At 38.4% G+C, this 137,207-nt stretch overlaps 1 protein-coding gene across 1 annotated transcript; it reads left to right on the top strand.

Annotated features, from left to right (window-relative positions):
- The first annotated feature begins 31,617 nt into the window (after positions 1-31,617).
- Positions 31,618-129,372, top strand: LOC123316023 (alkaline phosphatase, tissue-nonspecific isozyme-like). The gene is made up of 8 exons (XM_044901933.1): positions 31,618-32,038; positions 69,123-69,346; positions 84,104-84,278; positions 96,053-96,231; positions 103,803-104,010; positions 117,266-117,406; positions 129,056-129,250; positions 129,341-129,372. Exons 1-8 carry the CDS (start codon positions 31,936-31,938, stop codon positions 129,370-129,372), a joined length of 1,257 nt encoding a protein of 418 aa, XP_044757868.1. The 5' UTR covers positions 31,618-31,935.
- Positions 129,373-137,207: the final 7,835 nt, after the last annotated feature.

Here is a 137,207-nt window from a genome sequence, read left to right as displayed (position 1 = left end):
GCACTGAGCATATCTTTCATGTGGACGTCTGTATACAAGGGAACGTCGATCACAATGGTAAAGGTAGAATCTAGACTCGTCTATGAAGAGAACTCTTTCCAATCGGCCTTTTCCCAATGGATATGCTCTCTCGCAAAAACCAAACGCGCCCTTCGATGGGCTGGGGTAAGAGCTGGGCCTCTTGCCGCGACACGAGGCCTTAAATCATATTCTGTGAGACGATTTCTTATTGTCTGAGTGCTAATTTGCACCTCATGAGTTTGCTCAAGCTGAATTTGAAGGAAGCGAGCGGTTGCAAACCGTTGTCTCAACGAAGAAACTCTCAAGTAACGTTCTTGACTGGCAGTTGTTACCCGTGGTCTACCTTGTCTGGTCTTCGGACATTCATACCTGTCTCCTTGAATCGCTGCAACATTCTGGACACACTTGTATGGGAAACTCCAAACGTTTCTGCAATTCTTGTGTATGTCCACCCTTCTTCTCGCAAAACTACCGCTTGGGCACATTCCTCTTGGGTCTAATTGCGAAATTGAGAAAATATGAAGAATAGGTACTTTTATTTTATAAAACGTTCAAATATTCATTACATAGCGTCCAACTCAGTTTTAAGAGTTGGGTTCTTTGAATTTTTGGTATTTTTATGGTACGTAATGGCCATAATGAGAAAACTGGAAGACGTGGGTGATATCTTGTGTTCGAAAAAGATTCATCGAATAGATGAAAAACTATATTCCGAAATTCATTCCATTCGATAAAACCGTTTGTGAGATGAAACTAAAAATAAAATTTTTTCATAGTTTTTCAACAGCTTGTATCATTTAAACCGAGCCGATTTGGAAAAAATGATAAGGAAAAAAAATGTTTTTTTTTGATCTCGAGAATCTACTGCTGAAATATTTGTACGAGTAAAAGACTCATCCTGTATGCTTTTTCAATGCCTTCTGGCAAGCGTAAAATATTTTCTTGATGACATTCTTGTCATTGTACATACATCACTGTTAGTTTTCCTTAAAATAATTTTTGATCCACAAAACTTGCAATATTTCGAAATGGAATTGACAGTACACAGCACATATTTCACTGTGTCCTACACCGAGCTGGAACTTTATTGAAAGGAAGAAACAATTCGAAATATTACTTCTTTGGCAGCGATGTCGAACATTAAGTTTTATTTCTGGTCACGAGAATCACACGGAACAGATCGAGTATATGTGACGTATTCAGTAATAACCCTTTTATGGTTGCTGTTTCTCGTGCTAGCTACGGTTTGCTTTTACTGTCCAACGCGTATAACGTAAATACATTGTCATAAAAAGCTCATATGGTGTCTTAGAGGTCCTCTGATGATTGCGACGAAAGAAAATATCCCCTTTAATGGAAGATAGTCGTTTTAGCGGTTTAGGTGAAACGTGAGAGAGAAAAGGATTTTTGTAGTTGTTATTAGGGATTATATCTTTGAGGAATTTCAGAGCTAAACTGTTGAACTGAAGGAATGCATTTTTTACTGATTGACTGAATACTGAATCAATGCATTTCTTTCCCTTTTTTTGCTCTTTATCTTGAAGAATTCGTCGTCGATATCAATTTTGTACATCTGAAACCATTCTTCCGATGACGGTTAACAGCTGCAAGAACTTTTTCAACATCATTCTATGATTTACTTGTTTCCCAGTTTCCAACTTCATAGGATAAGTATTTTTGGCAATACTCTGAAAATAGCAGCGATGATCAAATACAATACCTGTATGGTTGACCGTTCTTACATGTTGCTGCCCGCAGTTTTTGATTATTCACCTTAGAAACGAGAATGAATACCTGTATTGAATTCCCTCCTCGCAGAAAAACCTCCCTTATTTATGAGATTTTTTCACGACCACAGACTTTTATATTGAAAGAAATATTTCTCGACACAATACAGTCCAGTCATTGCGTTGGCTTTTCGGAATGGGAGTAAAAAGTTGGAAGGAAATACTGAGTTCAGCTGTTTGTTCTTTGGATAAATGGAAAAATCAAATATTAACCCACACTTTCAATTCGAGTTTGGGTAGGGAACGAAATGAGGAAACGCGTAAAGGGAGAGTCAAACTCACCACCCCTATTATAAACTTACGTAAGAAATTCCGAAGTTCGGTCTTAATTCCTCAGGATATTGCACTTTGAATAAAAGATTCGGTAAGCTAGGGAACTCTTGGAAAATTTTGCTTTCACACCTAAAATGAATAATAATTCGAACGGTCGATGTCTGCATTATAATTTCGGTCGGTTTGGGGAAGGATTATACCCGGATTTGTGTACGCCAATGGCACCTGCCTTGTTTTTCATTCACTCATTCATTGCTGTATCCCGTTACCGAGAATAAATCTACAAAAAGACTCAAAAACAAAGCTATCGGTGCTATCAAACTTATAATTTCTTAGGGCTTGCGAGTGTGTGCCCTCCTGTGACTTGAGAGACCCAACTGTGACCTGAAGATCCTTCCACACTCTGGGCATGGATAGTCACCAACCAGATCTGGCCACCGCTGTATTCTTCTCGAGTCTCCCTTATAACTGTAGACCAAAGACTCCACTGCGATCTGTCTAACGCTAGTTGTTCCCAGTTATGATTGGCATTAAGGGATTGATGCAGTACATCCTTAAACCGCTTATACTGGCCTCATGATTTCCGAGCTCCCTCTGTGAATTCGCCATACAGAGCTATGTTGGGGAGACTTGTGTCTTGCATCCTCAGAATGTGGCCGCTCCATCTGAGTCGGGCCCTCGTTACTTGAGTATCAGTTGTTATACAACTAGCGCGTTGCAAGACTTCGCGTTTGTTCAAACTGTTTAATATGTCGCCTGTAGGGCGTCCAGCTTTCGTTTCCGTAAAGAAGCGTTGGGAGGACCACTGCTTTGTAAACAGCTGTCTTGGTCTTCAGATCGAGGTCGTGATTTTGAAATACTTTGTCCTTTAGCTTCCAGAATGCCCATGATGTTGAATTGATACAGTTCTCTATTTGCGTGTCCAGGTTAGCCCTAGTATTTATGAAGCTTCCCAAGTATTTGAAATACTAGACCTGTTCTAGGGTTTTATCCTCCAGGCTGATATCTATTTGAAGGCTCTCTGGCGGACTCAGCAGTATTTTGGTTTTGTCAATATTGAGTCGAGTTTTCCTTGACTAAGAAAGAAAGAATTTAAGGAGGAGTCAACTCAAATAGGAATCGTTTTGAAACCTCTAATCTGTTAATATCAGTCGTCACACGAAAACGACAAAAACGAAGTTTGAATTTATCAACACATCAACTGTCCATCAGATGGATCATGTATCAAACCCCCTTCTCATAAGAAACTTTTTCCTACCACCAAAATACCGTCAATCAACACCGTGGAATCAATTCGATATATCGTTTTTTCACCAACTAAATTGATTAAATCGCAAACCGATACCGAAGCGCAACGATACAGGCTTCCGAGGGTGGCTCTTAGGGCAATGCTTCCATCACACGTGTGATAAATACGAGCATATTTGTCCCCATGAGCGTATCGCGCAAAACTCCGTTCCGGGATGGTTTTAATTATCGCTCGAAATTCGATTCTGCCCCTCCATCTACATGGCAGTCTATATCGAGCAAATATTTGGGTCTAATGAAAATTTGGAGGTTCAGATTTCGGTCCATGTAACAGTCCTGCGAGTGGAAATCGACGGGGCAAACAAATATTTGATTTGCCTCAATGCCAAAATCGATTTTGTTGTGTGAGGATTTCTGGGACAGGAAAATTTCTGGATTAGAAGCGGACAAGGACAGATTATAACGGTCAGAGTCACTGTATGGTCGTTTCAGAGATGCGATTTGCGATTGGGTACCGTTTACGACCACGGATGAAACATGGATCCACTACGATACGTCAGAATCAAAAAGATTGTCAGCTGAGTGAACAGCAGCCGATGGAAGACGTCCAAAGTCGACCAGAAAGATTATGGCCTTCAAATTCTGTTGTAAAGTTTCTGTCGTTAGTTATCAACCTCTATAAGAACAAAGGCGATACGTCAAATAGCCACAATTACAGGGGCATATTGTTGCTTAGCATAGCCGGCAAAATTCTCTCGAAGACTATGGCTAATCCTCTTGATTTTACTCTTAGAAAAGCTTTTACCTGAATCCCAGTGCGGCTTTCGACAAAATCGAGGTACTGTGGACCTAATTTTTACACTGCGACAGCTACAAGAGAAGGCCCGTGGACAACAATCAAGGATCTATACAGCCTACATCGATCTAAGTAAGGCCTTCGACTCGTTGAATCGAAGAGCGCTATGGAAAATCATGGGAGGCCTTGAAGTACCCGAAAAATTCTTAGCAGTGTGTGAAAGTCTTCATACCAACAACACCGCTAGAATACAGCATAATGGCTCTTAAACCTACCATTTCTTAACCAACTCTGGAATAAAACAAGGTTACGTGTTAGCGCCTTTACTGTTCAATATTTTCGCCATAGCTGTCTCGATAATTGCTGACATGAGTATGCCTGTAAGAGGTGTTGGAATAAGATTCAGATTTGATGGAGGCCTATTTAACATGAAGCGCCTCAGAGCAAAAACCCGTTCAAAGTTTATCACGGAACTTCAATATGCAGACGACTGCGCACTTATCGCTAGCAGCCCAGAGAATCTACAGATAATGCTGGACACCTAAAAACATATAAACGAAGCTTTAGGCCTTAGACTCAATATCGACAAAACCAAAATCCTGGTAAGTCCGCCAGAAAGCCATGAAACACATATCAGCCTGGCTGATCTCTAGAACAGGTCGAGCAGTTCAAATACTTGGAAAGCTTCATAAATACTAGGCCTAATCTAGACACGGAAATACACAACCGTATCAATTCGGCATCACGGGCATTCTGGAAGCTAAAGGATAGAGTGTTTCATAATCATGACCTGAATCTGAAGACCAAGACAGCTGTTTACAAAGCAGTGGTCCTCTCAACGCTTCTTTACGGAAGCGAAAGCTTCTACGACATATTAAACAGCTTGAACAAACGCAACAACGTCATCTGAGACGGATAATGCACATCAGATGGTTCCACAAAGTTTCAAATGCAGAAGTCTTGCAGCGCGCGAGTTGTATAACAATTGAGACTCGAGTAACGAGAGCCCGACTCAGATGGAGCGGCCACATTCTGAGGATGCAAGACACAAGACTCCCCCCAAAATAGCTCTGTATGGCGAATTCACCGAGGGAGCCCGAAAACCAGGAGGCCAGTATAAGCGGTTTAAGGATATACTATTATACATCAATCCTTGAAATCAGTTGATGCCAATCATAACTGGGAACAACTAGAGTTGGAAGACCACAGTGGAGGTCTTTGGTACACAGTTATAATGGAGACTCGAGAAGAATACAGCGGCGGCCAGATCTGACTGGTGACTATCCATCCTCGGAGTGTGGAAGGATCTGTAGGTCACGGTTGGGTCTCTTCAGTCACAGAAGGGCACATAGTCGCAATTAGCCCTAAGAAATCACAAGTCTGTTCGCACCTCTATGTTTCTTTGTCTTTTTGTAGATTTAGTCCCGGTAACGGATACAGCAATGATGATGATGATGGGCATCACTGATGTTCTTGGACGCAGAAGAAAAACAGCTGTGTCTAGGACAATGCTATGTATCATAAGTCAATGAAAACTAGGGCTAAATTATACAGAGTTTTGAAGCATCATCCCACAAACAGAGCGACTGTGGGAGAGGCAGAATTTTTTTTCTATGTGCAGATGTTCAAGGAATCTAACTTCTAAATGTTATAATCTATTTGCTAGACCTCCGTGTCGCGGTTTCGCAGTGTGGACTTGGAACGCGAGCTCTGAGACGAAAGTCAAATTATCGTCAACACTTCAGAACCTCGGAGCACATTGGAGTGCGCTAATATAATTTATCGCATCACTTCCAATAATCACAGAATCCAAACCGTGCAGTCTGAATAAATCACAGCTCAAAACTGAAACTAGACACATTCGGTAATAAACCATCTTGATTACGCGGTATAATGGTGATAAATCTTATGCTAATTTTTACGTTCCGTTGCGATTCTGCCTGCTGTTCATTTTGTTTATGCCGGGCGTTAACTTTCGGTGAAATATTCGGCGAATGATAAAATGCCGGATTTCGTAATTTATAACGAGGTTCTGAAAAATTTATTCTTGAAATTTCAGCTGAGCCCAACGGACAATGTTTTACATTTTTCAGGACGGGGCATCGGGGACGTGTCGTTTTCTATGTCTGCTTCCGGTCTGTGTTTTCCTGCATCGTTGAAGTGAGTAGATAATCATTTTGGACGATTGGACGATACAGATCTGCGAATTTCTAAGGGCTGTGCATGGTGTTCTACGAGGATGTATTAATATCTAGTTAGCCTAGACCTGTTCCATGCATAAAAAAATATTGCATTACCACAGCAAAGAACAATAACTCATTAGAAGTGTCAGTGTGAAGTATAAGGTCAAGAAAGTAAACCAGAATTACGCAATAAATTAAAAGAAAGAAGATGTCCACCGAAATGATGAAAATCGAAAAATTGGAGTATCGAGCCATCACCAAGTACCTGTATTTAAAAGGATTAAGACTGTTAAGAGGTAAGCAGATTTACGAAGATGCGCTCAATACCCTTGGTGATCTATGTCCTTCGTATGCGACCGTAAAAAATTGGACTGCAAGCTTCAAAAGAGGTAAATTTTCCATTGAAGATGATGACCGATCGGGAAGGCCAGTTTGTGTGTCAGTCCCCGAAAATATCGATGCAGTTCATGACATGATTTTATCAGACCGTCGAATTGGGCTGAAATGGATATCTAAACCACTGAATATTTCATACGAACGCGTTCATCATATAGTTCACGTCGATTTGGACATGAAAAAAATTGCTGCAAAATGGACCCTCAAATGTTTGAATGTTGACCAAGAGCGTGTAAGGGTAGAAACATCGCGGTCGATCTGTGCTCGATTTGAAAACGATGTAGAATTCTTGAACCGAATTGGTATTATGGATGAGACTTATGTACGATCCAAAAACAAAGCAACAATCGATGGAATGGCGACACTCTGGTTCTCCAAGACCTAAGAAGTTCCGTGTCCAAAAATCTGCTGGAAAAGTTCTTGCTTCAGTTTTTTTGGATTGCCATGGAGTAATCATGAGTTTTTGGATAAGGGTAGAACAATAACCGGAGATTACTATTCGACATTATTGACCACTCTACGGAAAAAAAAAATAGAGAGAAAAGACGCGGAAAGCTATCCAAAGGTATTTTGTTTTTGCAGAACAACGCCCTTGCACACAAATCTCATGTTGCCCTGCAAAAATTCGTGATTTAGGGTTTGAATTACTAGAACACCCCATCATCTCTTTAATCAACAGAAAAAAAGTTTAAAAGGTCGTAAATTTTCTTTCAACGAGGAGGTAATGAAAAAGCTGTAGAAGTCTGATTTGCAGAGCAAGAAGAAACATTTTTTTTGAAAGGTCTAGGGACGTTGCAGGTTCGCTGTAATAAATGTGTCCAAATAAGAGGAGAATATGTTGAGTAATCAAATATTTTGACATTGAAATTTTGTTTAGTTCTATAGTAGGCTCAGAATTTTTCAATATATCCTCGTATTCCTATTATGGAGGTTACAGAGAAGGAGAATCAACTAGTGTAACCAAAAGTGTCGAAAAACTTGAAATGGGCCAAGTGGCGCTTTGGAGCAATTACAAATATAAGTATAGAAGATGTAAAGATACAGACAAATATTTCTTCTGAATAGTTTCGATTTCAAAGTACCACTAATACCTCTGCAAGATAATGGTTGATAAATATGAAAATTTGATTCAACATTTTTTTCAGTAAAATTAAATGAGTATATAGATAATTCCTGTCTTCTGTGTAAATCCTGCCCACTCATCCGCTCTGAACATTCCGGTATTATTCAGATTCATTAAAAAGTTCAGACCTAGGGTTTTTTCAGCAGGGATTGAATAACTGAAAACGAGAACGTTTCAGACTTCTCACAGTTTTAAATTTGGGCATTTCCAGATACTCGTCTCCTCAAAGCCAGTTCATTATGGATCTCGGGTCCAATTTATATGCTCTGTTTGTAGAGTTCAGTAGGATATTGTTCTGCTTCTCCCTAAATTATACAATTATACGCTAAAAAGGAACGAGTTGAACCATTTGTTGGCCTGAATGTGGGTGAATTAAAGAGGGATGAAGAACAAACACACTGAGCGAAAATACCATTCCATCAAATGGGGATGAACTCGATAAACGTTGATATGGTGACAGCGTTCACAGTTTGTTTCGAACTTTTGGGTATCAGGCATTAATTAAAACTTTAACGCCCTGTAGAGAGAAAATGGAGCTTTTATACACTTCAGAGGGACTTCAGGAATCAAACTAACACTTTTAATCCCTCAGGAAAAAACCATTCATCAAAACAAACTAAAGATTTGCGAGAACCTTCTACACGTTAGTTTTGTGAGCAAAGCAGCGTTGTCAAGTTATGTACCTGGATGGTGGACAGCCCTAGGTATAAATTTGCAAAGCTTTCCTCATTTTTTAGGGTTGGATTACCTAATAAACCCACCTAGCTCCGTGTTTAAATCCTATCAGCCCTTCTATATTACGCCACACATTTAATTCTTTTTGTCGTCACAAGAGACACTTTATAGGATAACTCTCTTTACCCATTCAAATGAAAGTCCACATACCTAACGATTTGTTCCACTTTTGCGTTCTTCCACCCACAAGCGCCAAAGTTAATTAGGGTTTTGTGGCTCCTCTCGAATGTAACTGAGTGGGTATTTATTTCACGCAGTTAGCACTTGCTTTACCTCCATGCCCGAGCAGAAAAATACGACGGTATCAATTCGTATTGCATCCACCGTTTCGAATGCTGAATGCAAACAGTTCTTGAATTTATTCGGAATGCCGATTTTAGCACTCGTGAGGTTGAGGGCCAACTTTATGAGTGGTTTTCAGTTAACATTTTAGGCCACATTAGGTTTTGAGCTTTCCTCAGGCTTTTACAGAGAACAGAACAGATTTTCAGTTTGAAACCCCGATTATTGGCCTGATAAAATGGCAATTTTTGGTAACATCAGTGTGTTTGTATTCATTCACTCATTCGTTGATTGCTGGATCTCGTTACCGAGAATAAATCTACAAAAAGACTCAAAAACGAAACTATCGGTGCGATCAAACTTATAATTTCTTAGGGCTACTTGCAACTGTGTGCCCTTCTGTGACTGAAGAGACCCAACCGTGACCTACAGATTCTACCACACTCCGGGCATGGATAGATAGTCACCAACCAGAACTGGCCGCTGTATTCTTCTCGAGTCTCCATTATAACTGTGGACCACAGACCTCCACTGTGATGTATCTAACGCTATTGTTTCCAGTTATGATTGGCATTGACTGGTTTCCTGGTTTCCGAGCTCCCTCTGTCAATTCGCCATACAGAGCTATTTTGGGGAGTCTTGTCTTGCATCCTCAGTCTCAACTGACTCCTCAACTCGCGCGCTGCAAGATTTCTGAATTTGAAACTTTGTGGAACCACCTGATATGCATTATTTGTCTTAGATGACGATGTTGCATTTGTTCAAGCTGCTTAATGTGTCGCCTGTGGGGAGTCCAGCTTTAGCTTCCGTAAAGAAGCGTTGGGAGGACGACCGCTTTGTGAACAGCTGTCTTGGTCTTCAGATTGAGGTCGTGATTTTGAAACACTCTCTCCTTTAGCTACCAGAACGCTCGTGATGCCGAATTGACACGATTGTGCATTTCCGTGTCCAGGTGAGCCCCAGTATTTATGAAGCTTCCTCAGTATTTGAACTACTCGACCTTCTCTAGAGTTTCATCCTCATATCTGTTTGAAGGCTTTCTGGCGGACTTACCAGGATTTTAGTTTTGACAATATTGAGTCTACCGTTTCTGGACCAGTAAAAGAGATCTGTGAGCCACATTTAGTAAGGTAATCTGCCCTCTCGATTCCAGGAATGATCCTGTATCCAGGCATCCACGCAAGGTTACTCTATGGATACTTATAGTTATAGTTTGATAAGGGGGTTACATGTCACTGTGATCTTAAGCCTAAAGGTCTATTGTGTCACCCATGAGAGCTGTTCTCATAACTGCACCCTCTACAGCCCGCACCCCAGCTCTAGAGTGCCAATGAACTCCAGTATCTGAGAGGGCTTAAGGAGGCTGACTCCTTTTTCCTCCTGAAATTTCCTCGTCCAAAACATTCCTAATGCAGGCTTGCAATGGCGAGGCATTCTGTAGCCAAATGTACAGAAGTTTCCTCCTCTTCTGAGGCAGCAGGGTCCTGTGCGGAAGCCAGTGAGGAGGCGTAACTCATTCTTACTCCGATCAAAATACTTCTTGAAACTTGCAGTCAAAAATTCCAGAGGTATTTTTTGGAATGATACATTCCTGGAAGACTGGGATGTCTTGGCATTCCCAAATTCGTTTGGTTCTGTGTTCCATGCTCCGAAGATGTTTGAAGACAGCCTGGCTGTCAGAAGATTTCTTCACATTACTGCTTGGTGGATTGTGGCATTACTCCACATTGGAAAAGATACCTCATATCGGAAGTTGCTGTAATCACTTGACACAAGAGCAGTCCCCAACATCGAGAAATTGCAAATCCCCGAACTCCTGAAGGACATCAGGAAAGAACATTGCGGTTCGAAATTCGATTTTTGTTCACGTCGTCACAAGCTTGTTCCTTCATCGTCCGTCTGTACAATAAGCGATGTAATTTTTTGGTGTCTTCTTGCCGCTGCTTTCGCCCGGTTCGGCTCCGCTTAAATGGGCTGCATCCACTGCGGGACAGGCGCACTGCCGGCAGTGTCTTTCGCAGGATTTTCGGCATCAGTGGTGCGGTAACCGCGTCGGAAGGCTTCCCGTGAGAAACTGTGTCAGCCGGCCGAATTTTCAGCGCGTAATCGAAGTTTCGAGTGCTGATCGCTATCCGTAGAGTGGAAAGTTATCTCGCGGGTGACTGTTTCGCTCCGATTTCAAGCCGCGGTGGCGGCGGGTGCCTATCTGACGATCCGGAAATAGATTGGTAAATATGGGATGATTTGTTGATGGGGTTGCGATTGCACGAAGCGTATTAATTGACGTTTTGGCTATCTGTTCCGGTTGTCCGAGCTTGACGCGAAAATCAATTTATGTTGTGGGCATATTGAATTAATCTTATCACCGAAGCAACCCTGGTTTTTCAATTTTTTTCATACAGTAACTAACGATAGCGCCTCCCAGAGCTGTGGAGGGTCCTAGGCATGAAGTTTTTTCAAAGTATGGGCCCCTTTCCATACCAAGTTATAACAGGAAACAGGATAAAAGTAAAATAACAAGAAGAATGTATGGGAGAAAATTTCTGACTATTTCTCAGAAGTTTTCAAAGCTTAAGGGGAAGGGAAAAATATCCGAACGTTTTGGAGAAAAAAGAAAATTATATATCTTGATATTCAACTCACAAATCACCTCCATTTCGACCTAATTCAACCCTAAATACTCTGTTAATTGTATGAAGGGTGAGTCTTTGATTCGTAGGAATATTCTAACAGTAGATTCTTGAGGTCTAAAGAAACACTTTTTTTCTTTACCATTTTTTCTGAATCTGCTTGGTTCAAAAGATACAGGCTGTTGAAAAACCTCAAAAAAATTATTTTTAGTTCTATCTCACGAACGGTTTTATCGAATGAAATGAATTTCAGAATATAGTTTTTCATTTATTTGATGAATCTTTTTCGAAAACAAGATATCATCCACGTCTTCCAGTTTTCTCATTATGACCATTGGTAAAAATACCAAAAATTCAAAGAACCAAACTCTTGAAACTAAGTTGGACGCTATGTAATAAATATTTGCACGTTTTATAAAATATAAGTATTCTTTATATTTTCTCGTAGAATGCGCCGTTTTCGAGTAATTCGATGTTGAAAATCAAAAAATATCTGTGAAATTCAAAAAATTTGGCAGACCATGATCTACAATATACATTCAATTACATAATGAATTCCGCAAAAACATATTAATCTTCCTATTCCGAAATCTCTGATTTTTATCACGATCCAATTTTGTCTCCAATGACAATAATCTGGCATAATTAATATGAGCAACTGAGCTGTAGTTTGATACGGATTCATCACTGTAAACAATTCGTAACGATTTCATCATACCAATATTTAAATCCTTCAATTTGTGGGCGGATATTTCCGATTTTAATTGAAGTGCCATGATTAACATGGGGAATAATTATTTTTCAGTGGACCGGCTAGGTTGGAAGTCAATTGAAGCTAATTGGTTCGATGCTGCCAGACTCGGTCAATATGTGGCGTCAAATTTCTAAAATTAACAGTTTGAGTTGAAGGGAGGGCAAATTATTAAAATTTGTCGATGTTATTCTGGATAGAATAACCGGTTTGAGTTTCAATAAAAAATCGGGCCAAATTCAACACACACTCTCATTATTTTTATATAGAGTGAATAGAAGGTAACGCACACAATTCATATCTTCGGTATTTAACATTTTGTAGAAACGGGGCCATTGTTATTTCAAATTAGGCAATTTTTCATTTTCTTATGCGAGTCAATACTGTTAATCCTTGACCCTTACAAAAGAAGAGCTCGGAAACACCAGTAAAATGAACACTTAGGATGGTATTTTATACCAGGGGTTAAGAATTCAACATCGGTGCAAAAGCGTCGAAGCTGTTATGGCTAGAATTTTAAGAAAAAAACATGGTTTCATGAAAAGGCGATATTACAGGGTGAGTCTTTAACTCGTACAAGTATCTCAACAGTAGATTCTTGAGGTTGAAGAAAACACTCTACTTCCCTACCATTTTTTCCGGATCTACCCGGCTTGAAAGATACAGGCTGTTGAAAAACCATAAAAATATTAATTTTAGTTCCATCTAAGAAAGGTTTCATCCAATGAAAGGAATTTTGGAATATAGTTCTGCATTTATTCGATGAATCTTTTTTCGAACACAAGGTATCACCCACGTCTTCCAGTTTTCTCATCATGACCATTACGTACCATAAAGTACCAAAAATTCAAAGAACTCTTGAAACTGAGTTGGATGCTATCTAATGAATATTTGAACGTTTTGTAAAAAAGGGTATCCTTCATATTTTCTCGTATAATGAGCCGTTTTCGAGTAATTTGATGTTCAAAAACTAAAAAGTATCTGTGAAATTTGAAAAATTTGTTACTTTGGCAGAATACAACTCTGTTTAAAAGATCGACAGATGTGTGGTATCACAGATTTTACTAGTTATTCTGAAGGTAATTTTGATTCACCAGGGGCGGCACAGCTTATTATGATAACTTAATATGGCTATATCGTTTCATCAGGACCGACTACGAAAAAATGGTATAGGAAAAAAGTTTTTTTATGGATGACGAGAATCTACTGTTGAAATATTTGTATCAGAGACTCACCCTGTATAGCAACGCATTGTATACGTTAAGTGGCAGAAACATCTCGATATATTGACCTAGCAATTCATCCAGCAACAAAAAAAAAACAAAATGCCCTCTACTAATCCTGAATTCTTAAAGAACGAAAAAAACTGCGAAATAGCCTTCATAAATTTTTTAGGGTTTTCACTCCCAATTTCTGAAACAAAATCAATTGAAAATGAAATCAACGATTTGCTCCTGCGTAAATTCTTGCTCTAATTTGTCAGGAGCAAATTAACTAGAAAAAATTGTTGCCTGACAATTCAGAAGATTTTCAAAAATAGATTCTTCGTCTGATGAAGGAGTCTGATATAGACTCCGAAACGTTACAACTTAGAATTATAATTTCAACGTTATTTATTTTGAGTTCATGGTCAGGCAACAATTTTTTCTAGTTAATTTGCTCCTGACAAATTAGTGCAAGAATTTACGCAGGAGCAAATCGCTGATTTCATTTTTAATTGATTTTGTTTCAGAGATTGGGAGTGAAAACCCTAAAAAGTTTATGAAGAGATGCAGAATCCTCCCAGAATAAATTTCAATCGATAACAGCCAACTACATGGGCCAATAATTGTTAATAGTAAGCAAGGATGGCTTTTTCAATTTTAGTGTAGTTTTTTCACCGTGATAAGAAATAGCACACTATTGTTGATGCTCATAAGAGCACGGGTTCAGAATGAAGATTGTGCAACATTCCATGTCCGTAAAGTTCCAGGGCACATTCAAAGCCAGAGGATTTTCTATCCGATATCACTGTAATCCAAGTGCTTGACTCTATTACCCACTTCGCTCTGTGGAAATCCCTCGCCAGAAATCAAACCCTGGTCGAAAACTTCCCCTCTGCGGATATGTAAGTCTGAAGAAGTCTCAAAATTAGGTTAGTGGCCCTGAATATTCATTCTTAGCATCGCAAATTTCGGCGCTCCCTGAAAGCTGGAATAAACGAAAGCGCATTTTGACTCTCTATCCTCTCTTCCCGTTGAAATGAATAGGGGAAGAGCCTTTTCCATGAATTTCAATACTCGGGAAGTTATGCCCGTGTAGGTATATTTTTTCATTTGAAATTCCATTTTCCGGTGCTGATCTCTGTGAAAGAGTGGCTTATCAGACTGCCATAATGCATCCTTTGGGTGCCTCGCGCTGTATGTTCCTAGGAGCGGAACTTGCACTTATGTGTTTTTTTATATTCGCGGAAATTCCTGGAGCCAAGTTTTGAATTGGCACACTGCTGCGATAATTCTGAAAAGAATTTCAGGTTCGCGATATGCAAATTTCCCCCCTTATTTTATCAGTGAGGTTGATCTTTTTATTTGACTGTACTCGGCATGAATATGAAATCTTATGGGCTTATTAATGTGATATGCACATCGTAAACATCAACGACAATTTGTAACGCAATAAAAAATGAAAAATACATCGTTTATCCTCTCCTTTAGACCAAATAGATAGAGCCTTGTTATATTAATGTTGAAGCTCTCTGTATAACTTATTCCAGAAAATACAACAGATTTTTTCTATTTGAGTTACTTATACTAAGATATCTACATCTAAGAATCGTGTAAATAAATGTTTTTTACAAGTGCAGTTTTTTACAGGACGCTGAGGTATTTTGTGGTTAACTTAGGACTTCAGACCATGATACACTTGTACATTCATACATTCAGATCTTAATAATGGGTGATTTCTACAACAATTCAGTTTATTGCTAAAAAATGACGAAGGTATTTTTTAGTTGCAAATTGCTGAATGCTCCATGGTTGCAAATTGGTGAATGCTTCATTGTTACAAATTGGCGAATGCGATGCTTTGATCACTATTGCTGCAATAACTGTTTGAATTTTTGTAGCTAAGAATTGTTGAGAGTTTCAGGTGAAATGTTATTGATAACTTTGGCAATTATTTACATTTAAAAGCCATTAAACAGGGTGAGTTTTCAACTCGTACTAACATTTTAACAGTAGATTCTTGTGGTCAAAAGGAGCAATTTTTTATACATTTTTTTCTATTCGGCCCTGATAAGAAAATAAAGCCATTTTAAGTTTCCATAATGTGCTGTGCCATCCATGGAAAAACGAAAAAACCTTCAGAATAACCAGCTAAATTTTTAACTAAACACATCTGTGGATCTGAAAAGAGTTGCATTCGGTCAAATTACCCAATTTTTCGAATTTCACAGATATTTTTTATTTTTCAAACGTCAAAATACCCGAAAACGGCGCATAATACGAGAAACTATGAAGAATACTTTCATTTTACAAATCGTTTAAATATTCATTAGATGGCTCTCAACAAAGTTTCAAAAGTTGGGTTGTTTGAATTTTTGGTATTTTTATGGTACGTAATGGTCATAATGAGAAAACTGGAAGACGTGGGTGATATCTTGTGTTCGAAAAAGATTCAACAAATAAATGAAAAACTGTATTCCGGAATTCGTTTCATTCCATGAATTCGTCTGTGAGATTGAATTAGAAATAGTAATTTTTTATGGTTTTTCAACAACCTGTACCTTTCAAACCGAGCTGATTCGGAAAGAATAGCAGGAAAACAAAGTTTTTCTTTTGACCTCAAAAATCTACTGTTAAAATATCTCTACGAATCAAATACTCACCCATATCATAAAAAACAGTAAGCTAACCTTGAAAATATTGTTTCTATATCTTCACTTTCAACTGGTCAACTTCAGTGAATCATATTATATACCAAATAACAAAACATTCATCGAAGAGGCGAAAACCGAAAATGCTGTTGTGTTGAGGAAATTGCAAAATTCAATTTTCATTATTATTATTCCCATAAAAAGCGAATGCATCACCTGAATTTATATTTCAACGTATAACCCAAGCGCTGAAAAAATGGAATGCATCGTGAAACGGAACAATTACAAACAATTTAATTTCCAGAAGAACTTTATGATACTTTACGTTTCCGTTGCGGAGTGTTTTGCGCTGTTTCCCCTGAAATACAGGGATATAAAAGTGGTGGATTCTGTGTAAATTCCTGAGTTCAGCATTTTATCGTTCCTGAGAGCTTTCGAATGCCCCCTAATGAAACGTTCGTGATCAAATTATCGCAGACACGAAATTTTTTCCTTCCAAACAATACTGATATTTGAAAATCAGAGAGCAACCCTTTTGCATATTGCATATGTCATAAAATTTTCATTTTTGACCTTCAAATGATGAAAGAATCTGCCAATCATCCACTTGTGGTTTATAGAATTCCAAAATTAAAAGTTCTGCTCTAAATCTTCGAAAACTTTTTTCTACAAACTTCCCCTTTTGTTCTCGATGGTTTTGTCGAAGAAAATGATACTTTCAACTTCGCGACTCCCTTAAACGATCGAAGGACCATAAAATGTTACGGATAGAACCGATCTATCTTTATTGTTTATTTTCCGAGCTTGTTGTATCGCGGAAATGTCTCTGTAATCCGTGGAGATCAATCAAGATGAACGAAAGTGATGTGTTGCCGAACATCATATATATTTTTCGTCCTTCCGGATTAATTTTCTCCCTGTAGGGCCATTAGCAGTGCGATAAACGACTGCTTTTCTCATCGTATTCCTGGAAGACTCTTTCTTCGTAGTCAGCGAGGCTGTTATCCGATTTTATTCGGGATGAATGACCATAAAGTTCATTTGATAACTTGCTGAATTCGGAAGTAGATGCTCCTTCACGGTTTTCATTACTATAAGCTTATTTATGAGAAGACTGGAATATGAGGTAGTAAAAACGGAATATATGCAAGGAAATTCCGCAGAAAAATTGCGAAATAACGAGGGTGGAGCACGCTAAAATACGAAGGATTCATACGAGGATGTATTGATATCTAGTTAGCCTAGACTAGTTACACGCATAAAAAAATATTGCGTTACCATAGCAACGAACAATAACTCATTAGAAGTGTCAGTGTGAAGTTTGAGGTCAAAAAAGTAAACCAGAGTTACGTAGTAAATTGAAAGAAAGAAGATGTCCACCGAAATTGTGAAAATCGAAGAATTGGAGTGTCGAGCCATCATCAAGTACCTGTATGTATAAGGGTTAAGAGGTAAGCAGATTGACGAAGATATGCTTAATACCCTTGGTGATCAATGTCCTTCGTATGGGACCGTGAAAAATTGGACTGAAAGTTTCAAAACAGGTAAATTTTCCATTGAAGATGATGACCGATCGGGAAGGCCAGTTTCTGTGTCAGTCCCCGAAAATATCGATGCAATTCGTGACATGATTTTATCAAACCGTCGAATTCGGCTGAAACGGATATCTGAAGCACTGAATATTTCATACGAACGCGTTCATCATGTAGTTCACGTCAATTTGGACATGAGAAAAATTGCTGCAAAATGGATCCCCAAATGTTTGAATGTTGACCAAAAGCGTGCAAGGTTAGAAGCATCGCGTTCGATCTGTGCTCGATTTGAAAACGATGTAGACTTCTTAAACCGAATTGTTATTATGGATGAGACTTGGGTACATTTCTTCGATCCAGAAACAAAGCAACAATCGATTGAATGGCTACACTCTGGTTCTCCAAGACCTAAGAAGTTTCGTGTCCAAAAATCTGCAGGAAAAGTCCTTGCTTCAGTTTTTTGGGATTGCCATGGGGTAATCACGATTGATTTTTTGGATGAGGGTAGAACAATAACCGGAGATGGTTATTCGACATTACTGACCACTGTACGGGAAAAAATTGAAGAGATAAGACGCGAAAAACTATCCAAAGATGTTTTGTTTTCGCAGGACAACACCCCTGCACAAAAATCTCATGTTGCCATGCAAAATATTCGTGATTTAGGGTTTGAATTACTAGAACACCCTCCTTATTCACCAGATTTAGCTCCATCAACTGAAAAAAAGTTTAAAAGGTCGTAAATTCTCTTTCAACGAGGAGGTAACAAAAGCCGTGGAGGTCAGGTTTGCAGAGCAAGAAGAAACATTTTTTTTAAAGGTCTAGAGACGTTGCAGGTTCACTGTAATTAATATGAATCTAATTAAGAAGAGAATATGTTGAGTAATAAAATATTTCGACTTTGAAATTTTGTTTGGTTCTATAGTAGGCGATGTCACTTGAAAACCTTGATGTTAAAGATTGACTACTTGCTCCATAATTATTTAGGTTGTTTCCATCTCCCTTCACAGAAATAAAAATTCAAGCAGACCCTAAAAACGGCATCTGATGACATGCAGAAACGTTGTTTGAACAGAAGAGATTATGAAAACAGCAAATGTGACACTTGTGCAAAAAGACGAAGAAGCAAGATTTTAAACGAAAATGTAAAAGTATATATAACGTAGTTGTGTAAATTTTTCTTGAGAGGAACAATAATTGTGACCTGAATAGAGGTATCGATGTTGAAGAATTGTTAAAATTGCAGCTCTTTTCATTATGCCCAAACTCCTGAATATTACTGATATAGAAATAAGGGAAGGAGAAATACACATTCTTGTATTTGTAGTGATTAAAAGCAAATGGTGAAAGTGAGTTTTCATCAGCTTGTTTCAACGTGTACGGAGCGGTTCATTTCAAAGTCTCTCGTAGTATTATCGGAAAATCCTCTTCCTCTCTGAATCCTTTCACCCTTCCGAGCATTTTCCAGTGAACTTGAATTCCCCCCCAATAAGAAGTGAATTCATTTCGTTGATCCCGAGAATGTTCCCATCATACACTGCGGTGTTAGCTGAAATTGTTAGAACAACGGGATGAGGAACTGCTTCAATTATGAGTAATCCCAGTAGCATCGAAATAATGAACATCTGTGTGCACAGAATCGCGAATCTCTATATCATTTTACGCCATGGATAAATGTGCTATGTATGGGATTATTACGGTCCAAATTTATTTTCTAAGGTTATCGGGCGTGGGCTATAGATTACTGTTTGCGTTTTACAATGTATAACGCACGTGCCGCCCTAGCACATAATTTTTAGGGTGGATTCGTGCAGGGGGATAGTTTCTATTTCACCGTTTACGAGTTTAGTTTCGATTGTCTGTGTTTGTATAATAATTGGGAGATTAATATTAATGAGTCTGCGTCTAGGCATGGAGTTAGGTTAGATTAAATCAGGTTAGGTTCAGTTGGGTTAGGTTTGGTTAAGTTGAGTAGGGTTAGGTTAGGTTCTGTTGAGTTGGATTAGGTTAGGATACGTTTGGTTAGGTTATAAACGGTCAGGCTTGTAAAGGACAAGTAATTTAGACTAGGTTAGCTTATGTTTATAGATTTTGTAAGAGAATAAAATTAAAAATTCACTATTCAATGGAGTACTTTGAAAATTCTTAGTTCAGGGATGAAATGTCCTGTAGTGGGATGAATCAGAAGTTCTCAATTCAACTATAAGAAGAGTTTCACTCACCCAGATCTAAAAATGATTTTATATTCCTGTCCGGAAGAATTGCTGAATAATAATAAAGGAAATAATACTCAAATAAATTATTGTTGAACGACACCTGAGGCCTCATTGTTTTCAAAGGCAGTTACTGAAACGGAGAGAAGTATTTAAGTCCTCTGTGGTTGGTTCACTGTTCACTTCCACTGTGATATTGAAGGGAACTTGTGAAGTTGCAGTTCGTAACTTCCAGTTAGCATATTTCGCATGCATAGAGCTTGTAGAGATTCATCGTGCCAAAGCATCCGCATAACGTCATAAATATGAGGATTTTGTGTTTCTGTGAACAATTTCCCTTCATCCCAACAACTTATCGAATTACGCTGCCGCTCTCAGTCGAAAAGACAATGTTGAATTGAATAGCTACTCTCCAGAACATCCCCAGAGCATCACGCGGACAAAAACTGTTGAATTCAATTTGGGAGAATAAGGACGTGATCGTGTTTTATCAAGAATTATATACGGAGAAACTTTTCACTTCATGTGACGGACAGCGGTTGCCCTTCTATGGTTTTATCACGGAAGGCCAAAAATTCGTGGGCGGCAATAACTGTCCATGTTTGTCGGAACTTTCTCTGCCGAATGGACTGACACAGAGTGTGATTATTTCAGAAGTTTTTTCCAGCGATGAATCTTGGGAATTGAGGAAGAAGGAGAAGTTATAATTCATCTGAAATTTCCGTAATTTACGGTAACCATCGAAACACTTCGACTATGATCAGTTTCGCGAATGCTGATGTGATAAACTGGCTGCGATCAAAGCCTTGGCATGAAAATTCAGACTAGCAACCTTTAGTTCTCTCAAGCTGAATCTAGACGAGCTCATGATTCGTTTTTCCTCTGAGATTATCTCTTTTCTCAAAATGATGGTACTGGAGGAGGAATTCCAGCTTTCTGAGCTGGTTTGTGGTTGAAACAGACGTATTTGGTTGGGGTGGCAGATCTGGTTGTTCTAATCGCCCAACAATTTGTGATATGTGAGGTCTGCTTGCCAAAAGAGGAGCATGAACTACTTTCACTGGCCCGGAACCTTTCTGTGGTAAAGGAAAATGTATATACAAGATTTTCCAAGGATGAAAAAAACACTCTTGCAGAATCAGACTGAATCATTCCAAAAAGATCTTTTTGAACATGAACCCTGCGAAATCTAAGAAGCAAATCTTAGCAATTCTTACTGGCAGATACTGACGTAGATTCTGTAGGAAGGTAGAGGAAACTCTGAATTACCTAGTGGGGTAAAGACACGCCATTGCAAGCCAAGGCAAAAAATGCTTTGGATAAGAAACTTGTATAGCTGTAATATTCATTACCCTGTTCACTTCCTTTTCAGGATATATCAAGACTATTCCTAGTTTCTCTCTTGATATAAGAATCTTTCAAACCTTGATTTCACGAAAATTAAGAAAAGCCTAGAACAATCGCAAGGTGGCAGGTACTACTTGTCTGGATGAAGCATGTGCCAGCCATTTTCTCTTGATCCACATCAACAATATTCTTGCCAAGTTTTTTCCAATATCTACTTTTAGTGAGCATATAATAATGGTTCAGTAGTGATTATAGTCAATTATGAAATATCAACGTCGGTTTCTGTATACCGAGTTTTCTTTGGCATCTGAGAAGACTGTCTCACCTCCAACAGTAACGTCGTTACCTCTGATTATGAATTTTAACGTAATTAATTCATCTGACAACTAGCTAGTGTTGTTAATGAAGCTCATAACCTAATAACGGAAACGCCGAACTTTCTCTCAGAAGTTCCCTCATTTCGATTTACCGTCTGAGGATCGGACAAAGGGACGCAGGAAATAATTATAAAAATTGGCTCGGCATCCGCATATTGATTAAAATTCGCAGCGTAGGTAAGGCAGAAAGGAAAATTCATAACGGCAGGCTTGGGAGAAACGTCGAACTATAGCACCTTCTATTTTAATGCTCACCATTGCACGTGTACATTTTGCAATTGAGCCATTTTTACGACGAGCTGCACAGGTGGCTTCCCGTTTCGAACACGTAGTTTAGGGCTGTAGCCTTCGGTGAATGCTGAACGTTATTCCGTTTTCAGAAAAGCCGAATTGATTATAATACCTGAAAATTTCGTGACCAGAATTCACAATTACTGACATTCGTGGACTATTAAAAATGACCAGGCGATGAATTTTTACATACTTGATGGAAATGACACATCATCGAAGTAATGTTATGTTTTCTACGTATTTTTTGCAGCAGGAGATGGCTCTGAGGCTAAAAACTTTCGTTCCCATTAGAAGCATATTAGGAAACTCTCTGTTAATTACAGCAGTATGAAATATTGAGATATAATGGATGCTGCTTCCAGGAATCATCACCTACTTGACTTAAATTGTGTACAGTTTTCTAGAAGGAGTGTTAAATACAGAGTGGGCCATTTAAAACGAAACAGCGGCTTTGTAAATCGGCTGGGCCAAATTATATGAAAAGGCTGCGATATGTCGACTTTTGATTCCAGAGGACAACACTTCTAAGATCAAATTCAATTCTGAGTGTGACAACACTGACAACCCCAACCCTCATATTTCGAATAGGGAAGATGGAGTAGGATGTCTCATTTGACAGGCCATCCTATTCTGAGTTTTTTTTAATTCAGTCTATTGGTTCTTGAGATATTCAAATTTGAATGTGTGTGTCCCACACTTAATCCATGGCAATCCCAAAAAACTGAAACAAGAACTTTTCCAGCAGATTTCTGGACACGAAACTTCTTAGGTCTTAGAGAACGAGACTGTCGCCATTCAATCGATTGTTGCTTTGTTTCTGGATCGTAGAAATTTACCCAAGCCTGATCCATAGTAACAATTCGATTTAAGAAGTCTACATCGTTTTCAAATCGAGCACAGATCGAACGCGATGCTTCTACCCTTGCACGCTTTTGGTCAACATTCAAACATTTGGGGATCCTTTTTGCAGCAATTTTTCTCATGTCCAAATCGACAAAACTATACGATGACCGCGTTCGTATGAAATATTCAGTGCTTCAGATATCCCTTTCAGCCCAATTCGACTTACTGATAAAATCATGTAATGAACTACATCGATATTTTCGGGGACTGACACAGAAACTGGCCTTCCCAATCAGTCATCATCTTCAATAGAAAATTCACCTCTTTTGAAGCTTGCAGTCCAATTTTTCACGGTCGCATACGAAGGACATTGATCACCAAGGGTATTAAGCTTACCTGCTTACCTGTAAACCCTTTTAAATGCAGGTACTTGATGATGGCTCGATACCCCAATTTTTCGATTTTCACATCTTCTTTCTTTTAATTTATTGCTTAACTCTGGTTTACTTTTTTGACCTCAAACTTCACACTGACACTTCTAATGAGTTATTGTTCGTTGCTATGGTAACGCAATATTTTTTTTATGCATGGAACTGGTCTAGGCTAACTAGATATCAATACATCCTCGTAACTATTGAAATCTCGACAACTGGGACATCCTACACAAGAATCCCCGAATACACATTTCATTTCGTCCACTCGTTCCTGTATTTCAATGGCGAAACAACCCACTCCAATCCCATTACAAGAACAATATCTCACGCCCCTATTTTTCCGAAGGGTCTAGACTGGGAAACGGCCCCGGGCTCGGGAAGAAGTGGATTAAATGGACATCTATTATAATTTGAACTAATAAGACGAATCACGCGCGACTTTAACATATCGAAAGCGGCTCTTCGGCAGGCTTTTAGCCGGAACGGAAGCCGTCAAGACGGGTAATTAATAGCGGGCCTAAGTATCCCGGAAACGAATGAGGCTCCGGAGGAATGAATACCGTATATTTTCGGGAGGGCTGAGAGCACGGAAATCAACGGAATTCATCGGAGAAATATAAGCCCTTATCTCTGGTAGATATCGGATAGAGGGGAGGCTATCGTTTCGGACAATGAGTATCGGAGATTCGCCCTGTTTGGTGTTGAATTGGGTGGTTTATGTGTATGGGAGTTTTTCTGGTCGAGGGTTCGATTTGGCGAGGTTCTAGATGCGAACTTTATTGTTTTACGGTTGTCGGGACTGTTCCACATTTCTGCTAGGATGGATAGAGTGAGCTATAGCTTGCACGCAGGCTATTTCAACATTTATGTGGGACTTGAGCTGATGATACAGGATTTTCATGTGAATACCAGAAATACCAAGGTTTTGTCTTGATTGGAGATCGCCATACAGGTGACCACCTCACAGGGTACGAGGATGTATTGATATCTACTTAGCCTAGACAAGTACCATGCATAAAAAAAAATTGTATTGCCATAGCAACGAACAATAACTCATTAGAAGTGTCATTGTGATGTTTGAGGTCTAAACAGTAAACTAGAGTTACGCAATGAATTGAAAGAAAGAAGATATGTCCACCGAAATTGTGAAAATCGAAATATGTATTTCACTTTTCGTAACTGAAACGTTTCGAAACATTTGAGTGACAGAGTGAGCTAAATAATTATTAGCTTAACTATTTTTTCGATGTTTTCGCTATTCTTGAACTGTGTACTTTCATTTTATCGTTTTTAGCATGATTATACGAATATTCATCCAAAATGTATCGTACACGGAGCTTTGCTTCGTAACGTTATGCTCGAATAGAAATGAACCAATGGCGGATCAATAATTAATCAATGAATTAATTTGTAAAAGCACATTCCATATGTGCTCTTTACAATTTTGATGCAAATATTATTTCAAACATGGAACACGAACTTAACCGCATTAATAGGAGACATTGCAATATTGAATTATATCTGAAAATTGGACATTAACAACGTTATTCCATATGTTTTGATTGTAGTGTACTTCGTTATTTCGAATTTTCATGTGAATGAACTGCGGAATTATTTTCCCAGAATGCACAAATGAATAGATTCAGTTTTGTTCCATTTCCGCTTAGTAACATTATGATTTTTAAGGTCACAATGTGATATTATTGAATGGAAGAGGAAAGGTATTAATATAGTACATTTTCCTGAATATATGGGGTTGGCAAAATTCGTTATCTACTGAGGGGATCTCGAGAACTATAGCAGCTAGAAGAAAACGGACGACACATTCTCGAGCTCTTTTTTCTTGACTAATCCAAAACTGAAAACAGATCCGGCCTAACGTTCATAGATTTTGAGTTATGAACGAAAATTGAGAATTTGTCATTTTTAATGAAGCTGAATAACTCGCTTATTTGAACTCGTATTCGAAATACGTTGTTACATTCTACTGGCACTTTTTTATGAGGAATTCGAATATGATATCAATAAATTATTTGATCCAGTAATTTTCGAGATACGACAGGGATTTCTGATTTTTCAAATATAAACTATAGTTGAAAGTTCTTTCATCTTGCTGCAATTTTTTTGCTGATTTCAAAAATGTATCATATGTCGCTATTCACATAAATATAACGTAAGAAAAAAAATTCAATACTATTTCCTGCTTTTCGATTCACTGTTGAATTTTTAGTAGGCTGGCGTAACCATAGCGACCGTTGAAAATGCAATATCGTTCGTGAACTCCACATTTTCCTATGTGAACTCAACCTTCAGCGATAGGAATCACCGACTGACGAATAATTATTTCTTTTATATATCGATATAGAGATCGATATCCTTTTAAAGAGAGTAAAAGACTTTCGTCTGATTATTAAAGAAGAAAATTTATTCAAATATCGTTTTTCTATTCATGAAATAAACTTCAAGAGTCAGTAATATTATAAATAAAATACGATAGCTATCTATAATTATAATTTTCACAGAAGTAAGATGATGAAAAATAGGTACTTCTGTCAGCTGTAGCATTCGAATTGTGAACCATCGTAAGATGAGCATGCCAAACATTGCGATAACAAAGGATGGCAAATTAATCATCGAAATATTTATTCAGCAATCCGTGATTTCAATCATAGAGGCTCAGGTTCACAAAATATAATGCATATTCAACGGTTGCTATGGTAACCCAGCCTACTTATAATTCAACACTGAATCGAAAAGCAGAAAGAAGTATTGAATTTTTCTCCCGTGTAACATTGATGTGAATAGCAACATATGATACATTTCTGAATTCAGCAAAAAAATTGCAGCAAGGTGAAAGAACTTTCAACAATAGTTTACATTTGAAAAATTAGAAATCCCTGTCGTATCTCGAAAATGACTGGATCGAAAAATTTATTAATATCATATTCGAATTTCTCATAAAAAAGTGCCTGTAGAATGTAACAACGGATTTCGAATACGAGTTGAAATAAGCGAGTTATTCAGCTTCATTGAAAATGACAATTTTTCAATTTTGATTCATAACTCAAAATCTATGACCGTTAGGCTAGATCTGGTTTCAGATTTGGATTAGTAATGAAAAAATAGCTCGGGAATGTGTCATCCGTTTTCTTGTAGCTGCTGTAGTTCTCGAGATCCCTTCAGTATACAACGAATTTTTCCCACCCTGTACACCGGCCGAACAATTCTTCTGAAGCTTATAATTTGACCAATAGCAATTCCTTTCGCATCTGATAAAAAATGCGACTGCAACGTTTAAAATTTGCACCTCACTGGCTCGACGAAATTGCAGGAACTGAAGAAAAACGAGAATTGATTAAGTTCTAATCTCCAAGTTTCGAAAAGTTGCCTATTTGAATTTTAAATTCTCCGCGAAAGTTTTAGACTCCGGATCTGCATTAACAAAAGATTTTTCCGAGTTCGATCCGATGGAGCGATCGAAAAATGCAATCGCAGAAAGATAATTTCGGCTTGTTATAACTTCTGGGAGTTCGCGGCCGCCTTTCTAGTCCTTTTCGGTCCACTGGCGCACTCTAAATCCTCTTATTTCACCTCCATGAAATCTTCCGTTCGTTTCCGATAGAAAGATGCCGCCCAAAAGGAACCTGGAACCGATGAGGACCATAATTCACATTAATGACGTAGAGGGTCCCATTATCGTCGAAATAAACTATCCAAGTTATGCAATTGCGAGACTATTCCATATCTGGCATCCGATTCCCCTCACGAATTTTTCGATTTTCGCAGCCATGTTCGGCGAACTACCAGTCGAGGGTGTAAATTTATCGAATAATATGAGCATATTGCGTTTTTGGGGAAGTTTCAGGGAGATTGTGCATTTGCGGTTCGCGTCGGGAGCAAATATGGGGTTAAATGGACGCGGTGGAATCAGCAGTGCGCCCTGAAAAAACAACGGTTTTGAAAACATCGACATTCGTGAAAAATTTGCTCGCGATTTTATTTTGTTCGGGTATATTTTACGCGTGTGTGTGTGGTCATTTTGATTCCGCTCTGATGATCCGACTGAAAACAGCCGTTTCAGCATATTGAATGTTATGGGGGGTTTTAAAAGCATAAACTGTACCAGGAATTTATCCCAAATGCGTGGACTCATGCAGAGGCGATTTCTGAATAAACTCTGGTAGAAAATGTATGCGGTGCACGTGTTTCCAATTTGCCCATGAGATTGGTCCCTTTCTTTGGTATTAGTTTGGACAAAAGTCCACGTGGTGATGGATCAAAATCAGAATGGGGCCCAGGCATTGGCGTATATGGACCTGAACTGAGGATCTATAAAGCCCTGGGAAGTGAATCCTCCATTTTACCGACCGAATACTACCCAAAGAGATGGACAACTGGAGAAATAATAGTTTTCAACAAGCCTGGAAAGAAACGGAAATTTCCTCAAAATTATAGACCAATCAGTCTACTATCAGCACTAGGAAAAATCGTCGAGAGGGTTATCGCTAAAAGGCTGAATTCCTCATTCAGAAATGTTGAAGATAATTCCACCCGAACAATTTGGATTTCGACGAGAACATTCGACTGAACTCCAATTGCTACGGCTCATAAAATACGTCACCGAAGGAATGCAGACCAAACAGGCCACAGGATTATTTCTGATGGATATCGAGAGAGCTTTTGATAGAGTATGGCACGAAGGCCTAATCTACAAGATGAAAAAAGCAGGATATTCGACCAAGCTGTGCAAGATTATAAGGAACTATCTGAGGAATAGAAACTTTTATGTGAAGATAGATGGAGCAACCTCTCAAACCAGACAATTGGAAGCGGGAGTGCCTCAAGGATCGGTACTTGGACCTCTGCTTTACGTAATATACGTTCATGATATCCCGAAGAATGCTAGAAATATGCTCACCTTGTACGCAGATGACACAGGAATAGCGTTCAGACATCGACGCCCAGAGATCATACACGAGAGACTGCAGGAAACCATAGATGAATCACTCAAATAGTCATCAAATGGAAAATCCAAATTAATGGAAGAAAGACTCAAGCAATTTTACTGCAAAAGAGAAGATTGAGGATGGAAGAAAACCTTGAAGTTGATAGAGAAGAGGAATGGAAAAATGAAGCAACATACCTAGGAGTGAAGCTTGACAGAGGACTAACATGGAAAAACCACATCAAATGTGCAGTTAATAAAACAAAAGCCGCAATGAGTACACTTTATCCACTCATAGGCAGAAGAAGTCATATGAATAAGAAATATCGCGCTACCACAACTCACATATGGATCGGCGGCATGGGGCTTCGCAGCCAAGACCCACATCAAGAGCATACTGGCCACTGAGAATAAACTGCTTAGAATGGCGACGGATGTACCCTGGTTTGTTAGAAACAAACAAATCTACAAGGACTTGGAATGGGAACCAGTTACAGAATTTATGAAGAGAAAGGCGGAAAGAGTATTCGACAAAGCCAAACAACATCCAAATGAGGAACTTCGAAGATTAGTGGACTACGATCCAACAGAAGAAGCTAGAAGGTCAAGAACCTACCACCGAAGACCGAGAGATCAGTTAAGGATTTAAATGTAACCAAAGAAGAGCTTAACCTATAAAAGATATAGGCAGCATACTACTATCAACACGACTATGATCGTGAGTCCAGAAACCATAAGAGTCAACTGGTTAATAGGCAAAATGCCCGGAACCTATGAAAAAGCAGTTTAGGGTTTTTTTTTCCGATTATCGAACTTCCAATAATTATTCTCCAGGGTAGAAGAATTAAAAAACATCAATATTTATCAGACATTATTTGCAGATTTCCACGCCAATCTCAGCGAACCGTAAGTTGATTTAGTCGATGTTTGTCCAATAAATATTGCACTACACCAAGAGAATTTACCCGAAGTTCGGTGAAACATCCAGGAATTAGCCCTTATGACTAGTCGAGCCCGGAAATGAAAACTTCATCGTTCGTTTGATCGCGATTCTCCATTTGTTGACTCAATTTCTCGGAGATGAAAACACGAGTCGAAAAATGCAATAAACTTCCCCGCAGTCTACTTTAGAGGGCACAAAGCCACACAGGTTTAATTTTCATCTCAGAAACGGGGAATCAGTGCGCTGCAATTTCATGTTTTCCTGGTTTTGCTGCTTATCGAAATGAAAATAGAATCTTCGGTTGGTAGTGACAGATTTAGCGGGCTGAGGACTTTCCTTTGAAGTTCCCTTATCAGGTGAAAACCTTGTGCTTTATTTCGAATACTTATTTTCAGTTCAGAAATTGATGGTAGAGTCAACTCAACCTGTATTCGAGAGCTTGTCTACTTATGAATACGCTAAAACCTGTCTATATGTGAAAAAGATAACATGAATTACGTATTTCTATACTCCATTCACTTTTATTTTAGCATTCGGTGGGCCATGGAAATTTGACACATTTCACTTTGTATGGTACGAAAATGTGGGGTTAAGACGCTTGTCAAAACATTTTTGGGTTTTAAATCAACGCTATGTTGTCCGTTCTACGTAAAAGTTTCTGTTATTACGTATTTTATCACAATGTCGAATCTCTTCGGAAAATATGTGACGAACATAACTGAAGTTTATACAAACTGATTGAAGGCATACCAAATCCAGTTATTTGCGTGGAAAATACAATCTCATAATGTGCACTAGCTTGAGGAGAGTTATTGTTCGTTATCTTCTTTGGCTAAAGTTTGAATACGTTACATCAGTTGTAGATTTCAAAAATATTAACCCGAAGATGAAATGCATATTATGCAGTGGTTGGGAATTGGTATCTCTCGAAGGAATTAACAGATAATTACAAAAATGTTAAATTCTTCGAAAAAATCATCTTGCATCAATGGAAGTAAAAGGAATTGAAGGAAGTTTCAAGTCAAGATGAACTTCACCTTTGGATAAAAATTCCACATGAGTAAACAATTAACAGGACAACTGGCTCGTATTGGTGGCTGTTCATCTTAATACATTGATATAATAATAATAATGAGGTATTTATTGGTACCTTAAGACTTTTACAATGTATAGGATAAGTCAAATGAAAAATAGAAAAATCAATTTTCGGGAACTTATTCTACGATGACATTCATCGAAAATCTTGTAGTAAACTTTTCGCATTAATTCACTCAAACATAAAATTCTCAACCACTTTTTGGGTCTCTCAATAGAAGGAAATTCTTTGTCATCTTCTTCATTCACAATCTTTCTGATTGTGGAAATATTCAGCTGAAATATAGGTCGTTTAGATTCAGATGAAACATTAGGTATATAAATTTTCTTACATTGAGTATGTTCGCTACCGTGTCTACCCTGTCTCTTTTTTCAATCACTTTCGGCATTTTCGTAATAAAAATTGATATTAGTTGTGGCAACGGCGTTATGACATTTCATGAGTGCCAACCTTACTCCGGTCTAGTTACATGAAAAATTATTTCATGGCCAACCCACTGCTAAAATAAATGTGAATGGAGTATAATTGCACACATTTTTTGCTAGAAAAATGTAAATTAAATATAATTAATGATAAACTTGTTGAAACTCCAATTTTACAATTTTTACTTTCAGGCACTGTCTTATTTTCATGAAAACATGGCATAATTTTGGCTTATTTATTATTTTCGCCGTTGGTACTTGTGTCCATCTGAATTTCGAAAGAATAACAGAAGTTCTTTCTGTCAGTATTGCCACTAGTACCTACCACTATCTTGGTGCAGCAGCAGCATTGGTAAATGCTGCTGCTTTTTCCTTTTACTGCTACGGTTTCAAATTCAGATTTATCATTTTCACTCGCATTAGTCGAAGTTGCTTTGGTTTCACTGATCATTTTATATTTTTACTAAAACTTACGTTTCTCCCTATGGCTAGTTAGTGAATATTCTGAATCATAACCGGAGACAACTGGCTTAGCAGACGGTTTACTAAAGAGTCAATGTCACTTACGGTAAAATAAGACTACCACTTTGTGATAATCAAGAGTATGTATAGAAAGATGTTGCAATTCAGCCGATTAGAAGGGTGATGACGTAGAAGGTGGCAATGTCAAGTTCCATTGACATGCAGTGGCGTATAGATAGATAACAGTAATAGGTAAAGCTAAAAAGAAGATAACTCAGACTAACTTCAACTCTTTCTCGCCGGGGAATCACCAAGTACGCTGTCTCTAGTTTCAAGAAATTTCAAGATCTTGAAAGTTCTCCAGTCAACACAAGATTTTATTTAAACTCTTCACTTTTTCTCAAGACAAGACAAGAAGTTTGTCATCAAGACAAGAATTCTTTCTTGTCCATCCCTTCAACTTATAATCAGTCCTAACAAAACACATCAGAATATCATCTACATATTCATGCCAATAAATGAAATTCAAAAGGAGATTTATGAATTTTTTTATCTATATGATTTCTACTAGTTTGCAGCTTCGAATCATGAACCTATACACGACTTCCAATAAGGATAACGTACTTACCCATTTTGCTTTTGTCTCCATCCAGTCGAGCAATCATGCTAGGACATATTGCAGGAAATGCAGCCATCCAGTGGTTTTTATTCCATATTTTCCACCCCCAATGTTCCCCCAGAAGTGATTCCTTTATATTACGTAGGTGGCAGACCTTAATGTACCGTTCCTTTTCAGATCAGCCCGACGTTTTTCCGTCTTCGAGACCTACGAAACAGGAAATGCTAGATCTGAGAGCTGCAATATAGAAGACAATGGCAGTCAGAATGAGCACAGTTCGATGGAGCGCCAAAATGCGCCATTCAGCCTTATAAACTCAAGTGTTCGCCGAAAATGAGAATACACATCTGGATTCGAAGTGTGTTTGGATTTACGGTTATAGTGAAATGTATTCTTGCGGCGTCTCTGGTGTCGAAGCCCGATGAGAAGGTGCACGGTAAGCCATAACTCTTTCCATAACCTTTGAAAGCTTTCCAGTTCAGCAGGGAAATTTTTCAATTTTTATACGCCCTCCTTCCGCGGTTATTTTTACGGTTTGCCGCCGCCATGTTTATCTTGACTATTCGTTATATCGAGGGACATAATCTTTATGAAGAGGTTATTGGGGTACCATTTCTTCGGATGTGACGTTTGGGAGCTTCAGACTGTATTTATGGGGCTTACAGATATTACCACGGCGGATATATTTTTTCCGGATGTCTCGATATGGGTTATTGCTTGCTTCATAAAGAAGGCTTTCCATATAGTCGAAATTAAAGTGGAGTAGTTCGGAATTGAGTGGATTAATTTCCACATAAAGTGATTTTCAGCAGAGCTTAGCCGAGTACTGATGAATTGAAGGCCCTGGATGTAAAAGGGTTCAAGTTTCAGTTTCAGCAAGTCATTAAGGTCACAAAAATCAGTTTTTAATTACCTCCTCTCCTGGGCTTCAAATCGTTTTCGCATCCATCGTAAAAGTTGTAGAGTATAATATTTTCTACAAATTGCGTCTGAAGCAATTTTTTCTACGTAGAAACGTTTTTGAGATATATGGCGATGAATGTACATTAAACTGGGACTCTACATTGAACTTGCCTTCTCGCACTGATCACCCTATATTTCGAAAATGGTAAAAAAAAATGTAAAATTTTATAGAATCTTATTATCTACAACTTTCATGATGAATACAAAAACGATTAGAGTTACAAGAAGGGAGGTACTTCGAAAAATGCATTGTAATCATCTTCAAACTGTAAGATTAAGAAAACCCCCATAATTCATTCATTCATTGCTGTATTAGCGGGAATAAATCTACAGAAAGACATAAAAAAAAACAGACTTATAATTTCTTAGGGCTCATTACGACTGTGTGCCCCCCTGTGACTGAAGAGACCCAACCGTGACCTACAGATCCTTACACACTCCGGGCAGATCTGGCCGCCGCTGTATTCTTCTCGAGTCTCCACTATAACTGTGCACCATAGACCTCCACTATGACCTGTCTAACGCTAGTTGTTCCCAGTTATGATTGGCATTAACTGATTTTAGGGATTGATGCAGTATATCCTTAAATCGCTTATACTGGCCTCCTGATTTCCAGTCTCCCTCTGTCAATTCGCCATACAGAGCTATTTTGGGGAGTATTGTGTCTTGCATCCTCAGAATGTGGCCGCTCCATCTGAGTCGGGCCCTCGTTACTTGAGTCTCAATTGTTGTACAACTAGCGCGTTGCAAGACTTCTGCATTCGAAGCTTTGTGGAACCATCTGATATGCATTATTTGTCTTAGATGACGTTGTTGCGTTTGTTTAAGCTGTTTGATATGTAGAGCGTCCAGCTTTCGCTTCCGTCAAGAAGCGTTGGGAGGACTACTGCTTTGTAAACAGCTGTCTTGGTCTTCAGATTGAGGTCGTGATTTTGAATCACTCTGACCTTTAGCTTCCAGAATGCCCGTGATGCCGAATAGATACAGTTGTGTTTTTCCGTGTCTAGGTTAGCCCTAGTATTTATGAAGCTTCCCAAGTATTTGAACTTCTCGACCTGTTCTTAAGTTTCATTCTCCAGGCTGATATGTGTTTGAAGGCTTTCTGGTGGTCTTACCATGATTTTGTTTTTGTCTAAGGCCTAAAGCTTCGTATATATGTTTATAGGTGTCCAACATTATCTGTAGATCCTCTGGGCTGCTAGCGATAAGTGCGCAGTCGTCTGCATATTGAAGTTCCGTGATAAACTTTGAACGGGTTTTTGCTCTGAGGCGCTTCAGGTTAACTAGGCCCCCTGATTAGTATCATATTAATGGGTAAATACGTTTGCAATACCGAGGTTAACCATCTGCATGAAAATCTGACACAATTCTTCATCCGTTGTATCTGACTCAGTATTAGTACAATACTGGCCAGCAATATTAGTAGGTATAGACTGATGTGCAAAACAACCACACAATTGACCTTAAAGCAGAAACACAATTGTTGATACAGCAACTACAAATAATTGCTTTCAGGATTGGCTCCAAAATATTATATTTTAAGTTTCACCCCAATCTTCAATCAAAACCAAAATTGTCTAGTAGTGCTGGGGTTTATTGTTGATTGATAGTTTTTTTCATTTGCTGAATAGTTTTATATCCCGATATGCATTTGACGTCACAATTGCATGCTCCCAACAACATCGATTAGCAATATGTGAATTATTGTTTCGTTTAAAATAATATTAAACTACATGGAATAATTCTATCTGATATGAAAATCAGCACAGATAATTCGTATAGTTCCACAATATAATTGATTTCCATTGTATTTGGATTCCATATTTCACTCAATTAATGTAGATACACCCAACCGATAAAAATGTTTGAGTTTAATATGATACTAAACGGATAATGTAGATACTCAAGGCAAATATAAAGAGTGAAAAACCTAATGGAAATTTCTCATTTTGATTAAGTCGAAGGGTATATTCATTCCCTAAAATCTGCATCCAATTTGTTAGTTTGAAATGGAAAGCTCAATGGAAAAGAAATCATTTCAGAGTGGTTGGAATTGATGGAGGAAATTGTGGAGAGAACGACCAAAAAATATCTGACTTGGTGAAAGGAAAATCTGTGCGTGATCGTAATTGAATTTTTTTGAGAGAGAAATGAATTTCCAAATATTTTCCCATCGGGGAATGAAATTATTTCCATTGCAACAGTATGAAGTACACTGAGTGTTAAATTTGTCACTCTGAAAATGGTGAAAGTGGTATGTCACTGTTCTTGTTATTCTCATAGTTTTCTAATTGTGTGTGATTGAAAAAGTATTATTCTACCTTCTGACCACTGAAGGACATGAAGCAACCGTGTCACACCTAGTCTTGCAAAGTTTCATTGGAATGTTTCAATCAGCGACATGAAAAAAAAAGGTTTTTTTTTATGGATTTCCAAACCTTCCTATAATTTCATGTTTCCTTGTTTGAATGTTGTTATTTATTCTTTTTTTCAGGTTTTTATCCATTCTGATAACTGAACGATCCTGTATTCGAACGCTTCTGTGCAATTTCGTGTGCAAATTTTTCATTCTCGATTCAGAACATCTTGTTGGAGCCTCTAAATTAACGAAGTGCCTACGTTGAGCACGGCAACGAGAGAAATTCGGTAGAAATTCAAATCATTCATTATCCCACTTCGGCGAATGATATTACTTTTGTACTATGAATACTCGTCAGGACTTAAAGGAACGTTCAATTTGAAAAGGAGTGAACCTACCATCTGTTTCCTGAGATGAATTGAAATGAGCCTTGTATTCCGGACGTAATCGCTTTGACTGATACTTTGCTGTATTATCAATTCCGCACCTCTTTCTCTAATTAAAAGTTCGGCTCTTTCGCTTCTTAAAGACGAGTAGTATTAATACTATTATGAAACTCTATATCTCAATCTGAAGAAGCCTTGGCGAGTTGATTCTATCTAGGAAACTCTTATGAACGTTTGCAGTTTCTTGTAAAGCAATGAAGAAAGTCCTAGACAATGTTTATTTCATGAAAATTATTTAGAATAAACGAGAACAGTCTGTAACTGTTTATTTTGATAGGGCAAAAAATGGCCATCCCTAATCAATTCCTGTATGCAAATAGATAATTATTCAGAAAAGAAAACAACAACAAGTCTTGCCCTTGAAATTCTTCAGATTCCCAGACAGAAGGCCGTTCAGACTGGGATTTTTCTATCCAGAGGGAAACAACATTTCTGACGTGAAATTGCAGGAATAACTGCCAGACATTCAACTCATACATAAAAGCCTGATGATACTTTTTTCCATCATGATATCTGTTTGTGAATTTCCACATGCAAACATCTCACTAAGCCGATATTTACATAAAACATCACAGGGTAGAAAGTCCCTCTTTGGATAAAGTGAGATCGAATAAAAATGATAGGGTCCGAGCATATTTTTTCATAGGCGAATCGCAGATAAAAGGGATTTTCGCATATTTTATTCAGCGATGCCGTGTAATTTATGACCCTCATCGTGATACAGAAAAGAACAGCGATGTAAACGAATTTGCTGCCGTTAAAGTTGAGCGTCTCCAGTCGTGATTTACATAAGTAGTTTGCTGACTGTTCATGTACGATATAGAGAGCTACATTAATTTTGCTCCGAGAAAAAGTTAGAAGTATATTTTACGTCCTATCGGGAACATTCAAGCTAACTGGTGTATGCCACTTTGCACGTTCTTGCACGGTTTCGAGAAAATATCTTCGGGAAACTTTTCATACGGTTGCCAAGTTGGATTTCAAGGCAGTTCGAAATGTTAAGAATAATAAGATCCGTCTGTTGAATGAAGTGACGAAATTGTAATACAATTCAACCCGGAAAAATCTTCGAAATCTTTATTCACATATTCATAATCAAGGTACTCTTGTAGTGCATGAAAAATAGTTTCAAACTTACGCGTGATAATTTCTACTGTCAACTGGCTCAATAATATATCATGCCATAACCATATTGCAAAAAGTCTGTTGTAACTTTTTTCATTTTGAAGAGATCCCTTGAATCAGTTCATACGAGGATATATTGAAAAATTCTTAGCCTACTATAGAACCAAACAAAATTTCAATATCAAAATATTTTATTACTCAACATATCCTCCTCTTAATTGGATACATTTATTACAGCGCACCTGCAACGTCTCTAGACCTTTAAAAAAAATGTTTCTTCTTGCGCTGCAATTCAGTCCTCCCCAGCTTTTATAACCTCCTCGTTATAAGAAAATTCACGACCTTTTAAACTTTTTTTCAGTTGAGGAAAGAGATTATAGTCGGATGGAGCCAAGTCTGGTGAATAAGTGGGGTGTTCTAGTAATTCAAACCCTAAATCACGAATTTTTTACATGGCAGCATGAGATTTGTGAGCAGAGGCGTTGTCCTGCAAAAACAAAACAATTTTGATAGCTTACCGCTTTTTTTCTCTTCAATTTTTTTCCCGTTGAGTGGTCAGTAATGTTAAATAGTAATCTCCGCTTATTGTTCTATCTTTATACAAAAAATCAATCATGATTACTCCATGACAATCCCAAAAGGCTGAAGCAAGAACTTTTTCAGCAGATTTTTGGACAATGTCGCATACGAAGGACATTGATCATCAAGGGTATTGAACATATCTTCGTAAATCTGCTTACCTCTTAACCCTTTTAAATACAGGTACTTGGTGACGGCTCGATTTTTACAATTTCAGTGGACATCTTCTTTTTTTAAATTTATTGCGTAACTCTGGTTTACTTTTTGACATCAAACTTCACACTGACACTTCTAATGAGTTATTGTTCGTTGCTACGGTAACGCAATATTTTCTTATGCATGGAACTGTTCTAGGCTAACTAATTATGTATATCAAAAGTTTTCGAATATATTTATTTTCCCAAGTGATTTCACATCATGAAAAATACGTTATCGAAACCCAAAATGTTTTGACAACCGTTGTAACCTAACATTTTCGTGCCATGCAATGTGAAATGTGTCAAACTTCCAAGGCCAAACGACTGCTTCCATAAAAGTGAATGAACTATAATTGCCAAATGAATTATTCACGTTGGCATCCCTTAATTTTGGTAATGAGGGCTGCATCAGTTTTAATACTTAATCACGTTTTCCTTGCATAGTGGAGGCAGATATGACGATGGTTAAAATTAGCTTAATGATAACGTGTACCCTTTATTCGTTGAATTTCATAGTTACAACGGACAAAGGCCCGATACAACGCTACCAAAGTCGTTGGGGCTGTATCGCCTTTGTGATTCGGATGGGATAATCTTATTCCAGTGGATGTACGTTGCAGAAATTAGTAACAGCAGATTTTATTATATTGAGGAAGATAAAAGCAACCCTGAGTGATAATCAAAAAGATAAATATTAATTACCCACTCACACCACAGAAAGTAGAGAAGCAATATTGTCGAAGACTTAGTGTGATGCTTTTTTTGATCTGTAACAGATATAAAAAAACTCAATCTATGTAACCCCAGAATATGTCAGAATAATCAATTGAGATATTAGGGCAGACGTTGCGTCCTGTGTGATTTCCTTAGTATAGTAGAGATAATTTCGATGAAGAAGGATTTTTATATCAATTATTACCATCTGAGACGATTACTTCAGAGAAAGTAGGGTTATAAGTCTTTCGAAAGATTATCAGTTTATCTCTTGCGTTACTTGGCAACATTTCAAGACCAAAACGAAGAATTTGGAAGGTTTTACATTCTATGAGACATATAATCAAGTCTTGTTTCATCGTATCTTAATCGTCCCTTGTATAGTCATATGAAGAGTTTACCAAGGAAGAAGTTGCGAAGCGAATCACGTCATGTATGCCTCCAAACAAATCTCGAAACAACTAATGAGTGATTTTCTGTGCGAGGGGGTGCGTAACTAGGCCATTGACACCCCTAATTATTCTTGAAGTTGAGAAGTAATTCCGCTTTAGAGTGTTCAATAAGGAATGAAGCTAATCTATATGTTATTCAGAAGTTTAAGGCAGCTAAAGTAGACCTATGTCGCAGGCTACCTCATAACTTCTACGGCTGATCTTACGAAGCCTTTCAACATTGTTCAACTGTTAAAACTTCTGGAATGCGGTCCTGCTATCCGATAAACCACTGCGCAAAAAAATTAACGCACATTCTGAAAATCTCAATTTCAATGAAAGTTTACTCTACATTGACTTTATAACTTATTTTTTATGTTCTCTCGGGAAGGTTTTGAACGAAACAAGACACATCAAATGGAAGAAAAACTCAGGATTTCACCGAATCTTATGTGAAAGAAGAGAAATGAACAATTTTTAAAATGCTGATAAGTGATTTAAGACTTGGTATCTCCATCTCTTGCGTTAATTACAGCTCGGCAACGACGGTTCATACTCAAAATGAGTGATCTTAAAATGTTCTGATCTAATCCTTCCCAGATTTCTCCGAGTTGGATACCTAAGTCATTAAGAGTAGCTGGATGATTTTCTGAATTTCTCAGCCTTCTATTTAGGTTGTCCCAAACCTGCTCAATCGGATTGAGATCTGGACTTCTTGCTGGCCATTCCATTCGAGAGACTTCAACCTCTTCAAGGTACTCCTGAACGATGCGCGCACGATGGGGTCTGGCATTATCGTCCATAAAAATGTATGGGGCAAATGGCACTACATGCTCTTCAAGAATGTTCTTTATATACTTATCAGCATTCATAGCTCCATTATCAACGAACACTAGGTCTGTGCGAGCAGTCAAAGATATTCCACCCCATACCATAATCGATCCTCTCCCGAAACCAGTAGTATTCAGGAAATTGCACTGAGCATATTTTTCATGTGGACGTCTGTATACAACGGAACGTCGATCACAATGGTAGAGGCAGAATCTAGACCCATCTGTGAAGAGAACTCTTTCCAAATCGGCCTCTTCCCAATGGATATGCTCTCTCGCAAAATCCAAACGCGCCCTTCGATGGGCTGGGGTAAGAGCTGGGCCCCTTGCCGCGACACGAGGCCTTAAATCATATTCTCTGAGGCGATTTCTTATTGTCTGAGTGCTAATTTGCACCTCATGAGTTTGCTCAAGCTGAATTTGAAGGAGGCGAGCGGTTGCAAACCGTTGTCTCAACGAAGAAACTCTCAAGTAACGTTCTTGAATGGCAGTTGTTACCCGTGGTCTACCCTGTCCTGGTCTTCGGACATTCATACCTGTCTCCCTGAATCGCTGCAACATTCTGGACACACTTGTATGGGAAACTCCAAACCTTTCTGCAATTCTTGTGTATGTCCACCCTTCTTCTCGCAAAACTACCGCTTGGGCACATTCCTCTTGGGTAAAATTGCGTGTTTCGCGTTGCATAGCGATCGAGTGTAGAAAATCAAACGAAAGAAAAACTATTGATCACTAGAATTGAAGAACAACTGATTTTAGAATGGAGCCAATACATTCAAAATCTGATAATATCATCTTTTTTTATTCCTGCTGGGAAAAAACATCTGTATTGAAGAAAACCGTTGAAAGTGGATAACATATGCATGCATAATTCTGATAAAAATAATTATCATTGAGAACACCTTCAGTTATAGAATAAATTTGAGATTTCCATAATGTGCGTTAATTTTTTTGCGCTGTGTATTTTACTGCGATATTTTGGGACTTGCTGGGCGCTACATTCATTCCAAATATCAGTTGTAGCGGTGACTTAGTTTAGGAGATATAGTGCTTTTAATTTACATTGAAATCATAAAAAGAGCCTGTAAATCATGATTTATGGATATTATTTTACATATAGGATTAATTTTCCCTGTAGATTTGAATACGCAGTATCCAAACTGGACTCTCATGCTTTATAGTTTATAATTTTCAATTCATTCAATCTCTTTCCGAACATTTTAAAAAGTGCCAATAATTAGGTACGCTCCAACATTTCTGGCCGCCCTGAACTTTTATGCGGGCCTCCTCCAAGAGTTGCAGAAATATAAAGCGTTTCTAATTTGCTGAACAACCTAACATCCGTAATGCGACTTATTGTTAAGGAACTTTTCACGCTAGCGAATATTCATCGGTGGAAACGCTTTGATCCGTGAATATCAATTATGAAAGTTTTAATGAAGTCACAGATTCACCCACCCGATAAAATGTATCAGCCGAAACGCATATCTTGGTATCGAGACCGAGATATCCGGAAAATTTCTGGACCCAAATTATTCGAATTTGATGAATGGAGAAGTCCCCCATTGTCTCTATGTAAACTTTCGGAAATCCGGAGATCTGCATGAAAATGAGGAGCTGGGAGTTCGTGAACTTTGTTTCGTGGGTGTTTTCGTCGAATCTTTTTCCCCGGAGCAATAGGAACGTAGCTATTAAAAGAGACTGATGGAACGTTGTATCTGAAGTGCAATTCTGCGTACAAAAATGGCACAATAGAGAATAGCAGTATGAGAATCCACTCTACACATAAGATGGAAGTCGGCGATAAATTTCAATTTTCTACTGCGAGAGTTAACACGAAAACTGCAAGACCCTACGAAGAGAATGTGCCCTATTGAAAAACACGTGCTTCAAGAATTTACTGCCAAACTTCAGGATCTAATGAGCAAACATCTAGTTCAAGGATGGAGTTGATGAACTAAGTTTGTTTGGTTTTCCATGTAGTTCAGCTCCTTCTCTAGTTTTTCATATCCATTCCTGTTATATTTTACGACCCTATTTCACTATAGGGTTTATTGCCGGTTATAAAAATGTGATGGATCGCAATGCCAATATTCAAACCGTTGAATAGGGAAAACATAGGGAAGCTCTCGTATGAAGAATCGAGATCTGCGTTCTTGAATTCGAACTGAAATGATATTACATTAAAGGCCAGTATTTATTGTGAAAATTACGATGCTTGATATTGGTATATTTTTATTTCATTGTTATACAGGGTGTTTCTTTGACTCGTACAAATATTTCAACAGTAGATTCTTGAGGTCAAAAGAAACGCTTTTTCTCCATACCATCTTTTCCGAATCGGATCGGTTTAAAAGATACAGGCTGTTGAAAAACCATCAAAAAATGTTAATTTTAGTTCTCTCAAAAACGGTTTTATCGAATGGAATTAATTTCGGAATATAGTTTTTCATTTATTCGATTAACCTTTTTTGAGCACAAGATATGACCCACGTCTTCCAGTTTTCTTATTTTGGCCATTCATTAATTCATTGCTGCATCCTGTTACCGAGAATAAATCTACAAAAAGACGAAAAAAAAAAACGGTGCGAACAGACTTATAATCTCTTAGGGCTAATTGCGACTGTGTGCCCTCCTGTGACTGAAGAGGCCCAACCGTGACCTACAGATCCTTCCACACTCCGGGCATGGATAGTCACCAACCAGATCTGGCCGCCGCTGTATTCTTCTCGAGTCTCCATTATAAATGTGTACCAAAGACTTCCACTGTGACCTGTCTAACGCTAGATGTTCCCAGTTATGATTGGCATTAACTGGTTTTAGGGACTGAAGTAGTATATCCTTGAACCGCTCATACAGGCCTCCTGGTTTCCGGGCTCCCTCTGTGAATTCGCCATACAGAGCTATTTTTGGGAGTCTTGTGTCTTGCTTCCTGAGAATGTGGCCGCGCCATCTGAGTCGGGCCCTCGTTACTTGCGTCTCAATTGTTGTACAACTCGCGCGTTGCAAGACTTCTGCATTCGAAACTTTGTGGAACCATCTGATGTGCATTATCTGTGTTAGATGACGTTGTTGCGTTTGTTCAAGCTGTTTAAATGTCGCCTGTAGGGCGTCCAACTTTCACTTCCGTAAAGAAGCGTTGGGAGGACCACTTCTTTGTAAACAGCTGTCTTGGTCTTCAGATTGATATGACCATTACGTACCATAAAAATACCAAAAATTCGAAGAGCCCAACTCTTGAAACTAAGTTGGACGCTATCTGATGAATATTTGAACGTTTTATAAAATAAAAGTATTCTTTATATTTTTTCGTATAATGCGCCTTTTTCGAGTTATTATTCATACGAGTTAAAGACTCACCCTGTATATACAGGGTGCTGAAAATGCTGCGGAAATGCAGAAGATTCTCAGCGTCCGGAGACACTAATTTTTCTTGAAGTAACATGATTTGAATGTGCATAAATGAATAATTTTCCATCATTTCGGTTGATGAAATTGAAAGAACAGAAGATATATCTTCGAAATTTACCTCCTTACTGTGTTTCGAACTGGTGTTTTTAGGGATCACCTCCACCATCCTAAATTAGTACTTTATCACATGATCAAATTTGCGCTGGCTGACACATTTATTACCATTCTTGTAATATTAAGTCGTAATGATGTACTCAATACTGGATTATCCTCCCACACTGCTTTCGACCTTAGTTTTTGTTCAGAAGAATGAACACCCCTTGTATTTTTGTCATATCTTGAGTAAACTTGGAAATATTAGGGAAATCACGATTCTATTTTCAATCGATTCTACGTGTTCGAAAACCTATATTTCCATATCAAATTTATGGATCTTCGACGATGATTTCGAGAAAAATGAATTTTTTATTTTTCCATCTTTCACTTTTGAGTTCACTTTGAAAGGCTGTCTACGGTGCAACTTTCCATCGGCACATCAACTCATTGGTTTTTTGAAACCTACAAAACGACTAGTATAAATTTATTTCTCTGGAGAAATGATAAAACACCGTACTTCTCAGAGAGAGGACCAAATATGTGATTTTAGGGGGGTCTAACCCCTTGCTCATTTTTGACCCAAAAATTTGGAATTTTCGAATTCGAGTTTTTGATCTAGTATTGAAGCCTGACTAGTGCTGATTACGAAACCGGAAATCTCAATTGGATCGGACAAGTATAACGGGAGATATCGCAGATTGAAATTTGCAATTTTTGAAAAATTGCCATTTCAAAGATGAAAATTTAAACTAAGAGAGATAGGCTTACGATTCTATTTTCTATCGATTCTGCGTGTTCGAAAACCTATATTTCCATACCAAATTCATGGATCTTCAACGCTGATTTCGAGAAAAATGAATTTTTTATTTTTCCATCTTTCACTTTTGAGTTCACTTTGAAAGGCTGTCTACGGTGCAATTTTCCATTGGCTCATCAACTCATTGGTTTATTGAAATCTTCAAAACGACTAGTATGATTTTCTTTCATTCTTGTAATATTTAGTCGCAATGATCCTCCCACACTGCTTTGGACCTTAGTTTTTGTTCAGAAGAATGAACACCCTCTGTATTTTTGTCATATCTTGAGTAAACATGGAAATATTAGGGAAATCAATGCATCCACGAAGATCTTACACAAATTATGCTTGGGAATCAGATCGTTATCGTCGTTCTGACATCCTGGGCCCATAACCTGTTATCGCGGGATGTTTCGGTGTTCCGTCCACTTTTCCCACTCGTTTCCCAAGAACACAGATATCACAACACCGTGTGCGATTTACCGTCCTCCTATCTCACAACCGCAACTTATATCTTCCGAGTATTACTATTTACTTTGAGTTCGGTTAGATTTATTCCGACGTTCCAACAATAAATAATGTTTTCCCATCGAGCGACCGTACGTTCTGATGGGTTGTTTGTATGTTTCCGGCAGCAATTGATTTTTCGCCGGAGAACTCCCTAGACGGTTCCTTCTCGTGTTACAAGGGGTTTTATTTGCAGACGTTCTCAACTTTATCTAAGCGCAATGGACAAGTGGGTAAAAAGTTTTTTTCGGTCGGTGAGGGATGTTTGCGAGCTCCGGAACCGGAATCTGCATAGTGCTCTGCTTCCAAGTCGTTATTCACGTGTCTAGCTAGGATCGAAGTCGACTTATTTTACGAATTCTGAATTCTGGTATACGTGCGTTGGGAAAATTATTGGCGCTCGATGATGTGGAAAGAAAGGCGTCCTTTTTCGGTTGTTATTCAAGGTTGGTAGGGTGGAACGAACCCAGCGCGTGTTTTATACGTGAAACAGTTACAGAAAGGATGTGGATTCGCGCGAGGTGATGTTGTTTCAACCCTTGACTGTTTCCCCCATTGTCTGCGATTTTTTTTAAGTTTCTTAGTGATGTCGTCTTCAAAATGTATTGAACCTGAGTCAATTTTGCAAATTATCTCGACACGAAAAAGACAAAAGTGACAAATAAGCAGTGTAAATAATACAGAGTGAATCAAAACCAGAGGAAAAGCCATGTACAACACATAATAATATGTTGCTTGCCTACGAGATATAGGTGATGGAAGTTGTACTACTAAATTTGAAAAATATAATCATAAGCTAGGCATTTCATCATTAGGTGCTCCAGAGTTTTTTCCTGCTCTCCACAGAATCTGCATTCATCGTTTTCTGCTGGACCCAGGTGCATATTCTCGATAAGGCCTCATTTTTTTCGAAATTTGACGAAGATCAATTTTTGACCCTGGTATCTCCTAGAAAAATCGTCGTAGAGCTAAATATCATGCATATTTTGAAAGAGTAACACTTCTAGTGATGAATCTCTGAATTTTATGGTTCCCAGTGCAACCGTTTGGTATTGACAAATTTTTAAGTGACCTCATCTTTCTCGGAATTCCCTATTGATTCATCAACTGTTTGGGTTTCTAGAATCTTCGAAACAAAGTCATAGCACTCCATATCCTAGGATAGTAATGGAACATCCTAATTTTCAGACAGAGTAGCAAATAGGTCATTTTAGGGGGGTCTAACCCCTTTCTCATTTTTGACCCAAAAAATCGAGATTTTTGAAATCGAGTTTTTATGCTAGGGTGGAAGCCTAGGCAACGCTGATTATATAACCAGAAATCCCAATTCTATCAGACGAATATAACAGGAGATATCGCAGATTGAAATTTTTGAAAAATGCCATTTCCAAAATGAAAATCTGAACGAATGGAGATAGGCTTTCGAAATTGCTTGAAATAGATTCAGCGTGTTCGAAAACTTATATTTTCATACCGAAATTTTCAATATCTGACACTGTTTAGGAGAAATTTTTTTTTTGTTTTTCCACTTTTCATCTTCGAGTTGACTTCGAAGAGCTCTCTGGAGTGCAATTCTCAATTGAATCATCAATTGTTTGGGTTTCTAGAATTTTCAAAACAAAGTCTAAGCATTCCATATCCTGAGACAGTAATAAAACATCCTTGATTTTCAGACAAGGTAGGAAATAGATCATTTTAAGGGGGTCTAAGCCCTTGCTCCTTTTCGACTAAAAAAACGATATTTTCAAAATTGTTGTGAATGCCATGTCAGAAATGAAAATCTGAACTTTTGAAATTGCTCGCAATAGATTTAGCGTGTTCGAAAGCATATATTTGCTCACCAAACTTTCGGATATCTAAGACTGTTTACCAGAAAATCAAATTTTTAATTTTTCCATTTTTCAACTTTCAAGTTGACTTCGAACAGCTCTCTGGGGTGCAATTCATTTGATTTTTCTGCAAGAGTCGATTCAATCCTAAAAGCCTCTCTAGAATTTTGAGAGGAACACTCAACAAACTAATGGGTCGATAACTAACAGGATCAGAGGAATCCCTTGCCAAAATTCAGAATGTTATTATAAAAAGATAAGGACCTCTTGCCTAAATGCTTGATAATTATAAATATTACAGATAGGTACATCCCTCGTCATCATCAATGTATCAAAAGAAAAAAGAGAGATTTCACCCCGTAGCTGCGAACTAAGTGACACTTATCGAAGAAATAGCGAAATACCTATCAATCACACCGATTTTCCGGTATTAGAGAAGTCTCCCCCAGCTTGCGCATTTGCCGCCGACAGGTACATACAGACATTTCCAATCATGAATTAATACGGCTTCCAAACTTCTCCTCCGAGCACCAGAGTTTCGAAAATAATTAATGGACGAGTTCGGTTTCGGGACAATAAAGGCGCCAGCTTTCCAATTTTAGTATTTCAGCTCAATTTAACCCGGAAACTCGGTCTGATCTAATGGAAAACGTTGTTTAAGCGTTTCCGGGTAAAGTATTGCCGCCGTTTCTTTCATAATTACGGAGTCTTCGTTGATGGAACCGTAGGTGTCAATGCGGTAGGCACGGGATTTGTCAGTTTGATTAAATTCCCGCTTAAGGGGATAGAGCAGGAGGTAGCTGTAGCCAGAGCTGAATTTTATTCTTCTAAAAGAGGTGTCGCTAACTTCACATTCTCTCAATAAGGAATATACCTGATTCTGAACGGAAAAAAATCCACCAAATGGAGGTAGGTAGGTACTACACGTCTAGAAGATGAAGCTATAACTTAGCTATACGTAATATATTAATCAGAGACCTGAAAGAGCAAGAATTTGTCTACGATAATTATCCTGGAAGAAAAACTACTCAAAAGCTGACCTTCGAAAAATTCCCAAAAAGATGGGTTCAGTTAAAACTTCCTGAAGACCGAAGGGTTATTCCGAGATGAATGAAATTCTTGGATTCATTATTAGAAGAGTTGCTCTTTCCGAATACGTATCACGTTTAGATCCACGATAATTATCCTGGAAGAAAAACTACTCGAAAGCTGAACTTCGAAAAATTCCCAAAAAATTCAGTTAAAACTTTCTCAAGACCGAACGGTTGTACCGAGATGGATGAAATGTCGAGATTTATCACTATATGGGAAGGTTGCTTGTTTAAAGTATGTATCAGGTTCTAAGCCTCACAACTTTCATTGAAGAAGGTTGCAATGATAAACTACAGATAGGAGTAGAGACATTTATGGATTTATCCACAGCATATGACCCAGTTTAGAAGGATGGTTTCATTTTCAAACTTTATACACATCTGATGTGTGGAAAGATAGTTCGCTCACTAGAAAAATGCTGTCAGATACAAGTTTTTGTATTCTTGTTGATGATAATAGTAATTTCAAAATTTCGACTAATAGTCTTTCACAAGGATCAGTTTTAGAACCTCTTCTTTTCCATTTATGTCTATGTAATTTCCCTGCTACTTCTGAGAAATTTATATGATGATATATGATATTGCCGTCGCATTTCTTCATTCTGATTTTAGATGTATAGAGAATATCTATCTACAGATTTAGAAATTTTGAAGAAGTGCTTTTTCGAGTGGCTTTTACGTACTAACCCAAATAAAACCGAGGTTTCTTGTTTCTATTTGAATAATGAAAAATATAGAAAATTGATCGTAATTTTCGGTAATACTTCCTTGGAACATAGCCAAAATATCTAGGAGTTAAGCTGAATTCCTCGCTGAATTGCAGAGCGCATTTGGAAAATTTTTGTCTGAAGTTGAAAACTAATAATAATATCCTGCATAAAGTAGCTGAGATGCTGATGCAACAACTCTTCGAACGGCATCCCTAGCTTTGATTTTTCGACTGCCTAATGTTGCCAGCTAAATCTTTCTATGAGAATTATTACTGGAAGTATAAGATCTTAACCTATTCAATAATTAACAGTTCATTCAAACACTGTACCGCTCCATATTCGTAGACAGAGTGCAATCTCTCTCGACTCATTTCTAATTCTGTCCTATATTCCACAAAATTCTTAATTTTTCTTTTTATGTGGTCCCATTCTGAAGTCCACATCTGTGGAGAGTTTTGCACTAACCTCATCAGTTCCTCGACTTGTTCTGATTGAACCGTCACAGATTGTAAACTACAGCCTCATCGACGTTTCTTTCGAAGGAGGGCAAATAATTCCAATATGACCAACCCACAAAGCGATGACGAAACTTTTCACTCGGTCGAACAGAATAAAAATGAGTCTCTCTTCTCCGAATTCAGTTAAAAAGTGTCTTCGGCGTATCCTAGCACTTCCAGAAAATTGCATCGTGAATACCAAACGTCCGCCAACCATGAGGAAACTCCGCTTCAGTAGTTAAAGGGCCTGCATTCGGTTGTAGCCATATATACAATATACATGAATGAATTTCTATGAATCTAGGGTCCTTGATTTTTAAGATGTCTGTATGTCATTCGACCGGAAAGGATTCAATGCATTACATTCAGGACTCCGATCTTATAGGTCGATCTGGGATGTCCAGAGAACTTTGAAATACAGGGTGAGTCTTTGACTCGTACAAATATTTTGACAGTAGATTCTTGAGGTCAAAAATTATTGAGGCTCACAGAATACATTACAGAGGGATTTCAAAATAAACAAGCTACAGGTCTTGTTTTACTAGACGTCGCCAGAGCATTCGACAGAGTATGGCATGAAGGATCAATATATAAGATGAGATGTGCTGGATATTCGATCAAAATATGCAAGTTGATCAGGAATTATCTCAAAAATAGAAGATTTTACGTGAAAGTGGGAGGAGAATGCTCCTCAACAAGAGATATAGAGGCTGGAGTACCCCAGGGGTCAGTGCTGGGCCACTTCTGTACAACGTATACATTCACGATATTCCGAAGAATCCAAGAACTATGTTAACGTTATATGCTGACGACACAGGCATAGCAACTCGACACCGCAACCCAGAAGTAATAAAACGAGTTCTACAAGAAACGATTGACGAAACAAATGACTGGTGCATAAAGTGGAAAGTCAAGCTCAATGGACAAAAGAGCCAAGCAATATTACTACAGAAGAGAAGACTGCGACCCACAACGAAACTGGAAGTTGACGGCGAAGAAATCGACTGGAAAAATGAAGCCAAATATTTAGGAATAACGCTTGACAAAGGACTTACTTGGAAGAGTCATATCAAACAAGCAATCGACAAAACGAAAGCACCGATGAATAGACTCCATCCTCTGATAGGAAGAAGAAGCCACATGTCTATCGAGACAAAATTGAAGATAATCAAAGCCGTTGGTAGGCCTCAACTAACTTATGGATCAGTTGCCTGGGGTTTGGCGGCAAAGAGCCACATGCAAAGAATTCAGGCCACTGAAAACAAGCTGCTACGATGTGCAATAGATGCACCTTGGTTTGTCAGGAATAGACAGATTTATAGGGACCTAAAATGGGAAACCATAACGGAATTCATGAACAGAAAAGCAGAGAAATTATTCGAAACAGTGAAAAACCATCCGAATCAAGAACTCAGGAGACTAGTGGACTACGACCCAGAGGAAGACAAAAGGAGAATGCGAATTTACCGAAGGAGACCAAGAGATCAATTAAAAATAGATTAAAACAACAACAGAAACTTATTGAAAAATTCAATAAAGTGTTAATCCAATAGAGGATAAACACATAAATCCCAGCACGATAGTGTGCGAGAAGAAAACCGACTAAGAGATGAACGGTTTATAGGCAAATGCCCGGAACCAAAATTCAAGAAGCAGTTTAGGGTTTTTAGTGGGTCTCGAGCTCAAGAGAGTGAGAAACCCCACACTTGTTCCCCCTCAGGAGAGGGTGGTTCGTCTGACTTGCAGATATTCCCCCTGCTACACTAAAAAAAAAAACAATTTCACAAACCGTTTCATCAAATGAAATGAATTTCGGGATATAGTTTTTCGTTTATTTGATGAATCTTTTTCGAACACAAGGTAACATCCACGTCTCCCAGTTTTCTCATTATGACCATTACGTAGCATAAAACTACCGAAAATTCAAAGAACCCAACTCTTGAAACTAAGTTGGACGCTATCGAATGAATAATTGAACGTTTTGTGAAATAAAAGTATTCCATATATTTTCTCGTGTAATGCGCCTTTTTCGAGTAATTCGATGTTCAAAAATCAAAAAGTATGTGTGAAATTTGAAAAATTGGGAACTTGGGCTATATCTTTTTGTCAGGGCCGAATCGGCAAAAATGGTATAGGAAAAAAGTGTTTCTTTTGAGCTGAAGAATCTACTGCAAAAAGCCACTAGGAACCATCTTATGTGATCCCTCAAATAGGAAGTGGTTATAATTCATTAAAAGAGAACCAAAATACCTGAATGAATCTCAGCACATTATTATTCCTTAACAATACTGAAGAGTTCCCATGCAATTTCAGACAATCGCTATGCTTTTCACTTTGAGTCCCTCTGAAATGGCCCAATTTGAATAAAACAGGAAAACAGGCATAAGCCAGCCTCCCGTCTCCATGTGCTGAATGGATCAGCTCCCCCAGACAAGCGAAGCGTATACTTCACAGAAACTCCCAGCTTTAAATGCTCCGCATGTGGACTATGACAAATTATTATAAGGAATTTTGGCAACGGCATATACGCAGGGTTAGTCTTAAAATAATAAAAATTCAGATACGCATCTGGAGATGAGTTTCGCATCCAGATATAGGTCGGCTAGGCATTTTTTGCATGATTTAGTAGATTGTTATTCCGTAATATTTCCTGCAAGAGACATGCGAAATGGAATCTTTTATAAGGCAATTTCGGAGTTCACATCAAATGGAATTCGAGTATGGATTTTGAGGATTATACGAGGGAATAAAATAAATATTTCAAGAGTTTTTCGCCCGTAGCTCTCGCTATGGCCGTAAAATGTTTTAATCAAACCAGAAGATAATATCGGAGCACATATATTTATCATGATGATTCAACCCTCCGAAAACGTAAGGACGTAGGATTTGCGAGGATTATGGATGAAATAAAACTCATTGTTTATCGTCCCTTAGTCGAAAAATTGAGATTTTCGGCTCAAAACAGCCATTCGTATGTAAATCCTGCTGCTAAAGTGTGAAAGCTTCTCTTCCTTCAGATTACCTTCTCATATCAGTCGCTTTTTCTACCAGAAATATCTGGATTCTGCATTGTTGCTGCGCGAAAAGGACCCCGCACACTTACTTAGGAAAAGCGGGTCCAGGGAATTTTCCCCATTTTTACATATTATACTTATATCAACCTTAAGAACAATATATTAGATTTTCACGGAGGTCTTACATCCGGTTTGTTCTATAGGGCGTTCCAAAATTGCAGCTACGGAAAAATGAATCTTTAAATTTTGATGATAATTCTTCTAATTTTCAGAATTTCATCATGATGCCTTGGGTTCTGAATAACAAGATATCACAGATACTCAAACACCGCCCACCACGTTAAGTTTCGTTATACAGGCTGTTCCATGAAGCTGTATAAGTAACTGAATGTAACTTTGTTAGTGACTTTGGGACCACCCTGAGTTTTTCAAAATATGATACCATGATGTATGTCCACCTCTGTAGGAAGTTTCATTAATGTACAAAGAACAGTTGCAAAATTATTCAGGTTTAAATTCGGATTTCATACAATTTTACTGTAAAATTTATCTGTAGTTGAGATTGCTGTCAAGGAATATAGGTTTTCATTCATTATAATTATTATGATAGGTATTGACGGTCGGTCCAAAGGTGTTTTTATTCAGGAATGTACAAGGTGGACATTATTCGGTGTCACTAATCTCCTCATTTCGCTATCTCAAAATCTGTTTATATAGAAAAACAGTATTATCATTCCAGGTTCTTGTATCTATGAGCACTCTAAGGATGCATATTTTTTTAAATATTATACCATATAAGTATGTCGACCTTTGTGAAAAATTTCATTCGTGTATAAATAATTAAAAAAAAAGATTGTTGCCAAATCGTTCAGGTTTTAGTTCAATATACACCATTACTTGAAATAATAATTATCAACAATTCACATAAAAATGTAATTCTAATACTTCACGCTTCAAAACAGCCAGATTTCTTTTATCGACATCATCTTCTCTATCTATTCGTCTGAGAAACTCATGATCACATAGGAAACATGCATATCTATTTCGCGCATTCATTGCTGTCTTTTCACATCAACTTTCTATAACTCTATACCAATAATGCTCAAAACGATAAAAAAAAAACTAACTGAAAACTACTTAACAGAAGGAAAGCTAACCAACCGTTTAAACAATCACACCAAACGTCACTTTGAAAGATCGCAGAGCAGCCTACAAAATTCATATAAAATCAAATAATTGACAATAATCTCAACTACAGATAAGTTTAGAAGTAAAATTGTATGAAATCCGAATTTAAACCTGAATAATTTTACTACTGTTCTTTGTACATACATCATGGTATCAACCTGGAATGATAATACTGTTTTTCTATATAAATAGATTTTGAGATAGCGAAATGAGCAGATTAGTGACACCGAATAATGTCCACCCTGTACATTCCTGAATAAAAACACCTTTGGACCGACCGTCAATACCTATCTTAATAATTATAATGAATGAAAACCTATATTCCTTGACAGCAATCTCAACTACAGATAAATTTTACAGTAAAATTGTATGAAATCCGAATTTAAACCTGAATAATTTTGCAACTGTTCTTTGTACATTAATGAAACTTCCTACAGAGGTGGACATACATCCTGGTATCATATTTTGAAAAACTCAGGGTGGTCCCAAAGTCACTAACAAAGTTACATTCAGTTACTTATACAGCTTCATGGAACAGCCTGTATAACGAAACTTAACGTGGTGGGCGGTGTTTGAGTATCTGTGATATCTTGTTATTCAGAACCCAAGGCATCATGATGAAATTTTGAAAATTAGAAGAATTATCATAAAAATTTGAAGATTCATTTTTCCGTAGCTGCAATTTTGGAACGCCCTATAGAACAAACCGTATGTAAGACCTCCGTGAAAATCTAATATATTGTTCTTAAGGTTGATATAAATATAATATGTAAAAATGGGGAAAATTCACCGCTTTTCCTAAGTAAGTGTGCGGGGTCCTTTACCAAGTGTATCTAAACTGCATTCGAAGAGTTCCGCAATCTGCTACCTATTTCTCGAGCACTGAAATGGAATTATCCAATTGCATCAGCGGGGAAATTTCAATCGTCCTGTATCACTTCGGCGCTAAACAGATCGCTGCTTGGATTTTACTTCTAGTTAGCGAATACTTCGTGGAGATTTGGCTTAAATTCCATTACCAACTTTGCCCAGAACTCGGAATACTATGTTGCCGAAGCAGTCTCGCAGTAATCAATTGCAAGGTTAACGCTCTAGGAGATATCGATAATGATACAAATAGTCTTCTGGTTTAATTAGTTGACTTCGATCGGTATAGACCGTGAAGTGACATGTGAGGACTATTGAAACCATTTCCGTGATTTTCAACAAAGTTATTGAACCGAGAAACGTTTCTTGTCTATAGAATGAAAGTGGATTTATCGATAAATACAGGGTGAGTCTTTGACTCGTACAGATATTTCAACAGTTGGTCGAAAGAAACACTTTTTTCTTCACCTTCTTTCTCGATACGGCCCTGATAAAAAGATATGGCCATTTTGAGTTTTCCTTATGAGCTGTGCCACCCTTGAGAAAACCTCCAGAATAACTAGCTGAATTTGTGACACTAGACGTCTGTGGATCTTATAAACAGAGTTGTACTCAGCCAATGTACCCAATTTTTCGAATTTCACAGATACCTACTCTTTAATTTTTGAACATCAAATTACTCGAAAACGGCGCATTACACGAGAAAATATGAGGAATACTTTTATTTTACAAAACGTTCAAATATTCATTGGATAGCGTGGCACTCAGTTTCAAGTGTTAGGTTCTTTGAATTTTTGGTATTTTTCTGGTACGTAGAGTCATTCGGGGTAACTGAGCGAAGTGGGTAAGTGTGCGCAGTGCGTATATCTCGACTATGCAATGTATGAAAGAGGGGTTCATTTGGGTGAAGCAAGGGCGCAGTATCGCCATATTAGTTTTTCATGGGAGTGCGCCGTGCCACGTTTCTTTAAGTTTTTATTTGCAATCAATCAAATTCACTAGTTTACTTGTTAATTTTTAGCATCTCTGCACATTCTGCCAGGTCCAAGTTCCGAGTCCCTCAGTGTTAAACAATATTTTATTCGATCATGGGCATATTAATCTAAATATATAATAAAAAATGTTAGGTTCTCTTAGCTGCTCAACTCTATAAGAACGTCAATTCAAATTTTGGCTTACTAGGGAAAGTGTGCGCGGGTAAGTGTGCGCATAGATTCATTATATGGGCATTAGATCAGTGAGGAATAAATTATGACATTGTTGATTTTCTTCTTTAAGACTCGATCAATATTGTCCTATTTGTTCAGAAAAATATGAAGAGCCACCAACAGGGGAATGTATCAAGTGTTGTGTTCACCAAGAATTGTGACACGAACAATAATGCACTGCTTGTAAAAAGGCGCTTCTATATTGACAATAAACAGCATTTCTCTAATATTGTAACATTTTGATGACATTATTTTGTAATTTGTTTTGATTGTGTGGTTCACTAAGCACTGCGTTCACTTACCCCGTGAGGGTGCGCACACTTACCCGCAATACGGGGCATGTGAACGCACTCCGACTTTCTCTATTAAATTCTTTTTTGCGGAAAGAAACCGTTTTTGTTTGTTTGCTTTTTGATGATTTCTTATAGATTAGAAAATTCTCTATCTTATGAATATGTTTCAATTTTCCTAGCTTCAACATTTGAAGCAGGGTATGGCTTGAAAAGTAAAAGTGCGCACAGTTGCCCCGAATGACTCTAATGGTCATATTGAGTAAACTGGAAGACGTGGGTAATATCTTGTGTTCGAAAAAGATTCATCAAATAAATGAAAAACTATATTCCGAAATTCATTTCATTCGATAAAACCGTTTGTGAAATAGAACTAAAAATAACATTTTTGATGGTTTTTCAACAGCCTGTATCTTTTAAACCGATCCTATTCGGAAAAAATGGTAGAGGAAAAAAATGTTTCATTCGATCTCAAGTATCTACTGTTGAAATATTTGTACGAGTCAAAGACTCACCCTGTATACTGCTCCACAGAAGTTGAGGTCGGTCAGGAAGTTCGTTTTTCATAATTTCACTTTCTTATATTTTTTGGTCCTTGTTCGATAAATCTCTCTGTTTCAGTCTTCTTGTTTGCGTTTCTGAAAATTTTGTTCCAGTTATCGTTTCACGTTTTTACAATCAGCTTTTAATTAAAATTCGTTTTGCAATAATGCCCAGAAGTAAAGAAGATCAGCCACTCCTGCCCAAGATCGGATTCTAACTGTATCTAGCCGTAGATAGCCAAATCACTTCTGGTGTTTTAGTGTCCCTTGAAACAGTTCTTCGAAGACGTTAATATACATTCTCTTCCACTAATCAAAATCATGAGAAGCTCGCTTAAAACTTGAAAAAAAAATTCTATGCTTCCTCATCCTTTGTGGAGCAGTATATTCCCTAGCTTGAGTCACCCACCTCATTTGCAATGTTGGCTACATGTTTCCCTCAACAGACCGCAGATTTGGCTGTCACGCCAAGGAAATGTTTTATTTTCTATCGTGCTTATATATTTATTTCCTTAGTTTAACACCGCTATAGCTCCCTGAAGCCATTAGGCAAAGTATGAATCCCAAAGGCCTACCAAATATTCAGTAACAGTTTTAATAACAGTAAATTATAACTCAGCTGCCCTTTTATGGGGAGCAGTATTATCTTGCAAGTCTTGAATTATTCTCATTCTAGATGAATCTAATTAATTCGAAAGTTTTTCCATTATAGCGACTAGCGACAGTTCTTCTCACTGCTAATGTGTTGCGGTTTAGTTCATTCAGTGTGTCTCATTGAGGGGATGTTTCTCCACCAAAAATATATATTATTTTGGACGTCGCTCAAAGAGTTCTACTCCTACATAATATATCTTCAACAAATACCTCAAGGCAACAAAAAAAGGTGAAACTTTTCAAGACAAATTGGAAAATCACTTAGACTCCATCATTTTCATCAGTTACTGCGTTAAGAAGAGAGACAGCTAAATCATTACTGTTAAGTATATAGCTGTTGAACCAATGGATGGTAGACCAACTTCTGAAGAGTATTCTCGTTTATTCGTCATCATCTTCAGTATCCTACGTTCTCAAAGCAGAATTTCTTTGGTATATTTGCAGCGGGTCAAATTTCAAACTTCCGGAATAAATTTCGACACAAATAAAAGCGGCGTGCATATTTCTAGCCTTTCCGAAATATATTACCGAAGGCAGCCGTCAACTTTTCTAGACTGGAGCGGATGAAATTATGAATCTTGGAAAGGAAAGCTGCGATGCGATAAATCTTCGAATTCGGAGTGGAAATTCTGGAAAATAGAGCACTAGGACCAGCGTACGTTTCTCGCCATACTTCTTCTCCAACTCGTAAAACATTCGTTGTTGTACAGGATGTTACACTTGAGAGAAGTAATTTGGATGTTAAAACAGATCGAAAGTGGTGAAAATCAAGCAGGCTTATGTTGAGTGGAGTCATAGTTTATACCTGATGATCCCATCGTTTTTTATGCCTTATTTTTTAATAAGCAAGAACTTTTCCAGCAGATTTTCGGACACGAAACTTCTTAGGTCTTGGAGAACCAGAGTGTCGCCATTCCATCGATTATTGCTTCGTTTCTGGATCGTAGAAATGTACCCAAGTCTCATCCATAGTAATAATTCGGTTAAAGAAGTCTACATCGTTTTCAAATCGAGCACAGATCGAACGCGATGCTTCTACCTTTGCACGCTTTTGGTCAACATTCAAACATTTGGGGATCCATTTTGCAGCAATTTTTCTCATGTCCAAATTGACGTGAACTATATGATGAACGCGTTCATATGAAATATTCAGTGCTTCAGATATCCGTTTTAGCCCAATTCGACGGTCTGATAAAATCATGTCATGAACTGCATCGATATTTTCGGGGACTGACACAGAAACTGGCCTTCCCGATCGGTCATCATCTTCAATAAAAAATTTACCTCTTTTGAAGCTTGAGGTCCAATTTTTCACGGTCGCATACGAAGGACATTGATCACCAAGGGTATTAAGCATATCTTCGTGAATCTGCTTACCCCTTAACCCTTTTTAAATACAGGTAGGTACTTGATGATGTCTCGATACTCCAATTTTTCGATTTTCACAATTTCGGTGCATATCTTCTTTCTTTTAATTCATTGCGTAACTCTGGTTTACTTTTTTGACCTCAAACTTCACACCAACACTGACGCAATATTTTTTTATGCATGGAACTAGTCTAGGCTAACTTGATATCAATACATGCTCGTAACTTTGATGTTTTCACCATTGTAACAACATCTATAAGCCCTTCAAACCTTCAGGGGGAAAATTTTCGATACTAAATCGCTTCGGAGCAGGAATCTGTGGATTGCATTCCACATAAAATTCCTCATTTAAATATTTCCGTGATAAATTAACGTATATCTACGCTGAAAGCAGGTGAAAATTCTCGAAATTGAATTGCAACAAGCTTCAATACCCAACACATTCGGATTGCTTTTGGCATGAAAATTCCATAAGGAGCAGTCAACATTCTCGAGCACGTTTGAGAAGAATTGAACAAAATTTATGTTAAAAAGAGATGTGTTGTGATATGATTACCCTATAAGCTCCCAAAGGATAAAAAAGTTTCATAGCAATCAATGATGACTTCTGCAGTAAGAAATTACACACCAAAAAGTGATTCTACAGTTAAAAAATATCGACAAAAACTGTTAAAATCGACAAATTGAAGTATTAATTGTGGCCACTCTGTATACAAGTGAGTAACACGTATTTTAATAATGAATTATTGAAGACTGATTTATGCGGAACCAATTTTACTCGGAAGTTTTTTCGATAGCTCCTATAGATTCGCCTATAACGTTCAGGGTCTTTTTCTGGCGAACACCCTGTACATTCCGAGTTCGAAAACGTTCAATGCGTCGAACGTTATCTAGAAGATATATCGCTGCGGTTGGAGAGGATGGGAATGCAAATGATCGTCGGAGACTAGAAAAGAACATTACTTATTATGCATATCGGTGGTGGGTGGGTGGAGGTTTGCGAAGAAGTCGAAAACGAACCGTAAAACGTGCTATAGGGGTGAGTTTTATCTGAAAGGAACGAGGTGCGGTTACACCTGCTCTCTGATCGGAAAAATGATCTGTTGGGGATAAATTGACGGGATATTCTCTGGGGAGTTTACGGTTTCTTGATCTTTTTATGGGTGGTAATATATTGCAATGAATCTGAACCTGAGCCCCTAGGTGATGACGGGGTAGTTGTTGGGCTATCCTCATTTCTCTCGTCTATTTACGTAAAAAACCGCATGAGAAGTTAGGCCAAGGGAATATTGGACGAAAATTTAATTATATTTTCTTCCAGAAATTGTCGTATACAGGCTGTGAAAGAAAAGGGGATGATTCCTTCTCAAAAAGAAAGAGAAAACACCACCAGATTGCCTTCTCGCTTTCATAGAACATCTGCTCAATCTCATTTCTGTCAGTGCTCTGTTTTATGAGAAAGATATAAAAAAATTCAGCAAGCTGAAACAATAACAGTCATCAAAATCAGTTTTTTTTAATTATGTCCTATCCTAGGCTTCAAATTGTTTACGCATTTATCATAAAAGTTGTAGATCATTACTTTTCCTAAAAATTTTGGCCGAAGCAATTTTGTCTACGTTTGAACCTTTTTCAGATATTTGACGATGTTTAGATTGGGTTTTTACATCGACCTTCGCCTTTCGCATGTGCGGCTAAGCTCCTCACCCTTATCATCTTCAGCTCCAAAACGGTTAAGGTCAGGAAAAATTGCTTCAGACAAAAGTTGTATGGAATTTTATTATCTACAACTTTCATAATGCATACAAAAACGATTAGAGATACAGGAAGGGAGATATTTTCAAAAAATGCATTGCTATCATCTTCAAACTGTCAGATTAAGAAAACTTCTGCTGATTAGTGTCAGATTTATAAGTCAACACGTTTGCAATGCCGAGATTAACCATCTGTATAAAAATCTGACACGCTCGAGTATGTACAGAGTGGGTAAAATTCGTTGTCTACTGAGAGGAGAACTATAGCAGCTAGAGGAAAACGGATGACACATTTCACGTAAAGTTCTCATAACTTTTTTTATCTTTGAAGTTACAAATCTGAAAATTGAACCTTCTACAGGCCTTCTTTAGGTAGAATCCACTGATGAGCTCAAAATATTTTTTCATTTCGAATCATTAAGTGAACTTTATTTTTTTGAATGCAAACATTTATTGGATTTGATATTTTTGAATTGGAAGAGAATCCTTTGTCAGTAGTTTCTACGTATAAAAGTGCCTAAGAATGTTCAAGTTTCAGATCTGTAACTTCAAAGACATAAAAGTTATGAGAACTTTTCGGAATCGTCGAAATCTCAATTTTTGTTTATAACTCGAAATCTAAAAATGAAAGATAAAATAAACAAAAGGGGTCGCCTAAGCGGGCGCATCGCAAGAATGAAATATTTTGTCGTTCCAATAATGTGAGTTAGTCATGAACTAAGTCCCAGAGAAGTCGAAAAATTCAAGTGCAACTGTAGACCGGTTTCGGGATCATTTTCCCTCGTCAGTACAGTATAGCACTGAATTTCTCGATCGGAGGATGGTGGTCTTATGCGATCTTGGGACGTCGCTTTGAGATATCTCATCACGATACGCCACCTGTCACGCAAAGACTGAACCAAACCTCACTTTCTCTGCAGACTCCTACAACAGTTCATGGCTCCCAAGTTCAACTACTTCCCGCAGTCATCGAATGTGCTAACATTCATCAAGGACCACGGGCGAATTGAGGGGGTTCGCTCACTATGACCGTACTCTGGTCCGGAGAATATAATAAACAAAAGGGGTCGCCTAAGCGGGCGCATCTGCGTCTGCAGGTCTGCAGAGAAAGTGAGGTTGGTTCAGTCTTTGCGTGACAGGTGGCGTATCGTGATGAGATATCTCAAAGCGACGTCCCAAGATCGCATAAGACCACCATCCTCCGATCGAGAAATTCAGTGCTATACTGTACTGACGAGAGAAAATGATCCCGAAACCGGTCTACAGTTGCACTTGAATTTTTCGACTTCTCTGGGACTTAGTTCATGACTAACTCACATTATTGGAACGACAATTCCTTCGGAATTGTTGTTTCCATTAATATTTAAAAATGAAAGGCCGATTCTGTTTTTAATTTGGATTAGTCATGAAAGAAGAGCTCAAGAATGTGTCATCCGTTTTCTTCTAGCTGCTATAGTTCTCGAGATCCCCTCAGTAGACAACGAATTTTGCCCACCCTGTAGAGAAACTCTACTGTCGATGAAGACTCAAGTATCTGAGTTTTCGAAGCAGCTATAACGTTATTTTCATATTTCCCCAGCGAAGATGGCGAACTAGACTAACTACAACGTCAAACATTCTGAACATCAATTAAGAGCGCATGGATATCGTATCCATTGGGGCCTGTACCACACCTCGGCAACGGTTGACGCGAGCAACCCTAATTTTCTTATATTGAAAATTGGGAGTTCGTTGCATGCAATTACCTTCCCCATCGCAATTTCGCACATGAATAGACTTCGCCTCATCAATGCAGGAAAGTTCGTTAAATACGCCCGAAGTGCACTGATCTCCGCTGATTTTTAACCATCCACACCACACTTTTTCCCGTGCTACACATGCCAATCCCCGGAGTGAACTTCATATCCGCCGACAATGGAACAAATTAATTGGTCAGTGGAGTATCGATCTCAATTTAGAGCTTCGTTGAATATTTGGTATCCATTGCGGTAATTTGATTGTGGCGACGCAACTGTTAGGGGTGTTTTGGTCATCCCTTAGGTCACTTAGGCAGAACACACAGTCATTTGATGATACTAATAATTCTCTCATCCCAAATGTCTCAGTTATCAAGAGGATTAAAACTTATTTCTCGGTTTTTAGGCTCCCTGATTTTGATCAGCTCCTGCTTCCTCCTTGGTTTGGGTTGGTTTCCTGATCTCCGTCCATCTTGTCGAAGTGGATGGTATCTTTCTTTGTTTTTCTGCATTTCCTATACACTCTCGTAACATTCTCAACATCCTTAGAAGTACCGCTTCCTGCATGACTTTATAGATAGAAGTTTTCTCAAATTCTCTGTTAATTTTTCGATGTCAGGCCTATCGATGACAATAGGGATAGTCTTGGTAGTCCTTCCATTATTTCTTAGTTGTTCCTCGAGATCTCTGTATTTCGAAATCTTTTCAATGTCTCTTCCTTGAGTGTAAAATCTTGACGACATCATCATGTATATTCTGGCATCCCTCTATGATGTGCTGGTGGGTTTCATGTGTCTGAGGTATCCTAAACGATATATTTCTTATAGTTCCTTTATTGTTCCTTGTTGGTATCACTTGATCCTGGATGGCAATGATGCAGCCATGTTTCGGGCATCAACTTTCCGGAAGTCAACCAGTAGTTTGACGCAGATATGTCGACTTAATGATTGTTGTCTTCGTCCTTGTGTGTTCCATGCAAAGGTTTGCCAATCAGTTTCTGCATTCTGCTTTCTGCAGAGTTTGCGACAAGGTCAAAGCGATCGTCCTGCAACTTTAACCGATTTGAGCTATCAAGATCACAAACTACTCCATGAAGTTTCGATGAAACAGCTTTGCTCAGGAGATCCTGTCGAAGTCCTTCAATTTCCTGAGACATACGTTTGGACAAATCATCAATTCCTCGATCCCTAAAATGTCGTAGCCGCTCTGATTGTTCTAGTCAGCTTTTGGGGTGCTATTTATGATGTTTCGTGTTCTTATTTTTCTCTTAAGTGCTGCTTAATCACCGTATGAGTAGCATAGACAATTCGCAGAGAAGAGCATTCAAATTTCAACCAGATTTGGACCTTATGGAGAGCAATAACAAGCAATGGGTGTGAACAAAACTCCAGTGGTGATTCACGATGTTTTTTTAATAAACGAAGATTGTCCCTGATCTTCGATGAGATGATAAAGCCTCATTTTGAATGTAAAAAATGCTCAACTCTGCTGAACATTTGTATAGAGAACCAACGTATCGTAATGTTCAATTCTAGTCATTTTCTCTCAACGATCTACCGAATATAACTTGAACCTCTTCGAATTTAAATGATTCTGACGGAAATTTGAGGAGACACGATATGAAATTTCATCATATTAATTATGACTAAATGAGGACCATAACTGAGATTTCCTTACGTTGCCATAAAACTCCAAATTGAGCAGACTCTGGTGGTTTGTAGGCGAATATTATTACATCTAGCGGATTCATATACGTGTAGCTGATTGGCTTCAACAATAATCCACTTATATGATTGTAGACGTAGGTATTAATACGTCATTGTTCATGGTTAAACCACATCCCTTTGGTTTCACGCTAACAATTGAAGGAAATCCAACTCAGTGGGTCAGAGCTCATTGAGATCCTTTCGATATGATTTCTAATGAATATTCTCTCAAAATTTCAAGGTTTAGTTTACACCCATTAGGTAAATTTTGATATGCAAACAAGTCAGTCCAAGATCAATCAATGGATCTTGAAATTGAGAGGTATAGTTTTTCCTTCAGAACTTTAAGCCTTTGAAATCAGCTGATTCGATTTGAAATTGTATTTTTATATCTTCTTAGGTCGTCATATGATGGAACTAAACACCGATCTTTGGAAAATCGTTAATTTATGGATGAATCCAAGCGAAAAAAGTATCTGAAAGCTGACGTAAGTCAGGTGACCATTCGTCTAGAAAGACACAATAATTTTTCCCCCATTTCCAAACACTCGGCATTCCTCCTTTTCATTTACATCTCATTGAACCTATCACAAAGGAAATATAACAGGAAAATTGCGAATAAACTTTCATCGCTTCCTCCTTTGTGAATCCTCCTGATGCTGGGAACAAAATTACGTCAAAGGCGGAATGAATTCGATCTCCTGATGGAAAAATAATGCGGGGTTGCTAATACTTGATATATTCCAGGAAAACCCATTTCCGGGTAACCCACGATACCGAGGTGGGACTCCATATTTATAACGACCCCGTCGATGCCACTGAATATTTATGACATTCATGTTTCCAAGTGTTTGATGCGCCCCTGAATCAGGGTGGAAATAAATCGATTAGTCCCTTGTGATTCGGTTATCCGTTGAAAAATTGAATCATCGTATACATATTTAGGGACGGTAGAGTGGTTTCGTGAATTTCGCCAGAAGCAAGTTATAGGGTGGCCACTCCTGAATCAAGGTATCGATGGAGAAATCCAAGGTTTTCAACTGCAAGGAAATGGGCCCGAGTAAAGTTGGAGGTCAAGTCTGACATGAAGATTTGAAGCTTAGAGGTAACGTTTGAGGTGCTAGTTGAATATTAATGTCACCGGAATATCTTCCAATCCTGTAGCAGGAAAGAAAAAAGAGCCAACACATCTATGAGGATTTTTCGTTTACTTTCCTCCCTTGCCACCTCTTCTGGTTGAGAGTAAGTGGAAATCCGATGATCAGGGTTAAATTTTTATAGGAAAATAAAGTCCTGAACCCTTTCCGGGAAATATAATATTATATGTCAGTGTTTTCTATCCATACGGAGGGAGAATTCGAGAAAATTGCTAGGGGATTTGGCGAGAGACATCCCAACCTACGAATTCCCAGGTGAGGAATGTAGAACCTATCAAATTGACCCAAGCAATCTCTGAAGACTGTCCTAGATAATAATTTATTGCTGGAATGTTTCCCGCCAGATTTATGGGTAGGATATACTTGATCCGATGATGAAAGAGCTGACTAATAAATAAAACGGAGCTCAGAGCAAGAATATTCGTACTACCTTAGGGCTCTTCGAGTATTCAGCATTGCTGGGAGGCAACTATTGGTTCACTAGGATGGCAAGTAGTTGGGGGTCTTTCCAAGATGTAGGATTTGAAAACGATGTAGACTTCTTAAACCGAATTGTTACTATGGAGGACACTTGGGTAAATTTCTACGATCCAGAAACAAAGCAACAATCGATGGAATGGCCACACTCTGGTTCTCCAAGACCTAAGAAGTTTCGTGTCCAAAAATCAGCTGGAAAAATTTTTGCTTCAGTTTTTCGCGATGGCCATGGAGTAATCATGATTGATTTTTTGGATAAGGGTAGAACAATATCCCGAGATTACTATTAGGCATAACTGACCACTCTACGGGAAAAAATTAAAGAGAAAAGACGCGGAAAGCTATCCAAATTTCACAAATTTCATGTTGCCATGCAAAAATTTCGTGATTTAGGGTTTGAATTACTAGAACACCCCCCTTATTCACCAGTTTTGGCTCCATCCGACTATCATCTCTTTCCTCAACTGAAAAACAGTTCAAAAGGTCGTAAATTTTCTTCCAACGAGGAGGTTATGAAAGCTGTGGAGATCTGGTTTGCAGAGCAAGAAGAAACATTTTTCTTGATAGGTCTAGAGACGTTGCAGGTTCGCTGTAATGAATGTATCCAATTAAGAGGAGAATATGTTGAGTAAGAAAATATTTTAACATTGAAATTTTGTTTGGTGCTACAGTAGGCTAAGAATGTCACACAGTATACAAGCGTATTGTTATGGAATTACTCAAATGCAGCACCATCTCCTTGATTCTCATACATCCTCCACATCCTTCATTTCTGGCGTTCATCCAAAGCTCAACCTCGGTATCTCTCAACATGTTCAAACAGGTTTCAACCGCCCACTACACACATCCTCAAGATACCCAGAAATTCGCGGGATTACAAACGAATTATAGCTTTTCGTTAACAAATCACATCTCGGCGACAGAGCTGCTTTCAATTCGAAGCTCAAGATCGTGATTTCACAGTACTCCACCCTGAACTCATCAAGTGAATGGTTTATAAGTGGATCCTCGTGAACACATTCCGAACACGTTCAATGTCGCGAATGTGGAAACACGGCCCGGAAGGGTATAAGGGAATTTCACGCATTCGCTTAGGCAGGCAATAAGAATTCAATTACATTGTTTGGAGCACGTTCCTGCGCTTGAAACAGACGAAAAAACCCACGGATCCGGCCGCAAAACCATTCAATGGAGGGCTACGAAATCCGCTGACCCAACATTCCAATTTGGGCGCCTTCACTTTGACGTTTGTTTAACCTGAAATTCGGTTTTTCCTCCTCAAATAAGGGAAACGACGTTATCAGTATTCGTGGTAGATTTTAAGCTGCATGCCTCTCATATCAATGGTGGATCATGTGTGATATTTTTTTTTTACATTTTCTCACTTATGCTCATCTCACGATGAAATTAACTGAGTAGCAAATGAAGTGGAACCTCTGAAAAATTTCCCAAGTTTGACTAGTTTATACCTTCGACATCAGTTTGTTTTTTTTTAACCCCGAGATACAAAGCCTTATCCTTGGCATATGCAGAGTAATTGTTTTTCCATCGCTTCTCCTTGTACAATGTGACTGTGAGGCAGAAGTTGAACCAAAAAACCACATACGAGGATATATTGAAAAATTCTTAGCCTACTATAGAACCAAACATAATTTCAATGTCAAAATATTTGATTACTCAACATATTCTCCTCTTAATTGTATACATTTACTACAGCGAACCTGCAACGTCTCTAGACCTTTCAAAAAAATGTTTCTTCTTGCTCTGCAAACCAGACCTCCACAGCTTTTATTACCTCCTCGTTGGAAGAAAATTTACGACCCTTTAAACTTTTTTTGAGTTGAGGAAAGAGATGATAGTCGGATGGAGCCAAATCTGGTGAATAAGGGAAGTGTTCTAGTGATACAAACCCTAAATCACGAATTTTTTGCATGGCAACATGAGATTTGTGTGTAGGGGCGTTGTCCTGCAAAAACAAAACACCTTTGAATAGCTTTCCGCGTCTCTTCTCTTTTATTTTTTCCCGTAGATTAATCATTAATGTCGAATATTAATCTCCAGTTATTGTTCTACCCTCATCCAAAAAATCGATCATGATTACTCCATGGCAATCCCAAAAAACTGAAGCAGGAACTTTTCCAGAAGATTTTTGGACACGAAACTTCTTAGGTCTTGGAGAACCAGAGTGTCGCCATTTCATCGATTGCTGCTTTGTTTCTGGATCGTAGAAATGTACCCAAGTCTTATCCGTAGTAACAATTCGGTTTAAGAAGTCTACATCGTTTTCAAATCGAGCACAGATCGAACGCGATGCTTCTACCCTTGCAAGCTTTTGGTCAACATTCAAATATTTGGGGATCCAATTTGCAGCAATTTTTCTCATGACCAAATTGACGTGAACTATATGATGAAAGCGTTCATGTGCAATATTCAGTCATCGATATTTTTGGGTACTCACACAGAAACTGGCTTTTCCGATCGGTCATCATCTTCCGTGGAAAATTTACCTCTTTTGAAGCTTGCAGTCACCAAGGGTATTAAGCATATCTTCTTAAGTCTGCTCACCTCTCAACCCTTTAAAGATTTGAATTATTGAGTACTGGTTATAGCAAGCAGAACAACCACTTCATTTCATCAGCCACAAGCTCTCAAACATTTTCATGGTCATCTTCAGGGAGTCACAAGAAGGCACAAACGTTACACAGTTACAAATGAGTAAGCTACAAAGAAGAAAACATACAGTGAAATGGCTCCCATTTCTGTGAGTTTCTTTTAGTAGCTTACCATTTGTAATTGTGTTACATTTGTGTTCTTTTTTCAGCTTCCTCCTCTGGTGAGGAGGAAAGGGAGTTTATGTTGGGAGAGAAAATCCATAGAAATTCCATACCCAAGGTATGCTCTTCCCAAAACATCATTCGTTTACTTAGTACACCCTTATCTGACTTCATGCTGCATCGCTTTCGAGCAACAGAATCTCCAATTTCCAACAGCGTTCCTCGACTTCTATTGTGTCGCAAATGACCGATGTGATGCCAAGAATTCCACGTCGATTTCCAAGAATTCGCCCAGAGTTCTTCCCGAGACAAAGCCTTTCTATATTATTTCGTTTGCCGAGCGTAGACCGGTCGGAAACTCAATTAGAAACACAATCAGCCATGATTACTCTCCATCGTCCGACTGCACAAAGCACTGACCGGTTCAAATATTCCCAGTTAGAGAGCAATTGGATTTGCTTGATTAACTAAAGGATTGTATAACTATTCGACAAACGGATCGCCAGAATTTATTGCCGGGATCCGTGAGCCGAGCCGATAAACTGGATAATTCGATAACTTGTATGCATTACTTGTGTGTCCTGGGCGCTTCTTAGTGGTCCAGGATCAATATTAATATTCCTCTTAGATTGGAAGTTCGATGTTATCGAGAGGATTAATGCAGAATGTCGATTCGAGTAATCTGTTTGTTTCCAAAATTTTGGTTGAAGGCAGTGTATCAAAGGAGGCTTTTCAACATTATTAACCATATCTTGTCATCGGCTAAGGCTCAGTCAGCAAAGGACTTGCAGTTACCAGAGAGTGCGGTTAGGGATGTAGGATTATTAGGGATTCAAAGGATACATCGATGTACACTACAACAATACAATACATACATTCACGATATTCCGAAGAATCCAAGAACCATGCTAACGTTATATGCTGCCAACACAGGCATAGCAACTCGACACCGCAACCCAGAAGTAATAGAACGAGTTCTACAAGAAACGATTGACGAAACGAATGACTGGTGCATAAAGTGAAAAATCAAGCTCAATGGACAAAAGAGCCAAGCAATATTACTACAGAAGAGAAGACTGCGACCCACAACGAATCTAGAAGTTGACGGCGAAGAAATCGACTGGAAAAATGAAGCCAAATATTTAGGAATAACACTTGACAAAGGACCTACTTGAAAAAGTCATATTAAACAAGCACTCGACAAAACGAAAGCAGCGATGAATAGATTCTACCCTCTGATAGGAAGAAGAAGCCCCATGTCGAAAGAGACAAAATTGAAGATAATCGAAGCCGTTGCTAGGCCTCAACTGACTTATGGATCAGTTGCCTGGGGTTTCGCGGCAAAGAGCCATATCAAAAGAATTCAGGCCACTGAAAACATGCTGCTACGATGTGCAATAGATGCACCTTGGTTTGTCAAGTTTAGACAGATTCATAGGGACCTAAAATGGGAAACCATAACGGAATTCATGAACAGAAATGCAGAGGAATTGTTCGAAACAGCGAAAAACCATCCGAATCAAGAACTCAGGAGACTAGTGGACTACGACCCAGAGGAAGACAAAAGGAGAATGCGAATTTACCGAAGGAGACCAAGAGATCAATTAAAAAGAGATTAAAATAACAACAGAAACTTCTTGAAAAATCCAATTAAGTGTTATCCAATAGAGGATAAACACATAAATCCCAGCACGATAGTGTACGAGAAGAAAACCGACTAAGAGATGAACGGTTAATAGGCAAATGCCCGAGACCAATATTCAAGAAGCAGTTAAGGATTTTTAGTGGATCTCGAGCTCAGGAGAGTGAGAAACCTCACACTTGTTCCCCCTCAGGAGAGGGTGATTCGTCTGACTCGCAGATTTTCCCCCTGCTACACCAAAAAAAAAACAAACAAAAAACTGTAACAAACTACAACAAACTACAACAAACCAAAATTTCGGTCAAAGATTTCTGGAAAATCATATGTGAGGCAAAGAAGATGAAGAAAGAAGACGCAATAAGAGATTCGAAAAGTACCTACATCAACCCAGGAGCTGTTGGTGCCCATAAACATTTACAATGATAGTAGCAGTAGAGTAATCATGACCTTTTTCTAGATTCAGATCAGTTGGATCACTGAGGCCTTTCCCTTATCTATTGAAAAACGCCACTCATAATATTTTCAATCCGAGAACCTCATTCTAGCTTTAATTTTGTTGCAGATCAGGAATACTGGTACGAACAAGCAAGGATATCGCTGAGAAAGAGGTTACAGTATGCAACAGATCTCAGGCCACATGCAAAGAATGTCCTGCTCTTCGTTGGTGATGGTATGGGCGTTGCCACAGCTACTGCCGCTAGAATATTGCGCGGGCAGAGAATGGGGAAGAAGGGTGAGGATCATGATTTGGCATGGGATACATTCCCCGCAGTGGCCTTTGCGAAGGTAAGTTCACCAACCTCTTAAATTGACCTTCCAGTTCTCATTTTGTTGTCTCTATAACCATAATGAGTTGTTCATATGTTTCATTCATTTCTCTTGATCGATCAGTCAAGGACAATATCTGTCAGTTCACGTCCTTCAAATTTTTTTATCAGTAGAGATAACAAGAAATAGGACAGCCTATGAAACACAACTTGTTAGCGTAAGGTATCATAAGAATCTCTTTAAAATTATGGATTTCATACTCATTAACAGTGCTCTTCTGTTTAGGCTTCACAGAAGCCAAATCAATATTTTCGGGGACTGACACAGAAACTGGCTTTTCCGATCGATCATCATCCTCAATGGAAAATTTACCTCTTTTGAAGCTTGAGGTCCAATTTTTCACGGTCGTATACGAGAGACATTGATTACCAAGGGTATTAAGCATATCTTCATAAATCTGCTTAGCTCTTAACCCTTTCAAATACTTGATGATGGCTCGATAAACCAATTTTTCGATTTTCACAATTTCGGAAGACATTTTCTTCCTTTTAATTCATTGCGTAACTCTGGTTCACTTTTTCGACCTCAAACTTCACACTGTTACTTCTAATGAGTTATTGTTCGTTGTTATGGTAACGCAATATTTTTTATGCATGGAATTGGTCTAGGCTAACTAGATATCAATACATCCTCGTATCAGTGTTGAACTCGTCATCTCATCTGACAATTATAATTGCCCATATGCTAAAAAGGGAGGCCTTTTTTGTTACATCGTCATGCCAGTGACGTTGTCCTCCTACAACTGACAGGCCGCAAAGTTCCCTCAACGCTAACCGTTGTTCCTGATTCATCCAATCGACTGGAAATAGACCAATTACACAATGATTACAAACCAATGTTGATATGTAATTAAGGTTCACCATGTCTGTACGTCGTCCTTAGAGATTAATTATAAGTGAACTTGCGACCAATATACAGACCCAGTTAGCTTCGATCAACCACTTTGAAGTAGGTGTATGTGTGGCGTCTGGGGTGCCTTCCGTCTAACGGATCTGATTTGCCTATTTAGGCCCTCATTAACCCGATGAATAGGCAAATATTCAATCAGTCTTTCGCAGCCCTTGAACAACAATCAATAACCTTCTGGTGCATTAAACTCGCGAGATGAATCGATTTGTATTTTAACATAATAAAATGGATATCGGTTTCGGAATACATCATTCTGTCTGATGGGAAAATTGGATAATATCAGCGTCTCGTTATGAAGGATGGTGGGTGCAGTAAATTGGACCATTAAATGCTTATAGTTTTCGCATTAAGTTGACATTGCTCGTTAGGGTTTCGGGATTAACTTCACTCTCCTACCTCCTACTGACAAATCTGTCCAACAAAATGTGAAGACTGTTCGTTGTATACAGACTAATATCATTACAAATGTATGAATTGCATCAAGTGATGTACAGACGGCTGTGCCACCATGTCAAATGGACAGGGAGAAAAAAAAACCATGCACCTTCACAGGGTGAGTCTTTCACTCGTACAAATATTTCAACAGTGTGTTTTTGACGTCAAAACAATACTTTTTTCTGAAAAATTTAGTACTTTGGCTGAATACAACTCTGTTTAAAAGAACCTTAGATGTGTTATGTCACAGATTTAGTTGGTTATGTTTTTCCAGGGGTGGCACAGCTCATTATGAAGAATGGCTATATCTTTTCATCGGGGCCTAATTGGAAAAAATGGTATGAAAAAAAAAGTGTTTCTCTTGACCTCAAGAATCTACTGTCAAAATATTTATTCGAGTCAAAGACTCGACCTGTATATGCTGTTGGCTATTCGAGGATATAGCTTTATAGCCGGGCTCACCCATATATCATGTTTGGTATGACCTCCACGTGGCGTATTAGATGAGCTGATGTAATCCGGATAGGCTGTGTGGCTAACACAAATCTTGGGGCTAGCACCCCAGGGTTTCCTAGCGGAAAACGATAAGTGGTTTACTCCAGTACACTTCTAATCCACAGAACGATACAATCCTGTCAGAGGAAATGCCAGTGAATTACCCAGAATGAATTAATCGGAATTGAGCAATATAAGTCATAGCATCTGAAGATCCACAAGACTCAGGATCAGAACAGGTTCTAATTTATAACTTATAAAAACACTAAGACAAATTTGGAATAATCTCATTATTTTCAGTGAACATAATTTATATGACGACCACTTTGGAAAATCTGAGTCTTTGTTAAATCAGTATGGAGTTTACCTTTTTTAATAGTATAACAGTAAGGGAAACGTTTTGCCCTAACAGAGTTGTGATTGTATCAGAGAGGGTTAATGAGTGTTTTCTCAGAACGTTTGTGGTTGGATTGCCATATTCATTCATTGCTGTATCCCGATTACCGGGAATAAATCTACAAAAAAAAATGAACAGACTTATAATTTCTTAGGGCTAATTGCGACTGTGTGCCCTCCTGTGACTGAAGAGACCCAACCGTGACCTGCAGATCCTTCCACACTCCGGGCATGGATAGTCACCAACCAACCAGATCTGGCCGCCGCTGTATTCTTCTCGAGTCTCCATAATAACTGTGCACCATAGACCTCCACTGTGATCTGTCTAACGCTAGTTGTTCCCAGTTATGATTGGCATTAACTGATTGCAGGGATTGATGTAGGGTATCCTTAAACCGCTTATACTGGCCTCCTGGTTTCTGGGCACCCTCTGTGAATTCGCCAAACAGAACTATTTTGGGGAGTCTTGTGTCTTGCATCCTCAGAATGTGGCCGCTCCATCTGAGTCGGGCCCTCGTTACTTGAGTCTCAATTGTTGTACAACTCGCGCGTTGCAAGACTGCATTCGAAACTTTGTGGAACCATCTGATGAGCATTATGTCTTAGATGACGTTGTTGCGTTTGTTCAAGCTGTTTAATATGTCGCCTGTAGGTCGTCCAGCTTTCGCTTCGGTAAAGAAGCGTTGGGAGGACCACTACTTTGTAAACAGCTGTCTCAGTGTTCAGATTGAGGTCGTTATTTTGAAACACTCTATCCTTTAGCTTCCAGAATGCCCGCGATGCCGAATTCATACGGTTGTGTATTTCCGTGTCTAGGTTAGCCCTAGTATTTATGAAGCTTCCCAAGTATTTGAACTGCTCGACCTGTTCTAGAGTCTCATTCTCCAGGCTGATATGTGTTTGAAGGCTTTCTGGGGGACTTTCCAGGATTTTGGTTTTGTCGATATTGAGTTTAAGGTCTAAAGCTTCGTGTATATATTTTTAGGTGTCCAGCATTATCTGTTATCCACTGGGCTGCTAGCGATAAGTGCGCAGTCGTCTGCATATTGAAGTTCCGTGATAAACTTTGAACGGGTTTTTCCTCTGAGGCGCTTCAGGTTAAATAGATTTCCATAATGGCTATGATAACTGCTTCAACAGGGAAACACTGTTGACATATGTTACCATCCTCGGCTGTTTCCAAATAAAACGCGTATTTCTGGATAAAGGGGATAAGCTTTCCTGCGCTCTGTTTCAAACTGGTTGATTGGCTCTTACTTTCTTATACGTTATCCATCTTCCTCATATCTTCTTACTTTCATTTTTCGAATTTGTAATTGTATTCAATAGTTCGAGAAAAATGATTAACGTTTTTTCCGATCATTTGATGAAGTCAACATCGAGGATGCAGACAACAGGGCTATCCTTGTGAACCCAGGATCTAGAAATCTCCATTATTTTCTCCAGATACCCAATATTGAAATTCGAACAGCCATTCATAGCTCCGCCAACCATGCCTGAAGCGTCCAGTGCTTGTTTGCAGAACAATAGGGAAGCCACAAATAGACTTGTGAAAAAGTAATTAGTGTACACAAGGTTGCGCAACCGGCAAACATTTTTTTGTGACCCGTTCATCAGAATTTCAACGCGGACATCCGTGCTTTTTCACCTGTCAAACTTCCATTAGCATCCGGCGTAAAAAAAGCGCGGATCACGAATTGAATTTCGGCGTCCCTCTTGTTTTCGCCCGCCGCGTGTTAAACCGAATTGTATTTATAATTGAACGCTAATAAACATCCCCCGAACGGCGGAATGGGTGACACGTGGCTTTCAATTAAACGGAAACAAAAAGCCGTGCTATTCGTGGCCACTAACTAATTGATAACGGCATAAATCTTTCCGCAGGATGGGATTTTCGCGAATGAAGGTTGTACCCTCTGAATTATTCATTTAATTCGAGGGGTCTTCGTGAGATATCACAAAGCCGATTTCTCACATATTTTATTGTGTACATATTCTCATGGGGCATTAAGCCGGAAAGGGTGAATGGATTTCGTGCGATACAAGGTACAGGTTGGAATAATTTAGCAGCCTACTCTGTCGTCCTATTTGAGTTATGGTTAAGGTATGGAAATGAATGAAATTGGATTGATGAGCATTCGGCATACTGGTGACACACCTACGCCTCATATTTGTCCAGAATTCACAGAGGTTTAATAGTGACTTGGACGAATTAAAGTTTCATAATAGAATTAACAGGACTCTGACAATAAGAGCGAGAACCCAAGCTGACCATACAGGATAGCAGAAAGCTGATATCTCGTCTGCCACTTTTGGCTCTAACAGAAAAACAACAAGAGCGATTGCAAACCGTTGGTTCATAGAACCTGGGAGTACCATCATTGGTAAATATCAACTGTTCAAAGCAAGGAAAGCTAGCCAATTCTTCACCATATGTAGGGGAGACTGGAGCTAGTAGTCTTGTTCTTCTTTTGGTACGTACCTAGCAGAAGTTAGACCGCTAGAGTCACCCTCTATCGGTCTGAGACTCGCTGACAAGTTCTACGAGTGGACAGAGAGGAGTCCATAAGAATAGTGAGTGTTGTTTACTAGATGTGTTGTCTTTAACCACTCATTCATTCATTGCTGCATCCCGTTACCGAGAAGAAATCTACAAAACTACTCAAAAACAGAACTATCGGTGCGATCAAACTATAATTTCTTAGGGCTACTTGCGACTGAGTGCCCTCCTTTGACTGAAGAGACCCAACCGTGACCTATAGATCCTTCCACACTCCGGGCATGGATAGTCACCAACCAGATCTGGCCGCCGCTGTATCCTTCTCGAATCTCCATTATAACTGTGCACCAAAAACCTCCGCTGTGATCTGTTTAACGCTAGTTGATCCCAGTTATGATTGTCATTAACTGATTTCAGAGATTGATGTAGTATATCCTTGAACCTCTTAACTGGCCTTCTAGTTTCCGAGCTCCCTCTGTGAATTCGCCATACAGAGCTATTTTGGGGAGTCTTGTGTCTTGCATCCTCATAATGACCGCTCCATCTGAGTCGGGCCCTCGTTACTTGAGTTTCAATTGTTGTACAACTCGCGCGTTGCAAGACTTCTGCGTTCGAAACTTTGTGGAACCATCTGATGTGCATTATCTGTCTTAGATAATGTTGTTGCTTTTGTTTATTCTGTCGCCTGTAGGGCGTTCAGCTTTCGCTTCCTTAAAGAAGCGTTGGGAGGACAACTGCTTTGTAAACAGCTGTCTTGGTCTTCAGATTGAGCTTAGTATTTATGAAGCTTCTCAAGTATTTGAACTGCTCGACCTGTTCTAGAGTTTCATTCTCCAGGCTGATATCTGTTTGAAGGGCTGACAAGGTGACAATACAGGATAGCAGAAGGCCAATATTGAGTGTTCCACTTCTAGCTCAACAACAAGAAGCAGTTCAAAGCAAGGAAACCTAGTCAATTCTTCACCATATGTAGGGAAGACTGGAGCTGGTAGTCGTGCTGTTCTTTTGCTACGTACGCACCGTACCGGAGGGTGACTCTACCGGTCTGACTTGTGTTAGAGACCGGTCTGAGACTCGCTAACAAATGCTACGAGTCGACAGAGAGTAGTCCATAAGATATGTGAGTGTTGTATTTCCTAGGTTTGTTGTCTTTAACTCCTACCCATCTTTCGGTTGGAATATTTAAACATTACAGTGTACTGATGAATGGACAATGATCCGAAAACCAGTCTACAGTTCTGTTTAGTCGTTTCGACTTCTGTGGGATTGTAGGCAATTCTACGGTATCGTCCTCTCCAGTTTGGTCTTCAACTTTGTTAACTTGTTAGATTAATAGTGAATAGAATATGCTCAAGAGTTTCTATAGTGCATCAGCTGCACAGGGAACACACAGTAAGTCCTATTTTCTTTGAATGTTCATTGAATAGGTGCCAGTCATTGCCTCAATCAACAGACAAAGCTGTTTGTTTTCTCTCAAGAGCTAGATTTTTTGACCTCAGGCTTAGAAGTGTCCCAACGAGAAGGCTGGACTGCCTGATACTACTTTCTGGGCTCCATTCAGAGGAAAATTTTCTGTCTAGCCCTCTGATAAATGACTGTACAGATGGTCAGGACCAACATAGCATAGCTCAACGCTAAGCTTTCCTGCTTTCGTCCATTAAGTATGAGTTGACATGTTCCTCTGAATAGGATCTCAATGTTCCCTGACTGTCACAACATATGCGGATGTCTTTTCCATAGCATCCTCTGCGGATATTCTCCAGTATGAAGGAAAGAACACATATAGTTCAGCCTGCACCATAGAACAGTCTTTTCATAGGGTTATGGACTGGTTGACCCTCCAGTCCCTGTGGACAGGACAGAGCCATCGGTGAACCAAGTGGGACCTTCAGGCACCAGAAGCCTGTTTGGTGGAGACCATAGATCTATTAGAGGAACTATTACCCTTCCCACGCGGTCCACCCTATGGAAAAGGGATGCATTGGTATCCTTCACCATCTGAACAATCCAACGCCCATGTGTTCAGACTCTAAGGGCGAATCTCATGCCACCTCCTTAACTGCGAGGTGTAGGAGCTGACCATTAGTAGTAACAACTACAACTGTGGAAGAAACGGGAAAATATTGATGATAGTATTGATGGCCATATTGATTCCACCCAGTGTTCCAATTCTCTTCGAAATACTCAACCGATAAATCCCTGTAAAGAAACGATATTTCCTCTAAATCATTGCCACATATTTGAAATTGTTAACGGATCTTTATAACACCTCGCTGGACCTCCTCCAAAACCACCCATAATAATTCCATATCGGAGGAAGCGTAAAACGTCGACGGGCAGCTTCAATATGAAACTAATAAGGACGAACTGTTGATAACGTCAATAACTCCATTCTCCATGTGTGATATTGTTTCATTATTGGGCGGCCCAGACGTGTTCACGAGTCCGCATAGCGGCGCAAATTATTACTTCGGATGCGGAAGACCCGTGGAAATGGCCTTTGACAATTTGCGGCCCGACATTTTGATGTTTGGCGGTCTGGAAGGCCGGAAGGAAATGTCACATTAATCGTGGAAGGTTTCGGGTGCATTTGAAAAGGAAGACGTGATATTTCATTCCGCCCTCCGGTCATTCTAACTTTTTGAGGCCGGCCAGTCGAAATCGAAAGGTTTTTCATAGCTGTCGTTTGTTCCGACGCGATTGATCACGTTGCAGCGGGTCATTTCCTGCCGCTGATGCGGATTCATCGTGCGAAAATGGGGCTAAGGGTATAAGAATGGACTCCGCTATCGAATTGTTCCATTTCGTGGACGCTGATGACGAATAGAAGACTATGGCTCAAAGTTATGAAGGGTATTTTTTCAATAAGTCTGTATGATTCACTGGGTCATGAAATGAGGTGTTTCGCTTTATTTTAAACGTTAGCCTATGGAGAAAATACTTGAAAAATTCCGAACGGACCTTCATCTATCCACTGGCATTGTTAAATCGTGAATGTTAGGTTGCATACCTCGAGTTTGTCAGGCGTTTTTGTCCCGAATGCTGGCGACGCCTTGCGGCGCAAGAAGCATAGCTACTCCTGAAGCTCTTGTGATAGAAAGTCTGGAAATGAATCTAAAAAAAACAAACAGAAATGTGACGAAGCTATACATTCTAGTAATCAGACTGCTGCTGAAGCTCTGAGCTCTCACGACATCCACTCAACGATCATAAGGCAGTATCTTTGCTTTGCACAAAAAACTTATAACAGCGAGGACGTAGCCTCCTCCAGTCCAGAAACTAGAGCTCATTCATTCAGGAACTGAAGGTCTAGCTGTAGATGACGTAGGGGTGAAAACAACCTTAATGGAGGGTTCAATAAACCTTGAGGTCGCAGTCCAATGGACAATGCCAACCCTCAAACCATCTGAAACTTACATCATAGCCAAATATTCAAAAATACCAAACAGTGGGGCAAGTTCTGATGAAACCAAACTCAAAATTTTAATTCGAATGTCACAGATGAAACAACACGCCCCTATTTTACTAGTTCTATTGATTATGACATAAAAAACGTGCCATTATGTTAGCCAAATCTTGAGCTGTTGTTAAATCAACCATCATTTTCATGAAACCCTAGCTACGGAAATAGATAACCTGGCTACATATTATATTAGGTCTGACCACTAAATTCGTGGCCTGTTAGATAAGGGGTAGTTATCCAGAGAAATTGGATGGCTAAACCCGATTCATGGTGGCAGGGACCTATGATTTTGTGAGGCGTAGGGTCCTCCATAATATGGAATCGTTCCAGAAAACAGTAGCAGAGTAGGTACAACATATTTCATCAATCATCAGCTCGTTACGTTTCATATTCTTGAGAAAATCATGATTATATTGTAGTGGGCGCAATCTTATCATGGGGTATATTCTCAGCTAGCCTGATGATGCATAATAAACCGAAATCGATCGCTCAAGAATACAAAACGTAACTTCGTAGATCCATATCTGCTGCTATCATTTTCCCAACTGTGATTACTCATAAACCTTTTTCATCGTTGACATGATGTGATATACCGAGAGTAGTACAGAGCTAGTTTTGTCAACCACATTCAATTAGTCCTGTTGCTTTTCATCTAATGGAGCTGATTTGACTATTCAGTCCTTCATTTACCAACTGAATAGGGAGATATTCAATCAGTCTTTCGCAGCCCTGGAACAACAATCAATAACCTTCTGCTGGATTTAACTCACGAGATAAATTGATTTGTAGATTGCACATGATGAAATGGATGTAGGATTCGAAAGTCATCATTCAATCCCTAATCAAAATACGTTCATATCGGCGTTTCCTAGTAGAGAATGTTGATAATATACCGAAAATTCTCATTTTGTAGGATGTTTGATGTCATCGTTGAACTGAAACTTAGCAGCTTGTTCATTTATGCATTGCTAGAGAGATCCTGTTGGGTGTGTAGAACGTCATTACGTCCTATGTGGCCTGCAGCCTCATTCTGAATCAAAAATTTGATGGTTTTCATTATATCCTACAGTGAGTCTCATTGGAGAAATCTTGAATGAACACGATTGTCAGAGGTCTAGCTGCAAAATGAATTCTCAAGGATTATTTGAACAAGTTATCCTTGACTCAATCGATGAAAAACATAACAGAATATACCTCATAAAACCAAAACCCACGCAGTCCATGTGGAAATGGTTCTGTTATCCCCAAAATGTTAAAAAAGGCACTCTTTATCTTCCCATTAGAATGAATCTGAGACAGCATAAAATGGAGGTAATTCGACCAGCATCTTTCCTCTTCATCCGCTCAACTCCAAATGCATAATTCAATGGATAATCTATCCATCACGAAGTGTCTGCAGTCCTGGCACAAGATAGGCAATTTAGATTGATGGTCTGCGGAGTAACGGAGAGCCAGTGAGAGATTCATAATTGAAATATGATCATCCACCTGTTCAAAGCGAATGGGCCCTACCCTCATGTGTTTATGGAGATTAATATATGATAAACTTCCCCTTTTTCTATTGAACTCGTTCCGTTGGATCCAGTGGGACACTTTGAGATGATGGACTGGGACATTTTTTTATTTGCATCGCATTTCTTTCAGGTTATCTTGAGATTTTCCGCAAGATTTTGATTTGATTCAAAAAATGTTTATTAGAGCGCTCTATGTTGAACTAATGGCCGGTCGAAACATCTAAACGCAACTGTGGACCGGTTTTGGGATCATTGTCCCTCATCCGTACACTGTAGCGTTAAATTTTTAACCGGAGGATGGGGTCTTAAACTGTCTGTGTAAACTAAGAGAGCAACCGAGTATATTTGAATGTTTAGACAGAACATTGAGAGAAATCTGCTTATATTATATCCCGATCAACTTCTACATTCTTGCAGCTGAAGCATTGTATATAATATATACAATGTGGAGGTATTGATTCATGGTTGGGATTTTTTGGAATCACTAATCTGCATCAACAGAGTCCGATAGAGTATGTGCCATTGAATACATCAGCTTATAAACACTGCTGTTATCTTCGCTCATAAATATGGACACGACAGACATTTTGAGGTAAATCTGTTGGATAATCCCGTTTCAATTACGCCTGTATCTCAGAATTGAAGATGGATGCCGGCTATCAATCTGCATTACTAATTTCCTAATGCTAATGTGTTTCCTTCTGCATAATGTTCACGCTATTATAACTGGAGTATATTCTACTGAAACGCTCGCAACCGCATCGCTGGAGAAAAGATTTTCGTAGGAATTGATGGACCCAATTCGTATTTCACATGAAAAGTACTTCAATTTCAGAATATTTGCTCCATTAAATGGATATTTTGATTGGAGCATGAGGTTTTCACGAACTATACATCACCTCATCGAAAAGTATGATGCCACAGAAACATTGTCTTCCTGAACCTAATTTTCACACTGCGACAGCTGCAAGAGAAGGCCCGTGAACAAAAATCAAGGATCTATACAGCCTACATCGTTTTAAGCAAGGCCTGAGACTCGGTGAGTACCCGAAAAATTCTTAGCAGTGTGTAAAAGCCTTCATGCCAACAACTAGACCGCTAGAATACAGCATAATGGCTCTACAACCAACCAGATAATGCTGGACACCTATAAACATATACGAAGCTTTAGGCCTTATACTCAATATCGATAAAACTGAAATCCTGGTAAGTCCGCCAGAAAGCCTTCAAACACATATCAGCCTGGAGAATGAAACTCTAGAACAGGTCGAGCAGTTCAAATACTTGGGTAGCTTCATAAATACTAGGGCTAACCTAGACACGGAAATACACAACCGTATCAATTCGGCATCACGGGCATTCTGAAAGCTAAAGGTCAGAGTGTTTCAAAATCACGACCTCAATCTGAAGACCAAGACAGCTGTTTACAAAGCAGTCGTCCTCCCAACGCTTCTTTACGGAAGCGAAAGCTGGACGCCCTACAGGCGACATATTAAACAGTTTGAACAAACGCAAAAACGTCATCTAAGACAGATAATGCACATCAGATGGTTCCACAAAGTTTAGAATGCAGAAGTCTTGCAACGCGCGAGTTGTACAACAATTGAGACTCAAGTAACGAGGGCCTGACTCAGATGAAGCGGCCACATTCTGAGGATGCAAGACATAAGACTCCCCAAAATAGCTCTGTATGGGGAATTGACAGAGGGTGCCTGGAAACTAGGAGGCCAGTATAAGCGGTTTAAGGATACACTACATCAATCCCTAAAATCAGTTAATGCCAATCATAACTGAGAACAACTAGCTTCAGACAGGTCACAGTGGAGGTGTATGGTGCACAGTTACAATGGAGACTCGAGAAGAATACAGCGGCGGCCAGATCTGGTTGGTCACTATCCATGCCCGGAGTGTGGAAGGATCTGTTGGTCACTGTTGGGTATCTTCAGTCACAGGAGGGCACACAGTCGCAAGTAGCCCTAAGAAATTATAAGACTGTTCGTTTTTTCATGTTATTTTTGTAGATTTATTGCCGGTAACGGGATACAGCAATGATGAATGTCTTCCTGAAGAGAAACTCTGGCTAAATAACTCAAGACATTTATAATTAAAGGATCTAGACCTGGACCTTAGAGCTCGACCTTGATAAACTCATAGATTCTTACAAGGTTTCACGAGCGAAGGAGTCTATCTAGTTCATCCCAAATTGGTCGAAATTTTGCTGAAACCAGTCTTAAATTCTGGTAGATTGCCCGATGTCAATCTTCCTTTCTGTCCTCAACGATATAGACCGAAATAAATGGCCCTTCATGAATTTCTAAAATACCGTTGGATACAACCCATTATTTACACCTTCGCCATAGACACGCACGAAAAGGAAATAGCTTTTATCTAGACCTAATTCGTCTTTGTCAAATCAAGCACCCTCTTCAGTCTACTAGACACACACACGTGTCATTTTTCATCATCTTCGAAGTGAATATGGGTTGTCAAAGGCCGAGTTCAATTTGCGCATTCGGAGTTTTCAATGGTAGGTACGGATTTTCCGTTACGTAGCGGAAAATAAACGTGGAGAGGCTTCAATCGAGGAAAATAAGCAATTTCGATGATTGAAAAGTTGAACCTGAGGGGAATTGATGCTTATGTCTATATGTTCGAGTCAAAGGAAATAACGAGATGAATAATAAGTGCTTTAGGTGAATTTTATAGGTATAAGGTATAAGGAAGAGATATGAAAGTATAATAAAGCAATATTCTCTCTCATATTCTGTACGTAATACTTAAAGCTTGAAAGGTGATTTTTTCGAATACACATCTCCAATGTTCATTCTGATGAGGGGGATTTATATACTGAATAAGATACAGGGCGTTCTTCAAAGAAGGGAATTTTTCTAGAAAACTGTATAAAAAACAGTTCACTATGAAAGAAATAGGGAAGAAGCTTAACCTTTAGAATTCTTACAACAAATACTCTTCCCTCGCATTATTATGCAAATACAGAAAGCGTCAACTGGCGAAAATAGGCCGGGCATCCCCTTGAAAGTACCCTTATTATCGTATTTTGTTCGGGAGCCAAAAACCACTTCCTATACGTTAATCGATAAATCGATACTAAGCATCTCTTGAGATCGGGAAACTGGGGATGCGGTAATTGGGAAGTTCGCACAGATTAGACAAGAACATCTGAACATCGTTGAAATTTATCCACCACCATTGGCATTTATTAATGAAGGAGACAAAATCAATGAGAGGATGAGGGGATGGATATTATCCAGGTAAATCGGAGGGCCAGATTTCCTTCCCCTATCATTCGGTGAATAGAGGCGAAAGGAAATTGGCTGTGAACCAATAATATACATAATGAGATCACAACAATGTTGTGGGGAATTGACGACTATACAGGGTGAGCCTTTGACTCGTACAAATATTTTAACAGTGGATTCTTGAGGTCAAAAGAAACACTTTTTTCGTTTACCATTTTTTTCGAATCGGCTCGGTTCAAAAGATACAGGCTGTTGAAAAACCATGAAAAAATTTTTTCAAGGTTTTATCTTACAAACGGTTCAATCGAATGATATGAATTTCAGATTATAGTTTTCCATTCGTTTGGTGAATCTTTTTCGAACACAAGATATCACCCACGTCTTCCAGTTTTCTCATTATGACCACCACATACTATAAAGATACCAAAAATTCAAAGAACCCAACATTTGAAACTAAGTTGGACGCTATCTAATGAATACTTGAACATTTTGTAAAATAAAAGTATTCCTCATATTTTCTCGTATACTTCGCCGTTTTCGAGAAATGTTCAAAAATAAAAAATATTCGTGAAATTCGAAATATTGGGTACTCTGGCTGAATGCAACTCTGTTTAAAAGATCCACTGTCTAGTATCATAGATTTAGCTCATTATTCTGGATGGAATTTCGTTTGTCCAGGGGCGGCACAGCTCATTAGGAAAATTTAAAATGGTTATACAAGGTGTATTTGAAGTTGAGGCTTTTTTTTCAACAGAAGGTCAAAATGGTTCGTTTCACCAAAAATCACCAATACAACACTTGATTGATGATTACTGAATAGATCCTAATACGAAACTTAGGATTGCGGAATGGTTCTCATTATTTTTTTAGTAACTTACACGATTTTATGAAATGACTCATTTCGATACCAACTGACAGAAGAGACTTAGGACACAAGTGTAAAAAATAGAAAGATACTACAAAATTAGTCTGAATTATTCAAGAATTTTTTCACAATGGGCATCACAATCTTTTTGTTCGAACATCCCAACAATCGTCGTAAAGTGGGATGAAATGGGGAAACATCCTAGCACTTTATCAACATAATTAACATAAATAAGCAGTTTCAAGAAACTGCCTCGATTTTCTACTTTTTTTCACCCTAAATGCACGATACAACCATTATGATTCTCTCAAAAGTGACCTGATGCATCTAATCCGATGAACTTGGTACTGAACCATTCATTGTCCAACCATATGTTTATGTTTCGTTTCGTTTTTGCGATGCCGGAGTCACCTTCCACAGTCCCGTACTTGAAATTCAGTAAAATTTTGTCGAACTTCTAGGGGTTGCATCTCAGCCATCTTGGATATTTTATACGAACAATTTTGGTTGAACGACTTATTGTGATGAGTTCTACCTTTTGTCAAAAAAGCCTAACCTTTGAGAAAACCCTGTATCTGCTTATCAGGGCCGAATCTGCAAAAATGGTTTAGGAAATATCTCTTCATTTTTGATTCGAGAAGTGAATCGGTAAACAAGTCGATACGTCTGTAAATACCGTGTCCCCAAATATTTGTACCTACGTGAAAATAACCGAGTGTTTTCCTCCAACCAATCCAGAATCAGCCCCTACGAGACCCAATTTTCTGGACAAGATCCTCGTGTGGTACACGACGCAGTTTCTTCCGAGAAACGGGGTATCTCTGCCGGAATTGCAAGAACAAACACGACGCCCCTAACTCTGTTTGTTTTGTTTTCAGACGTTCAACATGGACGCCCAAATAGGCGAATCTTCCGCATGCGCAACGGCGCTCATGTGCGGCGTTAAGACCAACTTCGAAACTGTGGGATTGGACGCTAGGGGTCGATTCGAAAACTGTTTTTCCAGCTTTTCCTCAAGAGTATCATCGCTCATCGACTGGGCACAGGAGTCAGGTAAGACAGGATCCTTGCGATTTTAATCCTTTTGCGAAGGAGAATTCGTCCTTTTACACACTGTCTGATTGGCTGAGATCTCTTCCAACTTGTTTGTCGGACTCGGAGATAAACCGCTTAGCGAACTAGAAAAAGTGCATTGAAACTACCGAGTGTCCTTCAGGGTTAATCCTGAAGCTGCGAAGAGATACATCGAACGAGACAAGTGCATTGATATTAGAAACAAAAACAGGTAGATTCATCCTAACCATGCTTTTCATTGAGAGATACTCAGATCAGAAGAATAGTATTAAATATTAAACACTGAAAATTGAAATTTTTGTAATGTGTAGCACATACTGGAATTTCCAGTTGATTATCTATAAAGTATACAAGAATTTTTTCACTAAAGCATATTACTACCTTCATTCCAAGCCAGGAATTAAAATTTTATATTATACCCAATTACAGCCAAATACAGCACTCTCACTCTGCAGAAGAGCTACTATGCCTATATCATAGTTAAGACACATACGCAAAATTTGTTCCCACATCTCAGTTACATGGCAGTTTCTCCTGAAAAATTGGTTATTCAGGAAGGAAAGGTACGGGAAACATGAGAGTCATTATTTTCTCTTCTGGACATAGCGGTTGGCCTGTAGGTAGGCTGACATGACAACCTTGAATTATTTATGTGAAAGGAATATACCATATTTTACCTCAGGGATACACTTCGGTAGATAATAGATTTTCATGGAGAATATAATGTTTCTTGTGAAATCACATAAAATGTCTATCTGCCCAAAATAAACATAGAATTCAAAAGATTTTACGTGAAAGTGGAAGGAGAATGCTTCACAACAAAAGTTATAGAGGCTGAAATACCCCAAGGGTCAGTACTTGAGCCACTTCTGTATAACATATACATTCACGATATTCCGAAGAATCCAAGTACCATGCTAACGTTATATGCTGACGACACAGCCATAGCAACTCGACACCGCAACCCAGAAGTAATAGAACGAGTTCTACAAGAAACGATTGACGAAACCAATGAATGGTGCATAAAGTGGAAAATCAAGCTCAATGGACAAAAGAGCCAAGCAATATTACTACAGAAGAGAAGACTGCGACCCACAACGAATCTAGAAGTTGATGGCGAAGAAATCGAAAAATGAAGCCAAATATTTAGGAATAACGCTTGACAAAGGACTTACTTGGAAAAGTCATATCAAACAAGCAATCGACAAAACGAAAGCAGCGATGAATAGACTCTACCCTCTGATATTGGAAGAAGAAGCCACATGTCGAAAGAGACAACATTGAAGATAATCAAAGCCGTTGCTAAGCCTCAACTGACTTATGGATCAGTTGCCTGGGCAAAGAGGCACATCAAAAGAATTCAGGCCACTGAAAACAAGCTGCTACGATGTGCAATAGATGCACCTTGTTTGTCAGGAATAGACAGATTTATAGGGACCTAAAATGGGAAACCATAACGGAATTCATGAACAGAAAAGCAGAGAAATTATTCGAAACAACGAAAAACCATCCGAATCAAGAACTCAGGAGACTAGTGGGCTACGATCCAGAGGAAGACAAAAGGAGAATGCGAATTTACCGAAGGTGCCCAAGATATCAATTAAAAAGAGATTAAAATAAGAACAGAAACTTATTGAATAATCGAATAAAGTGTTATCCAATAGAGGATAAACACATAAATCCCAGCACGATAGTGCGCGACAAGAAAACCGACTAAGAGATGAACGGTTTATAGGCAAATGCCCGAAACCAATATTCAAGAAGCAGTAAAGGGTTTTTGGTGGGTCTCGAGCTCAGGAGAGTGAGAATCCCCACACTTGTTCCCCCTCAGGAGAGGGTGGTTCGTCTGACATGCAGATTTTCCCCCTGCTACACCAAAAAAAGCTGTATGAATCTCAACCGAAAGACGAACGAAATATCACTTCAAGTATTGCTCATTCCGCTGTTCTCGCAGTAGTTATAATTCCAAGTTGACGGAATTTTGAAATGCTCCATGCAGCAAGAAACACTCACTCCTGCTTCTTCTCGGTCGAATAATACCGTTTTGGCTCATATTCAGAACGACATAGTTGGGTAAACAAAAAGATCAAAGACATGAGAAGTGATTTTCGAGCTTTTAGTCGATGGAGCGTTCATTATTGATGAGCTTATTATGGGATAATGGAAGCTGCTTCAGCGTTCTCTGTGATTTCCTGAGGCATATTTTATTGAGAGGACTGTTTGTGTGTTCTTTCCATAAATCGTAAGATGCCGTTCTTCCACTTCCACGTCAATTATGGAGATGTTTGAGGTTGTACACATAAAATCGGAGAACGTTGTGGAACTCTGAAGTTTGAAGAATTCTTAAACAGATATGTTTGGGCCACAGTTGTTATTTTTCTTTTTCATATTGTCATTTTGGTCCACTTAAAAATATAAATGTTTGAGTTATGAGTGTAAATGTTTTTATCCAAAAGCCTGACCAATTAAGGTCAACCAACTTGAAATTCACAAATTGTAAAGCGTCATTTCGACAAGCCTGAGTGCTGCTAAATTATACCGAATCTGGGAGGATCCCAAATAATGTAGATGTAAATGGCAGTTTCGAAAAAATTTGCAAATCGAATTACCTGTAATTCTGTCCGTATTCGGAATGAGTTAATCGATTATTCATCAGTATTTACCCGCTCCATTCGAGTAATCCCAAAATAACAAGCTTCCGATTAATTTTATGGCAATATATACACCATCCGACCAACACAAACACCGATGTTTCTATTCAGATGAATTTCCAATTTGGGGATCTATTTGAAGATGAATAAGTATTAAAATTAAATCTTCAAATCAGTTAGGGCATTTGATTATTGATTCTCACTTTTTACGTAGAATCCACTGATGAGCTCAAAATATTTTTTCATTTCGAATCATTAGGTGAACTTTCATTCTTTTAAATTCAAACTTTTATTGAATTTGTTATTTCTGAATTGAAAAAAAATCTTTTGTCAGTAGGTTCTATGTATGAAAGTGCCTAAGAAGGTTCAAGTTTCATATCTGTAACTTCAAAGACAAAAAAGTTATGAGAACGTTTCGGAATCGTCAAGATCTCAATTTTTGTTTATAACTCGAAATATAGAAAGAATTGGCGGATTCTGTTTTCACATTTGTATTATGAAAAAGAGCTCGAGAATGTGTCATCCGTTTTCGTCTAGCTGCTACAGTTCTCGAGATCCCCTCAGAACACAACGAATTTTGCCCATCCTTGTACAATCTCTATACAGGGTGAGTCTTGGACTTGTACAAACAGTAGATTCTTGAGGTCAAAAGAAACATTTTTTTTCTCTACAATTTTTTCCGAATCGGCTCGGTTTAAAAGATACAGGCTATTGAAAAACCATAAAAAAAATTTCAGTTCTATCTCACAAAAGGTTTTATCGAATGAAATGAATTTCGGAATATAGCTTTCCATTTATTTAATTAATCTACTTCAAAAACAAAATATCACCCACGTCTTCCAGTTTTCTAATTTAGACCATTACGTACCATAAAAATACCAACAATTCAAAGAACCCAACTCCTGAAACTAAGTAAGACGTTGTTTAATTAATATTTGAACGTTTTGTAAAATAAAAGTATTCTTCATATTGTAACCAGTCCGGCCCTTGCGGTCGGACCTTTCGAGAACCAGGGCAGTCGCTTCCTTATGGAAGAATCGCGAAAGGTTCGCGAAGGTACCTGAATGTTTCCGGCGCCTATATAAGCCCAGCGGAGGAGCAGGTAGGCAAGTACAAGTACAAGTACAGTTATAGTTCAAAGTGCAAGCGACTAGTGGAAATAAATACGAGTGGAAATAAATAGTTGTGTCATAGTTAGTTTGTGAGTTATAAATGTATTAAGTGTAAATAAATAATTTTAATAAGTTGGACGTTTTAATTAAGCGAAGAAAACGTTACAATATTTTCTCGTATAATGCGCCGTTTTCGAGTAATTTGATGTCGAGTAATTTGTTAATTGGATAATTTGGCTGAATAGAACTCTGTTTGAATGAACCACAGATGTGTAGTGTCGCAGATTTAGCTAGTTATTCTGAAGATATTTCGGTTTTTCCAGGTGTGGCACAGCTCACTATGAATACTTAAAATAGCTATATCTTTTTATCAGGGCCGAATCGGAAAAAATTGAATAGATTAAACTTCGATTTATGCCCCACCTCAGATTTTGATGATTATTTTTTATAGATAGAATTCTCTATAAGGAATCGAATGGTATTAGTCTCAATCTGCGGAAACTCTCAGTTCGGCAGTAATGATTTTTTGAAATTTAAGTGCGTTATCTCGAAGTCGACATAGTGCCTGCGTCAGATATTTTGCCGATTTTTTCCTGGATGCAGGAGAAGATACAGAATCTATTCGAACAACTCTCAATCTCGGCAAACTTTTAATTTGAGAGAAACGATTTTTCGAAAATTTCATCAAAATACGTGCTATATGGTTATATTATCATGAAATATTATATTTTCACTTTATGGTCCTTTAAACCTATATTTAAATCGACAAAAATGATATTTCTCATGTATGAAATCTTTTTTTCACTGTCCTAACCCAAACTAAAAACCTAACCTGAACTCAAAATGATTCAGTTCAATTTTTAGCCAAAATTGACCCATTATTCACATTTTCTTCCAATGAATTACCTCAAAACCTCAATTTGTTGAGTTTTATTGAGGAAAGCATTCGAATTAATTGAGAATTACTGTGGACAAACATTCGAATGTTATAATTGAGTGCCTTCAACGAACATTTCAAAAAATCATAGCTACTGAACTATAAGTTTCCGCAGATTGGGATTACTACCATTCGATTCCTCATAAAAAATTCTATCTATAAAAAAATAATCATCAAAATCTGAGGTGGGGCATAAATCGAAGTCGAGGGTTTTTTGACCTCAATAATCTACTGTTAAAATATTTGTACCAGTCTCTGTGAACAGGTACCCTACAGGGTCCACGGTATCTCCCCTTATACAGGGTGTTCCTAAATTAAACGTACAAACGAAACGGGGAGATTCCTTAAGTGAGTTTAAGAAAAAAAAGTCCCATAAACATGGGGTCGCAAACGTTTCGTTTTCGAGATCCAGAGTGTTGAAGGTTGATTTTTTTTCAAGTTTTTTTCTCACAGTATCTACACTTCACAAGATATTCAACTGAAATTTGGCATAGATATTACATTTTAGAGTTCTCACCACGTGACATGGCAATTTCGATAGAAGATCTACAGAGTGATATTTTTTCTGGAACACCACAGATTACAAACTGGCCTTCCTATCATAGTTACGAGAATCGTTCAAAATTTTTTTTCTCGAAATCGTTGGTACATACGACAAAACTACAAGAGACCGAAAAGTTCAGTATAAGAACATAGCTTCTTTTTACATTTTTTCAAATTAACAGTTGTTCACCAAAAAAAAGTTCTGCAGAAGAACAGGTGGCAGTGTTTCAGAAAAAATATCACCCTGTAGATCTTCTATCGAAATTGCCATGTCACGTGGTGAGAACTCTAAAATGTAATATCTATTCCAAATTTCAGTTGAATATCTTGTGAAGTGTAGATACTATGAGAAAAAAACTTGAAAAAAATTCAAACGTCAACACTCTGTATCTCGAAAACGAAACGTTTGCGACCCCATGTTTATGGGACTTTTTTTTCTTGAACTCACTTAAGGAATCTCCCCTTTTCGTTTGTACGTTCAATTTAGGAACACCCTGTATTAATCTGGCCACCTCGAGTAAATCCCTCTCGGGCTCCCTAACTACTTTTTTTACTAGGTGAACATTGCAAGTTTAAATTTCTATTCATCGAGCCATTCTCTCCAGTCGCACTGAGTCAAGAACCTCAATTAATCACTCAGCGAATTCCTGCAGTTTCCCAATCGTTGCGGCAACGTTATGCCATCTTCCGCAGGACTCATTGTCTGCCCCCCAAGAACTTCGATCCGAACTTTTTAATTGCCTCCATTCAGGTATTCAGCCGGTCCCCGGATATCGGACGCCCATTAGAATATAAATATCCCCTTTTTCCTGGACCGATCGGCTCACATAATGAACCGAGATTCGCGAATCAATCGTGAATATAGAACTGAAAATTCCCTTTCCAATTTAACGGTGCTTGATTTCCCATTCGGCGCGGGCCGTAAAGTAGAGTCGCGAACAATCCAGAATTAACATATTGCCTATGTAGAGAGGCCTTCGAGGAAGTTATATAAAATTTTAATATAAATGGCATTCCGCACAGGGGGCCGGGCGCTGAGCCGTGGAGGAATACTAAAATGCAGGAGCGAACACAATTTGTATCGATTATGCAAATTGTATTTCTTAGGTAAATATTAGCTCAGTCGATGCTAATAGAAAGTTTATAGATTCCGCATTATATATCGCTTTGCCTAGATTGGATGGAGATCTCACCCCCTCTCAGCCGGATGTGCGGAAAAAGGGCTAGAATAAGTTGTACGGGGAGATTATGCGGGCGGTTTGGTTCGCTGAGGGCCAATTACGTTAACGCGGGAAAGTTTCACCTCAACTCACGAAAAAATTCCGAATTAATGCTCCATATTCCGGATAAACACTAGAATGAAATAAGCTACTACTCGAAGTTTCCGCTCAACTTCACTGAAATTTTATCTGCCATTTTGGTCCTCACTTTTTATTTGCCGCCTTGTAGAAGGAAAACCTATAGTGGAGGACAGAACGCCCATATCAATGAAGTTATCACAAAATTTCCCCTCTGCATGTGTCTTAGTGTGAGAAATCGATGGAAATTTACGAAAAATCGAACCGTTTTTTAACAGCTAGCCAATTACGTTAACGCGGGAAAGTTTCACCTCAACTCCACGAAAAAATTCAGATGGGTTCTTCCATGTTAATGCTTCATATTCCGGATAAATACTAGAATGAAATAAGCAACTACTCGAAGTTTCCGCTCAACTTCACTGAAAGTTTATCTGCCATTTTGGTCCTCACTTTTTATTTGACCGCCTTGTAAAGGGAAAACCTATAGTGGAGGACAGAACGCCCATATCAATGAAGTTATCACAAAATTTCCCCTCTGCATGTGTCTTAGTGTGAGAAATCTATTGAAATTTACGAAAATTCCGTTTTTTAACAGCTAATACAGCACAGTTTGGCTCTTTTCAAATTCTGTATCTGTCTAAAAAAAATTCAAATTTTAGTAACGACTTCACAATTTAATGATACACAAACGACAAATTATATTTTATGTATGTAGTCGTGGAGACCTAGTGATTTTGAAGGTTAGATGGTAGAAAGAAAAGAAGGTTCTATGATATACAGGGTGTTCCTAAATTAAACGTACAAACGAAAGGGGATTCCTTAAGTGAGTTTAAGAAAAAAAAGTCCCACAAACATGGGGTCGCAAACGTTTCGTTTTCGAGATACAGAGTGTTGAAGTTTGAATTTTTTTCAAGTTTTTTTCTCATAGTATCTACACTTCACAAGATATTCAACTGAAATTTGGCATAGATATTACATTTCAGAGTTCTCACCACGTGACATGGCAATTTCGATAGAAGATCTACAGGGTGATATTTTTTCTGGAACACTGCCACCTGTTCTTCTGCAGAACTTTTTTTGGTGAGCAACTGTTAATTTGAAAAAATGTAAAAAGAAGCTTTGTTCTTATAATAAACTTTTCGGTCTCTTGTAGTTTTGTCGTATCTACCAACGATTTCGAGAAAAAAAATTTTGAACGATTCTCTCGAAATCCTCGTGAAACTCCAAATTATGATGGGAAGGCCACTTTGTAAGCTGTGGTGAATGAATTCATTGTCAGTTTTTATGGAAATTTTCCTGATCTGTAGCGATGATTCATAAAGATTCAAATTTCAGTTGAATATCTTGTGAAGTGTAGATACTATGAGAAAAAACTTGAAAAAAATTCAAACTTCAACACTCTGTATCTCGAAAACGAAACGTTTGCGACCCCATGTTTATAGGCCTTTTTTTTCTTAAACTTACTTAAGGAATCCCCTCTTTTCGTTTGTACGTTCAATTTAGGAACAGCCTGTATATCTCGAAAACGTTCAAACGTAGGAAAAATTGCTTCGGACAAAATTTGTAGGAAATGTTATGCCCTACAGTTTTTAGGATGAATGTGAAAAGAATTTGAAGCCCAGGAGAGGGGATGATTCAAAAAAACTGATTTTTCTCACTTTTATCCCCAATTATGATTGTTTCGGCGTGCTGAAACTGTCAGATTATATTTTTTTCGTTAATCTTGAATCATTAACTTCAATATATGAAAAAAAGCACCACTCTCGACAATGTACACGAGACGTTATTTTTTTCTCCAACTTTGGCGCCCTCCCACACATTTTCGTCAAGCTTAAATTGTCTGATTAAGAGAATATATACTAATTATCATGTGAAAAACCACATAAATCCACGATAGAGTATGTAAAATGATCGCTTATCTCTATTTTTTCGACAGGCTGTCCTAGACAATTCCCCTTATATACAAAAACTCAGACTCTGCGTATTCTATCATAACCAAACAATTTTGAAGCGACATGAGTGTTGAACTTTGAACCTTAACTAAGTCCGGATGAGGACTGGCATTGTCAGCGTGGCATGGACGTAAACAAGTTGAATGAATTCAAACGGTTGACAGTGGAGGAAAGAATTCACCTGATCTTTCGAGTGTGCAGTGAAAAAATTCATCATCCCTTCTGCTTTTTCCCGACGAATGTATGCATGCAGATCGCAAGTAGGGCTGAATCGATAAAACCTCCGGCAAGAAACCCGAACTTTTTCCTCGGAAATCCCGAAATACAACCACGTCGAAAATATAAATAAAGGACCAGTGCCAGAACGACGAACGGAAAAAAAAAACAAGGCCGCCGAGGCCTTTCTCCCAAAGACAACGTAAAAACGTTTCGTTAGGGACTTCGCACGAGAGGATAACGACGGCCATTAGAAAATACCCTAGGATAATGGATTCTGATTCCGACTCGCCCGGTTTTTATCATACAAACGATGGAATTAAGCTAACAATCAGGACAACGGGAATTTATGGGATACGTTGATGTGGAAATTCAATGACCATATGACAAAATGCAAATTTATGGAGGAGAGTGGCTTTTTTAGCTGGTTCGATCTCGTGAAATTTGCGCCACGTCGAAAAAAAGCAAGTAGATTCATAGAGAAAAAAAATGAATCAATTTTCTTAATTTTTGTCGAAGTCATGTGGCCAATTTTTGATGAAAATACATAAATGAAGTAAAAACATAATTATATGATTTTCACTGACATCAATTGTTCAACGAGGATACGTGTTTCGATATCACAGTAGCATCTACAGGTAGCTTACAACTCATCTTCAGGAAAATCATATAGTTCTCTTTATATTCTTTAATTACATCAAAGACGGTCTCACACGATTGGTCTGTATTCATTGATGAAGAACAGGCGGTCTCATTCCCTTTATCCGTCCTGCAGGGGAGGTTTTTTCACACATTTTCTCACAACTTTCAATTCTGCCATTCTGTGACATCATGACATTATAACTCCGTTTGCTTTTTGGAGCATGAATAAACAGGATTTTAATAACAAAAAAAAATCATCAAGATGGACAAATCGAATTTATCAAAACTCCTGATTTTCAAATTACAACCTATATTTTCCTATGAACATCCTATATATTTCTGCTCCAAAGAGCTTTATAAGGCTTCAGAATAGCAAAATTGAATAACTTCCAGTTATACGAGATCTGTGAATCACAATACAATTTGGAGTTCATTTTTTCAAGCTGTACTCAAAACTCAAATGTCGAATGAAATATACAAACATATATACGGAGCTTTAGGCCTCAGACTAAATAGTGTCAAAACCAAAATCCTGTGGAAGCCCGCCAGAAAGCCTTCAAACAAAATCAGCCTGGAGGATGAAACTCTAGAACAGGTCGAGCAGCTTAAATACTTGGGAAGCTTCAGAAATACTAAAGAGATAACCTGAATACGGAAATACACAACCATATCAATTCGGCACCACGGGCATTCTGGAAGCTAAAGGACAGAATGTTTCAAAATCACGACCTCAATCTGAAGACCAAGACAGCTGTTTACAGAGCAGTCGTCCTCCCAAAGCTTCTTTACGGAAGCGAAAGCTGGACGCCCTACAGGCGACATATTAAACAGCTTGAACAAACGCAACAACGTTATCTAAGACAAATAATGCACATTAGATGGTTCCACAAAGTTTCAAATGTAGAAGTCTTGCAGCGCGCGAGTTGTATAGCAATTGAGACTCAAGTAACGAGGACCCGACTCAGGTGAAGCGGCCACATTCTGAGGATGCAAGACCCAAGACTCCCCAAAATAGCTCTGTGCGGCGAATTCACAGAGGGAGCTTGAAAACCAGGAGGCCAGTATAAGCTGTTTGAGGATATATACTGCATCAATTCCTAAAATCAGTTAATGCCAAACATAAATGGGAACAACTAGCGTTAGACAAATCACAATGGATGTCTTTGATCCACAATTATAATGGAGATTCGAGAAGAATACAGCAGCGGCCAGATCTGGTTGGTGACTATCCATGACAGGAGTGTTGAAGGATCTATAGGTCACGGTTGGGTCTCTTCAGTCACAGGAGGGCACACAGTCGCAAGTAGCCCTAAGAAATTATAAGTTTGATCGCTCCGATAGTTGTGTTTTGGAGTCTTTTTGTAGATTTATTCTCGGTAACGGGATGCAGCACGGAATGAATGAAGTTGGTCCATTCAACCAATGCAGATTTCCCTATTTTTGAATCTGACAGAGTCAGGACAAAAATAGCTAATACATTCCTTGAAGATATCTCTATTCGGGTTGGATATTCAATTATGATGAAACCCAACCATACTTGTTAATATTGATATTTTCTACAGTAATTCATGCAAAAAAACGAAGGGTGCTTTTGTTTGATAGTCTATTCCCAAGTGGTCAACATACTGTGAGCAGATTTCAATGACTCGCCAGCTAACCCATGTTTTACCTTTCGTCCTGAAAGGACTAACACCGGAATAATTTTTGCAAACGGGTATAATTTCATTAAAACCTTGGTTCACTTCGTCGAAAGGAGCCTGCTATGCGATGAAACGCGTTTTTGTTTGAGCGAACAGGTCAACAAACACATATTTGTCGGATTTTGAGCGGAGTATTAATGCGAAACCAAAACAAAACAAAAAATAGGCAAATCTCAAACACGAATCATGTTAATCCAAATTTTTTTTTCTTTACTCTACACAATACTCCATATTATAGAAGTTTTTTAAACCTTGCTACCTCTGAGCGATATGCAGATCCCAAATTGCTTGTGTTTTGCTGTGTCTAGTACCTCCATAGTCTAGATTAAATAGGTGAAAATGTTAAAAGGAGTTCTAAGCTCGATTCTCATGAAAAGTCCATTAGTGGAAACCGTTTCACGATATCTTCATTTGTCTTGGAGATATAACCAAATTTTGATCGATTTCTAAAATGGGCCATAACTTCTTCATATCAACTGGGAATAGGACACTATATGAAGATATCGTATAACGGTTCCCATTAATAGATTTTTCTCGAAAATCTAGCTCAGGACTCCTTTCAAAGTTTCCACCCATCAAGAAGTACCAGAAACAGACAAAACAAGCAATTTGGGATACCCTGTACAATTTTTTCCACACTATTATCGTACAATAAAAAATGGACACGGTTTTTCCGGATCTCTCAAGGATATTTTCTTCCAGGAAAATCAACCGGCATCGTGACAAACACAAGGATAACGCACGCCACCCCCGCGGCTCTGTACGGACATTCTCCATCGAGATATTGGGAGGATGACTCCAAAGTGCCACCCGCCTCCCGCAAGTCCTGTAAGGACCTGGCCCGTCAGCTCATCGAAAACGACCCTGGCCGTAACATAAATGTGAGTATCTTCGTAGGATTTCCTCTATTGTTCGGGCAGCCTTAGGACGAGATTCTGCGGTTTTATTCCTATTTGTGTGTTCTCTCCACTGGACCAAACACAATAGGAACAGAAAATGTCGAATGTCCCTTAACAAGAGGTCTAGACTGGCTTCGAGAGCAGGAATGCAATGTTAAATTCGCTGTGAGCAAATTGAACTTTGTTTGCATGTTGAACAGGCAATCTGGGAACGTTCGTTTGTCTGTATATGCAGTCCCAGGTCTGATTTCTTGAGGGGACCAACCATCGAAAATCGATTCAATAAAACATAACCTTACCTAACCTCCAGAAACACAAAGATAAACCTTCAATAGGTATATATACCTAGCATTAAAAGTCCAATTTCATTAACTCGAGAATCTGCCAATGCAGAAGTTTGACATCAGTTTACAAAAACTATACGAGGATATATTGAAAAATATATATTTTATTACTCAACATATTCTCCTCTTAATTGGATACATTTATTACAGCGAACCTGCAACCTCTCTGGACCTTTCAAAAAAATGTTTCATCTTGCTCTGAAAACCAGACCTCCACAGCTTTTATTACCTCCTCGTTGGAAGAAAATTTACGACCATTTTAACTTTTTTCCACTTGAGGAAAGAGATGCTAGTCGGATGGAGCCAAATCTGGTGAACAAGGGGGGTGTTCTAGTAATTCAAACCCCAAATCATGAATTTTTGCATGGCAACATGAGATTTGTGTGCAGGGGCGTTGTCCTGCAAAAACAAAACACCTTTGGATAGCTTTCCGCGTCTTTTCTCTTTAATTTTTTCCCGTAGAGTGGTCGGTAATGCCGAATAGTAATCCCCGGTTGTTGTTCTACCCTTATCTAAAAAATCAATCATGATTACTTCATGGCAATCCCAAAAAACTGAAGCAAGAACTTTTCCAGCAGATTTTTGGACACGAAACTTCTTAGGTCTTGGAGAACCAGAGTGTCGCCATTCCATCGATTGTTGCTTTGTTACTGGATCGTAGAAATGTACCCAAGTCTCATCCATAGTAACAATTCGGTTTAAGAAGTCTACATCGTTTTCAAATCGAGCACAGATCGAACGCGATGCTTCTACCCTTGCACGCTCTTGGTCAACATTCAAACATGTGGGTATCCATTTCGCAGCAATTTTTCTCATGTCCAAATTGACATGAACTATATGATGAACGCGTTCGTATGAAATATTCAGTGCTTCAGATATCCGTTTCAGGCCAATTTGACGGACTGATAAAATCATGTCATGAACTGCATCGATATTTTCGGTTAATGACACAGGAACTGGCCTTCTCGATCGCTCATCATCTTCAATGAAAAATTGACCTCTTTTGAAGCTTGCAGTCCAATTTTTCACGGTCGCATACGAAGGACATTGATCACCAAGGGTATTAAGCATATCTTCGTAAATCTGCTTACCTCTTAACCCTCTCAAATTTAGGTACTTGATGATGGCTCGATACTCCAATTTTTCGATTTTCACAATTTCGGTGGATATCTTCTTTCTTTTAATTTATTGCGTAACTCTGGTTTACTTTTTTGACCTCAAACATCACACTGACACAGTGGAACTGTGGTCTAGGCTAACTAGATATCAATACATCCTCGTACCTAGCATTGAAAATCTTGAACACAAAACAACCAATTTCCTCAACTCGAGAATCTGGCAATCCAGAAGTCTGATATCAGTTCACAAAATCAATATATCTTTTTCACCACTTGCGTAGAATCTGCCTCTACGATACAATCATCGTCAAATCCATAATGACAATCACGCCAAAACAATTCCTCGGTCAAATGTTCTTAGGTTAATTGAAAATTCAAAATACGATCGCCCACCATTCGATTTGTTCTCTCAAAATGTTCATATATGCAACGAGGCAAATGGGATAACTTTGAGAGAACGACCAATTAGAAACGTTAGGGCGCACCTAACCGGAATTTTATAAGCCTGTACTCGTTAGCAGATGGACAGAAGAAGAGAATCCACTCAGGCTCATTGACCTTAATTAGACTTTTACGCCACTCTCTGGGGGTCAAGTGTCGCATTTCCCATTAGAGCAGTGGGGCCAAATATTGTTATTGCGGTGGGCTTGATCCACTGAAATGGATTGGGGTATTTATGACTATATTTCTGAACGACAATTGTCAGGGGTGGTTCAGTGGTTGAACTTTCGAATCTCGTGTCTAAAGTTGTCTATTTGAAAAAGATGAGGTCAGTTGAAAATTTTTCAAGACCAGAAGGTTACACCGATCTCCATGAAACTCGAGATTTATTACAAGAAGAGCTGCTCTTTCTCACAATCAACTTAACTTCGATTCTAGGATACGAGGATGTATTAATGTCTAGTTAGCCTAGACCAGTTCCATGCATAAAAATAATATTGCGTTACCATAGCAACGAACAATAACTCATTAGAAGTGTCAGTGTGAAGTTTGAGATCAAAAAATAAACCAGAGCTACACAATAAATTGAAAGAAAGAAGATGTCCACCGAAATTGTGAAAATCGAAAAATTGGAGTATCGAGCCATCATCAAGTACGTGTATTTAAAAGGGTTAAGAGGTAAGCAGATTTATGAAGATATGCTTAATACCCTTGGTGATCAATGTCCTTCGTATGCGACCGTGAAAAATTGGACTGCAAGCTTCAAAAGAGGTGGATTTTTCATTGAAGATGATGACCGATAGGGAAGGCCAGTTTCTGTGTCAGTCCCCGAAAATATCGATGCAGTTCATGACATGAATTTATCAGACCGTCGAATTGGGCTAAAACGAATATCTGAAGCACTGAATATTTCATACGAACGCGTTCATCATTTAGTTCACGTCAATTTGAACCTGAGGAAAATTGCTGCAAAATGGATCCCCAAATGTTTGAATGTTGACCAAAAGTGTGCAAGGGTAGAAGCATCGCGTTCGATTTGTGCTCGATTTGAAAACGATGTAGACTTCTGAAACCAAATTGTTACTATGGATGAGACTTGGGTACATTTCTACGATCCAGAAACAAAGCAACAATCGATGGAATGGCGACACTCTGGTTCTCCAAGACCTAAGAAGTTTCGTGTACAAAAATCTGCTGGAAAAGTTCTTCCTTCAGTTTCTTATGATTGCCATGTAGTAATCATGATTGATTTTTTGGATAAGCGTAGAACAATAACCGGAGATTACTGTTCGACAATACTGCCCACTTCAAATGAAAATATCAAGAGAAAAGAGCGGGCTAAGAATTTTTCAACCTATCCTCGTAGTGTTCATACAACCGTTGGAAGATTCAATTCATTGAAGAATGAAATTTCCTACAATCTCCCACTACTTCCTTTCGCAGTTTTCAAATTCTCTTGCGAAATGCATCTTGAATGAATCCAGTTGGGCCAGTTTCATTAAATAATCCGAAAAATTCCAAAGGAAGAATTTTTACGACTTGCCTAAATGATGAATTGTTTACTTTCATTCCTCCTCCCTCCATGTTTCCAGATCATAAATAAGTTCAACCGACTGAATAACTTCCTTATTTATGCGATGCAGACCGGGAAAAATAAACCTCGTGGAAAGATTCGACCTTATGACTCACCCACAGAGGGAAAATGTGAGACTTAGCCGTGCATCAAAAAAGCCTAGTCTCATTTATGACCTCAGTAAATGCGAAATCTTCGCGACTTCTCCTGGAGTTTTTGTACCGAGAAAATTAATCAAATACGCGTGATACGCCTCTCACTTTATGCAAGAACCTTTAAAACATAATTTTGGATACAAGTACTGATTTTCAAATTGATCTGATCTGTATTCTAGGAGTCATTGAGAAAATTCTGAAAGCCAAGCAGCGTTAAGCGAGAATACCACTTGGACGGGTGACCGCTCGTGACAAGCGCTCCACTGCTAAGCTCATTTTTGGGTTTTTTTCTCAGCAACGTCGTGGGAAGGAATTCAATTCAAAATCCAATAATTAAGAGTATCTCCCGAGGAGAAACTCGGGACTTAATTACAATATCCCAGTGTTTGTGAAACTCTGTGGGAAAAGGCGATATCGGTGACTGTCATTGGAATTTAATTTCTGATATAATGAGAGCCAGTCGAGCGTTGGAATCGATATTCCATCGAGAATAATGGTGTGCCAACCGAAAAGGTTTAGAATTCATGAAGGATCAAGGCATATTTCTGGGATGAAGAATTTCACTTCCAGATTAATTCTGGCGGAAGTTAATTGACACGAATTTTAGAAACTTTCCTGGATGGAAGAGATTAATGATTATGTAAGGGGGGGGCTGGTGGAATTTTGGCCGAAAAAGAATGTGGAAAATGGAAACTAGCGAGTCGTTCGGCTAACAATCGATAAGCCTGCGAAAACAGAAATTTGTTTGACGAATATTCGTCGAAAATCAAACTCGAAAAATTCAACTCGTGCCTCATAGGATCTAGCCTTTTCTCATAGGCCCTAGTCTCATTAATACACCCTATTCTCGTCTCATAGTCTCTAGTTTCTTCTCATGGGCTCCTGTATCGAATCAGAAGACTTTGACTACCTTCATAGGCCTAGTATGGTCTCGTGGATACTAGTTTCATCTCATAGGATCCACTGTCGTTTCATATACTCTAGTTTTGTGTAATGATGGAGAAATTGAGCTGTTACAATCAGCAAAATGTGAGGCTGGAATATAACTACAAGACGATGAAAATTGCATAGGAATTCTTCAAGTGAGAGAATTCTTGGAAGCATTTATTCTGGATCGAAAATGTATGGGCATATTCCTACTGATATGTTCAAATCTCTGGAATTCTTCGTGTTCATTGTTCTATATGGAGTCAGATCTGTAGTAGCAAATACATTTATCGTGCGATGGTAGAAACCCCGTCAGAAATAAATTGCCTGAACACATCTGAATGCAAATTTCTGAAAGACTGGTTACCCAGAGCCCTTTTATCTGACATATTTGTCCTCCAGCGTCGCGTTTTCGATCTGACCCCGATGACTTTTTCCAATATTTCATTTTTATGACAAGTATTCGCAGGATATGGGCTGGGATTCCAGTCAGATAGAAAAGAGTTCATTTGTGAGAGAACCCTTTTATTTCCTATTAGGCATCGGTTTATTCGTCAAAGGTTCTCCTTGATTACTGGATCGGCCCTCTGATAACGGAATAGGCATCACTTTGACCCTTGGCTTAACGCCCATCAACTTCATAAATCACAATCAAGGGATGTTGATTCAATCTGGATAACATGAAGATGGAGTAGGAGCACCATGAGAAGTTTTGTTCTGTTTTGTCTGTGATAGAGATAGTTCTACTGTACTGAATTTCCAGATTATGGGTTGTTTTAAGGGGTTATATTGCAGTGCAACCTTGAGGTCTTTCATGCCCCTTGTCAGGGCTACTCTGGCTACTACACTATCTACAGCTGGCCCTCAACTTCCAGAGTTCTACTCAACTCCAGTATTTGGGAGGACTTCAAATAGGTAGAGGTTTATTTTTCATGTTTTTCTCCTCCCACAGAATGTGTATTGTTCAATTGCTGCTGGAGCTTTTCTCAGTAGGTGCAAGGAAGTCAATCAGGAGGTGTAGGATATTTTTACTAGGATCTAAGCTTACCTAACCCAATCTAGCCTAACCTAAACTAATCAAGATCTACGATATTTTACTAGATCGAGTTTCGTGGAGATTCGAAATAGTCTTTTATCAGTGAACCCCCTAGTTTTACCCTTGGGTAGATATACCTATTCGAACAGATTCGCTTAAAAATAATATCAATAAAAACATAATTCTCAAAAATACCGAGGCGAAAACATTTTTCTATGTATCCGATCGATGTAAAACACGCCGTTTTATGATGAGAATCTTAGAATATAGAATAACAGGAAGGAGCATATTGCTCATTTCAATTTGACCGGAATGGAGGAGAAATATGGCCGACATATATTTCCGTTTCAACAGTGACGTAGGACAATGAAGTTTCCAAAAACCTAACTTCAATAGTCAGTTGATTCTGATTAATCAAAAAAATTAGGAAAGCACTGACGTAAAGTCAGAAGCTTTTTCAACCTCGTTCAAATTTATAATCAAAGCGGAAATTCACCCCGCCTAACACTGCTTGGCTAGATACTTAATGGTATTAAGGTCTATGACTTAACATCACCTACGCCCATGGAGTGTTATTGTCATGGGATAACCTTGTTATATGACATGAAATTCAGGAATAATTAATACCTGATATTCAGCTTAAAAAAATCACCTACCTATGAATTATTCACGCTACAATATCTAAAATCCTCATTTCCAGCAAATTTCAAGAATCCAAATTACCAAAATTAAGTTGAATCATCACTTTGTTCATTTGGCCACAGATAACAGAATCATTTGACTTTCAAGTCTGCCACTTTTAAAATTAAAACTTGGAAGACCAATATGGCCGTTTCCGTCGCACAATTCCCGTCACATTTATTCGAAAAAGCTCCTTCCTGATATTCTATGTTCTAAGATGTGAATCAATTGATGTTCGATGGTTTCCCTCGACACCGAATAGAAAAATGAATTTGTGAAATGTCAAAAATTTTACCTTTTTCTTATGCAATTTTCAAGTATTTCTGGGTTGTTTTAGGGGCTCAAAGTGTTTAATAAGTATTATTCAGTCCTTCGTGACAAAACATAGCCCGTTCCCGGTACGATAAATGACTACGTGCGATCTCCTTATTCCAAACAATTTTCGTCATCAACGGCAGAATTGAACTTTTTCGGAAATTATTTTGGGCGACTTCCCCTGCTTCGATCTTGACGTTCTATACAATAACGAAAAGGGCATTTCTTGAAGGTGTCAATTCTCGCTTTACCAGAGTCTGACCGGTTGCCCTAAAGGCCCCCAACATGTCGATACTATCTCACTTTTTTACGACAGTTTGTCTTTTTTATGAATAAATTGATGTACGAAATGAACTAAGTCCTCCTGAAAAAGACATTATTCATAGGAGAAATGAATATAATTCCCAGATACTTACCTCCAGGTGTCCAATTTTCTTTGAAATCGCTCAAATTTCTTTCGTTTGGTTTTTTCCTTTCAGTGATCTGAGAATTCAATGCTTGTCATCCCTATGCATATTTGGATCGGATATATCATCTTGGAATCCCGAATCAGCACATTTGGGACTATAAATACGTAATTTAAATGATTTTCACTCATTTTTATTCACTTCCCAATAGTTTCAAATGAAAATTGCGTGAATTATATATGACAACTGTCAGGAATGAATTATGTGGTATTCCTTTCACAGCGAACCATAGACATATAGACTGGACTGTGTCTTCCCTTTCTATCTATGCATAAAATTCGGTCAAAAAAAGTGACCCTCTATGTCTATGCAGCGAACGGAGAAAAGTGAAATTGAGAATGGTCAAAATTCGAGTCGTTTTCAAGCTTCCAAGTCATGCCAAGCTTTCAAAACATCAATCAGACAACTGAATTCATAGAATTCCAAAGAATATGGTATAGAATTGTGATATCGCACAAACGTCATTTCTCCTCACTGAATCCAACATTTTTTCCAGGTCCTGATGGGCGGGGGTAGACGTCACTGGCTGCCCAAAGTCGCCCACGACCCTGAGCAGACAAAGGAGGAAGGAAGGCGCCTCGACGGGCGTAATCTCATCGACGACTGGGTTCGAGATAAGAAAAAGCGCAGTCTTAAGTCCGAATACGTATGGAACAAAGGCCAACTTGATAAAATTAACCCCAATCAAATCGACTACTTGCTGGGTGAGCAGAGACTCTATTCAACTCTCGCTTATTCCTTTATTATTATTATTATTATGAACTCAGTCGGAAACCTTCCTCCCGACGAGCAAGTATTGCTTGTTCTATGAGGAAAGGACGCGGAGTTGATTTGACGTTTGAATTTGGCATTCCGAGTTACGACGCTCGTTTGTTTTCCTGGCCGACTCCAGCTGCGATATGAAAGTGTTTTTTTATCAGATCGTTTGTCTGCAACACGAGGAAATACACAGGGAACACGATATTTGAATCCCTAATGAAATCCCTACTGATTTTAATATTAGCTTACAATGTTAGGAAAAACAATGTGGACTTAATACAAATGTTTCTGTCTCAATACCATACTTTCTTCTTTATTTTTATCTTAATAGAACGCATCGACTGACACTAGGCTTTTTGATACTAGTTCAACAATTGAGTCTCCCAAAACTATTTGGACTGTTTCGAAAGTCAGGAAAAAAGTTGGTATCAGAAGATTTATGTCAGACAAGAAATATTACAGAAGATAGTGGAAAGCACAATAAACTACTCGTTTAAAGTTCAGGTGGTCTAATCATGATATACACTGCGCAAAAAAATTAACGCACATTATGGAAATCTCAAATTTATTCTACAACTGAAGTTCTCAATGATAATTATTTTTATCAGAATTATGCATGCATATGTTATCCACTTTCAACGGTTTTCTTCAATACAGATGTTTTTTCCCAGCAGGAATAAAAAAAAAGATATTATCAGATTTTGAATGTATTGGCTCCATTCTAAAATCAGTTGTTCTCGATCGATTCTAGTGATCAATAGTTTTTCTTTCGTTTGATTTTCTAAACTCGATCGCTATGCAACACGAAACACGCAATTTGACCCAAGAAGAATGTGCCCAAGCGGTAGTTTTGCCAGAAGAAGGTTGGACATACACAAGAATTTCAGAAAGGTTTGGAGTTCCCCATACAAGAGTGTCCAGAATGTTGCAGCGATTCAGGGAGACAGGTATGAATGTCCGAAGACCAGGACAGGGTAGACCACGGGTAAAAACTGCCATTCAAGAACGTTACTTGAGAGTTACTTGAGAGTTTCTTCGTTGAGACAACGGTTTGCAACCGCTCGCCTCCTTCAAATTCAGCTTGAGCAAACTCATGAGGTGCAAATTAGTACTCAGACAATAAGAAATCGCCTCAGAGAATATGATTTAAGGCCTCGTGTTGCGGCAAGATGCCCAGCTCTTACCCCAGCCCATTGAAGGGCGAGTTTGGATTTTGCGAGAGAGCATATCCATTGGGAAGAGGCCGATTGGGAAAGAGTTCTCTCCACAGATAAGTCTAGATTCTGCCTCTGCCATTGTGATCGACGTTCCCTTGTATACAGACGTCCACATGAAAGATATGCTCAGTGTAATTTCCTGAATACAACTGGTTTCGTGGGAGGATCGATTATGGTATGGGGTGGAATATCTTTGACTGCTCGCACAGACCTTGTGGTCGTTGATAATGGAGCTATGAATGCTGATAAGTATATAAGGAACATTCTTGAAGAGCATGTAGTGCCATTTGCTCCATACATTGCTGAAAATTTCATTTTTATGGACGATATACCTTGAAGAGGTTGCAGTCTCTCGAATGGTATGGCCAGCAAGAAGTCCAGATCGCAATTCGATTGAGCAGGTTTGGGACAACCTCAATAGAAGGCTGAGAAGTTCAGAAAATCATCCAGCTACTCTTAATGACTTAGGAATCCAACTCGGAGAAATCTGGGAAGGATTAGATCAGAACATTTTAAGATCACTCATTTTGAGTATGAACCGTCGTTGCCGAGCTGTAATTACCGCAAGGGGTGGAAATACCAAGTATTAAATCACTTATCAGCATTTCAGTATTTTGAAAATTGTCCATTTCTCTTCTTTCACATAAGATTCGGTGAAATCCTGAATTTTTCTTCCATTTAATGTGTCTTGTTTCGTTCAAAACCTTCCCGAGAGAGCATAAAAATAAGTTATAAAGTCAATGTAGAGTTAACTTTCATTAAAATTGAGATTTTCAGAATGTGCGTTAATTTTTTTGCGCAGTGTACTTGTGCATTCCTTTCATCCAGCAATCTCATTCACAAATAGAAACAAAAGAGCAATTTCATTCATAATTAGAAGTAAGAGAGTGATTTCAACTCCCTCAAAATATCCCAAGTGGAAAATTTTTTCGTAATGTGGGATGAATGGATGTTTCCTTGAAACATTACTACACGAACTGATGCTTGTGGCAAGAGGAATATATCTCCCATAGGGAAATGCATTCCAGGTAATCCAGGATATGTTGATTGAGGAATGCTGTCAGATGTTCGAATCTCATCTCATCTGCGTTGAGTTGAACTGTCAAGTTCAGAGAACACCTTCGGGCTAATTATTTGGCTGTTTACCTATGCTCGAAACAATCCAGTTGCAGCATGTCTAAAAGCAAACATACCCGAATACAAATAGTCTGATATTGGAGTACGAACAAATACATATTATCTATTGATATAAATAAGTACCTACTTACCTATTGGTAAAACCTTTTCATATTTTCATCGATTGATCTTTCTTCCAGTCGTGGTTGAATTGATGTATAATAATTAGATATTCATAAAATCAAAGGGTTGATATACCTATTTACTCTAAAGCGGTGAACACATATGAGCGGCCGCGGCCACGATCACGATCACGATCGTGAGACATCCCGACTGAATGCCGCTATATCGCTGAACAGATCGTGATATTATGTGCGGAATATGACATTTGCATGGGACGAGTCTCGATCGTGATCGTGATCGTGGCCGCAGCCGCTCATATGTGTTCACCGCTTAATGAGTTGAGAAAAAAATATATAGATTTTCATTTAGGCAATAGAAAATTACAATTTTGGCTGATAACACCTTCATAGGTTGAAGCTAAATCTTCGCTTACTTCTTTCATATCCATTCTATATAGAAAACAGGGTATTTCAAGGCTGTCTGTTCAATTTTCCGACATCAATCAAAGCCTTCATCGTCAAACGACTGTCATTCAGCTATCGACAGCATGCACCTAAATATGAGCATCAAAGTTCGCCGAATCGAGTTCAAAGATTTCAGTTTGCGAGGCATCACATGCAAATATCCAATATGCAATTTTGTTTCATCAGGAACAATGCGCCATGTCATCATTTCATGCTACCTCATATACCTCGTTTTCCTCGTGAATAATGACATAGCTCCGAGCTGTTCGAAGATTTTCTATTAATGCTTGTAAACGCAAGAGATGCTTATTAGACCCAGTTGTTCCCAGTTTCCGCTAGATAACCCTGGTAATCATTCCTGTGTTCCAGGATGTTTCTCTTGGATATATGGAGTCTGGAGAGATGGAGAAGAAAAGAGGAATTTTGCGACGTTTCTTGTAGTTTCGCCTACATGTTCCATACATATTTACTTTTACAATGTGTAATGAACTCGAATCTTGAAATTGCAGTTTTTAAATATTTTCATCTTCGGAAATGAAATTTCATATGAAAGAAAAATGTTTTCATTCAACTGTGAGTTGATCACACAGAAAATTTCACTTCACCAGGAGTTCGAAATGGAAACTTGAATCCAAAATTACATTCAGAGAAACAAACTCTAATGATAATCATTGATAATAAAGTGACTGATACGACAAAATTAAGGTCACGAAGAACAGGAAAAAAATATCGTGGATTAATAAGAAACAAGCAGAATTGTAATCCAAGAACATCAATACCTCCTTGAAAAAATATTTTGTGTTTGTAATATTGATTTGATTCAATCAAAATTCATCAATTATAACTGAATTTCAATTTTTTTCCATTTATAAAGCTTTACCTTAAAATTGGACGTCGATTTTTCTTCTTCATCCTTAATTCCCACTCGAAACTAAATCCAAATTTCCAACATCAGGATCAGGCTCATCAAGTAGCAGCGTCAAAGACATTACTCCACTTTACCTCCCCTATGAATGTAAACATGGTGTGGCTAATTGAGTTTTCCCCATAAATAACTCACTTCACCATATTCCTCCCTAAAATTTAATATCTTATAACTCAAGTTTGAAAACCTCCACTGGAGATTACAAATTGAATGAGCAGAAGGTGTCCTGTAAAGGGAATTCATTTTTTCAGCATTAGGGTTTTAATCGATAGTCAGATTTAACTGCAAAAAAGAGCAGATGCAATAATGGAATATGAGAAGTTAACTCACGTATAACTGAGCTTTGTTTTAGTATTGTTCAATGGAAAATAGTCAACACCTACTCATTTCTATTCAAGCCATAAAAAAAGTGCAATTCCAAATCAATTCTTCTAGTACAAACTTGCGAATGCGCAGATAATTTCTGGTCGGTTGTAGTTGACAGCTACTAATTTTCATCATATTCTTCTATACATCGAAAACCATTAGCATTTGGATGAAAGTTAATTAAAAATTTTCATCGTTATGTAAAAAACAAATATTCTCGATTAAACCGAGTTGGCTAAGATGAATATTTTATAAACCGCGAAGAAAAGTCTCAGCTGTCACAATTTCAAAACATGGACTGGAATTCATCCATCCACCGGAGTGGATTCAATTTAGAATTTTAATTAGGGTAAGAGACCATTCTCTTGCGTTCATAATGCAAACGTTTTTCGCGAATATTCCTTAAAAATTTCCCAAACAAAACTGGTTGTCCAATTAGGAAACGAGCTGAATACCAGTTTTGTTTGTCACAGGCTCTGTTCAATAAGAATCAATTGGGAATTTAGTCTGATCCCCAAAAGGGTCTTGTGGGATTTTGAGCAGATTTTATAATAATATAAAGTGATTGTTGATTCCTTCATGCTGTCAAAATGAGTGTTTATTTAAAGATGAAAAATATGTGAAACAAAGGGGCTCATACTGAATTTGGCATATTTAAAATCAAGAATAGTGGTCCTAATTGAGAACCCTGTGGAACACCGATAGGTAAAAATGGGACTTTAATTGAAATGAGAGTTCCAAAACTTCAATAATGTTAGAACAATGATCAAGATTGATGAAATCACAGTTTTTCGATAGTTTATGAGCTTTCATGAGTCGAAGACGATGCCTTGAATTCAATCGGTCTGAAAACATGATTTCAGACTATATAGACAATCTGACACAACTATCTTCGAACAATTCGTAATAATGGGTATACGTGTTCTAACCCTAAATAAATTACTCGTAGCAAATTAAACAGATTAATCATGAAACATGATCCTTTTTTGAGAACGTTATTGGAAAAGTTTCAAAGCAACATCTGTTATATTGCAGTATCTTTCCAATGAACTAGCGAACGAACATTATAGACCAGCGATAAACCAGTTACTCATATTTCGATCAAAAACGAAAAAGGACGAGATTTGTGCAGTTACTCTCGGACGAGATGGTCCTAGTTTCAGTTTCTAACCACATGAATTATCAGATCTCGACTGCAATAATGCCTTGGGCGACCAAACTTGGCAGCCGCTGAAAACATTGTCTGGTGCAGCGCAACAAACTGGACCGCTAGTGTGTCTAAGCTGGCAGATACTACGAGCAGTTAGCTTGGCTTGCGATATCAGAGCAATCCTTTCCTAGGCGGGTTTTTGCGGAAATGGGCAGTATATATGTGATGTAGTTTGGGTTTTGTACGTTCGGAGGGTCCGAATCATGTTTCAACGTGTTAAATGGGAGTTTTTGCTTGATGAGTACTCTCCTTCGCACAGGGTAGAAGAAGGAAAATGAGGAAAGCTCTGACGTGTACTCGGGAGCTTCAGCGAGCTTGTTGTTGTTGTTTTCTCCACAGTAATTCTTCCAAAAATCGAAAACAATCAGATGGCTACATGACAATTCTCGTGATTCGTTTTTGATGAGAGTTCATGACGAACGAGAGTTGTAAATGAGATTAAATTCAATTTGTCAAGCCAATTACATATCGAACAATCCTTTGCTAAGAATTGCGTACACTCAAGAGAGAGAGAGATAGAGAATCGTGTGAGGGTAACCTAGATCAATTCTAACACAATGAATTATACGAATCGTTTCCAATTAACTGTTATCCAGATCTAATTAGTTTGGTAGAAGGCAACATATGCCGTTCTTACTTGGGATTCATTTCCATCTTGTAGTGAAATTTAATACAGTTGTGTCTCACCCGTGTAAACTAACTAGATGTTAGTCTATTCGCATAATCAAGATCTTGCAGGAGAAATAATCTCATGGGTGTTCTCATTCGGCTGAAATTTAAAAGAGCCAACTATTCTGGATGGAAGTCCTGAGCTGGTTTTTCCTTACTCACAGAAACAACACAAACTTAAGAGATATCCACAAGTATTTCACTGAAAAAAATTGTCTCTAGACTATGATATGAGGATCCTGTAGATCACTGATCTCCTTTTCATGAAGCTGTCATTCTTTGGAATGTATGAATGAGTTGACTAAGTTCTGGAATCAATGTGCTTCAACTTTTCTTCAACCTACAAATATTAGTATGGAAAATTCTTAACAACCCCTTCCATTTTATGTACATCGTTTTAGAATATTACAATAGCAGAAGTCCAATGTTAATTTCCATATATTATTTATGCTACAAATTTCTGGGAAATACAGAATTATTTATTAATCCTTTTCACAAACACACGTGTTTCCAATGCACTCGGCATGTTGGTTAGGGAATAAACCGATCTGTTCAAAAATATTCGCAACATTAATCTCAATTCCGCGAACGAGTCCATGTTATATATCTTATATATGGCGAGCATTCCATCCACTCGTCGAACTATTTTAAACCGGTCATGTTCTATAGTTCTGGTGATATATGTGGAATACTTGATGAACGAGTTAATTTTCAGAGCCCGATATTTTCAGGAGGACATTTTGATTTATGCATGGAAAGCTGTTGATTTTGATCTCACTGCTGGATGGAAGTGTGCACAGCTATTTAGTAATGAGTATTTCCGGCCATCTATTTGATTATGTATCTGCACATTACGATGTTGTGACATGTTGAGTGAAATATGTTTTTATTTGTGTTGGCAGAATAAGCCATAAGCAATATATTTCTGATTCGAGCTGTATCTATTCAAAGTCACTCCAACCTCTACTTGAATTTCATTTGGAAAAAGGATTCATTGGCCCTTGGCATGAAATTTCGATATTCAAGGAATGTCCAACGACATCAGTGAGTTTCTCTCTTCACTCTGCAACTGGATATCAACTATACCAGGCGAACAAATTATCTCATGGAAGCATGTGCATCGCATCATTTGTTATAGGATAGAAATTATTCTCAACAGAAAGAGTAACTGTCAGAGAAAGCGATCAAGATTTACCTACCAACATACAATGATATCAACAGAATAGAACATACCCTTGTTGAACAAAGCGCCTAGCTACTGGTTATCGAGAATACGAATGTTTCACTAAAGCTAAGTGGAGAGGATGGGCCAATAATAAACTGCTTCGTTAACGTGGTACTAATATATATTTTTTTTTTTGGTGTAGCAGGGGGAAAATCTGCAAGTCAGACGAATCACCCTCTCTTGAGGGGGAACAAGTGTGGGGATTCTCACTCTCCTGAGCTCGGGACCCACTAAAAACCCTTAACTGCTTCTTGAATATTGATTCCGGGCACACACACACACACACAACCCACCCACACACACGCCACACACTCGATACTCGACACTCTACACTCGACACTCTACACGCGACACTCTACACTCGACACTCTACACTCGACACTCGACACTCGACACTCGACACTCGACAAACGACACACGACACTCGACACTCGAAACACACACCCTGCACCCCCCCACACACACGCACTCACACCCCACAAATCCCTCTCACACACACACACACACACGCTACACCCACACACACACACGCTACACCCACACACACACACACACACACACACACACTCACCCCACCCACACACACCCCACCCACACACACCTCACCCACACACACCCCACACACCCCACACAGACGCACACCACACACGCACACCACACACGAACACCACACACGCACACCACCCACACACACACACACACACACCACACACACACACACACACACACACACACCTCATCCACACACACCCCACCCACACACACCCCACCCACACACACCTCACCCACACACACACCCCACACACACACCTCATCCACACACACACCTCACCCACACACACACCCCCCCCCCACACACACACCCCCCCCACACACACACCCCCCCCACACACACACACTCGACACATGACACTCTACACTCGACAGTCGACACTCTACACTCGACACTCGACACACGACACTCGACACTTGAAACACACACCCTGCACCCACACACACATACACACACACACACACTCAAAACTCGACACACGACACTCGACACTCTACACTTGACACTCGACACACGACACTCGACACTCTACACTTGACACTCGACACACGACACTCGACACTCGACACTCGACACTTGACACTCGACACTCGACACTTGACACTCGACACTTGACACTCGACACACCACACTCGACACTTGACACTCGACACTTGACACACGACACTCGACACTCGACACTCGACACTCGACACTTGACACTCGACACTCGACACTTGACACTCGACACTCGACACTTGACACACGACACTCGACACTCGACACTCGACACTCGACACTTGACACTCGACACTCGACACTCGACACTCGAAACACACACCCTGCACCCCTGATACTGATACCTTTCACTGTTAGAAGCACTAGACTGGAAATTTCAGCAGATCTTTTGTTGCAACTTCCAATCTGGCACTCTGAACACGAAAAAAAGTTCTCGACTGGGTGGAATTGAAACTGGAGCGAAAGAGAGCGAGATATACACACTCTCTACCGATCGCAGCTTTCCAATAAAAAACCACACGGCTCCAATCTATAAGCCTGGTGCGTCGAGATCGAAATCCATTGCGTACAAAGGCTTCTAGACTTCGAAAAAGTGTTTGTCTCTTCTTCATCTAATCGATCAAACGCCAACCCCCATCTCGAGTGATTCATGAGGGCAAGGATGCGTAACGAACGCTTGATTAATTGGACCTCGCGGAAATATATTTTCCCAGGGCTACATTTGGTATCGTTGGTCCGATTTACCCGTTTTATCGTTTCGCACTTGGAGCTCTTATCGTCTCGAACGGCGTCGAGGTTTCACATCGAGCAACCGTAGTTTTATGAGGAAAATGAATATCGCCTGGATGGCAAGAAGCATCAACTGAATGACATTCAGATGCATATTGTAAAACTCTGTGATTCGACATAGGCGGTCCCTGACAGGCAGTCAATCAAAATTTCTGATGAATTCGTAGAAATTATGCATAAAATTGCAGTATGTCGATGAAATCTTGTTTATGTTATGATTCAAGAAAGAAACAATTCGCCAATCGGAACCAATTTTCAACATGCTATATCTTGTTTGTTCTCCTAGCATAGTGACACAGAAAGTCAACTCCAGAGACTGATAGTCATGTAGTATTGACGAAGATAGATGTCCTGTTCAAATTGTACATCGTGTACAACAGTACTGAACCAATTGACCTATATTATGTGAAGACAAGACAATCGGCATTGATGATGTTACTGCCAGATGCTTTTGAACCACCACTAAATAATTTAACAGTTCAATCTAAGTGATTGGTTTATTGGATTTATTATTCCAATATACAGGGTCTTTTATTCCTACTAATATTTTAACAGTAGATCCTTGAGGTCAAGAGAAACACTTTTTTCCTTCGGCTCGGTTTAAAAGATACAGGCTGTTGAGAAACCATAAAAAATGTTTTTTTAGGTCTATCTTACAAACGGTTCGATCGAATGAAATGAATTTCGGAATGTAGTTTTTCATTCCTTCGATGAATCTCTTTCGAGCACAAAATATCACCTACGTCTTTCAGGTTTCTCATGATGACCATTGCGTGCCATGAAAACACCAAAAATTGAAAGAACCTAACTCTTGAGGCTAAGTTGGACGCTATGTAATGAATATTTGAACGTTTTGTAAAATAAAAGTATTCCTCATATTTCCTTTAAAAAAAACGCCTTTTTCGAATGATTTGCGATGTTCAAAAATTAAAAAGTATCTGTGAAATTTGAAAAATTGGATACTTTGGCTGAATACAACTCTGTTTGAAAAATCCACAGACGTGTTGTGTCACAGATTTAGCTGGTTATTCTGAAGGTAATTTTGTTTTTCCAGGGGTGGCACAGCTCATAATGAAAATTCGAAATGGCTATACCTTTTTATCAGGACCGAATCGGGGAAAATGGTATAGAAAAAAAGTGTTTCTTTTGACGTCAAGAATCTACTGTTGAAATATTTGTACGAGTCAAAGACTCACTCTATATAGATTCAAATAATATAAAGTTAAACGTCGACTTATGCATTTTTCAAGTATTTTTAAATTTTGCATGAAAAATAATGTGAAATAATAATGATTTATTCTTCGACTTTATCAGTCGAAATGTGATTTTGTTCAAAGGATTATTAATACATATATAAGATTCCAATTTGTAAATGATTATGATTGCATCTGTAACCATGTTTATTTCAATAACACGAATGAATTAACAATAAAATCAAACATACCTGTAAAGATGAAATCGAAAATATTAGTCAATTTGAACAGGAATCAAAAATGACATATATCTATTCACTATGCTAGTTAACAATGAAATCAATTCAATAAAGCATCGATTAGAAACAATGACATCTGAACATAGATGTCATCTAACCATAGTCATGATATACTACATCAGAAGTAAGGTGATATCGTACTTTACTCATATTTTAACTAACCTCATCTCAAAGCAACTCGAGATGAGAAAAATTCATTAGGCATAAAAATAAAAACCAGACAATTCGAGTACCTAGGAAAAAATCGGCGTGTGCCTTTTACCGCAATATTCATCACCAACATTTTCATCTCCTTAAAATTCTGTGACACTGACCTCCGTTTACAGTTTATAATCGATTTCCAGCAAAATGAAAAAAGTTTTCCTGTCTCTGTAATTCTGCATTCAGCTTGTTTGTGCTTCGAACTCATTATAGCAGCTTTTCGTTTACTGAATAACGAAACAACGAATGCAGATCTACAAGAAATGTTTTGTAAATAACCGTTGGAAGCGTCAGCCATCAAACGGATCTACATCGAAATTAAACAAATACTGGCAGTGATTGGTCGAAGCATTCGGGTTTTGTCTTCTGACGTTGTAGTAGCGGAACTTTTATCCCTTTTCCTGGAAGCTGTTAAGTTGAGAAGAATACGGAACTAATTGCTAAGAAAAATACCACGAACTGTTTGTTTACAATTCCAAATACTCGACTGAATTACAGAAGAAGGAAGTCATCATTCTACTCTGTTATCTATGGGATATTTCATTAGGTTTTTCGAGCACATATTGTTCTGTTTGTTTAAGACCCGTTTGCACTAAACGCACTTAGTGTTAAGTGTCCCTTAAAATGTACTCAAATTACGTTGCACCAACTGTTAAGTGACATTTAAATGGCTAAAGCTAGCCTTAAATTTAAGCGCTCCTGTAATGACTACTTAGGTGTTTAAGGGCGGAATTCTAACCTAAAATAATTTGTTAAACTGGCTTCAAAACTTCCCATTTTTGATGGATTTTGATAATTGAATGAATTCATTACTGAATACTTTTGCCTTTATTGTAATGCCATCAGTGTTTTTTAATTTTCAATTTGGTGTCACAAATGATACTATAGTTAGTAACAAACTCTTTTCTTCTGTTGAGAAGTTGAGTGTCTTTCGTAAATTACCACCACTTGCTTGGCAGTCATTCACCGTATTCGTACTAACAAGGGTAATAAGGACATTTTCTTCACGTTCCTCTTCAACATTAGTAAAACAAATTCACACAAGACCTTACAAAGAAAGTGTTGTACTTATATAAACTTAGGTACCTTTTATTTGACAATCATTATCATTATCAATATTAATGCTAATTTAACAACGAAAAGTTGTTACTCTTTGATAATATAATAATAATATCCTTGACACTGACTGACAAGACAATAAAGTTAGGTTAGTGAAATGACAACGATCATCAGCAACCGGCCAACCAATAAAATAGCTTTATTGGACTAGCATGAAGTTGCACCAAAATAAAAAACAGAAATATCACTAGATATAAAAACTTAAGGGCCCCTTACTTAAGATTCTGTTAAGCCACAGTCGTGCAACTGGGAATAACATTAAGCGTCCATTAACATTAAACGACGGATTGTGCAAACGGGCCTCAGGCCCGTTTGCACCAATACCCCTTGAAACGAGTACTTAACTAATCGTAGTTTAAGTTAATGGACGCTTAATTTTATTGTCAGTTGCACGACTGCGGCTTAATAGAATCTTAAGTAAGGGGCCCTTAAGTTTTTATATCTAGTGATATTTCAGTTTTTTATTTTGGTGCAACTTCATTCTAGTCTAATAAAGCCTTTTCATTGGTTGGCCGGTTGCCTATGATCGTTGTCATTTCATTGACCCAACTTTATTGTCCTGTCAGTAAGTGTCAAGTAAACTATTATATTATTATCAAAGAGTGACAACTTTTTGTTGCTGAATTAGCATTATGATTGATAATGAAATGGATTGTCAAATAAAAGGTACTTGACGTTATTAGAAAAACCACAGCAGTTCTGCAGCCAGTTTATGAGTTCAACAAATTATTTTAGGTTAGAATCCCGCCCTTAAATACCTAAGTGGTCATTACAGGAGTACTTAAATTTAAGGCTAGCTTTAGCCAATTAAATGTCACTTAACAGTTGGTTCAACGTAATTTCAGTTAAGGGTTCATTTTAAGGGACACTTAACACTAAGTGCGTTTGGTGCAAACGGGTCTGAGGGTATAATATTCAAGTGTCATCTGTCAAAAATGAAAGTTCTCAATATGACAGCAACAAAAACAGTCAAAACCAACGAGATCAGGTAGATATGATGAAAAATAATCCTTAGCAGCACATCATTCAAGCAGGATATAACCAAATATGCCCGTGGGGATTTTCGTGTCGGCTCTGCGAAAATCTGGGCAGACAGAACGGGGTTGAAGTCGCGGACGACACCGTATTTAACAATTCTGCAGCAGGGAGTCATCGGGGTGGGAAAACAAACGGCTGACGTCGCGAAATGTATTCTGTCGTTTGTAATGTTTAATGCTGGCTATTTGCCGACAGGTTTATTCTCCTACTCCCATATGGACTTCGAGGCCGACCGTGATCCAGGGCCTACTGGGGATCCCTCCCTGGCCGACATGACGCGCTCTGCGCTCTCCATCCTGCTGAAGAACCCTAAAGGATTTTTTCTGTTCGTCGAAGGTAAGTCGCCGTCCGTAGAATCGGAAATCGTATTTCGCCCCGGTTTGATTGACTGTTTGATTTTTTCTCTGTCCGGTTCGGAGTCCAGGTCGCCTCGGAGTGGTTCTTTGTGTTTCGACTACGCGAATTTGCCACGGAGCAGATCGCTTTTGTTTTCCTGCAGGATTGGGAGTGATTGTATTCCTTTCGGATTACTTGCCCTTTTTCAGTTTCCGGTATTTTGCGAGAGAATTCGTTCGGGCTCGTCAAGGATGGATGGGTGACCTTTCATTCTTGAGAGAAATGCTGAAACTTCGTCAATTCGAAAACACACTGCGCAGAAAAATTAACGCACATTCTGAAAATCTCAATTTTAATGAAAGTTAACTCTACATTGACTTTATAACTTATTTTTTATGTTCTCTCGGGAAGGTTTTGAACGAAACAAGACACATTAAATGAAAGAAAAATTCAGGATTTCACCGAATCTTATGTGAAAGAAGAGAAATGAACAATTTTCAAAATACTGAAATGCTGATAAGTGATTTAATACTTGGTATTTCCACCCCTTGCGTTAATTACAGCTCGGAAACGACGGTTCATACTCAAAATGAGTGATCTTAAAATGTTCTGATCTAATCCTTCCCAGATTTCTCCGAGTTGGATTCCTAAGTCATTAAGAGTAGCTGGATGATTTTCTGAACTTCTCAGCCTTCTATTGAGGTTGTCCCAAACCTGCTCAATCGGATTGAGATCTGGACTTCTTGCTGGCCATTCCATTCAAGAGACTTCAACCTCTTCAAGGTACTCCTGAACGATGCGCGCACGATGGGGTCTGGCATTATCGTCCATTAAAATGAAATTTTCACCAATGTATGGGGCAAATGGCACTACATATACTCTTCAAGAATGTTCCTTATATACTTATCAGCATTCATAGCTCCATTATCAACGACCACTAGGTCTGTGCGAGCAGTCAGAGATATTCCACCCCACACCATAATCGATCCTCCCCCGAAACCAGTAGTATTCAGGAAATTGCACTGAGCATATCTTTCATATGGATGTCTGTATACAAGTGAACGTCGATCACAATGGTAGAGGCAGAATCTAGACTCATCTGTAAAGAGAACTCTTTCCCAATCGGCCTATTCCCAATGGATATGCTCTCTCGCAAAATCCAAACGCACCTTTCAATGGGCTGGGGTAAGAGCTGGGCCTCTTTACCGCGACTCGAGGCCTTAAATCATATTCTCTGAGGCGATTTCTTATTGTCTGAGAGCTAATTTGCACCTCATGAGTTTGCTCAAGCTGAATTTGAATAAGCCGAGCAGTTGCAAACCGTTGTCTCAACGAACAAACTCTCAAGTAACGTTCTTGAATGGCAGTTGTTACCCGTGATCTACCCTGTCCTGGTCTTCGGACATTCATACCTGTCTCCCTGAATCGCTGCAACATTCTGGACACACTTGTATGGGAAACTCCAATCCTTTCTGCAATTCTTGTGTATATCCAACCTTCTTCTCGCAAAACTATCGTTTGGGCACATTCCTCTTGGGTCAAATTGCGTGTTTCGCATTGCATAGCGATCAAGTGTAGAAAATCAAACGAAAGAAAAACTATTGATCACTAGAATTGATGGAGAACAACTGATTTTATAATAGAGCCAATACATTCAAAATCTGATAATATCATCTTTTTTTATTCCTGCTGGGAAAAAACATCTGTATTGAAGAAAACCGTTGAAAGTGGATATCATATGAATGCATAATTCTGATAAAAACAATTATCATTGAGAACATCTTCAGTTGTAGAATAAATATGAGATTTCCATAATGTGCGTTAATTTTTTTTCGCAGTGTATATCGTGAAATTGAAGGTGGGTCACCATTAGTTAATATCCGCACAGTCTTACCCGAAGCAAAAAGGCATGAAATAAAAATAGCAATAATATCACTTTCAATAACGTGCTTCATTCCTCCTACTATACAGGGTGAGTCTTTGACTCGTACAAATATTTCAACACTAGACTCTTGAGGCCAAAAGAAACACTTTTTCTATATATCTTTTTTACCAATTCGGCCCTGATAAAAAGATACAGTCTTTTTAAGTTTCCATAATGAGCTGTGTCATCCCTGGAAAAACAAAATTGCCTTCATGATAACTAGTTAAATCTGTGAGACTACAAATCTCTGGATCTTTTAAACAGAGATGTATTCAGCCAAAGTACTCAGTTTTAAAATTTCACAGATACTTTTTGATTTTTTAACATCAAATTATGTACTCGAAAACAGTGCGTTATACGAGAAAATATGAGGAATACTTTTATTTTATTAGATAGCGTCCAAATTAAGTTCAAGAGTTGGGTTCTTTGAATTTTTGTTATTTTTACGGTACGTAATGGTCATAATGAGAAAAATAGAAGACGTGGGTGATATCTTGTGTTCCAAAGAGATTCATCAAATAAATGAAAAACTATATCCCGAAATTCATTCCATTCGATGAAACCGTTTGTGAGATAGAACTAAAAATCGAATTTTTTTATGGCTTTTCAACAGCCTGTATATTTTAAAACGAACCCATTCGGAAAAAATGGTATGGGAAAAAAGTGTTTCTTTCGACCTCATGAATCTACTGTTGAAATATTTGTACGATTCAAGGACTCAAACTGTATATGCCATCATCAGGCTGAACTGAAATAACATCCATCCTAATGCATAATTACCGAAATCGATCGCTGAATAGAATGACAGTTTTCAATAAGAACCATCCTATTCATTTTTGATTCCTATTAGATCGTCTTAGTGGTGCAAGAAAGAAGTTCATTACAGGCATACCAAACGACCAACAAGGATAATTTCTCGACTAGGGCACAAAGACCAGAGTTGTTCCTCTCCCAACCGCAGCGATGTCCCTTTCATCTTTCCGACCAATAAACTTGGATCCCTGCCAGGATAATCCTCGATTCAATAATCGCTTCCGGGTTCTCAGATGAAACAGGGTATTTTATGGGACAAAATTCCATAACCCAAAACCTATTAGCATTCATGCGAGCCGGTGTACTTACGTCGTAATAAAAAACGTGTTCCTGTTTAGTATGCTTTCGGTGCCTTAATAAGCGTATGCTCATACCCTAAGATCCCCCCAGTTTCAGCGATGAAATTCCTCGATCTCTTCCATGCGTTATGCCAGGGCACGAAAATATATCCAACACTGGCAGCCAGGGATTAATTCGTTCAGGGTTCAGAGATGGTTACGCTAACGTATGAAAACGTAAATGGCGTAATGGAAATTCTTTGAACTTTGCGAGAGACGGAAAAGTGGATGTAGTCACGTCTGTCTGACGGGCTTGGCTGCAGGATTGCCGAGTGTCTCGTGAAATGGTGAAGTTTCTCAAATTCATGCCTCAGATCTTCAGGTGAGTCTTTTACTCGTACAAATATTTTAACAGTAGATTCTTGATGTCAAGAGAAACACTTTTTTCCTATACCAAGTTTTCCGATTCGGCCCTGATACAAAGATATAGCCATTTTAAGTTTTCATAATGAGCTGTGCCACCCCTGGAAAAACAGAATTACCTTGAGAATAACCAGCTGAATCTGTGACACTACACATCTGTGGATCGTTTCAACAAAGTTGTATTCAGCCAAAATACCCAATTATTCAAATTTCACAGATACTTTTTAATTTTTGAACATCAATTCACTCGAAAACGACACATTATACGAGAAAATATGAAGAATACTTTTAATTTACAAAACGTTCAAGTATTCATCAGATACCTCCAACTTAGTTTCAGGAGTTAGGTTCTTTGAATTTTTGGAATTTTTATGGCACGTAATGGTCATAATTAGAAAACTGGAAGATGTGGGTGATATCTTGTGTTCGAAAAAGATTTATCAATCAAATGAAAAAATATATTTCGAAATTCATTTCATTCGATAAAACCGTTTATGAGATAACAAAAATAATAAATTTTTTATGGTTTTTCAACAGCCTGTAACTTTTAAATCGAGCTGATTCGAAAAATATGGTAAAGGAAAAAAGTATTTCATATGACCTCAAGAACCTACTGATTAAATATTTATAGAAGTCAAAGACTCACATTGTCTGTACCTGATTTTTTTTTTCAGAAATTTTGTGACCATTTCAAACGCTACCAATTCTTCTCCACCAAATGTTAATTTATGAGAAATCGAATGTTGACTCTTTTATATCTGAATAGATTTCAGTTCGTTGATGTAGCTCTGGATATTCATGTTCATGGTGTTCTACATTCGGCTCTGTCTCTTCGATTGCCAGTCCTGAATCTCATTGAACAAGCTTGAGAACAGCTCCAAAAGATCCCTTTTTTTTTAGCTAGGAAAAGCAATAAAGAATAATACTGAGAAGACCCATAGTTGACTTCTTTCTCCCGATACTAAAGTCTGTTAATTAGCGAAGTCGAGATTGAAATATAGCTTAGATCTCTGGGTTCTTAACAACTACTTTCACATACACTCCAAGAATCCAGACAGCTTTTATCGTAACTGTGGAGACAAGCTGATCAAGAATACTCCAACTCTCCAACAATCTAATAGAAAGTATGCAGAGGCGTTGTCAGGCTGTTGTTGATGTTCGAAAAGGCCATACTTTTCACTGGACTTTATTTTTTAATAAAATGCACTGATTTGCACTACCCAATTTGCCATCGTCAGGACAACTAAATGGAGACCGTTCCACCGAAGAAGAGCAGATGCTGACCAAGATTTCGGACTTATTTAACCTCGTCAGAGAAACACAGCTCTTCTTTTTAATGTAGCGGGGGAAAAATCTGCAAGTCAGACGAACCAACCTCTTCTAAGGGGGAACAAGTGTGGGGATTCTCACTCTCCTGAGCTCGAGACCAACTAAAAACCCTTAATTTCTTCTTGAATATTGGTTCCGGTCGTTTGCCTATAAACCGTTCTTCTCTTAGTCGGTTTTCTTCTCGCACACTATCGTGCTGGGATTTATGTGTTTATCATCTATTGGATAACATTTTATTGGATTTTTCAATAAGTTTATGTTCTTGTTTTAATATCTTTTCAATCGATCTCTTGGTCTCCTTCGGTAAATTCGCATTCTCCTTTTGTCTTCCTCTGGGTCGTAGTACACTAGTCTCCTGAGTTCTTGATTCGGATGGTTTTTCGCTGTTTCAAATAATTTCTCTGCTTTTCTGTTCATGAATTCCCTTATGGTTTCCCATTTTTGGTCCCTATAAATCTGTCTATCTGTCATCGTAGCAGCTTGTTTGCAGTGGCCTGAATTCTTTTGATATGGCTCTTTGCCGCGAAACCCCAGGCAACTGATCCATAAGTCAGTTGAGGCCTAGCAACTGCTTTAATAATCTTCAATTTAGTCTTTTTCGACTAAGAATAGGTTTCTTCTTCCTATCAGAGGGTAGAGTCTATTCATCCTTGCTTTCGTTTTGTTGATTGCTGATGGAAAATGCTTCAAATTGTCGGATCCTAATCAAATACTGGTAGGAGCTACTGAGTATTATGGAATAGTACACGAGCGCCATCTAGTATGAGACGAAATCGATGTGGGGAAGACTGAACCGGATCTCATTTCATCTTGGATGGCGCTCGAGTACGACTTCTTTCATCCACCTATTTTGACTTGTTTCCTAGAGAAAAACTTCAGTTTACAATCTATGAATTAGGTGGATTAATTCTACCATTTTAGGGGACGGTGTCTCTGTCTTTTAGACCTGTGCTTTTCCACTTCGTGCCCATAAACGCTTCAAACTCGGCAATTATGAGCACCATTCGTCCAGCAATATGTCCGCCGAGAGTACATGCACAAGCCTGACACGTCGGTTTTCAATTTCGTGACGGAATTGATGATGCGACCGATCTAACTCTATCAGACCAATATCTATCCATCTGCGCCCCTGCTTGCAACATGGTTTGCTCGAAAATGTCCCGGCTGGATTGATCTCTACCGACGGAACATGAAATTGAATGAAGTGATTCCCGTCCAAAATTGAATGACACGACTCTGCGCCCGTATATTAGTTGCATCATTGTTTGCTGGTAACCCAACTATCTCGTTAGCATTCATAGAACTTCGTACGGGACTTAGGGGATCTGTTATTCCTGGCTCCGACGATGAGGTCGAAGATCTACTGCTTTACATAGGTCTATCGAGCTCAAATAATGCGGAATAATAGGGGTGTGCAAAGGGGTGCGCCCGTCCCATCTTATTCGATTAAAAACTCATTTTGAGGTGTTCGCCGAGTTTGAGTAACACTGATGCTATCGTCGGCTGCCTGAAGGTTTAATCCGGGGTTCAAGAAAATCTTCTGATGTTCGAGAATGAAAGGGGAAGCTCTAGAGAGTGAGTTTCTTGGGGAAATTAGAGGAAATGGGAGTATTATCCGTTAAAAGTGATGATTTTAGTGGTATAGGGACTCAATTTCTAGGGTACATGGTCAGCCCAGCTCGATCTCCAGATATTCTATAAAATAGAGATTCTTCCACCTCCCCACAGAGTCTGCACTCTGCAAGGAATTCAGCTAAGGTCCAGATACTTGTCAAGTGTGTTGACTGCTTCAGTATCTTTGATTCCGGAGAACCCAGACTAAAAAGACCTTGTTTATTTGTGGCTATTTCAGTTCTTAGAACTGATAATATGGTAGCTCAGTCTCCTGATCGAAGGCTTGACTGTCAGAATGTATCGTTATGTACAGGGTGGGCAAAATTCGTTGTCTACTGAGAGGATCTCGAGAACTATAGTAGCTAGACGACACATTCTCGGGCTCTTCTTTCTTGACTAATCCAAAACTGAAAACAGATCCAGCCTAACGTTCATAGATTTTGAGTTATGAACGAAAATTGAGAAATTGTCATTTTCAATGAAGCTGAATAACTCGCTTATTTGAACTCGTATTCGAAATCCGTTGTTACATTCTACAGGCACTTTCTTATGAGGAATTCCAATATAATATTAAGAAATTTTTCGATCCAGTCATTTTCGAGATACGAAAGGGATTTCTGATTTTTCAAATGTAAACTATAGTTGAAAGTTCTTTCAACTTGCTGCAATTTTTTTTGCTGATTTCAAAAATGTATCATATGTTGCTATTCACATGAATGTTACACGAGAAAAAAATTCAATACTTCTTTCTGCTTTTCTATTCTCTGTTGAATTATAACTAGGCTGGGTTACCATAGCAACCGTTGAATATGCATTATATTTTGTGAACCTGAGCCTCTATGATTGAATCACGGATTGCTGAATAAATATTTCGATGATTAATTTGCCATCGTTTGTTCTCGAGATGTGTGGCATGCTTATCTTATGATGGTTCACAATTCGAACACTACCGTCGACAGAAGTACCTATTTTTCATCATCTTACTTCTGTAAAAATAAGAATTATAGATAGCTATCGTATTTTATTTATAATATTACTGACTCTTGAAGTTTATTTCATAAATTGAAAAACGATGATTGAATAAATTTCCTTCTTTAATAATCAGACGAAAGTCTTTTACTCTCTTTAAGGATATCGATCTCGATATCGATATATTAAAGAAATAATTATTCGACAGTCGGTGATTCCTATCACAGAAGGTTGAGTTCACATAGGATTATGTGGAGTTCACGAACCATAATGCGTTTTCAACGGTCGCTATGGTTACGCCAGCCTACTGAAAATTCAACAGTGAATCGAAAAGCATGAAAAAGTATTGAATTTTTTTCTTACGTTATATTCATGTGAATAGCGACATATGATACATTTTTGAAATCAGCACAAAAATTGCAGCAAGATGAAGAACTCTCAATCATAGTTTACATTTGAAAAATCAGAAATCAGTCGTATCTCGAAAATGACTGGATCAAAAAATTTATTGATATCATATTCGAATTCCTCATAAAAAAGTGCCTGAAGAATCTAACAACAGATTTCGAATACGAGTTCAAATAAGCGAGTTATTCAGCTTCATTAAAAGTAACAATTACTCAATTTTCGTTCATAAATCAAAATCTATGAACGTTAGGCTGGATCTGTTTTCAGTTTGGGATTAATCAAGAAAAAAGAGCTCGAGAATTTGGCGTTCGTTTTCTTTTAACTGCTGTAGTTCTCGAGATCCTCTCAGTAGACAACGAATTTTGCCCACCCTGTACGTTACTAATAGTTCCTTTCTAGATTAATTTCCACACACGCTTGATAGCAAATATTTCTGCCTGAAAGACGCTTTGACAGCGGCCTAGCGATAGTGAACATTTGATATCAGCGCCGAATATTCTAGATCCAGTCCTGATTCAATTGTCCTTTTAAAGTTTCGTTTTCGGAAATAAATTTGTTAACGTGAAACTCCATTTTCACCTCTGTTTTTAATAAAAACCGAATTCCATACAATCCAAATCACCGGAATTTCAATAGCTTCCAATTAAAACTAACACTGCACCTTTTCAGTTCAACCATTCATAATTTCATATGATCCCATGTACCTAGGGCGTAATGAATTATTGTTGACACTCGACAAAGAGTTGTTCGGTACGTGAAAACCAATTGATGGCTCGATTGAAATTATTTCATATCAAGCAATAACCTACTCGTTTTTGTACCTTTTAAAATTGAGGAAAAATTGAATGGAAATTTATCGACTCTCATTCGCATTCTGTTTCGCACCGAAAAATGTCGAAATTTTGTCGTCAAACAGGCTTGCAGGTTGAAATTGTTCAATAATCCTCAAATTCTACTGATTATAAAACATTTTTTTGCTTGTTTCGATACCAACACTGTGGAGACGTATGCGAGTATTTCTGCCCAAAAAAACACTCGAGCAGGATCCTAACGATAGTGTATACTTGGTATTTACCCTGTATATTCCATTACCAGCCCCTGTCGTGGTTTTTGAGCCATCAGTATACTATTTGATGGCATTTACTTTGAAATTCTGGGTAATGTATTCCTTTTCCCAGTGGATTACGATCACAGAAGGGTTTTTTTCGTAAAAAGACGAACGACTAAAAACTACAGACTCTAAGGAACACAAAGAGCCCTTCCTCAACTTCTTGCCCTACCACAGCCCGAGCAATGATCCTTCGGAACGCTCATTTTGATGACCAATAGAAGCTTAGTATTGATATATGATAAAAAAGAACGAAACGTCGATTAATATGAATGTTAATGTCAATAATGCTAATGAGGCTAATGAGGAAACCGAAAATCTGAAACTAATACCACCAGAACAGTTCGGATTCAGAAGAGAGCATTCAACAGAGCAACAATTATTAAGGCTCAAAGAATACATTACAGAGGGATTTCAAAATAAACAAGCTACAGGTCTTGTTTTACTAGACGTCGCCAGAGCATTCGACAGAGTATGGCATAAAGGCTTAATATATAAGATGAGATGTGCTGGATATTCGATCAAAATATGCAAGTTGATCAGGAATTATCTCAAAAATAGAAGATTTTACGTGAAAGTGGAAGGAGAATGCTCCACAACAAGAGATATAGAGGCTGGAGTACCCCAAGGGTCAGTACTTGGGCCACTTCTGTACAACATAACATTCACGATATTCCGAAAAATCCAAGAACCATGCTAACGTTATATGCTGACGACACAGGCATAGCAACTCGACACCGCAACCCAGAAGTAATAGAACGAGTTCTACAAGAAACGATTGACGAAACAAATGACTGGTGCATAAAGTGGAAAATCAAGCTCAATGGACAACAGAGCCAAGCAATATTACTGCAGAATAGAAGACTGCGACCCACGACGAATCTAGAAAATGACGGCGAAGAAATCGACTGGAAAAATAAAGCCAAATATTCAGGAATAACGCTTGACGAAGGACTTGGAGAAGTCATATCAAACAAGCAATCGACAAAACGAAAGCAGCGATGAATAGACTCTTCCCTCTTACAGGAAGAAGAAGCCATATGTCGAAAGAGACAAAATTGAAGATAATCAAAGCCGTTGCTAGGCCTCAACTGACTTATGGATCAGTTGCCTGGGGTTTCGTGGCAAAGAGCCATATCAAAAGAATTCAGGCCACTGAAAACAAGCTGCTACGATGTGCAATAGATGCCCCTTGGTTTGTCAGGAATAGACAGATTTATAGGTACCTAAAATGGGAAACCATAACGGAATTCATGAACAGAAAAGCAGAGAAATTATTCGAAACAGCGAAAAACCATCCGAATCAAGAATTCAGGAGACTAGTGGACTACGACCCAGAGGAAGACAAAAGGAGAATGCGAATTTACCGAAGGAGACCAAGAGATCAATTAAAAATAGATTAAAATAAGAACAGAAACTTACAGATAAATCGCAGGCTGGCGGTGAGGAGAGGATGTGTACAGCTTGATATTTGGTTCATACATCAGTGCAGGAGAGAGAAAGTAATTCCAACCTTCGCCAAGGTTAAGATCTCAAGGAACGTTCCCCATGCCATCAAAGTGGAAATCGAAGAAAAACTTCTTAAAAAATCTTTTCAAGTTTTAATTTTAATTTGCATTGACTCTTCCGCATGCCGCCTGTGGTATTATTCCTGGACGGGGAACCCTGATGATGACATATTGTCGAAAGCGCTCGGTTCTTAACTGAAGTTTAATAAACTACACACTGCAGTACTTCGTTTCAATTAATTACAGATAAATCTACTAAAGTATTATCCAATAAAGGATAAACACATAAATCCCAGCACGATAGTGTGCGAGAAGAAAACCGACTAAGAGATGAACGGTTTATAGGCAAATGCCCGGAACCAATATTCAAGAAGCAGTTGAGGGTTTTTGGTGGGTCTCGAGCTCAGGAGATTGATAATCCCCACACTTGTTCCCCCTCAGGAGAGGGTGGTTCGTCTGACTTGCAGATTTTCCCCCTGCTACACCAAAAATAAAAAAACGTTTTCCATCGAATAAGGAGATGTGTTGTTCTGACGAGGTTAAATGAGTCCGAAACCTTGGTCAGCATCTGCTATTCTTCGGTGAAACGTTCTCCATTTAGTTGTCCTGATGATGGCAAATTGGCTAGTATTTCAGTGAATCTCATTAAAAAATAAAGTCCAGTGAAAAGTATTGCCTTTACGAACATCAACCATTGCCTGACAACGCTTCTGCATACTTTCTATTAGATAAAAAGAGATTAAAATAAGAACAGAAACTTATTGAAAAATCTAATAAAGTGTTATCCAGTAGAGGATAAACACATAAATCCCAGCAAGATAGTGTAGGAGAAGAAATCCGACTATGAGATGAAGGGTTTTTAGGCAAATGCCCGGAACCAATATTCAAGAAGCAGTTAAGGGTTTTTAGTGGGTCTTGAGCTCAGGTTCGTTTGACTTTTCAGATTTTTTTCCCTGCTACACCAACAAAAAAAAAAGATATATGATAAAGAAAGAACGAAACGTCGATTAATATGAATATTGATGTCAATAATGCTAATGAATAAGTAAAATTCAAGATTGTACTTTTCATTATTCCACTATTGGATAAAATGGTACAGTATACGGTTCATTTGAAAAATCTACCGAACAATTAACAACTTTTTTCGAACTTTCTAATCATACTCGCACATAAACCGGACAATTCCCATGGAAAATCCCACAGTTCCAGATCCACCCCCGCAATTCTCCCCCACGTCCGATTGCGAGCGTGCTAATGAAAACTTCTCATTTTCAGGAGGTCGTATCGATCATGCCCACCATTACAACAATGCCTACCGAGCCCTGGACGAGACTCTGGCAATGGAAACGGCCCTTTTGGCAGCATTAGCCCTCGTGAATCCCACTGAAACATTAATAGTTGTAACGTCCGACCATTCGCACGTTCTAACAATGGGAGGTCAGGCCACTCCGAGGGGTCATCCCATCCTGGGTAAATATACACGTTTCTTTGTGTCAATAATACTGTTTTTACGTTCCACGGCTTTCTGCTCCAGTATATTCATTATTGTATTCATCCCAGTTAGATCCGGCATTTGTTACGTGCTCACGTGAGTCTTATTACTTTTTCTCCTATCAGGTTTTCATGAAGGGAAGTGTAAATAGTAGGAAAATATTGTCGAAATGATATCCAAACATTAGTCAGACAATGTGAAAGATAATGAACTAAAAAACAAGACAAAATGTCACATACTACCAACAAGGTGAGCCTTTGACTCGTACAAATCTTTTAGCTGTGGATTCTTCGAGTCAAAAGAAACACTTTTTTGTCATACCATTTTTTCCAATTCGTCCCTGATGAAAAATTAGAGCCATTTCAAGTTTTCATAATAAGCTGTGCCACCCCTGGAAGAACAACTGCGACATCGCAAGACAGAATTCAGAGATGAATACCACAAGAAGCTGTCTACGAAACAAATAAAAATAGAAGCCTTGATTCGACAGAATAAGCTAAAACAAAATAAAAAATAACTACAGAATTTGAGAGGGGAGATTCAGTACAGAGTGGGCAAAATTCGTTGGGATTGAATGACAGCTCTGTAACCGTGAGAGCTAGGGAAAAATGGATGACACGTTTCTGACCTCGATTTTCAAAAGATTGTTAATGGCTAAAACCGCATCCTTCTATCTTCTTTTGTTTTCAAGTTATAAGTGAAAACTCATTTTTCGGCTCTTCGTACTGGTGCCTCTATTTCGTAAAATATCAGTTATATCGAAAAATAAATGTTACATTCTAGAGACACTTTTTCATGTAGAATGCAGTGGCGTAGTCAAAGATTTTTTTCAGTCAGCCACTTTAATGATATAATGATAACTTTCATTTTTTTAAATAAAAGCCCTATGTTATTTTTACATAGTCCAGTCCCATATTTTTTTCATATTCAGAATATGTAACAAACGTCGTGTCTCTGATTGTTCTTCCAATAAAAAAACTCAAAAACTAGTTCGGTCTAGTTGGCAGGTCATTTCATTGATAATATGATAATGAACTTGATGCTCCTTAATTGTGTCAGGTTATTAAATGACACACGCTTTGCCTTCAGTGGATTTCCTTAGGTTTATTATTCAGATATTTAAATTGTAACAACCTTGTAGATTTCAAAGAATAAACCTCATTATTATTATTAATATGAGAGACTGTGGAGATCACTTTCATTCCGGATATTTGAAAGGATGAAAAATTTTCCAATATGGAGTGAATCACTTTCAGGAAATTTTATAAACCTGGATTCAACTGAATATGTTCCGAAACCTTTTCAACTAATAGATAATCTAAATACCAGTACCACAGCCTCTTCAAACGCCTTCACAAGTAATTCTGTGCCACTACTTATAGAGGTTAATTGAAAAATATGAAGTAGTCATGGAAATTCTCATAATTTCCTCATTTTCCGAGCATCTTCTCGAATATCCGGAATGAAAGTGATCTCCAAAATCGCTCATAACCTGACACAACATAAGAGCATAAAGTTCATTATCATATTATCAATGAAAATGACCTGCCAACTTGACTGAACTAGTTTTTGAGTTTTTTTATTGGAAGAACAATTAGAGATACAACTTATATTATATAATCTGAATCAGAAAAAAATTTGGGACTAAAATATATCAAAATATCAGAGATTATATTCAAAAAAATGAAAGTTACCACTATATCACTGGAGTGGCGAATTGAAAAAAATCTTTGACTACGCCAATGCATTCTACATGAAAAAGTGTCTGTAGAATATAAAATTAGTTTTTCGATATCACTGAGACTTTACGAAATAGAGGCACCAGTACGGAAGAGCCGAAAAATGAATTTTCACTTATAACTTAAAAACAATAAAAGATAGAGGGATGCAGTTTTGGACATTAACAATCTTTTGAAAATCGAGGTCGGGAAAGTGCCAGCCATTTTTTTCCAGCACTCACGGTTACAGAGGTATCATTTAATCCCATAGAAAATTGCCCACCCTGTACACTTACCTGAATTAATCGAAACGTTCAGATGGAAACTGAGGTGAAAAATGCCTGATGCCACTGAAAAGTGGCGAAACCGAACATATTTTCTATAAGAAAAGTTTAAAAGCGTTTCCACAGAAACTACAATCATGGGATGTTCCTTCGAAATTTCCTGAAATGCCCGGACCAACATAAACCATTAGCACTCCAACAGAAATTAACCGAAAACACCCCCTTATCGCGTTCTATTCGAAATTATGAAAATGTCCCTCGTTGTCGAATAACTGTGGCAGACCCATGGATTAATTCACTTCAAAGAGGGGTGAGATTTCCATTTTGCCCACTTGACGCACCAGCGTGTGCCGACATACTCATACGGGCAGCTTAAATTGGCTCTGAAATTAATAGCGAGGCCATTTCTAAAAGTGAGATGGCCATCTCTTTGATGATTTCTGGAGCTCCTCATTAGTCGTGCGATCATCACTTGGACCGTGTGCTCAGAGGGACATAAATTTTGTGGATGCCCACTTTCCGATATTGATTGTCGTCGATGTTCTCGGACTGTCTGGTTATTTTTCGATGAGTCAGTGGATAATCTCGATTTTCGATGGGGACAAACTCTGATTGAAAGATTTTTATTATTGAATAACACACATTCTATCAAACTATCAAACAGCGGAAGTGATTGTGTTGAATAAACCTATTCAAAGAGAAGAAGTTCCCACAAAACTACAGACCGATAAGTCCACTGTCGGCGTTAGGAAAAATAGTAGAAAGAATTATAGCCGCGAGGCTAAATGAGGAAACCGAAAATCTGAAACTAATACCACCAGAACAGTTCGGATTCAGAAGAGAGCATTCAACAGAGCAACAATTATTAAGGCTCACAGAGTACATTACAGAGGGATTCCAAAATAAACAAGCTACAGGTCTTGTTTTACTAGACGTCGCCAGAGCATTCGACAGAGTATTGCATGAAGGATTGATATATCAGATGGATGTGCTGTATATACGATCAAAATATGCAAGTTGATCCGGAATTATCTCAAAAATAGAAGATTTTACGTTAAAGTAGAAAGAGAATGCTCCACAACAAGAGATATAGAGGCTGGAGTATCCCAAGTGTCACTACCTGGGCCACTTCTGTACAACATATACAGTCACGATATCACGAAGAATCCAAGAACCAAGCTCACGTTATGTGCTGACGACACAAGCATAGCAACTCGACACCGCAACTCAGAAGTAATAGAACTAGTTCTACAAGAAACGATTGACGAAACAAATGACTGGTGCATGAAGTGGAAAATCAAGCTCAATGGACAAAAGAGCCAAGCAATATTACTACAGAAGAGAAGACTGCGACCCACAACGAATCTAGAAGTTGACGGCGAAGAAATCGACTGGAAAAATGAAGCCAAATATTTAGGAATAACGCTTGACAAAGGACTTACTTGAAAAAGTCATATCAAACAAGCAATCGACAAAACGAAAGCAGCGATGAATAGACTCTACCCTCTGGTAGGAAGAAAAAGCCACATGTCGAAAGAGACAAAATTGAAGATTATTGAAGCCGTTGCTAGGCCTCAACTGACTTATGGATCAGTTGCCTGGGGTTTCGCGGCAAAGAGCCGTATAAAAAGAATTCAGGCCACTGAAAACAAGCTGCTACGATGTGCAATAGATGCACCTTGGTTTGTCAGGAATAGACAGATTTATAGGGATCTAAAATGGAAAACCATAACGGAATTCATGAACAGAAAAGCAGAGAAATTATTCGAAACAGCGAAAAACCATCCGAATCAAGAACTCAGGAGACTAGTGGCCTACGACCCAGAGAAAAACAAAGGGAGAATGCGAATTCACCGAAGGAGACCAAGGGATCAATTAAAAAGAGATTAAAATAAGAACAGAAACTCATTGAAAAATCCAATAAAGTGTTATCAAATAGAGGATAAACACATAAATCCCAGAACGATAGTGTGCGAGAAGAAAACCGACTAAGAGATGAACAGTTTATAGGCAAATTCCCGGAACCAATATTCAAGAAGCAGTTAAGGGTTTTTAGTGTGTCTCGAGCTCAAGAGAGTGAGAATCCCAACACTTGTTCCCGCTCGGGAGAGGGTGGTTCGTCTGACATGCAGATTTTCCCCCTGCTACATCAAAAAAAACGATAGTGACTTCTGACTTCTCGCAAGAGAATAGACTGCATGGCAGTTTGGATCAGCATCTGAATCCAAGAATCGAGTTATATTTGAAGAGTACCTTGAAAATACACAAGCATACGCTGGATGCAGGATCAAACGAACAGTAAAGTATCGGAAAGAATTGATTCCAATCTAATTTTACTTCCGCAATAAGGAGTAGATAAGGCGTTGCAGTAACGATCTACTATAAAATTGAAATTGTTTTCGTATTCCGACATCAACTGAAAACCCTTTTCATCGATTGAAATGAAAATCACAACATGATTCACGAGAATTATTCCCATGAGTCCGCATCGTTTTCAGTACTGAAACCCTAAACAATCCAACAGGAACATTTTTCATCTGAACAATTCACTCCCACTGGAATTTTCGAACTCCGTCCGCATTCAGAACAGAAACGACGTCAAACTATCTGAAACATCCAGGTAGACAAAAGGCCACTCACAAACGGAGGGATGAATTGCATCAACCGCAGAGATCCTGAAGCTTATCCATCCTTGTTGAATTCAGATGATTACTGACATCAAAATGAAGATGGTAGTTTCAGCCGAGAAGATTACGAGGATGTATTGATATCTATTTAGCATAGACCAGTTCCATGAATTAAGAGTTTGAGGTTAAAAAAGCAAGCAGAGTTATGCAATAAATTGAAAGAAAGAAGATGTCCACCGAAATTGTGAAAATCGAAAAATTGGAGTATCGAGCCATCATCAAGTACCTGTATTTGAAAGGGTTAAGAGGTAAACAGATTTACAAAGGTATGCCTAATACCCTTGGTGATCAATGTCCTTCGCATGATCGACCACTTCATTCTCGTGAGAAATGGAGGTATCATTACACCCTTGATAAATACCTATTATGCTATTCTCACGACTCATGAATTTCCACCATCAATTCTTTCCCCATCCCCCGCGTTCCCCCAACAATTTCATCATCGATTTCACAATCAATCACCCCTCCGAATATCCATATCTAAATATCTACCCTCCCATCGAGAAATCTCAGGAAGCCTCTTCCCCCAATTCCCTCGTTATCTTGGTTTGGGGAAAACGTGTCCTTCAAATCGGATTGTTCAACGCGTATGCAATCCGAAATGACAGACTCGTTTGCAGCCATTTCGCCTCTCTCATTCGTAATTCATTTTCGTGTCACGTCCATTCTTTCTTGCCGGTTTTCGGGGAAGAACATGCATATGTCGCCGCTTGAATTTCATCCCGGAAACATGAAATAATAGAATGAAATGTCTTCTGTCTACGAATAAAGTTATCCCGTCGGAAAAATAAAAATCTCAACCGCCTGAGATTGTTTGGGGGGGAGGTCAAGAAAACAATGTATTCTCGTAGATATATTGTCAGATAATATGTCGCATATTACTAGAATTGTCCAAGAAATATATTCCAAGAAAACCATGACGAAATAGTTCAAGAAATTGAATCAACCCATGGCCAAGTCTTCATCTTTGAAGCATATATACAGTGCGGTTCACTGGTTTCACTACACTGTACTGATAAGAGACAATGATCACGAAAGCGATCTACAGTTGAGTTCATTCATGACTAGGTCGGCATTATTGGAAGACCAAAGGCCCTCCAGGTCAAAAGCGAGATTTGGATTATTATTAATATCAATACTGAAGGGATTTCTGACGACGAGAGTGATCCTTCACCAAAATCAACAGAGTATTTTTGACGCAGAGATGATTTTCTTAACAGTGCAGTTGGAGAATAAGTTATGTACCTATGATTTATTATTTTTTCCTTAGTTATCTTCTTCGAATCAGTTTGATGAAGGTTGTATTATTCAGTTCTTCTTCCTCGTCTTCTGCTGTGGTTTTTTATTTCAGACATAATTTCGAGATGGGGAGAAATTTGTTATCACTGCACTACTCACGGGGAGACCAGGTTTTTTTACTGAGGTTTATCCCTAAGCTCTCGAATCATACGACGAATTTTATGGTATTCTTACACTAACCTCTGTGGATTATTATACATGTACTATATTGTTTGATAACTAAAAATGTATTTCTGACATTCAAAAGATTAGACACAGGGCGAGTCTTTGACTCGTACAAATATTTTAATATTAGATTCTTGATGTCGAAAGAAACGCCATTTTTTCCAATTCGGCCATTTTACGTTCTCATAATGAGCTGTCAAACCCTTAGAAAAACAAAATTACCCTCAGAATAACTAGCTAAATCTGTGACACTAGGAGACTATATTAAAAAATTCTTAGCCTACTATAGAACCAAACGAAATTTCAATGACAAAATATTTTATTACTCTACATATTCTCCTCTTAATTGAATACAGTTATTACAGAAAAACTGCAACGTCTCTAGACCTTTCAAAAAAATGTTTCTTCTTGCTCTGCAAACCAGTCCTCCACAGCTTTTATTTTCTCCTCGTTGGAAGAAAATTTACGACCTTTTAAACTTTTTTACAGTTCAGGAAAGAGATGATAGTCGGATGGAGCCAAATCTGGTGAATAAGGGGGGTGTTTTCTAGTAATTCAAACCCTAAATCACGAATATTTTGCATGGCAACGTGAGATTTGTGTGCAGGGGCGTTGTCCTGCAAAATCAAAACAACTTTGGATAGCTTTCCGCGTCTTGCCTCTTCAATTTTTTTTCGTAGAGTGGTCAGTAAAGTCGAATAGTAATCTCCGGTTATTATTCTACCCTTATCCAAAACATCAATCATGATTACTCCATGGCAATCCCAAAAAACTGATGCAAGAACTTTTCCTGCAGATTTTAGGTCTTGGAGAACCAGAGTGTCGCCATTCCATCGATTGTCACTTTGTTTCTGGATCGTAGAAACGAACCCAAGTCTCATCCATAGTAACAATTCGGTTTAAGAAGTCTACATCGTTTTCAAATCGAGCACAGTTCGAACGCGATGCTCCTACCCTTGCACACTTTTGGTCGACATTCTAACATTTGGGGATCCATTTGGCAGCAATTTTTTCATATCCAAATTGACGTGAACCATATGATGATTGCGTTCGTATGAAATATACAGTGCCTCAGATATCTGTGTTAGTCCAATAGGACGGTCTGATAAAATGTCATGAACTACATCGATATTTTCGGGGACTGACACAGAAACTGGCCTTCCCGATCGGCCATCATCTTCATTGGAAAATACACCTCTTTTGAAGCTTGCAGTCCAATTTTTTTCACGGTCGTATACGAAGGACATTGATCACCAAGGGTATTAAGCATATCTTCGTAAATCTGCTTAACTCTTAATCACGACTTTTTGCATGGCAACATGAGATTTGCGTGCAGGGGCGTTGTCCAGCAAAAACAAAACAGCTTTGGATAGCTTTCCGCGTCTTTCCTCTTTAATTAATTTTTTTCCGTAGAGTGGTCGGTAAAATCGAATAGTATCTCAGTAAAATCTCCGGTTATTGTTCTACCCTTAAAAAATCAATCATGATTACTTCATGGCAATCCCAAAAAACTGCAAGCAAGAACTTTTCCACCAGATTTTTGGACACTAAACGTCTTAGTAGTAGAACTAAAAATAACATTTTTTATGATTTTTTAATAGCCTGTATCTTTTAAACCGAGCCGATTAGGAAAAAAGGTAACGGAAAAAAGTGTTTCTTTTGACCTCAAGAATCTACTGGTAAAATATTCGTACGAGTCAAAGTTGTCAGTCGTATAGTCATTTAGCAATTTCACTCGAATTGAACATCTCTTTCTATAAGAGCGATCCAATTATTTCTGGG

Source organism: Coccinella septempunctata, chromosome 6 (assembly GCF_907165205.1).
Source record: "Coccinella septempunctata chromosome 6, icCocSept1.1, whole genome shotgun sequence".
Taxonomy (NCBI): Eukaryota; Metazoa; Arthropoda; class Insecta; order Coleoptera; family Coccinellidae; genus Coccinella; species Coccinella septempunctata.
Note: the sequence above shows the minus strand (reverse complement) of the source record. Positions and strands in the feature narration are given on the sequence as shown.

What these genes read in the sequence shown, in the direction of transcription:
- LOC123316023 (XM_044901933.1), top strand. Translation starts at nt 31,936, where the DNA reads ATGAGAATACACATCTGGATTCGAAGTGTGTTTGGATTTACGGTTATA. An exon ending in GCCCGATGAGAAGGTGCACG is followed by an intron (nt 32,039 to 69,122) that starts GTAAGCCATAAC and finishes ATTTTGTTGCAG; the next exon opens with ATCAGGAATACTGGTACGAA. An exon ending in CCGCAGTGGCCTTTGCGAAG is followed by an intron (nt 69,347 to 84,103) that starts GTAAGTTCACCA and finishes TTTTGTTTTCAG; the next exon opens with ACGTTCAACATGGACGCCCA.